The sequence below is a fragment of the Microchirus variegatus genome (genome assembly GCF_963457635.1).
Source record: "Microchirus variegatus genome assembly, chromosome: 8".
NCBI classification, from domain to species: Eukaryota; Metazoa; Chordata; class Actinopteri; order Pleuronectiformes; family Soleidae; genus Microchirus; species Microchirus variegatus.
Window position 1 is genome coordinate 11,520,633 of NC_139809.1, and position 144,179 is coordinate 11,664,811.

General features: G+C 41.2%; 1 protein-coding gene across 1 annotated transcript; it reads right to left on the reverse strand.

Moving 5' to 3' along the window:
• Positions 1 to 9,038: 9,038 nt before the first annotated feature.
• On the reverse strand, positions 9,039 to 120,085 carry LOC310930721 (NT-3 growth factor receptor-like; the record flags this gene model as incomplete). The annotated part of the gene is made up of 17 exons (XM_083893763.1): positions 9,039 to 9,224; positions 14,046 to 14,204; positions 15,575 to 15,818; positions 18,360 to 18,532; positions 23,906 to 24,036; positions 31,926 to 32,114; positions 41,999 to 42,101; positions 43,531 to 43,595; positions 44,716 to 44,899; positions 49,670 to 49,782; positions 54,705 to 54,849; positions 56,849 to 56,991; positions 57,550 to 57,704; positions 71,863 to 71,934; positions 81,962 to 82,033; positions 85,844 to 85,918; positions 119,808 to 120,085. The coding sequence occupies 17 exons, from the start codon at positions 120,083 to 120,085 to the stop codon at positions 9,039 to 9,041; spliced, it is 2,487 nt and encodes an 828-aa protein (XP_083749889.1).
• Between the last annotated feature and the right edge of the window lie 24,094 nt (positions 120,086 to 144,179).

Here is a 144,179-nt window from a genome sequence, read left to right on the forward strand (position 1 = left end):
AGCCACACAGCCCCCCCATCTATTTTGTGTTAAGCTTTAGGACTTTGTTTACGCCTTTAAAAAACTGTTCAAGTGTAAAACATCAACCATCCACTGTCTACTCTAAAGCCCAATTTATACTCCTGCGTAAAGTGCTCTGCGTAGGCTACGCAGAGTCCTCTGCGTCGACGCAGAACCTGTCGAAGAGCCTCTGCGTCGTCTCCGGCTGCACGGAATATTTTTTAAGTGTCCGTCACTCCGTCAAGGGACAACGGAGACGGCAAGAGCTGCGATTGGTCCTCAGGACAGGCCGAGCGAAGCTGCTCTGTGCCGGCTCACAGTGAGCAGCGAGCGACCACAGAGGGCGGAGCTGAACACCGCCGACTTCGTCGCTGCCGAACTATAAATACGTCATATCTTAACACACACAGCACATGTTTAGACTCTCAATGGCCAATTTCTCGCCTCAAATTATCTTAAAACTGCGCTCCGGGACACAGAAAAGTGACAAATGGCCGCTGTTTCAACAACAACAGTCTTTCTCCCTCGGACGCCATTGCTCACTGTAGCCAAAAGCACAACAACCTTGCGCAGCGACCCCTACTGATCGGGCGGGAAATTGCAGCACCTATCCGTCACCACGACGCAGAAGTATAAAGGCTCGAGTGGTCTACGTGGTGACGCAGACGGATAACGCATTACGCAGTCGGAGAAGTATAATGTGGCCTTGAGAAGACATGAGAAGCAATATTTTCTCCGAGTGGAAATACAACTATTGACACCGACATAGATTTTGAATATTTTTTATCTGCAAGATTTTTGAAGAAATCAATCATGTCCAGTTGCTGCTGATTCAAGTACAAGTGAATGAGACAAGGTAGTATTACTCTATATCAGCTGTCTTCATTTCACTTCTTCTCCTGCTTTGAAAGACTGTCTCTCAAAAATGACACACTCATACAATTCAGATGTTTATTACTGAATGAGTGGCTGCCTCTTTCCTCTTTTGGATTCTCTACAAAGGGAGCACACAGAGCATATTCAGATGTATGTAATACCCTTACTGAACAGAATCTTGTTTTCCACCAAGTGGTACAGAGCACTTTGGCTCCTCACAGTGCCTACTAGAATGGAACAACCCCGACACCGCAGGGTGTGTGGGGTGGATGCGTTAATTATGTAGCCATTGATGAAATATGCATCACACCAGCACCGCACAGTGTAACTCCCCAATAACGTCCGCAAAGAAGAAGAACGTGAACCCAGTAAATAAAGAGCAACAATGGAGAACAAGCAGCATTCTGCGTTGTTTCTTCTTGGCATGTGGCTGTTTATCACAAGAAGACACACACACACTAAAGTGATTATTATCTGTCGACAGAGAACCAGACAACTGTGTTTGTAATCCACATTTTTGGATACCAAGCACAGTTCTCCCAGGGTCACAGTTTTTGGCACCCTTAAATGGAAGGGTGCCAAAAACTGGGACTGTACGTACGTAGCGGTGATCCCGATGTCCAAACAATTGCATGACGTACCAAACCGAGCCAAACTTTACTGCCTCGTGAAAACTATTCCACGAAATGTATCAAACAAACAGAACTATCAACCCAATCTATATCTATCTTCCTCAGTTTTATGGAAGTTTGAACTGTGATGATGTCAGTCACACTTTAGTTCCTATTTTAGCCGAGGGTTTACAAAATGGATTTCATTAGTTTTACGCGTATACTTTACAAAGTGACTCCCAGGTAATAAAATCGGAGGTAATTTTGTAAAATGGAAATCAATATATTTTTTGCTGAAGGGTGGATTTAATATTGTTTTGTGTGCGATGGATAGAAACTAATGACCTTATCAATGGCTAATTAAAAAAACAACAACCCACGATTAAGCTCTAGACGCTCACATTAAATAGTGCAAAACTATTTCATGAATACATTTTTAAATATTCACAGAAATTGTATGCGAGTGCAATAATTAATTGATAGATCCAATTAAAAGTTATAAAGTGGGTGAGCTGTGTTCATTCATTCTGAATAAACACTGAATAAATGTGCTATCATTTTCTGGATAAAGATGGGATAAATCAAAGAGAACACAGCAATTTAAAGATGAAATGTCCTTTTAATGAGTTAGAATCAGACACAGAGCCACCTTAAAAGTTCACCACATCGTAGCAGTTTTCTTTTGAAAAATACAGTATTGAAATTGCCAAATTATTTCAGAACGTGATAGTATGGAGACAAATATACAACACATTACCCAGAGAGAGAAAGCAGAAGAGAACAACACTGACTTGTTATTGAGTAATGGTGAATTTCTTTTTGTATGAAACATATTCAGCTTAAATACTTGTATGTATGGAAAACATGATGCAGTAAAGCACTTTAGGGAAGGCAGGGGTGTTGAACAGTTGACAGATCGAAAAACAACAGGAAAATGAAGAAATCAGAAGAGCTCCAGGTTGACACGAGCCACCAGAAGAAGACAAACCGTACACTGTATTCGGAAAATACTGAAGTAATCGACTGAGATTTTCTCAACGAATGCTCAAGAATGGGATCGCACAGGACATACAGTATTTTAGCAGCGTTTGAGGTGCTTTGCGCTCAGATTTCATCATCCAAGAAGCAGCATTCTTGTATTGTTAAGCTCTGGAAAAAAAAAACAAGCAGGGTTATTAGTGGTCATTTGGAGCCCCGGTCACAGACGTCAGTGGTACAATCGTTCTTCCTCAACCGTTGGCCAAACAAAGTTTTTCAAAGCCACGTTTTGTTTTGTTTATTGAGCAGGTAATGAGACACAGATCACAAAAGAGTCTGAGTACTGAGTTTGGTTCACTTACAGAAGACCATATGTGAAAACACCCTATAACACATCCTGCAACACTATGATATTCTAATTCGCTTCAAAGGAAAAACACTCTCCACACTAAGGCACTAAGGACAGACTGCTTCCTGAACTGGCTCTAAATGTTGTCACTGCATTTTAAATGATGACCCGGGGGAATCAAGCAACACTCATTTTTTTCCTTTTTTCTTTTTTTAAAGATTTTCAGCCTGGGACATCACAGTTGAGCTGTTAAGTGGGGTTGAGAAAACAAAGCAGACAATAGCCTGGGGCTCTGAGCAGACAGAGGACCCTCCAAAAAACAGCTGACAATGTGAACTCACATGAAAAAAAGTAAGGATGCCTTTAAAAAAAAATGCCGTGCTTAACCTTTAAATATACACCAGTGTCCCTTACATTCAAACCCTTGTCAGAGGAGTTAACACAATTTAAGATTAAGCATAATCCACACTACGCTTTATGTGTCTCTCTGTACAACATCGTTTAGCCTTGTTCAGTGTAGCGTTGACGTTCCCATACTAAACACAGGAAGTGATTCGTTTCATGTCAGGACAGACGGAAGAGACAGCAACATTGTGCCACAAAAGCAAGACAAAGAAGCCCCCACAAAAAAAGTTCCAGAGGTGAATTCTACTGCTGTTTAAACACGCTTATTCAACAGTATGACGTGATGAAACAGCTTCCTCAGTCAGCGCTGATAGTATTGCTTGACAGATGAAAGACAGAGCATACAAATAATGAAAGACCAAACAACATACACACTGGAGACTGCAGCATGATCAGAAACTCCCTATCACAGACCAACATCACTAACCTTCTTCCGATTTAGGGCCCTCTGAGTCTCAATAGCCAAGGGCCACCAAAGTCTCTGCACTGCAGCTGTTAAAAAGTAACTTTGTGGAAGCTAAGCCAAGTGTGGGGGTCAAAAAGGTGTGCAAAAAGAGCAACAATGAATGGTTGTCAATATCAATGTAATAATGTCTATTTTAGTTTCACCTCAAGTTACTTGGGACTTCTACAAAAATCCCTGATGAATGATTATTTAGAACAACCAGTTTTGACCAGGAAGACTGAGTGATGAGTGTAGTTAGAGCAGAAAAGAAGAAAAAGACCCAAATAGCATAAATCCAATCAGAAGAATCACAGCAGAAAAATAACGTTAATACGTGTTTTCAGTAGTGTTCTGTGATTTCTACGAGACAGCAATAGTCACGACTGATAAAAAGCAACGCTATTTGACCTCAACCATGAGCGACGTCTTCTCCATTTAACATCCGTGTGGACAGTAACGTTTGGGGCCCAAGAGAAAGTCAACTAAAAACAAGATCTGAAAGTGAACTTTCGGCAATAGTGCATCATGTTCAGCTTGAACAAAAGTGTCAGGAAAATCGTAAACCAGACTAACATGCAGTATCCATACATCAGCAGGGCTATGTGGGCTGTGTATCATAAACATAGTGCAAACACTTTACATCTAAGCTATGTCCAATGGAAAGAGCAACACGTGTAGAGGTCAATCAGAAAAAAAAAAAACATTCACAGGGAGAGGAATATATGATGTATATGTCTTAAAAGCACTTTTCCATTGCACAACATACTTTTTCTATAAGTGAAAGACAGGAAGTGAATTGTTGAGCCTGTTGAGTAATATGACTTACACAAGTTTCCTTTGTTTGCTAAAACTCTTGTCTTCATAAATAGTCACACCACTGGAATATAGTCATTTCATGAGATTACACTTAAAACAGACACATCATTTACACTATATGACATTAGTGTAGAAAGACAGTGTAGGAAGGGCCAGTTTCTCCTCCTTAAGGTAACGTAGGCCTCATTGTACACCGTGATTGTAATTTATACATTGACATATAATGTATAAAAACTCAAGTGTTGGCGGATTTAGGGAAAGCATGACAATCGGCTGTGACCTACGTCTGTTAGCTCTTGATTGACATCTGACCGCTAATGCACACAATTGGGGTTCAACAACACAAACATCGGCTACGTGACAATCGAACATGTCGTTATCTTTCAGACAAAAACCTCGCTAAGTACACCCTTAGAAATAAGGGTTCCAAAAGGCTCCTTCCACAAGGGCTGAGGTTCTACCTGGAACCATTTGCTTCTTTCCCAAAGAAAGGGATTTTCAAGGGTTTTTGGTAACACTAATTTTGATCCAGAGAACTCTTTAAAACCCCTTTCCTGAAAAAAGGATTTTAAAAGGGTTCTTGGTGGAACCTTTATTAAAAGGTTAAACCTGGAGCCAACAAGGGTTCTCCTGTGAGGACAAGCCGGAGATCCTTATATGGTTCTACTTAGCAGTGCTGTGTGTTACACTCTCATTTGCTCATAATCGAGGAGTAAGACGTGGTTTCACATTGAGGTCTAGTTCTCCACTGAAGTCCTGAGTTCTTCATCGAAACACATATCGGTTTGAAAGCATGTGGGTCGTGATCTGCCTTTTGAAAGCTATGATTATTCAATCCTTTATTAACATAATATCACCATTAGTGGTGATGCTTCGAATGCAAAGTTGTCATGTTAATACCGGCAAAAGCAACACCCAGGTTTATGATGTGTGTGTGTGTGTGTGTGTGTCACAAAACTGCAAACATCAAGGCATTTGTGTCAGACCAACCAGAAAGAAAAGACAAATACATTGGAAACCAGGTGGCAAAGTTGTGATAAACATTAAATGTACAATTTAACAAGATGAAGAAAAAAACAACACATATCTCGGAATAAATAATAATTTAAAAAAACAACAGCACATGTGCATTTATAGAATAGTTTGACATTTTTGGTAAAGGTGCATCCTCTGTTGTGCAAGCTAGGCTAGCCCTTGCTTCCACTGTTTCCACTGGACACGCAAAATATTGAAATAATTCAAAAATCTGACTCTGGGTGACCCAAGTGTGAATTACAAAATGTTGAACTGTTCCTTTAAGTGTCAAGAGCAGTTTAATAAAACACATCTTTCCTCGCTTTCACCCTCCGACTCACAAATTGCCATCGACTCTTTAACTAAAAGTACAACGGGTTGAAATTATTCTTGTTAAATCGACACTCGATGACCAGACAAAGTAAATATTAACAGTATCTTACAATGGAAAGAAAGATTATTGAAATATCTATCGGCTTTCACATAAGCATATGACCACACACCAAGACGGTCAAAATAATCAAACTCAAGAAAAAAAGGAAATAAGTTAACATATCTTAACATGTAGAGATTTACAGTATATACATTCTTTAAGTAACACGTTTTTTGTTCGAGGACTGTCCTCTCAGTTCAGACTGTCTGCTCTCATGCTGCTGCTGTCGCTCGATCATGTCCCGCTAACTGATGTCAGACTGGATCCAGGTAAAGCAGACTACACAAAAATAGACTTTTTTTTTTTTTTTTTCAAATGTAATCCTTAAAGATGATCAGTTTTTGTCTGATCCAGTGGCAAATATTCCAATGGCTTTGGAGCATGGCCGAGGTCCACACTTTGAGAAAAAAAAAAAGTAAAATATATAGCATATGTTGTTCAGAAAAAAAAAGGAAAGAAAGTGTAACTTCACTTTGGGTAGTTTAATGTTCTTATCAAGCTGTAAAGGATACAAAACAAAATCTTACATTATTTTGTGCATTTTTGCTTTTTCTATGGGGGGTTATTTTTTTTTTTCTCTGTATAATTTTAATGATTTTATTCTTTTTTTTTTTGGAGCATTTTCTTTGCAATATATAGACTGTTGAAAGTTTGTAAGAAAAATGAGGATACTTTACAGCTAGTGTACATTTGCTAAGCAGGTAAACAAAATGTAAAAGTGCTCTTATTTTGAAAGACTTATATATATCTGTATATATATTCCCAGTGTTTAGAAAGAAGTAGGAGGCACTTAGGTCCATCTTTGTGGTGACAGACAGTCTTTAATGTCTCCAGGCTCAGGGAGAGAAGGTCTGGTCAGGTTCTTGTAGAAGTGAACGGTGTAGTGGGACAACATGAGACTCGGACTCCAAGGTGGATTCATGAAGGCTTTTTGGGTGAAGACACTGAAGCATGTTGACCATGGACTAGCACACGGTGGCTACTATGACTTATTTGACTTCTTTCTTGTTCCCCTGATGCCACAAGTATGGAAACATGGGGGAAAAAAAACATTAAATAACTGAAAATAGTGCTCTTAATTTCATTTAAATTGAAATTGATCTGATTGCTGTAACTGTGGTCAAAGCCACGATGACAGTCGACAAAAAACATGGTAATATTTTTGTCATAGGGAGGTAAAAAATATGCTATTAACACGTATCATCATAATAATATCAGTGTCCTAATAACGAGATAATATGACAGCAATATGATGTTATTTCCAAATAAATATTCAGGTTTTACATATGTACATATGTATATATGTATATATATATATATACATATGTACATATATAGTATCAAAATTGGCATTTCCCATGCAATAAAGTTGAAATTCACTTCCCTCATGTTTCACACGCACACAACAGTTGTGTAATTACCATGAATCAGGGCTGCATCTATCTGTCTTTAGTTAGTTTCACATCACATCTCATCCAGTAAAACGTTTTTTTTTTTTATTACCTGGATATTACTTTGGAAATAGCATTGTACCTCAATTATATAAAGCAATCCAGGAACGTGCAAGAACACGAGTCCGTTAAAGGGAATGAGAGGCGCGTTATTGCAAGCGACCATAACCAAAAAAAAAAAACACCCACACCCACCAACGTTTCATTAAGTCGTGCCGTTGGTCTTCTGACTTTGAACGTTCTGACGTTGTCGACAGCGAACACAAGAGAAACTGGACACATGCGCTTTGTGCCATGCATGCGATATAGACGGTGAAGAAACAAGCAAACTAAACTAAAATGCACTAACATCGCAACATTTTGAATGTGAAAGGGACGAAGTTGAAGGGTTATTGAGAGAAATAAAGGCTACACTGTGTGACTCATTGGTCCTACGCATCGCTCTCTGCTTATTTTTGTGTTTATTGGTGGGTAAAACAGCACAGAGGCATAATTCCACCATAAAGTGGATAGACGTTACTACAGTTTCATTCGTGGGCTTTAAAAGTCTCATTCCATCCCATTTAAGAGCATCTGCTGAGTCATGTGCAACAGCTAATGGTGAAATTTACTATGCACATTTTTTGGGTTCAATATTGACCCGATTTGAACATTTTTACACCTGGCCAACCCTAATGAGGTGTAGAGACTTGAATCTTGTCAAGCAGTTGTAATGAGACAAGCCCATGACATGGAAAATGACCAGAGTAATGAGAGAAGCCTGGTTAAGATATCGCACAATACACAAGCATCTGGTTTTTAAATGCAAAAAAAAAGAAAAGGAAAATGGTTGACAAACTGAAAAACGTTGATAACACATGAATGAAGGTATATGAAGAGAGCTTGGTAGTTAATGAATTGTGAAATAATCCTTTTTTTTAAAGTTTGTCAACCATTTTTTCCCCAGTATAGGTTCTCTTTCTAACCCTCTTCACTCCCCACAGTTGAAGTCTGGGGTTGTTATGGTACGACTGCCGTGTGCCCCATCGCTGACTCACAATGGAAACAGAAACAACAACGTGTTAAAGTGAGATCAGTATAACCCGAGACACGTCATCAAATCTAGGTGTACTGATCTTGACAGGGTGACATGAGGATGCATAGACGAGGAAATGATGGTACCTCAGCTATTGCAAAGAAAACCAAACCATACCTGACCCCCTACAATCGGGTTCACCCAGTTTCATTCCACTTTGATGCAATCAACGCGTCACTGTCGAGGCCTTTTAATCAGTTCATCTGAAAAACGAGCACGAGACTTGAAAACACAAGCCCAGACCCAATCACGTGGGTGAGGTCCAAGACATTTCTTTTTCATTTCTTTTTTTTTATTGTGATGCAATGCAGTGCAATCCGGGTTCATTCCAAGCCAGCTAAAGGCGCATCCCTCCGCTCTAATAACGTCCGTCCAATCCTCGTACGACAAGCAAGTTGATACAAGGTAGAGTTCATTCCGCATTTCTGATTCGTGTGTTTCATCACAGACTTGTGTTGTGACTCTGCACCAGACTATGGCTCCAGGGCAATCCTTTTCCTTCTGATCCAGCATACTCATTTCTAGTTCAGTAATGATCTTGTCCAAACTAAAATTACCCGATTTGTTTATTTATTTTTGTCCAGTTTATCCCAGTATATCCAGATAGACTGGTGTGGCTTTCATCAAAGTAAACAGCACCTTCTGAATGTCCTTAACGTTGAGGCGCTGTTGTGGCTCTCTCTGCCAGCAGCCCAGCATAATGTCGTAGACTTCCTTGGGACACAGCATGGGGCGCTCCAGTACTCTGCCCTGGGTAATGCACTCGATCACCTGGTGAGACAGAGAGACACATGGTTATTAGGACTAAGCATGATTTTATTTGCATTTAAAGATGAAGAAAAAATGGGCAGAAAATGGTGTGTAATCTGGGGAGAGGATATGGTACTGACACAGTAATATGAAGATATATGAATACCAGTTTGGTGATGAGAAAGGCTTTACATTTGTGAAAGGTTTTCTTTAGTTAATACATTTATTCATACACGTATTATTTTTGTATTCATGTGTCTGCAAGAGTTTTTACGTTTCACACATAGCTGACCGTCATCAGCGTACATAGATACACTCTAAGGGTGCTTTGACACCACTAGTTCGATTATTTGATCCGCACCAGGTAATGCAATTGTTACTATGTAACATATGACTCCAGTGTGGTCCGCTTTCACACCAGCAAACGAACCAAAATTGGCACGATTGACGTTTCATCAATGTGTATATATCTTCCGGTAGAAAAGCGCCACTTTTACAGTTTTTTACTCACTATGGAGCAACACTTTCGCACATTGCTACTTGCTCTGATCTTCGTTTATTACATTCTCTGTATTGGCCATATTTGGCAAAATATCCAATTTGAGAATGAGTCGCGGCTGCGTCTGTAGAACAATCTGCTGATGCGCTGGAGTCGGCGAAGACGTATATCGCGTCATTTCAGGCAGAGGAGACGCGATATTTTCATGAATGTGACGGATTGCTCCAAAGACCTACAAGGTAGGCTATGTCCATGGCATTTACTGCAGAATATGGTTTGGACCCGAGTTCGCGTTCTCACCAGAGGGACCGCACCAGAGTCTGACATTTGGTGCGGAGTCAAGCGGACCGAGACCACCTCTTTTTGGCGGTCTCTGTCCGCTTGATTTGGTGCGGACCCGAGTGCGATTGATGCTTTCACACCAACGAAAAACGAAATGAACTAGAGTTTTTGGTTCAAATGGATCGTTTGGTGCGCGCCAACTGCTGTTTGTGTGAAAGCACCCTAAGAAATAAAAGTGCTAAGTAGAACCATATATGGTTCTTCGGCTTGTCCTTATAAAGTTTCCACCTTGTTACCAAGAACACTTTTAAAAACCTTTATTCAGGAAAGGGGTTTTAAAAGGTTTTCTGGATCAAGATGGTTCTTACTGGAACCATTAGTGTTACCAAGAGCCCTCAGAAGCAAATGGTTCCAGGTAGAACATCAGCCCTTGTAGAAGAACCCTTTTGGAATCCTTATTTCTAAGAGTGTAGACTATACCAGTGTTCCCCAATCCTGGTCCTCGCCAACCCCTGACCTGATGGTTCCTTGCTCTACACACCGATGGTCAGAAGTGATAAAACCCACAAGCAGAAACAAAACTTTGAGGCCTTCCATGCAGCAGAGAGCGAGGGTGGCCAACTTTTCCCTCAACAACTAAAAGACAACTAAAGCTAAACTTTGCACAACCACTCTTTGCAGGCTTGTAAAATAAAAGCTAAATTAAATCTAAATGATTATACCATCCCTAAAAGTCTTGTTCAGTTACACTGTGGGTCTTACTGTGTTATTGACTTCAACACATTCGCCATGAATGAGGTCAAATGTCTGAGACGAAGCAGCACCTGCAGGCGGTAAACCATAGCGACACAGGAGAGGGAGGACAGACTGAAATATTATTGTTTTTCCTGTCATTTGACGAGCAGGTGGTTTAATAAAGCTCTTTACTGGCCTTTTACTTTTCATTGCACTGACAGTAACAGGGATAGTTGTCGTTTACGCAAGTTATTGCTACCTCAGCTGGTTTACTGTCTTACAGATGCCGTTCCTCTGCTCGCCCCATGTGTGTCTGTGTGTGTGCGTGTTTGTGTAGATCATTGGGCTGAGCTGCTGACATTCTTCAGCTTGTGGGTTTGTCATCTGGTGACATGATAAGGCTTTGTTACCATCAGCGTGGGAAGTTCAGTCTGTAAAGTCGATTTATTGGATGTCGAACGCCCGGGAGTTGAATTAGGGTACCTCATGGAACATGCTCCCTCATTAGCATCTCTAAATAAACTAGTCGTAGACAAATTTGAGATATCTTTCTAATTAATGCAGGGACAGACATTTTGACATACAGAAATAAATGAAAAATATGCAAATAATTAAATGAATGCATCAATCCATCATTACATGCTAAATGCTAAGAATTAAGCAATGCATAGAGAGCCTTTTTCATCTCCATTTGTTTTTGTTTAGGTATATAAATATTAATCTATAATATTAATTATCTTCTTTAAACTGCACATGATATAATCCTAAATTAATTCTTATATATAATTTAGGATTATATCATGTGCAGAGTCATGTGCAAAAATTTATTTTTGAGGACAATTCCATTTTTCTATATAGAAAAATGGATTTGTCCTCAAAAATTAATTTAAAGCATACTCAGATACGGTCACACCAAGGTAAGATAACAAGCCACAAAATAGTAATATTCAAAGTCAAAGTGAATCAGTTTCTATTCTCTCTTTTTGTTTCGTTTTTAAATATAAATTAGCCGTCTTTCACCATCCACACCGGATGAGAGCCTGGACCTAATGGCACTACTTCGCCATAAGGTGACCTAATAATAATAATCATGTTTTACCTTTGTCGTATGTTTGTTAATTGTTAAGATAATAGAGTACAACTCACACTGTGAGGCTTGTTGACATAATTAGGAAACCCTGATCTTTTCAAAGCCCTTACCAGATGCTGTTTATGCCTCAAACATTAATATCACGATATGGTTTGCGAGTGTTAAAACTTGAATCTCCAAACAAGCTGCAGGGTTCTCAGTACCAGGAATCCCCATCATCCCATCACACTCGTAAAAAAACACACACACGCATGACTCGCAGCACTAGAGGGGCAGGTGCTTACACATTTCTGGCAACATTAATTTGCAGACGAAACCGTCCTCGCAGCGATACTCAAACTAGTGTTTTTGTTTGAACAGTGATTTCCATTTTTCCACTAACAAAGATATTTTACGTTAGTGCACAATATTTGTACTGTCTAAAACAATCTTGCATGTTACCTGTGTTTTTTTTCCTGAGACTTAATAAGACAAGTCTGTTGCTCTTTGTTGTCATAAAGACTCTATTACATTTTCCTTATGCTCAGCATATTTTCAAGAGCTTCATTCCCAATTTGTTTCCCTCTGTGCAGTCGTTTGAAAATGCTTCACTGGCACTTTCCAACACGAGAATGTCTTCCCTCTGGCTGTTTGACCGGGAATTGAGTTTGAAGGAAAATACTGTTTCAGCGAACATGGCATGCAAAGTGGCCATTTTACATAATAAAACAAAATGCTGCATTCTGCTCAAAATTAAACACTATCATACAGATGATAACAGCCACAGATGCACTGTGATTATTTGAACACTGATTCTGTATTTGAGTGTTAATCTTCCGTGTCTGGATTTGGGAATTAATGTTTCAAAGCGATCGACAGAAAAAGACAAACCTTCTGCCACTAGCTCTGATGTTGATAGGCAGGTGGAGGAAGCAACTGTTTAATATTTTGGCCAACCGTGAGTTACCATATTTAGCAAAGTGAGTGTGGGCCTGACTAAGAGCTTGTCCACCTGCATCCCTGCATCAATTGGAAAGTACTAGCTGTTCATCGCACAGGATATGCCATCCTTCATCGTCTATTTGACTCAAATTGGAACACAATTTACAAAATGGACAAGGCATGGAACTAGCAATTGAGATCATCCATCCATCATCTACCGCTTTATCCTCCACCAGAGGGTTGCGGGGGGTGCTGTGCCTATCTCAGCTGACATTGGGCGATGGGGGGGGGTACACCCTGGACAGTTTGCCAGACAACCCTTCACTCACACTCTCACACCTAAGGTCAATTTAGAGTGACCAATTCACCTAATCCCCATATTGCATGTTTTTGGACTGTGGGAGGAAGCCAGAGAACCCGGAGAAACCCCATGCACACACGGGGAGAACATGCAAACTCCTTGCAGAAAGACCCTTGTTCCGAAGTTGATCCAAACGGGGCTCAAACCCAGGAACCCGGGTCTTCTTGCTGCAAAGGCAAGAGCGATAACCACTACACCAACCGTGGGCCCCAATTGAGATCATACACTCTCAAATTATAAATCCATTGAGAAGTATAGAGTCATTCTTGGACTTAAATACAAACCAGTGGATTGTCCAGTGAGGGTCATTCAATAGAATATAAGTTCACGTCACTAACACTGTGCCATGTTTTATCACAAAAAGCACCTTAAGGTTAAGAAGTTCTCAACAGTGTCAACATCCACTACAGGAACACACCATAATTATCATATCATTGGTGTGTCATTGGTATCGTATTGGTCTAACATTGGCTCTAATTATGTGAGAAGTATGACGATTAGTAATAAGTGATATAATAGTAATATATAAGTAATGGCAACATTGTTTTGGGGAGCTATCACCAAGATGCTAGGGCCTTCAATTCATTAATTCATTCAGCTGCTCAGTGATGCAGCACAACTAAGCAGTTACATGATAGCATCTATTCTGCTACTTATGCACTCACGCATTTTTATTTCATGTTTTCTGTATTTGGGTTTTATCCATCCACCCATTTTCTACTGCTCGTATAAGGGCCATAGCAGGGCCACATATAGAGACAAAGAACCGTTCAACTCCTACGATCAATTTAGAGTTCTTGCTGCAAAGGCAAGAGTGTTACCCACTAAATCCAACTGTGTGGCCCTATTTGGGAAATTCTCTCTCAAGACAAATTCCGCTCACACATAGAAAAGTTCATAAACCGCAGCCTCCCAATGCCCTTTGAGTTCTCCAACAAACATTTGCCTTTGTACCTCATTATTGGCAAGCTGGAACCATGGCTGTTTGCCGTAGGTGAAGATCTCCCACAGGATGACTCCAAAGCTCCACACGTCACTCTCTGTGGTAAACTTCCTGTACATGATGCTCTCTGGGGGCATCCAGCGGATAGGCAGCATAGTGTGACCTCCCACCTGAACACAAACACAGAGGAGAAATGTGATGGCACCTCAAGTCAAGTCACTTTATTTGTAACTTGTTTTGCAGTTTCCAGACAGTGGCATCACTTTGGTAAACACCTCACAGACGGCACAGACAGGACAGATATGACAAAGGGAGAACAAGTCAGATAGAAGCCTAATAATGATGAGCTGTGTTACTTCTTTTGCAATAAACACTGCTTATTGCATTCTTATTATCAATCATTTATGGTCGTCTAATTTTAAGTTATGTCACTCCCTTACTAGCTGATTGATTTTTAAAAAAGCAATTTGCGCACACAGATCAATACATTTCAGATCCATGGTCTTTTGGTCTGTGTGAACATTTATCTGATGTCTAAGAACCCTGGAGGTGCGGGATCATTTATTGTCATGTGCATATAGAACTTGACTGCGCTCCGTCTGAACTGCAGACAGGTCCAAGAGTTGTGGTTGACTGCAGGCAAACCAGTCTGCACAGGCAGGAGACGTGAAAGATAAATGATGCTCTGAAAGGCTGCTGTCTGTGCACTGGAAGTGTTTGTCCCACCTGCCAACTGGTAAACGAGAAAAGAAAAAAAAATGGCTGCAAAAACATGAAAAGAAAAGTTTTTAATCAGCAAAAAAGGTGAAATGGAAATGTTTAATTAGTTTTACAGTTTTGAGGGAATAATTTGCACTAAATTAAAAAATGTTTTTCCCACAACTACATTCTCACAAGGCTCAGCAGACCATGAGGTCTTGCATGTGACTGCAAAATATGTAAACGCGACTGCCTTCACACCACCCATTGCTCGGGCTCTCATAATAAAGCAAAGACAACGTGAAGCCTGCTGGAATGCTGACGCAATCATTAAAAGAGTTCACAGATGCGTCTTCGTAGGCTGAGACTGACATTAACTGCCAAATACAAATTATTTTTCCACTGTGCAATTTACAGTAAAGAGAGAGTCTGAGCTGCTGTTGTTGCCACCATCCTTGGAGACAAGGTTTTTCCACGGAGGCAAGAAAAAGGCCAGATTTTCCCCCTTTTCTCCCATGTGAGAAACATCTTTAAAAACAGCTACAGTCTAAATCATTTGGGGAAGGTATACACAGATCTATAAAACTCAAAGTTCAACTTCTGAACCTCAAATGACTCAGGCCACCCTAAACCAGGTGCAGAAGCATAAAAGTTAATAATGAATATGTATATGCATAGATCATAGGAATTCAATTAAAAGGTCCAGATAGAGAAGACTAAGTCTGAGCATTGTTATAATTGAGTTCAATGCATATTTAAATGTTTGTATCAGCATCTGTGCATAGTCAAGAACATTATTTCATTTGACACACAATGAAACAAGTAGTCGTGTGTTTTTTACCCTGTAATAATCGGTGCTGTAAATGTCTCTGGACATGCCAAAGTCTCCTATCTTCACCAGAAGGCCATTCCCGACCAGGCAGTTCCTCGTCGCCAAATCGCGATGCACAAAGTGCTGAGATGCTAAGTAAATCATCCCAGTCGTGATCTGACTGGCTATGTGAAGCATTTGGGACAGACCCAGCTCCCCATTGGTCTGTAGAGGTTGTCCGTCTACCAAGATCAGGGCGTCTGGCCCATGGGCTCTACGGAAAAGGAAAGATAGAATCGGTTAGACACATCAAAGAAAAGTAGACTTAGGAGTAACGCAGCATCCACCAACAACAGTGCACACAACATCGCCATCTCTTTAGCAATAATATCAACTCTTGCTACGAGGTTAATTAGCTCTCTGTCGTAGTGTAGTTACAAACATTTGAGCTCGACCGAGCACCACAACAACTTTTGGAGGCCATCGCATACAATTTTTGGCACGTGCATCCTCGCACTGGGCGCACTACAAAGAATACAGAGCAGATTTCAAAGAACGCAAAGGGATGGATAGCGAGAGAGAGATAGAGAAAGGAGGATGAACAGAGTAAGTTGATGACCTGTCTACTTAAAGGAGGAAAACCCTTTACAGACACCATGTGTGTGCTTCAGAGAGGGCCGTGGATGTGTGTGTTTTCGGCTTCACTGACTTTTAAGTCTGTAATGCAGGAGGTTCTGTAAAACAGCTCAACGTGGGTCTGTGTGTGTGTGTGTGTGTGTGTGTGTGTGTGTGTGTGTGTGTGTGTGTGTGTGTGTGTGTGTGCGCGCGCGCATGCATGTGTGCGTGCGTGTGTTTTATTGAAGGGCAATGGGTGCCAGCTAAATTAGCAGTGTGTCCTGGATGAATTGATGCCAGCACTTTAATGGAAACACAATTACTGAGCTGAAATTAGAATCTGAGGCACACAGAGACACACCCCCACATAAACATGCACGCACACACACATTCTCATGTTTCTATCCGTTTTAAGACTTGCATTCACGTGCAGAGGCCTTATCGCTAACACGAACCATGACCAGTTCATGCCTTAACCTTAACCTATAACCACAACCTCAAATGTTTGCCATAATCTCAACCAGTTCCTCAGTTCTAAATAAAGTTTCAGCCATTTTAGGACCAGGTTCATGGTTTCCCAATGGTCTCCGTTGCGACTACCTGTCCTGACAATGTTAGTGTTTATGCCAGAAAAGGCCAAAAATACAAGAACACATCTACACAGATTTCAGTAGCTATGACCAGTTGATGCCTAACCTTAATCAACCACATTGCCACTTCTCTTAATTTTGACCAAACCCTCAGAAAGTGTGCTACTTTCTCAAAGAGCTCTACTGGTTAAGTGTTTACCTGAAAATGTAGAGCTAACAATGTCAAGTAAAAGCACACATGCATGCACTGCCTAAATAGCAATAATGTTGTATTCTGCAAGGCAAAGCATTTCAGGAGCAAATAACATCTAATCACAGCAGACATAATGCTGCTCATTAGCCCACTAACTGCACTTTACAATGCAGGCATTTCGCCAGAGCTCCCCTAGCCAACTCATACCTGCCAACAACAGACCACTGCAAGTGGACAACTTTATGTACAGATGTAGATTCACGCAAAATGCATTGACAAGAGAGTGAGAGGTGGACCACGTGGAGGTCCATTCACACAACTGACAGCTTATACTTTATGCTTTTGTTGGTCTTTGTCCTTGCACTTCCATTTAGAAGGTTGCTGGATCAAAAAAAAACACATGATAGAAAAAATGTGTTCAACGTGACATTTTGCATCTTTCCCAGATTACTGAAACGTATTTGGCCACACCTGTTATGTATTGAATTCAGGTGATTCAATCAGGCTTTGGGCTCGGCCCCTTATCTCCAATAAAGGAAAACATTAACGCTTCAGCATACCAAGACATTTTGAACAATGCTGTGCGGCAAACAGTTTGAGGAAGGTCCTTTTTCGATCATCTCCTAACATGATCGTGCCCCAGTGCACAAAAGAGAAACACTACGTAGACCTGGTTTGATGAGTGTGGTGTAGAAGAACTTGACTGGGCCGCACTGAGCCCTGACCTCAACTCCCATCCAGCGCCTTTGGGATGAACTGGAACAGAGATTGAGAGCCAGGGCCTTCTCGCCCAACATCAATGCCTGACCTCATAAATGCTTCTACAGAATAAATGGGAGCACATTCCCAGCGAAACACTCCGTTATCTTGAGGAAAGTCCTCCAAGATGTACTGCCCTGTTTGTCCATATAGTGCATGTGCTCTGTCACCAGAAACAGCTAACTCTTTACAAGAGAATTTTGCCTGTTTAAAAAAAGGATGAAATGACAGTTTTCCAAAATGCATAATCCAAACAGTTGTACAGAATGAGAACAAATGCAATGTTTTCATCCCCAGAACAGACGCACGCTTTCCAGAAAAGGCTGCAGTTTCCACAACACTATTCAGTGTGTGAGATGAGAGTAGTAGCAAAGCAGAGATCTTGGTTTTCCTCTGTGTCTGAACCACAGATCCAATATCAGCGTGTAAAACCGAACACAGCATCGCAGGGGTGGTACAACGTCTTGCTGGTTTTCTGTTTGTCACACAGCAGCTCAAACAAAGGCCTTTTTTTAAAGGAAAATAAGGTTGAAGTTAAGTGAACATCAGGCATGCAATTACAATATACTTTATAACTTGTGTATTTCATCTTCTCAACAATCCTTGATGTGAAAAATGTACAAGCGATGTCATCTTTTACGGCGTCTGCTGAGCTTACCTGAGAAACTTATTGAGATCTCCATGCTTCATGTACTCAAAGACCATGATGAGGGGATCTCCGTCCACACACACGCCATAAAACTTTACTATGTGCTCATGTTGGAGGTTTGTCAGCAACTCAGCCTCACGCTGGAAATCCTTCCTGGCTGCGAGAGTGGGGTCCTTCAGAGTCTAGCGAGAGGAGGGAGAGGGGGAAGAGGCAGACAAAACACACACACAGGGGTTACACTTTGGTAGCCATGGTGATGTCCTTCATGTATCTGTGTTGCAATTGTACCCCAGTAGTAGCCATGGAAACACCTCTTTCTCCTGCACCTGCCCTATTTTCCTATTATGCATGAAGTTTACCAATACACTGCATACGATACAGTGGATGTTTCAGATGTTATGTTTTCATGATTGTTGAAGCACATGATAAAAGACACATTTCTGGGTGTATTCACTTATATTGTCTTAAATGGACTGTCAAGAACCAAATTCAAGTAAGAACAATTGAGGCTTAGGGTGATTTCCAATTCCTTGCTTAACCCTCAATCTCCAAAATGTGCGCTCCCTCTAGTGCAAGTGCTGTCCCGAGTCTCCGAAAAATTAAGTTGAGGGGCAAGTTTAAGGGCTGTATCGCTCTCAATATTGACATTTTCCGAGACCACCCTTGGGAGCAAGGGCTACCCAGAATGCATTGCGTGTTTTGCCATAACAAAGATGGCGCCGAAAGCAGCAAAACGAGTACGCTACAAATTAAGTATTTTCTTTGTCAATAGAAATATAAAAATGATGAAAACCATTGTATTATCTTAGTTTAGGCCCATATCATAGATTACTGACGTCATTGCTGCGTAACATTTATTTTTATTTAGGATCTTTTGTCAATAGCCGGCCGGTGCGGACAAGCGATCGTTTGCTATCATTTACTTTTCAATAAGCCGTGGTGTGTGGTAACTGTCAGCTGAATATGTCTGTGGTTGTGGTATTTGTATGAGTATCATCTTATAACTAACTGACAACCTAATAACTTGACTGACAAATGGATCGTAATAAATAATCCTGACGTAAATGTGTTCTTCTTCTTTTTTTGTAGTTGACAGACTGGACGCAGCTTTCGCGTTATTCTGCCCCCTACAGTCTGAAGACGTATCTGCATTTAAGGGGTGTCCCATTTCTAAGTGACAAAATAACCCTCAACACTTGGTTTTGAGGGCCAGTTAAGATTAAGGGTTGAGCTTGAGGGTTAAGATAGGAATTGGAATGGGCCCTTGTAGAATGATCCCCACCCTTTTATTTGGATGTTATTCAAAAGTGCAGAATAAGTTGTTCCTTCATTAATACGTTGTTAATGTTATCTGTTGTGCACAGGAGTGACACAGCAGACACCCTGGTATTCAGAGCTACATTGGCACAACAGCTTGTCTTTGACTGATAGGTTGAGGGCTACTTACGCACTATCTATATTCACACTGCGGACCTATTTATACTCATCATCCAGTGTGTCTTGTGTGGATGGGGCACCTGTTCAGTCGCGAATAATCATCTTCATGTGAAGATGCATTCGAGCTGGATTTAAATCCCATCTGGTGCTGATTTAAGGCCCTTTTTGGAAAGACATAAATGCATTCCCTTTTCTGGGACACAATTTGTGGTTTTCAAAAAGGACACTATGGCGCACAGAGCTGAAGGATCGCTTTAAAAGAAAACCCGCTCTGCGCCATAACCACCGCCGCACACATGCATTATGTATGTATATGAAAGTGTTTGCACTGTAATTGCAGTATGTAGTATATAATTGTCCAATTTTAAGTATGAAATTGCAGATACAGGATGCTGATTTGCAGCAGCAGAGAGAAAATTCAGCTTTAAATAATACAGATGTATGCACACATACAGTGAAAACAAAAAGTTGTGTTTTCATTTTTCCCCCTCTATTCATTATTCTTCATTTGTGTTCCCTTCATCATTATCACTCCCGTGCTTTCTTTCAACATTAAACAAAAGGGTCTTTGGATGAACGGAGAAGAGCTCTGCAAAAACAGCAAGATCATTCATGATGGAAAATTTGATCAATCTGTCACACAAAAGCACAACACATCTTCTTCAGTGAATGACAACAATGGGTTGAAACACTGATACTTGTTAATTGCTGCGATGGCAGTGCTGCTGCCATGGTTACCTTCTCGTTTATCTCTCACCTCTCTTCTCTTCCCCTCCCAGATCACCTCTGGTTATGTTGATGCTGCTCACACCATGAGCTTTTGTCTCATTTTTATTGTCACCTGTATTAGGAGCAGTATGGTAATGTTGTACTTAAGTACACAATTCGTGCATCTGTACTTTTCTTCGTTATTTATTTTTCGAGCAACTTCTACTCTTTTACTCCACTACATTTCCCCTAACTATATTTGTTACTCGTTTCTAGCAAATAAAATGAGAAGAAGAGTTGCTCAAGGACACATATAGACTAGCAAAGCCAGGAATTGAAGCCATAACCTTCCAGCTGAAAGACTACTTGCCATACCTTAAGTAACTTAAAGGTGCATTATGTAATAAATCTAAAGCAACTGGCCGTAAAATCCTCCTAATATGTCACAGAGACTCAGGAATAATGTTCATATAACAAACTGAACTCACCAACAACAACAGTACAGTCAAAATATTTGCATTAAAAAAAATATTCTGCAGACTGCAAATCATGTTTATGTTTTGAAATCATATTTTGGCATGTGGCGCCACCTACCGCCGTCTACCAATCATTGCAGCTAGTAGAGTCTCAGCTGCCGAGCAATCACGGGTTGCCAGTTACGTCAGAAAACGAAACCTAAAAGACCTCGGTATTTTGAATTTGAATGTAGTAACCGTTTTTGGCCACATTCTTACATATGGCATAAGTATATTATTAGGAAATTACAGTTAGTGTATTGTATTATTGTGTAAAGCCTTTTTACTTAACTAGTATTATAAAAAAAGGCGATTTCAAAGCCTTTTTCTGGTAAGATACGTATAATTTTACTAGCGATTTACGGTACTTTATGCAAGACTGATTAGGACCATTTTCCTGTCATTATTAGTTCAGATTGGAGCATCAGATTGTCCTCACAGTAAAGGGGCTACGAGTCAACTAGTCATTGATTATTGAAAAGATAAATCAACTCATCCGATAACCCTAGAAATGTGTTGAAGAATAACCGAGTTTTCCAGCATCCATGCCCTGTTTGCTCATCAGAAGAAGACAACAGTTGTGTTTTTACGTTCTCTCGTGTTATTTCTTTTGCAGTAGATAACACACATAAACAAAAGCGTCCTCCTGAGCGGACAATCATGACAACAAATCATTGGAAAAGAGGCCCGTGGAACTATTTCTGGTTCTACACCGTAGATAACAAAGTACCAGACGAATCTGCAGACTCAGCTGTTACCTTAGCTGCTAGCTCTATTGGAGCCTGTTGTCACTCTCAGCAGAGATCTGTAAAAGCAAGCATCACTAACTCCATATACAAAAAAACAAAAAAACACAGCGCTCTTCAGCTTCCACAGTGTGAAAAAGATGTGCCAAGACGTAACCGACAATTAAATTTGTTCGCCAGCTTCTGTTGACAGTGTCAACTTATCGCTGCACTTCTAATACAGGATGTAAACTTTGGCAGAACCTTGTCGGAATATTAATTTCACCCAAATAAGCAACCGATATCTTGTCTTACAACTTGAAACCTCAAAACAATGCCCTAATTTTTTACCAAAAATCTCATATCGCTTTCTCTCTCTCACTCACACACACACACAAGGCCTAGTTCCGTGCCCTTCATTATGTGACTCAGTAGAAGTTTACCGTCTAAACGTGAAAACATCCTTCATGACAACTGCTTGTGACAGATTCAGTGTGTGTGTCTGCGTGAGTGAGAGCGATAAACAGGGCGACAGATCCTGCGGGATTAAAAAAAGGCTGCAGCTGTAATCCCAGTATATCCTCACCAACACCTGCCTGCTGCGGGTCAATGTCAGCCATGTTTCCACTAATAACTGCTGCTGTACTAACAAGGGACCATGTCTTCAGCAAGAATCATGTCACTAATCATGTGTTGATCTGATCCTGTATGAGCCATGTGTAAACTTTTCTGTGCGTTCAGACATCATTATAATTGACTGAGGGGGAATATTAAGTGTTTTCCTTAAAGGTAACATTCAGCTAGTGAACCTTGGGTCCTGCCATCCATGCGGTACCGTGACATGTACCTCATTCTTAACGCTGTCGCAGGGCTAATGGACGTGACCTCTTTCAGCAGGATAGTGCTCACCACCACACTGTACCCATGGATGTACAATATGAACTGGATAGAGCTCCGCCCCGTCTGCCTTGAAGACAATTTTTACATGGTGGCCACTGTGGGTACTGCAACAGAAAACCCCCATGGAGCCCAAAAGCATTTTTCCCATTGACCGCAATAGTAAAAGAGACGCCTGTAAAAGTGTCCACAGGACACCTCGAGACATGGACACGGGCTTTTATAGATCTTTATATGGTAGTGACACTACTCTATGGGCCCCATAACCCGGAAATAAACTCGGAAGTCAAAAACTTTTTTGGCATATGCGCTGGGTGAGCAGCTTCATAGGAATGAACGGAAAGCAAGGGGCGGTGCTCTATCCAGTTCCTATAATACATCCATGATTGTACCTGGAACATAATATGTTCTAGGTTATTATTAGAGTTGTTCCGATTCCGATACCAGTATTGGAAATGCCGGCATTGGTATCGGTGAGTCCTGGAGTCCAGGCACCGATCCGATACCACGCAACTTGGTTAGCTCAGTTAGTTCTGACACAGTTCTTCTTTGTCGCTCTTAAAACAGTTGCACTGTGCTGCCACTGGCAGCTGCTGTTTTGGAGGCACGAAGAAGAATTGATCAGCTGACGTTAGCTAAGGAGCTAACGTTATCGCATCATGTCGGCGGTTTGGGAGAATTTTACACTGGATGTAAGTAAGACTGCGACATATTACGGGATTAGATTTTTGTTTTGTGCGCCATGATTTTTTGTTTGGGGATTCTGACCATGGGCGGGCCTTAAGAAGCTGCCTGCTGATTGGCTACTGAGTTTTGGAATGGCAGCTCAATGGAGCCTGGATGTAGTGACGGGCTTGGACTCTGGAACTCGTTTTCCACGTCAGACTGTTAGTTATTATACAGTTGACAAAGCTAATATCTCAAAGATGATCTGACAAACGTTATATACTTACAATTATTTTGTCGGATGTAGACCAAAAGTGTATTTTCAAACAAATAACAAAAAAAACCTAATATTTTTGAATGATTGATTTGCAATATGTGTATTTTGCAGTTCAATTTTGTTTGTTCAATTCATAAAGTGCTTTGTGAAAATTCTTGTTTGATAAAACTGACACAAGTCTAATTCCATAGGAACACAGCACCCTGATCACAATCCACATGTGGACATCTGTCCTGACCTGCTGTGTTGACATGAACATGGACAGACACACTTGTCTTACACACGACAGATGACCTGAGGTAATCTGTTTCCTCCCACAGTTTCTCTTACCTTTATCGCGACCAGCATCTTGTCCTTGGTGGGACTCAGGTTGTAACATTCTGCCAGGAAGACCTTTCCGAAGGCTCCTTCCCCCAGCTCCCTTTTCAAAATAATGTCCCGCCGTTTAATATGTTGAACATCTGCAAGAGATAGAAAGAGACTGGTTTAACGTCCATTACAATACCCTTTTTTTTTTTTTTTTTGAAATGCCACCATACTACCACATAAAAGCTTTCCAATTATCACTTTACAGTGTTCACACTCTCTCACACTGCTGTGTTTGATTCCCACTTCATTTAAAAGTACAATGTGTAGAATTCAGCGGGGGCTTATCGACAATCCAATAGTTGGATTATGTTTTCATTTCATTTCATTTTATGATCACCCGAATAGTAGGTGTTTTGTTTTCATTGTCTGCTGTCATGGAGCTGCTAGATTGAGTTCTAGTTAAATACGATCCATTGTGTCACTGTGTCACAAAGAACCATCAGAGAGGAGATTGCTGAAGATAAAAAAAAAACACCATAAAACACAAGAGGACACTGTAAGAAAGTGTTTCAGGCTCGTGTGAGCTGAGTTTCCTATGAAGGAGGAGATACAGTCTTAGCTCAGCTGTGTAACCAGTGTCCAGGACCAAACCTGTATGTTGGTCAAAATATTTGGCTGTAATTCGGAAATGAATGACTTTGGTAAAATTAAGGCTCATAAGGTTTAGGTTTTAAAAAGATCCTAAACTAAAAAGGATATTTGAAAAGATCAAAAACCTTTAATCTCTCGATCATCATCAAGTTTCTTATCATTAATCAAGTAATCCTTTGGTTCATAAAATGTAGAAAAATGTTGATCAGTGTTTGTCAAACCTGGAAATTATGAAGGCCTTGTTTGAAAATACTCACATTTAAGAAGCTGAAAAATCACACAAACTTTGTTTGATTAGGAAAAAACACTCAACCTGATCAATGGATTATCAAAACAGTCGTCGATTAATTTAGACATTGATTAAAAACTGGCCAACACAGATGTGAGGGTCTAAGGATAAAAGGGTCTAAGGATAGAGGGTATGACTGACTGTACAGACTGTAAAGCCCTTTGAGGCAAATTGAGTTTGTGATGTTGGACTATAAAACATTGACTTGACTTCTAAGGTTAGTGTGCATAGGTAGATAGGTAGATTTTTCAAAAGATGTTTACGACTTCCAAAGACAATCAGGCCAAAATCTATTATGCACCAAAAAAGAGGATTTTTCCCCCATGATCGGGATGAAAATGCAGACTGACCACTCTCGTCAGTAGCACAGTAGTTCAGCAAACTGCTGGTTGGATTTGCTTGTTGAAAAGCCACTGTATTTGATCGTGTTATGCTCTTTCTCGCCGATGCCCTTCACTGTTTTATTGGGATGGCCTTCACTAAAGAGTGACCACTGAATGAAGTGAGTGGATAATTTTTTATTTAATTTTTTAATCTCTTCTCCAAGAACCACACTCCATGAAGCAAACTTGGCCCCGCACTGGCAACAGGCAAGCTCCACACATCCGTTCCTGAAAACTCCCATCATTCATCACCAGTAGGCGACATGCTGCAGCGTGTCATGTGTAGCTGCGGCTGAGAATGAAAAGGTTGTGCACAGTAGCAGAGCAGAGGAAAAGCTCTGACTGACTGTCAGCTCCACCCATGCACACAGTCGCTTGTGCAATGTTTCACACGCCGTCTCTGAAAGATGCTGCTGCAGCATACGCTTCATATCTGACAGGTGTTGTCTGTCTTCGAGGGACGCAGTAAGGCTTGTAATGTTTTTTTTTTTTATTATTACTATTATTTTTATTTTATTCGTGGAATTTAATCTTAGGCTTCAGACTAATCTGATGACCGATTTCTTTGTTCTGCTCGTGCAGAGCTGCCATTGCTGCTGAGACAAAGTTGCAGTGACTGACTGTGACAGCACCGTTTGGATAATGATGTTAGGGACTGGCCTTCTGTTATTGATGAAGGTTCCTTTTGAATGGTGAATATAATTGTATTCAAATTTGGTGTCAAACTGTTGTGCTGATAGCCAGAAAATACAGGGGGGAAACGTCTGAAATATCTAAATATAGTGTAGTTGTATACACACTCTTCATCAAATAAAAGCTCTAAACCACAGCGTCAAACGTATTTTGTTGCTAGGACACAAGGTTTGCCAAAAATTAGACACGATTAACGTTTTTTTAAAGTAATCCGTCTTGGAGTTTACATAATTTTTCCCATTTAATGAATGTTTAATAAACACATTAAATATTCTAATTGCTCATGTGTGACTTAGTTGAAAAAAAGATCACATTGTATGGCACATTTTCATGTTGAATATGGCACATACATGTTGTGTTGCCAATCAAGTCAAAGGACTGAGGAGAATTTTGGAACCTCATAACAATAAATACATATAAATGCAAAGATAAGAATAATTAGTAAAGCAGCAAGGGGACCTAAACCAAGGTGAAGTAAACATCAGAAATGCTTTACCACAAGCTACAACTAGGAACTACGCTAACTATAGAAATGCAGATCGTCTTACTAGATGGAATTCCTTGGGAATCCACATTATTGGAACCCTTCTGCATCGTCAGCAGGGATCTCAGGGTCTCAGGTGTTTCGCCCCTTAACCTGAACACCTCGCCTGAGTGGGGCAGCGAAGACTGACTAGCCTTCACCTGCAGAAGGGTTCCAACTGTGGGCTCTCTTTAGCCACAGCCATCTTGAGCTGGATTCGGCTGCTGCGGCTATGTCCCTGGTGGCTATCTTCAGCTGTTTGGGTTGCAGCCCCACCCTCTGCAGGAAGTAGCCCACTGATTTTGCGGGGAACCCGCGGCAGCCGACTTCAAAGGGATAGCTGATTGCATGCCACCCCTTTAGCACGGCTTCGTCGATTAAGTCCTGGTATTTAGCTTTCTTCAGTTGGTGGGATATGGCCAGCCTTTCTTCCCATGGTACCGTGAGCTCAGCAACTATGATTGTTTTCTTGCTCCTAGATAGCAAGACCATATCTGGTCGAAGGGAGGTCACTGTCACGTCCTGTGGGAAGACGAGTTTCCTCTTCAGGTCCACACTCAACTCCCAGTCTGAGGCTCCTTCCAGGGTGAAGGGTCGGATTGTGGCCATGGAGCTGGTCTTGACTCCTTGGGTCTTGACTCCCAACAATAACATGTGCCTTAAAATGACCAAATGTCTTAAAAGCCTTTTTGACAGATGCAAACTCTAGTAGTCCAGAGATACCCAGTCTAATTCAAAGCACTGTTAATATTTCATTAAGAGGTAAGGACTGATCTCTGGATGACATTTCTGCTTCACCCTCATAGGATAATATCACTCAAACTGTATTAATTAGTCTGAGTCTCAAGATAAACAACAAACCGTATTCACTGAAGGTCCCAACAGGACAACAGCAGCGTGTTTTATGAGTCTGGGGCCTTAAGTGAAAATTCATTTTGTGCATTTGTCTCAGTCAGTACCGGGACTCTCACACCACTTATGTTGGCAGTGAATGAGTAATGTTTTTCAAATTACATAATGCAATTACAATTAGTAAAAAAAACAACTTGGGCTCATTATTTGTCACTTGTGTCTCCTTTAAAGACAACTCACGCACAATACAGGATGTAGATGTATTCATCACCTGATTTTACAGTGAATAAATCAATCAGCCAGCATTAGCTAACAGTCCAAGTGAGGAGTAACTACTGTTTTACAGCGGTTACTAGATCATTTCATCCTTGTTGCATTTAGATAATGTTGCACTGGATGCAACAGCATGTACATCCATCCATCCATTTTGGGGATTGCTGTGCCAATCTCAGGTGGGGTACACCCTGGACAGATCACCAGTCCATCACAGGGCCACACATAGACAAACAACTGTTCGCTCTCACACCTACGGTCAATTTAGAGTGTCCAATTTACCTAATCTCCATATTGCATGTTTTACGATTGCATGCACACACGGGGAGAACATGCAAAGTCCATGCAGAGAGGCCCTTGTTCCAGCTCGAACCCCTGGGTCTTCTTGCTGCAAAGGCAAGAGTGCTAACCACTACACCAAACGTGTGGCCCAGCGTGTACATTTAATCTACAAATATATTTGTCCTTCAATATCACCCCTGTGACAGCTGTCAGAACTCTGCATGAACAGTTAGCTGATAAACAACCCATTAAATGTTATTTCACAATATGTCCTATTGCTGGCTCTAAGAGTCTGTTTCTGTGATCGGTTCCTTAAACTACATATAAATAGACATAGAGTGTCGAGAAAAGTGGGATAAAGCTGCGAGGTCTGAGAAATGTTACTTGCTGTAGCCACACAGAACGCTTCGAACATTCATTACACCACATAATGTGCAGCACTGAACAGGATCAATAGCACCAGGACTTTTTTTTATTCAAGCAAACTACACAGTCCGGCGTTCGTAGATTCTAAATCTTTGAGCACACATGTACTTAGACCTATGGATTTTGTGCTGTGACCTGTAACATTTATCAGTCAAAGTCTATTCATCTTCAGCCTGTACTACGTGCACTGTGTTCATGGTTAGCTGTCTTCAACACACACACACACATCAAACATACACAAAATGTAGCTGAATGACTCGACCGTTCTGCCACTAGGTTGCAATTAGTGTGACTGTAATGAGCTCTGGGACGCACATCATCCAGCAGCATACATATAGTTGCTATAAAGGCTCTGGGGAATAAAAGGGCAACAGCACACACTACTAGGAAAGGACATTTCAATCATTTTAACAACACTTGACTTAAAGTGGTCCATTTGCTGCATTACAAGCATATAATTACAATGGAATCATTTGAATTACGTTGCAATAAATTATATACCATTATACAAAAACGTGAATTTGCTGTCTGTGAAATTGTTTAGTTAAAGTCTGTATTGAGTAGCTCTATATTCTGACAGCTATTGGTCTTCTAGATTATTTGCTTGGTGACATGGGTCGCTCAGTCCCAGAGATCTGACTGAAAAACTTATTTTAGATAGGGAGCAAGTGCTTACACAAAATCCACCATGTTCTACTGCCATGTTTGTACAGTAGCCCAGAATGGACAAATCAAACACTGGCTTGAGGGAAAGTCTTTATGCTACCTAAATGACAAGACTGTTTCTCACTTTGGTTGGAAGCATGAGGTAAAGGTATTCAGTTGTTTGTTTTATGCAACTCTACCCCTAGATGCAACTAGGACACTACACAACCTACACAACCTTCTTTGAAACAGGGGAAGCTCATTTCAGGCCCAGTTATTTATACATAAATTCTTACACAAATTCCGCAAACGAACAACCACACTCTTAATAAGGGTTCCAAAAGGGTCCTTCTACAAGGGCTGGGAGAGGGTTCTTCGTGCAGATCATAACTTGCGATATCCACATTAGATCACTCGCATAATACACACTCACAATTTTTGGTGATGTAGTTCAGGATCTTGCCAAACTAACCTGCCATGCGGTAACACCTGGCAGTTTCCTCACAGCATGAAGGTCCCCAGCTCTAATTGTTTACTTGTTCTCCCGTGTGTTTGTTTTCCTTTGGGTACTACACTCTGAGAAATAAGGGTTCCAAAACGGTCCTTCTACAAGGGCTGGGGTTCTACCTGGAACCATTTGCTTCTGGAAAAACCCTTTCCTGAAGAAAGTGTTCTTGGTAACACTAATGGTTACAGTAAGAACCATTTTGATCCAGAGAACCCTTTAAAATGGTTATTGGTGGTTCAGGTGCCAAAAAGGTTTCTCCTACGAGGACAAGCCGAATAACCTTATTTGGTTCTATTAAGCACTTTTATTTCTAAGAGTGTAGAGCAGAATGAAAATGGTCTATATTGCCGCTCAAATAACACACAACAACCAGCTATTTGTCTACAGACGTCCCTCGCAAAATCCACACAGGACTGAGGCAGCAAAGGCTCTGCTGTCATGTATTTTTCGGCAACGCCTTTCAGATGGTTCCTCCAATCATCATGCAGAAGTCCAGAGCCCGCGCTTGCCCACTGCTCCATTGACTCCCAGAGAAGCCGAGCTTCCCTGGAAGTGACATTTTTGCCACATTTGTACAATCGCCGTCGACATCACTGCAGTGAAAAAACTACTCAGTGTCGTCCCATAGAGAACAGTTGAAGCTGAGCTTCATGGGAATGAAGCTCATGGGCTGCTATGGGAATACACAATTCACATGAGACGACCCGTCGTCCTTGGCAAACAGCTGTTTCTGAACAAACTAGTGACACGTTTTAATCGCACTCTGGCGCGCGGTTAGTACTGAAATGTGAATGCAACACAGAACACAATACGTGACTCTGACATTTTAGAGGAAGCTGAGCTTCCCTCGCTGTCTTAGAGCAATCACCGCTGTAACTCACCAACCCACACAATATGTGACGAGGTGTTCTGTCTTTCTCTCTGCACGGAGTAAGTGGTCGGATCAGAGCCGTAAAATCTGGCAATCAGCATCAAATTCACAAAAATATCAAATAGACTATAAAGCTTAACAATGCCTGACTGACAGTTAATGCAAATGGACACGTAAAAGCTCTGTTCATGACCTATGGACAACATAATCTTTACTTTCATTTTGACCAGAACATCATTCTGTCGCAATTAATACGCTTTGCCTGAGATCTGAAGAGGAACAACGGAAAACCATGATGACAGAATTACAGGCTGTTTTTTTTTTTGGATTCCATGTGTGAAAAGTGTGCAGGTCATGCATTCACAAGTGAGTTGTGTGTGTGTTCATGTGGTGAAAGTGATGATTGGTTTATGATCTCAGACACGATGGGAATACAGTGGTTGAGACACACAAACACACACAAATACCAGTGGTAATATATAATCACACAAGGTGACTCTTGTGATGGATCAGCTTCACCATTGACCACGGCATCAGCAGTGTGTGTGTGTGTCTCTCTCTCTCTGTATTGTCTCCTCAGGGATTTGCTGAGATTTATGTGGCTGTACACGAGGCAAGAAACGATTTGCTCTGCCGATGTGGTAGAACACTCTCTGTGTTCAATGGAGACACAGAGGGGATGGCGGAGCAACAGGATTAACAGAGGCAGAGCGGCAGAGAGATATGGATGTAGATACAATTGGCTCTTACGACTCAGAAGAAGCAGAAGTGCTGTGTAATATGCGGCCAAAGAAGACAAATGTGTTGAATGGAAAATATTATATTTGTGTTATATTTACAAGATAGATAACCATATAGCAGTTGTGTGTGCACAGTTTTTCTTTGACCATATATCCACCAGTGTCTATCTATCAGGGTATCAGAGGTCAGATGAGTCTCTTCAGTGGAAAAATGCCCAAGAGGTGTTCTGATCAGATGCTTGTATCACATCAACTGACTCGTTGTCATGCAAATGGTCAACATCCAGTATCTACTCCCAGTTCCCTCTGGATCTGTGTATCTCTTAGTCATTTGCTTTTCATTTTAAGATGCAAAATTAACTTATAATATGATGCTTTTTTGCAGTCGATACTGAGTAAGCAACAACAGTTTCATTGCAATTCCCTATTATTGTGTTATAAAAAAAAGTAAACTAACTTAAACCAGAACTAAATGGACACGTATCCTTTGTGCATATCTTATATATATTTATACACTAATCAATGCAGGCAATGCAAATAAGGAAGCACAGAGTTCTTGGTAAATTGTAACTCTGAGCACCAACTGAGAGTCTTTTTGACAATTTTCACAAATTATGCAATTCTCTGTAAATTCCCCTCGAAAAAAAAGGCACGGGGTATATCTGAGTATATCTGCAGTAGAAATGCTACTTTGGTCCAATAATTCTAGAATGTCATAATACATTTTAGATAACTTCTCATCAATGATACACCCAGGAAAGTATATTTTCAGTAATTACTTTCAGGCAACTTTGCAACAGAGTTGGGGGAAAGGGTGGATTTGCCTGGGGCCCTGAGTTGATAAGGTATTATACATCTGTGATTTGGTATCATGTGTTCCTGAGGAGGTGGGTCCATGTACTCACAGGTGGCCGGCTTGTTGCAGTTGTGTCCGTGTCTGAAATACTGCGGGTTCTCGATGACGGGGATCCTGCTCATTCCAATCACCACAGCGTCATGTCCGGCATCCAGCGTACAGGGGCTGATAATCCCGTGGTTTACATGATGAAGGGGGCTGGCCGAGTCTTCCTCACCACTTATCACTGCTACTGGTCCTGGAGAGACAGAGAGAAGTTGTGTAGAGTGAATGAGACAGACTGAACATCTGCATCTATGAGATGGGATTCAGGTTTTGTAAAATTGGGATGAATATGACAGTATGTACAGTACAGAAGAGAGCACACACGCATAACCTTCCCTTATGAGTGAAATCTGAAATTGCCAGTGACTAAATATGGAAGTGAGAAGCATCGCTGTGGCGTAAAGCACAGCAGGAAGTATACTCTTCAATCCATTGGGACGGGCTACTGGACTATCAATCACAGATCCTGCATGAAATCACACCCAAATAGATCAAATGAGTAAAGTAGAAGTGTATTTACCCCCAAGACCAGATAGAGACTGGTCTAGGGACCTTTGTGGAAATGCACCCAAATGTTTTGCTCGCGAGATTAAAAGCTGTATTGCGTACCTTCTCTCACTGTAGCAGTGTTGCTCGTATGCTGCACTCAGGGCATGATGTGTTCTGTGTCATGACAGGACATGAAGCAAAAGTAGAAAGTTGGATTATGGCTGAAAATTCTAAGAAGCGCCCATGAAAATGTTCCTCCTCGTCCTCACCCCCGCAGATTCCTATAGCCTCGCTCCTCTGTGAATGTGTTTGAGCTTTGGATTGTAACTGCGGGGAAACTATCAAAAAAATATGATTAGTGTCTTTGATTCGCTGCTGTGCTTTGTGCACTCATCAAATAGGTCTCTCAATCACTGCTGCCGTCTCCTTCTATTGTTCTCCTCATCGAGGTGGAAAAAACGTGGCGGTGGCAATGTTTTAGTAATAATTCAGACTTCCTGGGGCGACAGAAGTTCGGCAAGTAGAAATAAATGTAACTATTGTTTTTGTATTCCATTTTCTTTTGATTTATCCATGGTTGTCCGTCATTGTCGGCTCAACCCAATCAGTGCCTCCTTATCATCAAATACACAACATTTCCATTAAGACATTCCCATATCAGGATTGTAGCAGCTTTCTGTACAGTTCCAGTATTCCCGTTATCCATATAAATGGCGGGGCTGCTGGTGCCAATCACAGTTGACGTATGGCAAAAGGTTGGGTACACTCTGGACAGGTCAACAAACCTACATCGCAGGGCCAAGGGGCAATTTAGAGTGTTCGATTAACCTCTGCATGTTTCTGGGACATGTGGGAAGAAAATGGGAGTACTCGGACACACAGGGAGAACATCTCACAGAAACTCTACACAGAAAGGCCTGGACCGGTATGCAAACCAGCAACCTTCAACAGGTTTCTGGCCCAACATAACTACAAAACTGGACTAATATTACACATTTAGCCAATGTAGAACACTTTCAATAGATATTGTCCTTGCTGTTCTTGGGTGAACGTCTTGGGAAATGAGTATTCTGGGTGTACCAGCGTGTCTGTAAGTCTGTACAGTACATTCTCATTTCAAGCCCTGCTCTTGGTGAGCATTTGATGGACACCTTGGCTGCGGCAGGGACCAGACTTATGTCATTTGTCAGTTAGAGGAACGACCAATGCTAATTTTTAATCCACGTGTCAGTGTCAGACATGTTGGTGTAACAGTGCAAGACGAAAGGACGCAGAGTAACTGACAGAGGAGTGACAAAATATCACAGCGGGGAGGAGAATGTGACAGGAGAAACGGGAACGTGGGATGAATGGTGTCAGAAAATTGTGAGGCAGACGTTTTTTCAAGGAGGACAAAGGTCAGGGGTTAAATGATGTGAGTCAACTAGTAGGCAGACAGACAGACTGGCAGCCTGGGAATAAATCATGTCGGTCACTGACAGCCCAGCAGACGTATGGCTGCTGTCTTTTTAGTCACAACATCATGAGAGATGGATGTGAGCCCTGTAAATAAGTACTTTCTGACGTACTCAGTGAAGCCTTTCACTGGATAAACCGTGCCACATTCACTCAATTAAATGATCTTTCTCTCCCATTGTGATGCTCAGTTTGAACTTGAAGCTATCGGAGTTGCTTCCATGTGATTGGCTGATTAGACATTTGCATTAACAACACAGGCAACTGTACTGCTACATGTCACTGCTAATTTACAGACACCGGGAGACCCTAATGGCTTATTGGAACGACCAGACGCCCTACTTGAATAAAACATTTCTTAGGTCATAGTGATTTATACTGTGGTTTACATCACAAGCTTCCCCTTAATTTTCCTCTGTGCCCAACTGTTGCCGCAGTCTTTCAATCACACTTATTATTCACATTAATCACATAGGCTCCCAGTATCAATACCTGCTCCTCGCTGGCTCACTGAGCAGTCGTCAGACTTCATTACCTACTTAAATCATCTGATCAGCTGTTGGGGTGGATCTGTAATTCGTGAGCAGTGGAGCAAACACAAATATTTCCCTATAATTGTTTCCGGTCCGAGCTAAATGTCCTTGCATTACCATGCCTCAAAAGGAAGGGAATGCACTGAATGCATTTACTGTAGTTTACATAAATAATATAGCAACTGGAACAAATGAAGCATGCCCATAAAGAGAGCAAAGGCACGCCTAAACTTTCTCATGAAGCACAGTAATAGAGGGAATAAACTGTGAATTACAGGTGTCACTTTTATGTGTTTGACTTTAGCGGTGTATTTATCCACGTTTCTTTTCCAAAATGAAAGAGGCAACATGCAACTATTACGTATCCAGGTGTTATCGTATATTCGGTCACTGTTGTAAAGATGACGCTGGTAAACGTGCAGGTGATTTTCCTCCTCGCAGCTGCTGTGACACACGGTGTGATGATGAGTGTGTTTTTCATGCATCAGTTTCCCCTTAAGGCACAAATGGGCATTGTGACAGAGTAGGTAAGACAAGCAATAGCTTTGACCACAACAATAACAATATTATGCAAGAATGAAAAGGTGGCCAGAATGACACTGTTTTGCTGCCAAGAGCTTCACTGTTGACTTATGAACCGTGACTCATGCTCATGCTTTATAGGGCACAAAATGGGCAACATATGGCTGACTTCAGTGCTGGAGTCAGTCAGTGCTGACTATTTGTCAGTACCTGTGAGATAACTTGTGCCATTTTAGGTTGTAAGCAACCAAACTAGAAAAGCGTGTCCTCACTATTAGGGTGAATTCCAATTCCTCAATCTTAACCCTCAATCTCAAAAATGCGCGCTCCCTCTAGTGCAAGTGCTGTCCCCGATTCTCAGAAAAATTAAGTTGAGGGCCAAGTTTAAGGGCTGTATCGCCCTCAATATTGAGATTTTCCGACACCACCCTTGGGAGCAAAGGCTACCCAGAATGAATTGCGTGTTTTTCGCATATCATATAAGATGGCGCCGAAAGCACCCAAACGAGTATGCTACAAATTAAATATTTTCTTTGTTAATAGAGATATAAAAATTATGAAAACCATTCTATTACCTTAGTTTAGGCCCATATTATGGATTACTTACGTCATTGTTGCGTAACATTTATTTTTATTTTACGATCTATTTTTGTCAATAGCCGGCCGGTGCGCACAAGCGATCGTTTGCTATCGTTTACTTTTCAATAAGCCGTGGTGTGTGGTAACTGTCAGCTGAATATGTCCGTGGTTGTGGTATTTGTATGAGTATCATCTTATAACTAACTGACAACCTAATAACTTGACTGACAAACGGATCGTAATAAATAATCGTGACGTAAATGTGTTCTTCTTCTTCTTTTTTGGAGTTCATAGACTGGACGCAGCTTTCACGTTATTCTGCCCCCTAAAGTCTGAAGACGTATCTGCATTTAAGGGGTGTCCCATTTCTAAGTGACAAAATAACCCTCAACACTTGGTTTTGAGGGCCAGTTAAGATTAAGGGTTGAGATTGAGGGTTAAAATAGGCATTGGAATTGGCCCTTAAGGTCTTTACAACTTCACTTGGTTCCTGCTGCAATAGCAGAGTAAGAATACAGACTCACACTTACACGGGGGATGGCTAATTGTATAAATTGATACACATCATTATTTCTCCTGAGTGGGGGCTCTGTGCTGTGTTGCTAAATGATGGCTTATAATTACTTCACCTTTAACACTTCTCATTGTCCCTGGAGCTGAGAGGCCTGAACTCCCAGCAGACCTACAGCCTTTCTTACCCAACATGCCTCAGTGCTCACTCTCTCTCGCTAATCCCCCCTCAGTGACTCTACCTCGCTCGCTCGCTCCTTTCCCCCCCCTAGTCCCTGTTTGCACTCAAAGCTATTTCCTCTCTCTCTGATGCCCATTTTCTGTGTGTTGCTTTATCAGTGTGATGTTAAATGATAGAGACAAGCGGAGCATTCTCATCTGAGAGCGCTGAGCGTCAATCTGCCCCACACGCTCCTCTCTGCCTTTCTTGCCCTCTGGTTTGGAGATTGGTTTGTTGCCTGTTCAGGGCCTCGGGGGTTGTGGTTGTGTGTGTGTGGGGGGGTGTTGGAGGATGTCACAGATGCTGACAGAAAAGCAGTGGCATGTAGACAAGAGAAATCAACACCGAGGAAAAAGACACAATGCCTGGGTGGTGCACTGGCCAACACAGTGGCTGCCTCCCTCAATTACTGACTGACTGTTGCTGGAAGCAGCACTTCAGTTATAAAAGAAGGTGAAATGCTGGTTAGGACAAACCTATACACAAATGAAATGCACCATCAAAGCATACATTTTCGCTGACATTATGTGCGGTTCTGACATAATCCCTTAATATAAATACAATTCCCAAATTGTCACATTCCCATTTCCTGGGGTACGGATGCTGGTAGGTTTGGGCACCATGGTTATGACGAGGAAAAGATAATTTAATATTTCAACATCTACTCTGCTTGCCGCATTGTAGAAAACAAACTGGTGTTTGGTCTACAACTGTGGACTACTGCTTTCTAGGAGACCTTAGTTTGCTTTTACGTCACGTTAAACTGTCAGCTTGTTTAAATTGGGGTTTAAAACTTTATTGTCTCCTGCAGCTTTCTGATATTGCCAATTTTAACCACTTTGAATTTCATAGATGCCTGTTTAATGATTTTAATGATTTTAAAATTCCAATACATACATTCCAAAGTTTTATACATTTTTTGCTTGATTTTAAATTGTTTTAATTTCTATAATTTATTTTGTAATTGATATAGTTTTAATTTTCCAATGTATTTCCTGCCTCCGTAAAGCACTATTGCCTTGTGTAAGAATGGCGCTATACAAATAAACTCGCCTTAACTTAACAAAAATGTTGATGTGAGACATATAAAAGCAAAGTTTTGGTTATGTTTCTCATGGTTTACAGAAACATAGATTATCAGTGTTGGTGAGCAGGTAGAGCAGTGGCTGAAGCAGCTAAAAGGATAACAAAGGCACCTCCTTTTCTTTTTAAACTTGCCTGCTTCCCTGAGATTACGGACGCTCTTAATTCTGGGACTTTATTTAGTCACAGCTCCTGGCAGTTTATGAGAAGTGACTGCATTTTCTTCAGACACCAGCATAATATTTATGGCTCACTATTACAGTCCAAATCTGTGGCTAATACTTATTATTGTAACACAATACAATTCCATGACAGGCTGTTAATGGCATCCATGCAAACAAGCCAGTCCCACAGCCTGTATTATACGGAGCAAAATGTGTTATTTGTTCTGAAGCGACCTCCTCATTCCTTGAGGTTTCCAGTGTTTACCATCTTTCATTTACACCAACTTATTATCCAGAAGCCTATATCAAAAGGACAGAATCCCTGTGGGATTTCTACAAGGCTCTGCTTTGTGCCATGAAGCCGGCAAGAACACAACATGATTCCTCATGTTCCTCCTCACTCTGAACTCTGAGCTGATGTTCTCATGAGCCAGTCAGGAGAAAAGATGATAACTCTTTATTCTAAATGTAATGAGCCAATTCCTTTTCCCATCGGCTCTCGCTATTGAGAGCATTAACCAATGATCTCTCTCTCTCTTTCTGTGTTTGTAGAGTATCTACATGAGAGAAAGAATGAATCTAAGAATGTAATTATGATGGTCCCGAGCATGGAGACTAACTTTTTCCTGCTCTCTTCACGACTGTTGTTCTGGGACAGAGAAGTTGGACATGGCTGCCAGAAGGGAAACTTGAAACAGATCCTCTTGTCATTTAAAGGTCTAGTATGTAACAATGTGTGACATCTAATGGTGAGACTGAAGATTGGAAAGAGAAAAAAAAACAAAAAACGCCAAAGCTTGTGTGAATAAAACCAGGCCCCGAGGAGGTCATTTGGTGTTTAATAAAACACCAGAGCAGATGGCTGTATGAACTGGGACGCAGAGAGAGAGAGACAAGAGAGCCACCTTCTTTAACCTTCTTTCACATTTCTGTTTTACATAGATGAGTCTCCTCCTACACATGCTGTTTGGTAAATGAGTTCAGAAACAGAACCTGCTTTTTCTGTCACCCTGTAACCTTAAGCACGTATTAAGACCTTATTCTACCTCTTATTACGACATGAATGAAGATATTTCCTTAATAAGGTGTTAATATGTGCTTAATGTTGACTAATAAAGGGCTAGTATGCTACTTATATGCATGTTTTGCATGAATGTGAGCTCACACGTACACACAGTTTGCCGAAACCTACAATAGCATCATATCATCCATAGACTGGGTTGTTAAAGTCTATATGAAGAACTTCAAGTGAACTGTGAAGTCAAGAACCACATTTCCAACTCACAGTATCTGTGTTCTTCTCTTTACCTTCCGCTCACTGCTTCAATTCTCCCTGCACTTTCTTTCCTTCTCTAATGCCTCTATCTCAGTTTGTGCTCTAACAGCATGACACCATGATTCAGCTCACCGCTAAAAGGAAAACATCGCAATGAATTACAAGTTCCTCTGAGAAGAACCTCCAGACTCACCACAAAGTCAGTTCCTCCATATACTTGTCTTTTTGTCTTTCTGTTCTGTCTTTCAGTCATTTTTCATTTCTCCACTTTCCCTTTTTCATGTCTCAGGTTGGTTCTCGGCAGCCCTGACTTAAAGGCGCCATATGTAAGAATGTGGCCAAAAAAGGTTACTACTCTCAAATTCAAAATACCGAGGTCTTTTAGGTTTCGTTTCCATTGTAGCTCAGACATAACTGGCAACCCGTGGTTGCTCGGCAGCTGAGACTCTACTGACTGCAATGATTGGTAGACGGCGGTAGATGGCGCCATATGCAAAAACATGATTTCAAAACATAAACATGATTTGCCGTCTGCAAAAAAAACAACTTTCTGAGAATATTTTGTCTGTACTGTTGTTGTTGGTGAGTTCAGTTTGTTATATGAACATTATTCCTGAGTCTCTGTGACATATTAGGAGGATTTTATGGCCAGTTGCTGTAGATTTATTACATAATGCACCTTTAACAGGGACTTCTCAAAGTCAAGGAAGGATCCTCGGATGGATGAATTTCAAAGATGTTGCATCATTAGCCCCCGCTCCAGAACTTCTCCTCAGTGGGATGTCCCACAGATAATTATATAAGGACGCATGTTGTGTATCCTCAGCTCAGCGTAGGTACCCACAATCCTTTGCCCTTGCATGTTTTGCTGCGCCGAAGCTTCTCAATGAGAAAGTGATGCATTATTTCTGGCATGTTACACTTTTCCACTCCCAGAATGCCAGAAGGAAAAATTTCCTCAGCTCCTTGGGACCCAACTTGGACGGATCCATTCCACTGAGAAAGAATCCGTCAAAGTACGTCATACAACCGCACAGAAAACTGAGCTGCCCCTTTAAGTTGCTGCTCAGTCACACTTCTTTTGGCTGTCTATCTTCAGAGCAGAGCCTGATGTGTTACACACTTCAATTTCAGCTCCAGATGACAGATACTATCACGCCAATAAGGCTTCAGAGGGATGGAAGGAGAGACAGACACCGGGAGACAGACAGATAGACATCTCGTAGTCCTTGTGATCTGGACATTAAAAGACAGTCGGATCTAAAAAACTAATTACAGTGTGATTGAGATGACAATATTCCTTCTGAGAAGAAAACAGAGATGTAATTTCCTCCTGAAGCAGAACAGAGTGTATAAAAGGAGTAATGGAGACTTAATGGAATCACCAGTTTCTTGCACGGCTCCATCTTCTTTAAAAAGCCTCCATTTTGAGTGGCTAAGACTCTGTATCGACACATTTCATCTTTGTTTGCCTCAAGTCAAATGTCAGTGATACTTCAGTGTGTGTGTGTGTGTGTGTGTGTGTGTGTGTGTGTGTGTGTGTGTGTGTGTGTGTGTGTGTGTATTCACCCTACAGGTAGTAATATGGGTTGGTTGTATATGGCAGCTCTAAATGAACAGATGGGTGTAATCAACAGATGGGTGATTGTGCGTGTGTGTGCCCTTAAGCGACAGTGTTTGTGTGTGTGTCTCTATAAGGCTCTGAGGACACATTTTGATTCCAATCCATTGTGAGGACATTTTTTGATATTGTCAGGACATCTGTGGATACTTTTACAACCTTATGACATGGTTTCATATCACTCTGAGTGAGTTTTTGGGTGAATTCCAATTCCTTGCTTTACCCTCAATCTCAAAAATGCGCGCTCCCGCTAGTGCAAGTGCTGTCCCGATTCTCAGAAAACTTAAGTTGAGGGGCAAGTTTAAGGAACGAGTACGCTACAAATTAAGTATTTTCTTTGTTAATATAGATATAAAAATGATGAAAACCATTGTATTATCTTAGTTTAGGCCCATATTATGGATTACTGACGCCATTGTTGCGTAACATTTATTTTTATTTTACGATCTTTTGTCAATAGCCGGCCGGTGCGGACACGCGATCGTTTGCTATGGTTTACTTTTCAATAAGCCGTGGTGTGTGGTAACTGTCAGCTGAATATGTCCGTGGCTGTGGTATTTGTATGAGTATCATCTTATAACTAACTGACAACCTAATAACTTGACAGACAAACGGATCGTAATAAATAATTCTTCTTCTTCTTTTTTGGAGTTGACAGACTGGACGCAGCTTTCGCGTTATTCTGCCCCCCACAGCCTGAAGACGTATCTGCATTTAAGGGGTGTCCCATTTCTAAGTGACAAAATAACCCTCAACACTTGATTTTGAGGGCCAGTTAAGATTAAGGGTTAAGATAGGAATTGGAATTGGCCCTTTGTCTCCATATTGACTAGCATTGAGAAACCAAATGCTTACTACAACGTACTATAGTTCTGAAAGGAGGCAGAAACTAAAAGTTGAGCCCATCTCAGTGAGTTATATAGTATGTTTTAAGTATGTTTGAACGCTGCATCAAACTCGTCTGCTCTTTCTAGTGAAAACCTGATATATCAGCACTGGGTCCTTTTCCCATCTCGTCCCTCTTGTATGTGCTCATATCAGCCACCACAGAGGAGTCGAGTCAGTAAACATGAGCTGTGTGGGCAGTTTACCTTCACCATCACTGGGATTTACAGTGTGCAAATACTCAGCCATAGCTACCAGCTGAGGAGGACAGTCTGCAAACAACACCATGAGCCTTCACGATGAATTGTAGAACGATCACACAGTTCTACTCTGTTTCCTGTTTTGTTTCTGACTGTGGTCTTAATTTGTTGTAAAGCGACTATTAATTCAACCTGTGTAGGTCTTCAGATTATTGAGAATCCCTAAATATAGACCCTAAGAGAGTGTGTTCAATTCGATTTCTTCATTTTTCTGTCACGTTAACCTATCCTCCTGGTGTTACCACCTTCTTTCCTTGCATCCTATCACTTCACACATTGTTGGATGAACATTACAATGACAGCAAAGCAAACAGGTTTAGTCAAATTTCCACCCACAAGTACTGCTCCTCATATTTACAGTTGCGTATCAGTCACACCATTAGGTTGTGTTCACAGCACACACTTTGAGCCTGATGGAAATGTAACAAATGTTTTGGGCAGATTGGAGGAAGGAGATAAACAGATATGCTGGCTTCTTACCTTTCATGCCAAACTTGGAGCGCTGCCCATACTTGTTGATGAGGAGGAAGATAACCATGAGCATCACACAGGCAAACCCTGCCAGTCCTACTGCTATGGAGACCTAGAATCACACAAATCATTTACACAGACGGTTCCACAGCTTAGATACCAGGAAGTATGTTACAGACGCCTGACCACGGCCAGATCACGCCAAGTACAGGTCCGATCTGTCCTATGATGTGTCGTGAATGCGTCCTTAGATGCAGTCACAGAAACAGCATTTGGTTTGAGGAAGCATTTGTCCACATTCCTGCGAGCAAACTGTCCTCAAGACAGAACAGAGACCAGCTTACATTAGCATTACAGTGATCTGCGCTGTGTGAATTTGAATAAAGGGCAGGGTCACCAAATCATGTGTGCTTACAGGATGTATTTTAACGGTTTGAACAGCTGTATTTAGTGTGATCTGGCCGTGAACGGATCACCAAGGTTAACAGCAGGTCTAAATGCGGCCATAGAAAGGATTGTGATGTTTGCATACTAAGAGTCTTCACATGATTTGTTGAGAGAAATGTAGAAATTGGTAAATCACTATTCAACTGCTGCTACTCTTTGGAGATTTTAAACACGGAGAATATAAAGATTATGAATTGGCTGGGGGACAATGTCTGAATATGTCACACTTTCAGCAACTGAGACGTTAGCATTGTTGCACGTTGGGAAACTGAGGGCTTGTCTATACAGGAAGTCCCAAAATGTTGGCCTTGGAAGCCAATTTGTCTTGAAACGACGTGAGATTAATTGGAGAATAATTATGGCCTTGTTGTCATTGCAGTTTGGTAGAAGAGGCTGGTATGAGAGGTACGGCAGATTCATGTGTGTAGAGTATTTCCAGGGGCCAGAATAAATATTCATTCAAGGCAACACATACTGAAAATAGTGTGTTTTCTATGCACTATGTACACATGATATAGAGAGAGAAACACTACATTGACATGGTGCTGAACGGAACATTTTACTATTAATTCCTTCCTTCCTTTCATTTCCTGTTCATATTCCATGTCCGGAAAATAAATATTTGAACCTAGCATTCCATATGACATTTGTATGTGTGTCATCATCGTAGCTTCAAAGATGCATTAATACAACCATTCACGTCCATCCAAACACAGATAGTAATAAATAAAGGCAGTTCAAGTTTACCCAGTCAATTACAGGGAAAAAGACGAACACAATTACATTTCTAACCAGCTCTCAGCTCTCAGGTCCACTGGCCACATGGGGATTTCAGCAGATAGCAAATGACTGAATCTTTTTCGATGAAGAATGAGCTAATATAGAAGCGATAAAACAAGTTTACAACTCAAAAGGTCCCTCAAACAATCACCCTGGTGATTTTATCTGATTCTACATAAAAGGAGAATTTAAGCGCTATTATGCGAAACTCTTTGTCCGTCCAGAAGAGTGAGTCGATAAATGAAGAGACAAAAATATAAAAATGTATACACAATCTCAACTAAACTATGAATGTGAATATCTTTGTCACTCACCCTGTTAGTATCTTCGTCAGGTTTGGAGGGCTCTGGGGTAGGTAGGATTACTTCAGGGAAAGGGTCTAAGAATAATATTAAAACAAAAAATAATGAAGAAGAAAGCGCTTTATGAGCACAGAAACACTGCAACAATTAAACAATATAACATTGTTTATGTATACTGTGTTGAAAAGTATATTGTTAATTTAAATCAGAAGTTCAGTTGGCTGTGGAGACGAAACATCAACTTACCATAACCATAATCTGGATCTGTGACTAAAGAGAAAATAGAGTCAGAAAATATACAGCGAGACATATTGTGCAGACAAGTTCAAGTTGAGCTCATTAAAGGCGATCAAAAAAGCCTAAAAAAAGCTAAAACTATTATTAAAGATAAGAGTACAAACACAGCATGAGTATAAGGTGTCGCAAGAGCTAAATACAGAAATCACACCGTTAACAAGCTCATCACCTATGGTCTGAATATAGTTCGTCTTTATGCTCTACATCTCATTTACACCCCAGCTAAATATAAGCTTGATTTCACCACATCAGCCTCAGTCACAGTCAGAGTGCTGCTGGTGAGAGGGAGGAAACATCACATGAGGAACCTGTTATAACATTGATCACCTGAGGACCAAAGCAGGTGTTTCTGGGGTTTTTTCCCAACGCAGAAATCCATGCATTAGCAGTATCACAATTTGTGCATAAGAAAAGATTGCATTGCTTCTCTTATTTCTAGGAATAAGAAAAGATGCAATCCGACAAAATCTTGTTCTTGGATCCAATTGCATTGTTTTACTCCACGTTACCTGAAAATGTCGCTATGTTCTGTTAAAAGTAATATCTTTCAAATATAAACATTTAACCATTGTGTTTTGTGAGCTTCTGTGCAAGTGAATAAACTAAGTGGCTAAATAACACACATTGTGATTGATTGTTGTTATGCAGTGGACATTTTTTTACAGAAGTCACGGTAATCTCAAATATACAGTAATAACTAAACGCACAATTAAAGCTACTACATTGAATGTGTGTTGTATTGGTTGTGAATGACGCAGATTTGCAGTGAAGTGCACCCTTTGTTTTGAGTTGTGCTTCTTGTTGGAATTGAAAGAGAGGGAGTGAAAACCGCCCACATTCACACAGTTGGAAAAATGTGGATGTTCATACAAAACGCTGCCCGCGAGGGTCTATGCTTACTGTTGAAAGGCTCGCCCAGAAAATGTCCGTACACAGTGCTGGTGGCTACACCCAGGTCATTGCTGGCCTCCAATGTGTAGTTGCCATTGTTGTGGTGTGTTGGGTTTTGAAAGGTCAGGCAGCCCTCTACGTAGTCCTGGTAAATATCCATATCAAGACTTATGTATTTGGAGTAGGAGATTTCCTGAGAGGGGAGTGACACAAGTGCAACAGTTGGACAGTGACATCACAAAGTCTAAAATCACTTAGTAATAGAAGCCAGAATTGAACAGAAAACCCTCTAAATCGCTGTTTACAGATACATGCAGTTTTTTATTGATTGGACTTGACTATGCTGGGGTATGTACCATTTGTACATTGTTAATGTATCTATTAGCCTAGCATACTGAGGTGTTGGGTGGCTTTTGCCACAGGGGTAAGTGAAGTGAAGTGTAGTGTAGTGAACTATAGTGTTGTGGCTTAGTTGTAGTTGGCTGTTTCCAGCATAAACCAACTCTGCCACAACCACTCTGTCACAACCTTGCCACTGAAAACCTCTCCTTACCCAAGACTCCTACATGGCCTCCTCGTGGCCAACCTGGTAACTTGGGATTGACGACCCAAGGCAAACTATGTAGGGGATCTCGGAGCAACGAGCGGCCCCAGAGGTGTGGTAAGCACGACCCACCGGCGTGTGGACATGCTCTGCTACCCGCCAACGCTCGTCCCAGCTATGGGTTAATAGTCGAGGTGGATCACCCCCTCGGGCGCACAGGAGTGCAACTCTGGTCTGTGGCAAGAGGGCGTGACATGAGTGACACAGAAGCGGCCAGTGATCAGAAGCAGGGAGTCCATGGGACCTGTGTGACTTGTCATCTCTGGTCGAAGACAGGGATGACGAAGGCGAAGGGCGGAGGTAGGGCACCTGTACTATGGTAACCCTACAACGGCCACTGGACTACAAGAAGGAAAACTCTTATGACAAACCATACTGCAGGAGTTGCGCCCGCAGATATTATATAGCAATAGAAAAACCACGATGACAGCCAAAAGAAGCAACACTAGGGTTGGAGTCCCTATCACAACTCCCACTACAGACCACGATCCAGGAGGATCCCATGACGGCTTGGCCCCAAACCCGCAAGGAAGGAACAAGCCTGATGGAGGTACCTGTAAAGGGAGAAGACTTGTCAACTGCAGGACAGTTACAATGATATCAACACTTAATGTCAGGACCATAAGGGAAGCAAGAAGTAGAGAGGAGTTGGCAGCCAACCTGAGCTTGTACGGGGTTGATGTTTTGGGGATCCAAGAACACCGAATAGTGCACGAGGAGGAAGTGAGGTACGAGGACATAAATGGCAGCATGCTCATTACAACAACTGCAAGTAGAAACCAAGCTGGAGCCGCTGTAGGTGGGGTTGGTATTCTGCTCAGCTCCAAGGCAAGAGGTTCACTAGCGAAAGTTACACCAAACACGGCAAGGATACTTACAGCAAGCTTCCAAGGGAACCCAGCAACAACAGTAATAGTCACATACTGTCCAACCAACACAGCAGAGGAGGACATAGTAACATCACACTACGAGGATCTGGCAAGGACCATTGATTCCATCCCAGCTCACCACTTACTACTTGTTGTGGGGGACTTCAATGCAAGAATTGGGTCGGAGGACGCAAAATTTCCATTCCACGAGGAAACAAATAGAAACGGTAGACAGCTGCTGGACCTGGTAAGCGAGAAGGATCTAGTCATATCCAGCACCTACTTTCGCAAGAAGGTAGGAAAGCTCTGGACCTTCATCAGCCCGGGAGGTACCAAGTACCAGCTGGACCATGTGCTGATTAGAAGGAAGTGGCGCAACAGCATGCTGAATGTAGAGGCATACAACTCCTTTGCAAGTGTCGGCTCGGACCACAGGATTGTATCTGCCAGAGTGAGACTCAGCTTGCGGAAAAAGAAAGCAGAGCCAAGAAAGAAGCAGTACGACTGGGAACTATTCAGGAGCAGAAGGGACATTCAGGAGCAGTATACGGTAGAGGTACTAAACAGGTTCCAGCCATCACAAGAACAAGAACCAGATGAATCTGCAACAGACCGGTATGGAAGGTTCATCAAAGCCACTGAGGAGGCAGCAGAGAGTGTGGTCCCTATTAAGAAGAGGAGAAGAAAGACAAGGCACTCTGAGGACTCCAGGGTGACTGAGGCAAGAGACGAGCTGAACAGGGCGTATGGGATATATAGAAAAGACACAACAGAAGAGAACAGGCAAGTCCACAGTCTGGCAAAGAAGAAACTGAAAGAAACCTACATAGCAGTGGAAGAAGAGGATCTCAACAGCAAGATCAGAGAGGTTGAGAAGGCACATGTGAACTGTAAGCATGGACAGAGCTGGAAACTCATAAATGACATTACTGACAGAAAGACAACAAGGAAGGTTCAACTAGAAGGAAACACGCAGGAAGAAAGAATTGAGAACTGGTACAACCACTTCAAAACTCTTCTTGGAGACCCCCCTAGCATCACAGAGGAGGACGAGGAAATTACCACTGTGTTTGAGGACCTCGGTATAAGGGACGGACCTTTCGACCAGGAGGAGTATGAAAAGGCAAGGAAGTCCCTGGTTGAAGGAAAGGCTTGTGGGGAAGATGGGATACCACCAGAGGTATTGAAGAGATGCAAGGGGTTAGACACAATCATCCTTGACTTCTGCAACAGGGCTTTGATCGAGGGTGAGAAACCTGAGCAGTGGTCCCTGTTTAACATCATTCCTATACCCAAATCTGGAGATCTTAGACTGGGGAGCAACTACAGAGGTATCAGTCTCAGTTCACTTGTCGCAAAGACCTTCAATAGGATGCTGCTTAACAGAATAAGGCCAGCTCTAGATGAGCACCTGAGATACAACCAGAATGGATTCAGGGAGGGAAGACCGTTGGACACATACTCGCTCTGCGTAGATTGATTGAGGGTATTAGGAGTCACAGCTTACCTGCAATCATCACCTTCATCGATTTTAAGAAGGCGTTTGATACGATCCATCGAGGCAAGATGTTGAAGATCCTGCTGGCTACGGTATCCTGGAGCGGATTGTTAGTGCCATAGGCAGGCTCTACGAGAACACCAGGGCGAAGGTGACAACACCAGATGGCGATACCAAACCCTTCAGGATACAGGCAGGGGTGTTACAAGGCGACACCTTGGCACCATACCTATTCGTCATCATCCTGGATTATGCCCTCAGAGTTGCCATACAGGGAAAGGAAGAAGAGCTGGGCTTCCAGTTGATGCGCAGGAGGAGTAGAAGAGTCGGACCAAGAGTGGTCGTTGACCTGGACTTTGCTGATGATATAGCACTTCTCTCCGAGGAAATCCAGCAGGGCCAGGAGCTACTCCAGGATGTTGAGACCTCAACTGCAAAGGTGGGCCTGACGATGAACGCCGGTAAAACAAAGTATATGGCATTCAACCAGAAGATTCCTGTCTGCTTGAAGACCAAAGATGGAACAGATCTAGGAGAAGTACGGGACTTCAAGTACTTGGGATCACACATGGAGAGCACTGCCAAGGATATCACTGCCCGGAAGGCGGCAGCGTGGAGGGCCTGCCACAAGCTTGACAACATCTGGAAATCAGACCTCACAGCTAGGCTTAAAGTGCGCCTCTTCACCTCAACCGTGGAGTCAGTGTTGCTATATGGATGTGAGACATGGACCGTCACTACCAAGTTGGAGAAACAACTAGACGGATGTTACACAAGAATGCTACGGCGGGTCCAAAACATCAAATGGGATAGGCATTGTACGAACAAAGAGCTTTATGCCGGACTCCTGAGGATATCCCAAAAAGTGAGAAACAGGCGACTCAGGTTTGCTGGGCACTGCTTCAGGAACAGCAAGGAAGTGGTGTCCAGTCTGGTGCTCTGGGTACCCCTGCACGGGAAGAGAAAGCCAGGAAGGCAGCCTCTCACCTACATGGATGTACTACAGAAGGACACAGGCATACCCTCTGAGTCTCTGGAGAGGGCAATGGAAGACAGGCGTTTCTGGGCTGGCAGAGTGGTTCGAGTGGCGGAGGATGACTGGCACTCGACCAAATAGAAATAGAAATAGAATATAGCATACTGAGAAGTGTAAGCAGGAGACTTTGGTATCCAATCGCACACAAGTGATTGGTTGCTTTACCTTTTCTGTAATCTGTGAAATGTCTGTTCGGTGTAACTGAAGTGTTTTATTAAGACGGACCTAGACCGGAAGTTCCAATTTACGCTGTTTTTTGGTGTGTATCTGCGTCATTACCTTGTTTAAGAAGCCCTGAAGGTTCTAAACAAACAGTTCAGCCACTGCTGAGAACGCTGTCTTTTATTGTAATCTCGGGCTCAGCGAGATCTCTGAAAAAAACCCGGTCTGGTTACGTAAACACCGGTTCTCTAGTCCGGGCACATCCGGTAGCGTACATTAAACCGCAGAAGAAGAATAACGTCCGTTGTGGAGGTGTTTCACGAGCGACAGTGTCTTCAGACTCTGGGTCTGACTCCGGGTCAAAGTCATAAAAGGGACTGCGGCGGGGAGTCGTGAAGAAGCTATTTTTAAACATTGTTAAAACAATGTTTTGATAATGAGTAGCAGTGTATCCACCGTTCCAGAGGGGGGAGCTGCGCTTCTGAGAGCGGGTGTGCTGAATATACTGGCCAATCACAAGACACACACTGTCTTCTGGGTGAGAGAGTTGAGTCTCAAATCTCGTGGCTGGGAAACACCGTCAGAAAAGAGGGTTTCTATCGGCTCGTTTACAGCAACTGGGAGGTTTTTGACCGTAAAAACAAGTTAATGTATGTAAGTAGACCTCCATAACTAACATGTGCAACAGGACCACTCTATGTGACCTTTAAATGTTGTCAAAGCATTTTATTGAAGAGATCGTTTGTGCATCTTCGATAGTATATAATCCAAAAATGCATATCCATCAAACTCACCTTGTCTTTATGGAACCATCGTAAGGTTGGGTGGGGAGAACCTCGGATAGTGAATTCTATGCATGTGTCATGTCGGCGTTCTGGCTCCACCAGCTTCAAAATGGAGGGAGGAACTTAAGAGACAAAAGAGAAGAGAAAACATGATCACTGCTCTGCTTGTAATACACGCTCATGCACACAGTACAAGATCTGAACGTAGCACAATGTCTTGCACTCCAGCGAAAGATGTATTATTTGTCATCCGTCTTGATTTGTCGTTACCACAAGTGGGAGCGCCGCGAGAGAAAATGCAGAGACAGACACTCAGGAGGAAGACCTTAGTTACTATTTTAATATGCTGGTCTCATCACAATCTGTGGCAATTGATTTGGAGTGTGTGAGCATGTGCGATCCTGTTCTTGTGTTTCTCTTTGTTTACTGACAAAAATGCAAATGCAATGCTGTTTGCTACAACAATGTCATTGTCTTACCGCAGCCGACTGTATGAAATTTAATCCAGCGCCCGAGAAAGTGGAGTGCTGTCATTCGTCTCTCTAACACACACAAACACACACACACTCACACTGGTTTCCCATGACTTCAGAGGACAGTGCATTGACTTGAATTGAATTTCCTGGAGACTTATTCTAACCTTAACAATAACTACTACTGGCCTAATCCTAAACCTGACCCTAACCCAACCTTCTAAGAACACTGTATTCATTTGAACAGCCTATTCAAACCATTATCCATCACCTTGACCATAACCAGTAATTACCTATCCCTACCTTAACCTAACCCAACTAAAAGTAGACCTAAACTTAACCAGTTCCTCAGAAAATGAGATTCTGCCTAAACAGGACCAGGTTTTGGTCTCCATGAGGACTACTGGTCCTTACAAGTCAGTGTTTATGCCAGAGGTATCAGAGCTTACTATGCTCTAAACCTTTACACGTTTTGATCATGAAACCAAGTCACTATGATGATGTTGATGTTATTTATCATTTGTTTTGGACGGAACGCAGCACAAGCTTTTCCATTAAGTAATCACATGTTCTTTGGGAAATGTTATTATAATCATTATCCACTTCCTTCAGCATGACTTGCTGTACTCTGCTGAATCAATGAGCAGGGCAATATTGGCAACAAGCCCAATACATGGATAAATGGCTTGTGACTAAAGCAGCGAGTTATCTGCTTGAAAATGACAAAAGTCTCTGTGTGTGAGTAGGGTGCTGTACGCCATTCATGCAGGGGCAGCCAAGTCAAAGACAACAGCAAAGGCACCAAATCCCGTGTGATAGTGTTAAACACATTGATATGAAAATAAGTTGGAAAAATGTGGTTCACTGTTGACAGAAAGGAGGTCAAGACACAATAGATACTGACAAACTTCTAATCAGAACTAACTGCAACATGTGCACGAAACTCTAAAAACAATCCCAGTGCTGAGAACCTCCCTGTTGGTACTGCAAAATTGAGGACGTTTTACAAATGTTTTCGGCGTGACAGTATTTTGACTGTACTTACTCGTGTAATAATGCCAGATCAAATATGGAAAAAGTTGTTTTTGGACAGAATCGGGATGGTCAAAATACAATGGTGTCTGCGGGCCGGAAAATCAGGGACTTTCCACCCTAAGTTTTCCCAACCACGAGTGAGCAGGGTTAGGGTTAGCCCTAACCCTTAGCGCCTAACCCTGCTCACTCTTGGGGGGAAACTTAGGGTGAAAAGTCCCTGATTTTCCGGCCCGCAGGCAGGGTTACCCTAAGGCGCTCCGATGTCAATCACTGCATAGCAACTGCCATACCCTTAGGTCGATTTTCACCTTAAATTTTCAAAAGCTCCTGTTCTGATCATGCTGTGACCAACAGCAATCCACCAAACCAAGTTTGATGAATCTGTCAATGTAAACTCACCGGCAAAACCAGCTGAACTAGAGACTTTATTGAAAAAAGAAGTGTTATTGATCCACTGTGACCTCCCTCAGTGAGATCAGTTGTGTTATTTCTCAACTTTGGTGTTTGAAATCCTTCATTCAAATGTACCTAAGTGACACAGACCTATCGATCTGGGCAGCGGTAATCAGCAACTTCCTTGTCTTGCATGGTACTTGTTGTGATTCTGTCAAAAGACTCTGGTGCAGTGGGAGTGAGAGGCCAAACAATCACTTGAATGGCTGATATCGCCCCATTAAGAAAAGGGAAAATGGGAAAAGAAGACAGCGTAAAAAGCAACAAGGGAGTTTAAAAGGCAGTGAGAGGTTGTGGACTGGGAGGTTATAATGGATGAAGTTCCAACCCCATAAAAACTGATGGACTATTTCATTAAACGGTAGCAATACAACCATTTCTAAATGACTGGAATCATTTTAATCAATTTTTTTTGCAAGTAACTGTGTAATAAGCAGAAGAATACCAGATTTAAGACTATAATTTGGGGTCCTTCATTAAACTGTTTAAAAAAATGTCCTCCTAATAATGACCAGTGCACTGTGCATTATCCTTCACTCATGTCATCATCACAGGACCCACAAACCACAGATATTCTCGATCCACCTCTCATGAATCAACAAACAATGTGATTTTGTCTTGATGCACAGAAAGATTCATGGGTGTAATCCGATGCATGCATGGATATGTTGCTCATATATCTTCTCCATTCCTACCATTAAAACCATCGAAGCTTCAAATGGTTGTCACTACTTCATGAGAGCGAAGCTCAATATCTGACTGCGGTGTGCTTACAAATGCATAATGAAGTTCCAGCAGAGAGTCTCTACAGTGTTTTAAATTCAAGCCTCGAGTTGTGGATGGATGTGTGCATGATTAGCCGGTATAGAGCTCACACTGGGAACAGTGTGCAGTGCACCCATCAGATTACTACACACAGGTTCGTAGTTGACTATGGCAGTATTACATACAGCTGAGCACATTCATTAATTGTATTAAATTGTGAAAGAACACTCGATACCCAATGAGATTTATTTCAACTTTAACCCCTCCTGCCTATATGGCACCACATGTTGATGCTGCTGGAAATAATCCTAACGTTTAATCCAGTTATTTACCTTGTTTTTATTTTTCACAGAAACGACACACCCTATTTCTTAGATTTACATCTGCTCTAAACTAATAGATTTGGAGTAGTATATTTGCATTTTTATGTATATATGTATATGCTGGGGTATGTTATTAGAGTCAAACTGATATTCTTTTGGGGTAATACATTTGGATAGCTCATGGTCACCAGGAAAATATCAAAATTGCAGCATGAAATTAGCTTATTTGAGCTTATTAACAAGTAATATATGAATACAGGATTCACAACTGTAAAATTCACATTACAGTTACAATAAAAGATAATCAGTAGTTAAATATGAACACAATTTGTTCCAATTTAAGGATTATTAATTTTTAGTTTAAAAAAAAAAAAGTGAATTGAGGGTTTCATTCTGTTTTAATGAGACTTAACAGTCAGTTCAACAGCTGAAACATGGTTTTTCTTTGTAATGCACCTGAGGTGTGATGCTGTTGTGGCCTTTTTAATCACCATGTGACAGGATAATTTATGAGGCCTTTGCATATGACAATACATTCGTACAAACAACTCCTTTTGTAGGTCACAAGAATATAAACACACACACACACGTGCATGATACCGGACAGATGTGTATGGGCTATAATGATGATGGATGGTTCAGTTTACTGCACTATTAACAGTGTTTGTCCAGAATGACCATTATACTGAAAATATGAGAGCAATACAACAGAAGAACATTGTGTGTGTGTGTGTGTGTGTGTGTGTGTGTGTGTGTGTGTGTGTGTGTGTGTGTGTGTGTGTGTGTGTGTGTGTGTGTGTGTGTGTGTGTGTGTGTGTGTGTGTGTGTGTGTGTGTGTGCGTGTGCGTGTGTGTGTGTGCGCGCGTGTGTGTGTGTGTGTGTGTACTCGGCTGTGAGGGCAAGTTCTGATTAAAACCTTCTTTTTTCTCCAAAAAAAACCCCACTAACATTTGGCCGAGGACTTTTTAGAATTGGGGTACCGCTGGGTCCATGTCAGGGTTAAGTTATGGGTAAGGGTTAGGCATTTAGTTGTGATGTTAAGGTTTAAGGTAAGGTAGAGAATGCAACAATTTCCCCTTGGGGATGAATAAAGTATTTCTATTCTATTCTATTCTATAGTGTCAACACGTGTTGGCTTTTAGTCGTTTTCAGTGTCTTTGGAGGCAGTAAGTCACCAAATAAACACACCAAAAGCCCTTCCTACCTACACATTTACACTACTAGTCAAAAGTTTGGACACACCTACTAATTCTCACTGAAAGCATCATTCCTAAAATTAGCCACCCTTTTCTTTGATAACTACTTTGCAAACTCTTGGCTTCATGAGGTAGGATTGAAGGAGTTCCCAGAGATTCTGAGCAGTTGTTGGCCCTTTTGCCTTCACTCTGCAGTGTCCAAACTTTTGACTGGTAGTGTACATACTACCCCCCTCAGACATGCATTTCCAAAGCCACCACTACCCCTTTCCTGCCCACACTGCCTTCACACCTTCTGACTCAAGGCCCTAGTATACTTCCGCGCTTGTGCCGCATATCGCGTACCCTGGTATACTCGTGCGTCAGGGTCCTGTAGTATCTGACTTGACCATCGGGTGGCGGCACAAGTCTGGACCCAGGGAATAGGACGCATTCCTACCAAAGAAGAAGAGAACGATGCTACAGCTCTCTCCGACAAGTCTGGTTTGAGCGGCTCATCAGCTAAAAGGTCCATCGGGCAGAGGAGTCGAGGTGTCAGCTGGTTTAAGGCTCGGATGACTATCCTCGGCGACTACTTCTGTTGTTGCAATGGTTTTCGCGCTTGGTGAGCGGGGCTTAATATTCCAATAGTACTATTCTTGTGAGCACCGTCAACACGCAATAGTTTTTTTGCCCTTTTGAGTCCTTTGTCTGAATCTGGATCTAGTTTTCTTGATGAGGTTCTTTTGGAGGGTAACAACAAGAAGTCCCCTTCCACTCTGCGAACCGTGGTGTTGAGTCTGTGTGAGTGTGTACTTACAGTGAACAGTTAGGTGGACAGAAGCATTGGTCATGCCCACTATGTTGGTGGCGGTGCATGTTAGCAGGAAGTAGTTGTCGTCTCTGCTCACATTGTCCAAAGTGATGATGATGGAATGAATGGTGTTGTTGCCGTAGACTTTGGCCTGGAGTGAGAGCAGAGTAGAAGTATGGAAATAATGATTATTTCATCACAATTCTGTAATAATGTCATAGAATAATGGGTATATGGGCATACAATGTCTGAACCTATCAGAGAGGAGTGATGTGTCAAAGCAAAGCAGGCTAGTGGAGGGAAGTCTATTTTCTGTAATAAGTGGTCATTATGTTAATTTATCAAAAGTAATACAGTTAATGTCCACTGCATTGTGCTGCATTTGTGTAGTGTTGGCCAAATGAGGAGAGTGTGAAACCCTGACGTTACCCCTAAACTACAGCCTTGTCCTCATCATTTAAATGTATTAAGTACGCTAGTTTCGCAACAATACACATTTTAAAGGCCAAAAAATGTGAAAAGTCCATTTAATTTGGCTGAATGTACTGTAATGGTAATGCTTCCTGGATGTTATGCTAATGTAACTGCGGGTGATGGCACTTTTGCAGCCATTTAAACCTATTTTAACAAGTGGGAGATGTTGCTGTAAAACATTTCCAGTATTGCCAGCTGTGACAACTAAAGGGTGAACGTTAATGATTTTTTTTCCCCCCAATTGCTTGCTTGTAATTACAATAAACTATGCTTTGCTATCAAATAATAAGGACTGTATATCACACACAAGTGCAGGTTTCCGAATGTATAAGCTACTTATAAGCAACAAATGCAGTGTTTTAATTACCCAGAGTATCTTCCACACTTTTTTTTTCATTACAACTGAGTGCACCATGGTTAAATAGAAGCTATTTAATGCATTTTGAAACTTATATAATAAACTTCTCTCAAACTATGGAATAAATGTTTTCTCTATTGAATATTCTTAGCAGTTTGGAAGATGCCTGGCAGCAGAGACGTCCCACTTTCTAAAATTATTGAGCGTACTTTTCTCTATGACCCTTTGGTGAGGGCCAGCTTCAGGGGGGCCAGAGCTAATCGATGTCAGACAATATATAAACACACTTCTGGTCCACTGCTCTTCTCACACTAACTAGCTCACATTTGGAGGATCATATTTTGCGATATGTACTACCCATAATGTGTGAGCTCACATTTCAAGTATCAAAATGATATTACTAATAGAGTAACAGCTTGTAGCACATTTGCCTGAAATGAGGGAGATAATAATCAACATTTCCTGGTTATGAATGTGGTTGCAATAAGATTATGGGGTTTCCTCCTAGAATCAATATTCTGTTATGTATATATATTAAAAAAATACACCTGAAAAGGTTAAATCACATAGACGCCTGGTCAAACTAAGGTCTACTACTTCTTGTTTGTTATGCTGTAGCTCAAAATGTTGCATACCACCACTTAACATGGCCCCAAATGATTAGACAATCTAAATAATCGAAACAAAGTGATTATTACAAAACAGGGGCTTTTATTCTGAAAATAACAATTGTAATATTGTAATGATGTTTCACATCCAGAGTAAAGATATATGCAATATACAATGTTATTTTAATCATCATAAAGTTCATTAAAAATGTCATGTTTACATTGTTGCTGCCCAGGTCGCCAGTCCATGTCAGGGCCAGTTTGCAGCTTCTTGGTGCTCAATTTTTGCCAGTGCAAATCACGACTGAAATTTTAGCAGCAGTGCTCAATAATCTCATGCGAACGGGGGAAAACACTGTGCTCTGTCACTGCCAGTTCCAAATCACACAATCAATTTACTCCACTTTCAATTTCAGATACTTGCCCTCCACGTGTAGACTTTAACACTTCCACTGTGAGGGAAACACAGCTGCTGTACAGTGGTTTGCTTCACATCATGTCAATGATTAATGGTAACATACATACAGATTATTTATCAGGAAACTAATGAAATAAATAGCATCAGCTCTAAAATGCAATACCCAAAAAATCAAACTAGTTTCTTTGGTGCGTGTGCTTCAAATGTGAGGACTAATTTTGGATCAAACCCACAAAAACAAAGACTTGTAACTGTTGGGATCAGGCATTTTGTCTGTGTATTTACTTCCTACCTCTTGTGAACTGATGGAGTGCAAGCCATTGACAGGCCAGTCCACCTCAGGTAAAGGGGATCCAGAGCCATTGCAGACCGCTGTCACGCGATCCCCCTCGATAACTGTGAGGTTGCCGTGACTGACGCTGATATCAGGGAAGTCTAGGAGAGAGAAGGGACGTGAGAGGACATGTAAACACACCATGAGATATAACATTCTTTAACTTCTAAAGACCAGCGTTCTCACAGAAATAGATCCACACAAGTACAGTGCGTTGGGTTGAGGATTCATTCATTGGTTAAGAATCGTTTAATAACACTTACAAGTCAGTGTGTATCATCGTGCCTGTATATTCCCTGTTAGAATTGCCACTATGGCTTTAAAAGAAATGATAATATTTTTGTGATCTATATTTTCTATATATTGTGTGTTAATGTCAAAGCCTGATATCCTCTGTGCCACAGAGCTCCATTGTTTCCAATGAAGCCACACTGTCATTCTGTGGGATACTTTCCTTCATTAGCATTGTCACACATTGTGGTTTATTTTTTTACTGAATCCCACGTAAACAATCTTATACTGTACTCTGCTGCAGAAATAGTCAGCAACAATTGTGCCTTTTCCCCCTTGTTTCTGTATTTTTGATTGAGCTCTCAATAAAAGGACAAAGTGTATTTCGGATCGTGTGTTTCGTGCCAATTTTCACACTCGAAACTTACCACAGCTGCTAATGTTCATTTCCTGCAGGAGTATCTTCTTGAAGCCATCAGTACAGTATAAATCTTGGCTGCCTAGACCCGCCTCTCCTCTCTGTTGCCATAGCTGCAGCCAGCGAATCTCACAGCCACAGGAGAACACCACCTCCTCGAAATGACTGGAGGGAGAGAGAGAGAGAGAGAGAGAGAGAAAAAGAAAAGAAAGACCACTGACAATATTAGCAACATCTCATCAGTGACATATTCTATTTCTACCTGCTCTCAGAAGAACAAGGCGAGTTTGTCATGTCAAACACATCACTGCAAACATAACCAAGACCTTTAAAGGAGCCGTTGTTAGGTCAAATAATGGACGACATGTTGGGCAGATCCAGAGGGATTATAATAGCAGGGGCAGAGTTCACTTAAGTGTTATGGATCATGGTTGTTCCAGCACAACTGAGCGGGAGGAGAGAATGTACAGTAAGACACACACACACACACACACACAGTCTATTGCAGCATTTCATGTTCACACACAACATCCTGCAAACCATGTAAGCTCACAGATTGGTGCTTATGTAACATTGCAACCCAAGGGTGCATTTTTTTCTGAGAATTTTGTGTTTTTTTTTTAATTCATCCTGCTGCAATGAGTCAGTCAGCTAACCATTCTAAAATCCCTCACTCACCAATCTCCACTCACCCCATATAACAGCTGCCTTTTCCATATATCATGCATGTGAATTAGGGTTATTCGATAAATTGATTATTAGTTTATAACAGCAGTATAACCAGTTTTCTGATGTTTAAATGTGAATATTTTCAACAAACAAATCATTAAAACTGAGTAATTTGGATTTGTGGACATTGGTTTGTGGTTTGGTAAACATGTTATGGACCAAACTCATATTAGGTTAAGGGTTAGGGTTAGGGTTATGAATTGAGAAAAGAATGGTCAGATCAATCGATTATGAAAATAATCACATGAAAAAAACCATGTGAGACAGCAAGATTAGAGATTTAATGAGGTAATCTATAAGCCACACATGTGACTTGTCAATAATCATTGAAAGCTGAATGTAAATGGCCTGCTGGTAAATAGAACTGTCATCGCTTCACACCATGACAAAGTGACCCTGACAATCAGTGCTGTTCTCTTACATTCCACTCAAAAGCAGGCTAAAGCTCTAGTTTGGGGGTAAAATTGTCTCTTTACTGAAAACATGGTCTGACAGTCCAAAAGCACACAATCAGCTGACAAACAGGCAGGGTCAGAGAACAGAAAACAAACTCACTCGCTGAAAAAAAATAGCTACTCGGAGTAGTGGCTGGAAGGCTATCAGTGGAACTGACAAGAAGTAAAAACTGAACATGGGCACAAATTGAAGGTGGAGCGTGCGGTAAGACAGGGACACGGAAAGCATAAATAGAAGTGAGGACACAGAGTCAGTGCCAAAACAACGCATAAATTGCTCATGAACAGGAACGCATAAAACTTGACTATGACAGAATTACATCTGGCAGAAATATAAAGTAAATGAAACAATGACTTCGGGCCAATTCCAATTCCTATCTTAACCCTCAATCTTAACCCTCAAGCTCAACCCTTAATCTTAACTGGCCCTCAAAACCAAGTGTTGAGGGTTATTTTGTCACTTAGAAATGGAACAGCCCTTAAATGCAGATACGTCTTCAGACTGTAGGGGGCAGAATAACGCGAAAGCTGCGTCCAGTCTGTCAGCTCCAAAAAAGAAGAAGAAGAACACTTTTACGTCACGATTATTTATTACGATCCGTTTGTCAGTCAAGTTATTAGGTTGTCAGTTAGTTATAAGATGATACTCATACAAATACCACAACCACGGACATATTCAGCTGACAGTTACCACACACCACGGCTTATTGAAAAGTAAACGATAGCAAACGATCGCTTGTCCGCACCGGCCGGCTATTGACAAAAGATCGTAAAATAAAAATAAATGTTACGCAACAATGACGTCAGTCATCCATAATATGGGCCTAAACTAAGATAATACAATGGTTTTCATCATTTTTATATCTCTATTAACAAAGAAAATACTTCATTTGTAGCGTACTCGCTTCGCTGCTTCCGACACCATCTTTCTTATGTGAAAACGCGCAGTGCATTCTGGGTAGCCCTTGCTCCCAAGGTTGGTCTCGGAAAATCTCAATATTGAGGGCGATACAGCCCTTAAACTTGCCCCTCAACTTAATTTTTCTGAGAATCGGGACAGCACTTGCACTAGAGGGAGCACACATTTTTGAGATTGAGGGTTAAGCAAGGAATTGGAATTCACCCTTAGACTCAAAACGAACGACTTTTAGACTCAAAATTAAACCTTAAAAACCAAATAACCACAAACTAAGTGTCCCACATGAGCATACATGTCCTGTCATCTCACACAGCTCATTCTCCATTGCGCTCCACTCGATCCGACATCGCAATCACATTCACTGCAGCGATTTTAAACACAAACCACATGAATAAAAAACTTGATGATACATAAATGGTGTTAAAAATGATTGTTAATAAATATGATTCACTCTGCAGTGCCTTAATGTTATTTTTCTTGTTGTTATCTGAGTGTAATTTGCTTTCAGTTGTTTAATATCCTATAATGGAACAGTTATGGCTCCCAAGCACCAACACAAATAAAAAGTTTCTGACTCAGTGGATCCATAATCTGGCTTCAATTAAACACCTCACCATCTGTCTTCCAATTTGTTGTTGTTGTTGCTTTTTAATAGATCCAAATATTTGTGTGGGAAGTGGTATGCACCTTTTTTTTACAGGCACCATTTTGTCTATAAGCAGTGGTTATAAATGAAACCCCAGGTCCTACACACAGAAATAAAAGTGCTAAGTAGAACCATATAAGGTTCTTCGGCTTGTCCTCATAGGAGAACCCTTTAGGAGGGTTCCACCAAGAACCCTTTTCAAACCCTTTATTCAGGAAAGGTTTTTATTCTCTGGTTTAAAATGGTTCTTACTGGAACCATTGGTGTTACCAAAACCCTTGAAAAAAACTTTCTTTGGGAAAGGGTTTTTCAGAAGCAAATGGCAAAAGGGTCCATCTACAAGGACTGAGGTTCTACCTGGAAAATCTCACTCCTTGTCTTCTACAAGACCCTTTTGGAACCCTTATTTCAAAGAGTGTACCAGCTCAAAAGAGAAATTCTCATAAGATCCTGGTTAAAGCTCCAGTGTAGTATAACTCCCATTACCACAACTATTACCATAACCTACCAATTGTCTGTCACACATTCACACACACATGCAGAGACACTTTGGTAGGTCATGAGTTGTCTGTTATCTGTATTCATTGTTGCGTTACTCGTACACAGAGAACTTGCCGTGGTGCAGTGAAAAGGCAGAGACTGTGCCGTGTTTGCAGCGTGCAGGCAGTTGATAAGGGAGCGCTTGATTTGCATTGCATTTTGTTTGGCAGAGCACACATTTTCAATATAATAATATCACATTCGCGAGAAGCCAAAAATCACGATCGTGATTAAAACGTGATTGTGAAGTCCCGCGCTGAACGTCCAGATTTATTTTTAACAGTCGAGTCCTCGTCTGAATTTGCCGGCGTCTCTTGGTGTTTTCAGAGCTTCGAAGCTTTTCTGAGAAACACAGAGAGTCGTGAGGAGCCAATGTAAGTTTTAGGCAAGTGTGGAAAAAAAAGAAATGCTGTAACAAGTGCTTTTGCAAATCCATCCATTTTCAACTGGTTTATCCTCCACGTGAGGGTTGCAGGCGGGTACTGTGGCAATCTCAATTGACATAGGACGAAGCGCAGAGTACACGCTGGACAGATTACCAGTCCATCGCAGGGCCAACATCGGGAAAAACAACCATTCACTCTCTCACTCGCCAATTTAGGGTGTCGAAATTTACCTAACCCCAAAATCTGTATGTCTTTGGACAGTGTGGGGAAGCCGGCGCTTTCGCATATATACATTCTAATTGTGTATTTTTATTTAAAATCAATTCACAAATGCAAAGAGAGCTAACAGAAGAAAAATCAAAGCGATAATTGGTGTGTCTGCCCTTTACATTCAAACCGGAATTAATTCTTATAGGTAACACTCGCACAAAGTCAGTAGGATTATAATCATGTGTGTGATTAACCAATTATACCACACACACGTGCTAATGATCATCATTTTCATATGTAGGGTGAAACGCAGTCATTAACTGAAACACAGACAGCTGTGTGGGAGGCTTGAAACTGGGTGAGAATCAACCAAGGTGACTTTGGGGAAGACAGTTTCATGTCACGGATCATAACACCATACACCAAGGTCTCTCCCAAGCAAAGATTTGCAAAGATATTTATGCTGTTCAAGGTTTTATGAAGAAACACACAGGGAGACCGTAGACCCAAGGAAACTTGGTGCGACAGATGAAAGAACCATCATGTTTTACGTCTCTTCAGAATAGGAATATGTCCAGCTCCTGTTTAAGAAGCCTCTCCAGAGGTGGTCTTCATGGAAGAGCAACTCAGCGATGCATGAAAACTAATAGCTAATAGCAGAAGGCAGTTTATCTGCCAATAATGACCGTCTGCAGGCAACAGTGAAGCACGGTGGAGGCTCCTTGCAAGTTTGGTGGTGCATTTCTGCAGGGTGTTTGGTCAGGTATAATGGTGTCCTCAATGCAGACAATTATCCATCACACAATACCATCAGGGAGGCGTCTGATTGGCCCCAAATGTATTCTGCAGCAGGACAATGACCCTCAAACATTACAGCCAATGTCATTTAAGAACTATCTTCAGAGTAAAAGAAGGATTCTCGATGTCAACGTCATCGAGTGACTCTGGGATTACGTGAAGGGACGGGAGGATTTAAGCCAGCCTACATCAACAGAAGATCTGTGGTTGGTTCTCCATAATCTGCTGAATATTTAAAAGATACTCGATGCACATTGTGCATCTAAAAGATAAATGGAGGTGCGAATAAACAAAAATATGTTTTTTTTTACTGCAGTAAAACAAGTATTTACACTTGAAATGATTGTGCTGCTGAGAGGGGGAGAGTATGACAAATAACTTTGTGGATGGTTGACTGGGGACAGCTGTAGGTGAAGGACATTTCCATGTGCACACGCACACACACACACACACACACACACACACACACACACACACACACACACACACACACACAGTGTGTAAGAGATGGAGTAATTCCTTACCACCCTGCAGACTGCTGTGATGAATGCTTGCTATCTAGTAGTGTTTTCTATGGAGAAGGAGTAATGAACATTTGTTGATGTGAACCCCAAGCAGGTTGCATGAACACACACACACACACTCACACACACACAAGCTGCCTACCCTAAGATCAATAGGTGCATCATGGCGCATCATGGCGCCGTCCGAGCGGCAGCTTGTTACAGCAGCTCCGTACTCATTCTTTACTTTAGGTGAATTATGTGTATTTTTAGCGCTTTTTTATTGTGTATTTGTGTTCAGCAGTCGATCCCGTACACGTCCAACCCTGGACGTAACTCTGGTGAGACTTCTGTTGTTGTTTTCACTTTGTTTTGGACTTTTAAACTCCGCATCGGCGAACACGCTCAGTCGCAACGCTGTTGTTTACACACGGGATCAGCTGTTAGCGCTTAGCAACGCTAGGCTAACACCCGCGGAGAGACCGGTCATTCCCGCTGAACTACGGAGGAGACGGAGAGGATGTAGAGCCGGAGTCAAACGCCGTGAAAAGAGACGACGGTACAAACCAAGCCTCCCATCTGTCATCATGGGAAACGTGCGGTCTCTTCAGAACAAATTCGAGGAGCTTGCGGCGCTAACGAAGCTACAGCGGGAGTACCGTGAGTGCAGCCTCATTCATTTCACGGAGACTTGGCTGACCGATCTCATCCCGGACTCACTGGCGCAACTTGAGGGGTTTCAACTCGTGCGAGCGGACAGGAATACAAGGGAGAGTGGTAAGAAGAAGGGCGGGGGACTGGCGATGTTTGTGAACAATAAGTGGTGCCACCCGGGACACATTCACGTGAAGGAGCAGCGGTGTACTAGGGACATTGAGCTGCTAGCAGTTAGCATTCGACCATACTATCTTCCGAGGGAGTTCTCACACGTCATTGCTCTGACGGTGTACATCCCTCCCTCTGCGAATGCTGCTGCTGCCTGCGAGCTTCTCCACAGTGTTGTGTCCCAACTACAGACAGCACATCCCCAAGCCTTTTTCATAATCACTGGGGATTTTAATCATGTTTCCCTATCTGCCACTCTCCCTAACTTTCATCAATACGTGGACTGTCCCACCAGAGAAAATAAAACCCTGGACCTGCTGTATGCAAACACAGCGGGTGCCTACACCTCCTACCCCCTCCCCCCGCTGGGTCGCTCAGATCACAACCTTGTCCACCTACACCCTGTCTACACCCCCATGGTGAAACAACACCCCCCCACCAAAAGGAGTGTGAAGCTGTGGTCTGAGGAGACAAGTGAAGCACTCAGGGACTGTTTTCACACCACAGACTGGAATGTGCTCTGTGAGCCACACGGACAGGACATAAACAGTGTCACTGACTGCATCACGGAGTACATAAACTTCTGTGTGGAGACCACCGTGCCTACCAAAATGGTGCGGTGCTTTTCAAACAACAAGCCCTGGGTAACTTCTGAGATGAGAGCTCTGCTGCTGGAGAAGAGGAGAGCTTTTAGATCTGGAGACCGTGAGGAGCTGAGGAGAGTGCAGAGGGACCTGAAGAGGAAGATCAGGGAGTGCAAGGCAACTTATAGGAGGAAGATGGAGAACCACCTGGAACATAACAACGCCAGGGAGGTCTGGAGGGGACTCAAAACCATGTCAGGACAGGGCAAAGTAAGGACGAGGGACCCTGCTCCTGGTGACAGAGACTGGGCCAACAACCTTAATGTCTTTTTCAACAGGTTTGACACCAGTCTCATCCCTCCCCCCTCCAGCCTGTCTACTTCCAGCTCCCCTTTTCTTCCTGTCCCCCTCCCCTCTCTACCACCATTAACACCTCTCAGGCTCACACCCCCCACCCCTCCCACACCTCAACCACCACCTCAAGGACCCTCACCACCACCTCCCCCACCTCTGCTGCCCTCCTCTCCTCCCTTCACGACCACAGTGGATCAGGTGAGAGCACAGCTGAGAAAGACAAAAGCCAGGAAAGCTACGGGTCCTGATGGCATCAGCCCCAGACTCCTCAGGGACTGTGCAGACCAGCTCTGCCAGGTGGTTTGTTACATCTTCAACCTGAGTTTGAGCTTGGAGAGAGTACCCACCCTGTGGAAGACTTCTTGTGTGGTCCCTGTCCCCAAGACATCATGCCCCAAGGAACCCAACCACTTCAGACCCGTGGCCCTTACATCACATCTCATGAAGACACTGGAGAGGATAATCCTCAAACACCTCCGCCCCCTGGTGAGCCCAAACATGGACCCTCTGCAGTTCGCGTACCAGCCTGGCATCGGGGTGGATGATGCCATCATCTACCTGCTGCAGAGGTCCCTGTCTCATCTGGAGGGCACTGGAAACAGCGTGAGGATTACCTTTTTTGACTTCTCCAGTGCCTTTAACACCATACAACCATCGCTGCTTAGGGTGAAGCTGGAGAGAGCAGGTGTCAGCGACCGGCTGGCTGCATGGACCACCAACTACCTCACAGACAGACCCCAGTTTGTGAGGCTGCAGGACTGTGTGTCAGACACGTTAGTCTGCAGCACGGGAGCCCCCCAAGGCACTGTGCTCTCACCCTTCCTCTTCACCCTATATACATCGGACTTCAGGTATTCCACAGACAGCTGCCATCTCCAAAAGTTCTCTGATGACACTGCCATTGTGGGGTGTGTGTCAGGAGATGGCGACCAGGAATACAGGAGGACTATCATGGACTTTGTCAGCTGGTGTGAGAAGAATCACCTTCTTGTCAACGCCAGCAAGACGAGAGAAATGGTGGTAACCTTCAGTAAAAAGAAGCAAATCACTGCACCGGTGAACATCCAGGGACTGGACATCGAGAGGGTGACAACATACAAGTACCTGGGTGTTCACCTAAATAATAAACTGGACTGGACTGACAACACTGACTCGCTCTACAAGAAGGGTCAGAGTCGCCTTTATCTTTTGCGGAGACTGCACTCTTTTGGGGTGAGCAGGACACTGCTGAGGACTTTCTACGACACTGTGGTTGCGTCAGTGGTCCTGTTTGCTGTGGTGTGCTGGGGAGGGGGCTGTTCTGTGCGGGACAAAAACAGACTAGATCGGATAATTAAAAAAGCCGGCTCGGTCTGTGGCTGTCCCCTGGACTCCATCGAGGTCATCCAAGAGAGGAGGGTACTGGCCAAACTATCGGCCATCATGGACAACACCTCTCACCCACTGCACGAGACTGTTGGGGCCTTGAGAAGCTCCTTCAGTCAGAGACTGATGCACCCTAAGTGCAGGACGGAGCGGCTCCGCAGGTCGTTCATCCCTACTGCTGTCCGTCTGTACAACAGTGTGCAAACCAAATAACTATGTTTGTGTCACTGCTGTATTAGTCTGTTATTGTTTACAGTTTTGTTCCTCGTTTTTAGCTGGTCTGTTATGTTATTGTTTACAGTTTTTTGTTTTTCGTTTTTAACTGGTCTGTTAAGCTATTGTTTACAGTTTTGTTGTTTTTGTTTTGAACTGGTCTGTTAAGTTATTGTTACAGTTTTTGTTTTTTTGTTGTTTAACTGGTCTGTTATGTTTATTGTTTACAGTTCAGTTTCTTGTTTTAACTGGTCTGTTAAGTTACTGTTTACAGTTTTTGTTTTTTTTTACTGGTCTGTTAAGTTATTGTTTACAGTTTTTGTTCCTTGTCTTTAGCTGGTCTGTTTAGTTATTGTTCACAGTTGTTGTCCTGTTTGTCTTGTTTGCCTAGATTTGTCTTATTTTTACCTGAACCAAATACGCACCTTATTTACATTCACTCTTATCTTATTTCTTTCTTTGTACAGTTTTTATAACATTGTGTAATTGTTAATCTGTATACGGAGCTGCTGAAACCCTGTTCTCTCCCCACTGTGGGATAAATAAAGCTATCTTATCTTATCTTATCATTATTACAGCCACAGGTCTGACAAATGAGACAAACTGGATTTCTGTGGAAAAAAAAAAAAAAAAGGCTTGACGACTGAAACGCAGCCTAAATCACCCGGAATAAAAAGGCGACAGAGACGGAGCAAAAATAACGAGACGTGTTATTCATTAACCACACGTTTGTAAATTGTTGTTCAGACTTTAACCAATTACGCACTCCAGTCAACCAACAATGTCCATTTCATTTTGTTCATTTCTCTGGACCTCAATTAGTTTTTCCAACCAGCAGACGACTACCGCTGTTTCCGTTAGTCATTTGTCACATGAATGTCACATAGCTAATGTACTCAATTTAAAAATTTAAACAGAGAACAAGCCATTATAATTATTATTAAGTCATTCCACTACCAGCTCAGGAAAAATACACGGAATTTGAAAACCCTACAAATAATTGAAGAAAGATGTTTTACAGGTGCTAAGGTTGAAGTGGAACTGCTTGATTGTGATGGGGGTAAAAAAAAACAAAAAAAACAAAAGCACCTGAACAAGCTGCATGCAGGAACTCACACGCGCTCTTCACACTTCACAGTACGCTGTGTGACTGCTGAAGCGTTTCTGCTGATGAAAAACTGAATCTCAGCCAAGACCAAAACAGCAATAAACTCTTCAGTGTTTGTGCCTGATTATTTTCACACGATTGGCTTGTATTCAGCGGCTCTCATTAGCGCGTCTGAGGCGCAGCATGTTATGGCACTACTTGATTTTACAATTCCATGCCGGCCAAAGAATGGTAGGATTATGACATGACGGAACGGGAGAGCGTTTCAATTAGAGAGGCATCAGTGTCAAGTGAAGCAGGGAGATGGGCTCTGATGAAGCTGTTGTTGGGTCTTCTATTTAACAACAGAACTGCTGTGTTCTTTTTTATACAGATTATGAAGAGCTTGTCTGTTGATATCTGTGAGGTGAAATTTGTGTAGATAGCAGAGGAGTATGGGTGAATTCCAATTCCCTGCTTAACCCTCAATCTCAAAAATGCGCACTCCCTCCTAGTGCAAGTGCTGTCCAGATTCTCAGAAAAATTAAGTTGAGGGGCAAGTTTAAGGGCTGTATCGCCCTCAATATTGAGATTTTCTGAGACCACCCTTGGGAGCAAGGGCTACCCAGAATGCATTGCGTGTTTTCACATAACAAAGATGGCGACGAAGGCAGCGAAATGAGTACGCTACAAATTAAGTAATTTCTTTGTTAATAGAGATATAAAAATTATGAAAACCATTGTATTATCTAAGGGCCAATTCCAATTCCTATCTCAACCCTCAATCTTAACTGGCCCTCAAAACCAAGTGTTGAGGGTTATTTTGTCACTTAGAAATGGGACACCCCTTAAATGCAGATACGTCTTCAGACTGTGGGGGGCAGATTAACGCGAAAGCGTTCCGTTACTATAGTACCTCCTTAACGTGGGCGGAGTCATCATAGCACTGCTGCATGAAATTGTGAAAATGTGCCTTATGTTTTATAAGGGACAAACACACAAACTAGTGACTTGTAAAGCTGTTATTTTCAGTGTACTGAATCATTAGAATCAGTTCATTAAAAAGATTTTGGCTGATTTTATTAGGCATTGTTTGACTTGATTCCGGTGTCGGACATTGTGCTCATGATTGTTGCAGTGCCGACACTTTCCGACCAATCCTTGGAGGACAGTCAGTGTGTCAGGTACTAAAAAAAAGGACCAGGTACCAGGTACTACCACTAATGGAAAAGCAAAACAATAAGAGCTGAGTGGTGCTGGAACTGCGTATTTTGGAAAGCACCAAAAGTCAGATAAGCCTTTAATACTCATACTGGTACACTGCTATTGTTTCTGCAAACTCTGATGTACGTTTGAGAACGCACATCTCAGTCAGATGTGTTCACAACATCAGGCGAATCTCATGGCATCCAGGCGATGAGTGGTGCATGCTGTAGGAAGAACAATCATCTACTTGCTTGATGTGATTATGCGGAGCTTCTTTCTCTTGTGTCCTCACAAGAGCTCACTCAAACATAAGGCACAAATCAGGAGAGCATTCCGGAAAATGTCTCAAGAAACTTTTTGCGGACATTTGTTTGTCTCACATACGCTTTACAATCTCCTTAGGATGTCTGGAGTTTAGTGCATGTGCGGAAACAGTTTTATCTGCAAGTGTGTAAATCAACATGATTGTCCTTTAACTACTTGGCAGAAATGAGGGTGATGTTGACTATTTTTGGTAATTAATGTGGTTAGAAAATCATGGTTATCGTCATACCATCACTTTAACTGTAAATGTATATTCTTCCACTAATTTGCACCTTAAAAAAACATACATATGACTGTTCTGTTTGGCATTTGAGTTATTTCCCCACCTGTTATGTGTACTACATATGTTTAACTTTGTTATACTTATACAGCTGTATTTTTTCTTTTCTTTGCTATTCTATATTTTAACCGAAAGCACCATTAAGGCAGTTATAAATGTTATAGTTCTCTGTGCAATGACAACAAAGGTCCCCAAAATATCCTCCCTATAAAACAAAACAGTTAAAACAGATAACACTGTAAAACTCATAAAAGCACAACTTGTTGCAGGGTAAACTGCAATCATGTTTCTGCTTTTATAATGAGCACATACATTTCTTTTGTTTGCTTTACACAGACGATGTGTTTCAAAACATGTCTGCTTGTTTCCTACTGTGATTGATTATTACATTGGATTTTTTTAATAAAAGGATGTAATGCAGCATAGTTTAACTAAATCAGGACACATTTTGTTCATAATAATTCATTATATGGAGGTAAGAAACAGTTGCAAGGTAGTTAAACATGACAACTCAGATCCCCAGCAACATATTGTACAAGTAATGCTCTCAACACTTCATCCCACAGTACACTTGCCTTTATGTGGCACTCTTAAACCTGATTTAATTAAAGCCCTTCATTAGCAGAATCCTTAAAGCCTTAAAATCATGTTGTTAGCCCTCAGGTTGATCTGAGTTTATCTGACAACGTGCAGCAAATGCAATCTTTGCTCCTCTGACACCAACTTAATTAAGTCCCTCATCTATCTGGTCAGGGAAGTGTGATGCAAATGAGCTGTTCCACTTTGTAGTGGAGATAACCTCTGTCTTATTAATGAAGCACAGACGTGTGTGTCAGGAGACACACAGACACACAGACAGACAGACAGACAGACAGACAGACAGACAGACAGACAGACAGACAGAGAGTGTGACGAAAGAGGGAAGACAAATCCTGATTTAATAGCATCTTAATGCTCCGCCTTCAGGACTGATTCTACAGATCTATTGATCCAACATTTTTTTTGATCATCATGAACTTTCCAAAAATAAAAAGGGCAGTGGCAGCTCCCACAGCCTGAGGACAGTATCTGTTGTGTCATTGGTTGTTACTTTTTAATTGTATTTTCTTTCGGCACTCAATCTGATCCATATGTTCTTCTTCTTCTGGGGTTCTCACTTTATATATATATAGACCTATCTAACCAGACACTGGAGTAAAAATATATTTTATTTTGGTAAAACCTTTTAAATATTTGAAAAGATGCAAGCCCATCTCTGTGTCCTTCACAATGTCACAATTAAACATTCTATATATCCACAGCATTTGTAGAGTCTCTAACTCTGTAATACACTTTCCCTTTAACCTAAGTCAACAGAACAGTGACCATTAGCTTCTGATGTACCCTTGAGATGAGTTTTTTTTGTTATTCCTCATCATCAAACCTCACGTAGCAACTTTCTTTGTTCAATTACGTTTGAACACCTGTGCTGTCGTCTCCTCGCTGTGATTCCCACTGCGTCATCGGTGAGCCACAATCCTCCGTCTATGCTAAAAATGTAAATCAAAGTGTGTCGAAGCAATGAGAGAATTACTCTGCTGTTGCTACACTGCCCGTTGCCACAGCAACCACTTATCCACTCTCCATCTAATAATACTGTAATGGGAAACACAAATCAGTGGCACTGTTTGCTGGGCAAAGACCTATTTTCTGTTTTCTGCAGTAATCCATTTGTTGCCGTTTTACACGAAACGTGAGAACTGTGACGCGAAAAGTCAGCTGTAATTAATTGAAGTGGTGATACTGGAACTGTGGATGCCCTCAAGAAAATGCACTTATGACAAAGATGACGATTGTAAAGACTAATGTCCCCCACACCAGAGACCACAGTGTAATCTAATCACCCATAGAAGACACACAAAAACTATGATAACATTTTAAATGTAGAGACATTTGTGAGTCTGTTTGTGAAGCAATTAAAATATGTACTTAATTACTAGTTCATTAAATAAATAGATCATTTATTTTTTACCTATTACCAAATTACAAATGACTGTGTAATTCAGCTGATGATCAAACTGTGTAACTGTATAATTAAATATAATTAGTTGAACACAATTTAAAAAAAAATTTTTTTTTACTTTATTTAAAGGTGCATTATGTAATAAATCTAAATCAACTGGCCATAAAATCCTCCTAATATGTCACAGAGACTCAGGAATAATGTTCATATAACAAACTGAACTCACCAACAACAACAGTACAGACAAAATATTTGCATTAAAAAAAATATTTTGCAGACTGCAAATCATGTTTATGTTTTGAAATCATGTTTTGGCATGTGGCGCCACCTACCACCGTCTACCAATCATTGCAGTCAGTAAAGTCTCTGCTGCCGAACAACCACAGGTTGCCAGTTACATCAGAAAACGAAACCTAAAAGACCTCGATATTTTGAATTTTAATGTAGTAACCGTTTTTGGCCACATTCTTACATATGGCACCTTTATAAGAAAAGGGCTGCAGTGACGTCTCTATGTGGACAGAAATTATTTCCCATGCACTAAACACTAGGGGTCAGAATCTATAAATAAAGAGGAATAACAGATATGGGACAAACCTTTGTGGAAGCGAAGCAACAGGTATCAACACAGACAACCAGGAAATAGAAATACAGCCACTAGGGGGCGACTTCTTGCATTTTGTATTGTCAGTATTTTGTGTGAATTATGTTCCCGTTTGGAAGATAAATGACGATAAATCATGGCACATTTGAGTGGACACCAGTGTGATTGATAGCTGGTATTGTCCAGGTGGCACCTGGTTGTGAGTTTAAATCCCTATAGGTGTCACTACTGGTTGCCACGTGGGTGGATCTAAACTTATTGATTAAAGTCTCTAAAGGAGACGTCCGACTTACAGTTCAGTGAGCTGCAGATTGTCAAAGATCTGCCAGGACAGCGTGGTCAGCATGGGGTTCTTGGACAGGTTTCTGAGGAAGAGAAAGAGACAGAAAGGGTTACAGACATGTCATAATGTCATTAGAGTTTTCCCATGAATACAAAAGGAAATTCCAAAAAATAAAGCTCAGGGCAGAATCACAGAATGTGTGTACAATAATTAAGTAATGTCCCAAAGGGTGCAATTAAAAGTCAGTCAATATTGTACGAAACTTAGCGAACTAAGTGCAAGGCACAGGAAGTAGAAAATAAAGAATCCAACGTACATCGCACAACAAAATAGCCTGAAGAGAATTTCACACGGAAGAAATAACACGCACACACACACACGCACACACAAAACACTGTGTGTGAACTTTAAGAAGTCATGACTCATTTCCTCGTGTAATCCCTCCTGGGTCGCAATAACTCACAACACAAACACAGGTATTTGTCTCCATGGCAACGCAAAGTCAAACATGGAGAGATGTGCAGGCTGGTATGGTGGAGGTGCATCACACACACAATCCAAAGATGGAGAGCGTGTGTGTTTGTGTCTTTATAGTTGTATTTGTTACCTCTGTCGGACCTTTTCTGGTATAAACACTGACTTTATCAGGACCAGTGGTCGTCATGGAGACCAAAACCTGGTCCTAATGAGCCAGAACCTAATTTCTGAGGAACCGATTAAGTTTAGGGCTATGGCGTGAATTGTGGTTAGGCCCGAGTTTAGGGTTAGATATTAAGTGGTGATGGTTCAGGTAAGGGACAACACTTTGTTTATGCTGTCTCAATGTCAATAAAGTGTCCTCAGAAGAATAGCTGTACAAACCTGTGTGTGTGTCTGTGTCATCGCTGTTATGATGCTAATAAAAACTTAATAACAACAAATTAATGTGCAACTATTTTGATGATCAATTTCAGCCTCACAAACACTGCTATTACAGTAAAGTTGAATATATTTGGTCGGATAAAATGTTTTTTTAATACGAGGACCAAAAATAAATTAGTGAATTGAGCAATTAAATAACTTTCAGTCACAACAACTTGTCAACCTTCTACTTCAACAGTCTCAGGAGAGAGATAGTTCCACGTGGAGAATGTCATCCGTTTACAGGTGAGAGAAATAACCAACAGACAGGAAATTTAGAAAATTCTCCTTTTATCTGGGTTGTTTTTTTTTTGTTGTTGTTCCTGTGCAGAGACACGGTGAGAGCAGTTGACACTGATTGCTGTCCTCTTCAGCTGAGAGGCTAGAGAGTGAAGCTACACCAGGAGAAAACAGGGAAGGACAGAAAAACAAAAGTAATGAGCAAACGAGGAAAAAAAAAAAAAACACAGGAGGATGAGAGAATACAAAAGAGGTGAAGCTGACGGTGAGAATAAGAAGCAGACTCACAAGAGAGGGAGCACACACACACACTTGCGAACACACATCATAGAGAATGATGCAGCTCTCCAGAATGATTCCTTTGATTGACTGATTCAGACACAGTAACAGCCCTGAAACACTGCAGTGTCCTAATTCCATATTATACTAAAATAGTGAGTCACAAATGTGTGCGGTCCTTAAGGATGTCCATCTATTCACCGTTACACCTGTAGATTTCACTACATTTGAGGAGTTGAGGAGCAGTGATGACTTCTGACTACTCTGTATATATAGGGTTCATAAAAAGCCCCACACATTGAACTAAACCCACCTTGAACCTGGCTCGGTTACAGTTATATTGCTACGTCACTATTGCTGCTAATATTGCAACCTTCAAATCAGCACAATTCTGATAAGGTCCAGGTCCCAGTCGATAAATTCTGCAGTCACAATTTAAGGTGCCATATCTAAGAATGTGGCCAAAAACAGTTACTACATTCAAATTCAAAATACCTGCCGTAACTGGCAACCCGTGGTTGCTCGGCGGCGGCTGAGACTCTACTGACTGCAATGATTGGTAGACGGCAGTAGGTGGCACCACATGCCAAAACATGATTTCGAAACATAAACATGATTTGCAGTCTGTAAAAGATTTTTTTTTTAATATAAATATTTTGGCTGTACTGGTGAGTTCAGTTTGTTATATGAACATTATTCCTGAGTCTCTGTGACATATTAGGAGGATTTTACGGCCAGTTGATTTAGATTGATTACATAATGCACCTTTAATTTCCTAACAAAAATGTGGCAAAATTTAGAAATATTACAAGACAGTAAAATTGCCTCTTTATATGCTGTAGGAGTTCCATCATGCACCATAGTTCTTTCCATCAGATTTATGTGTGGAACTACTTATTACAACTTGGAGCTGGGTCAGATTATGACACGCCCACTGATGACGTCATGGTGTGAGAGGAAGAACTAAAAAAATTTTTTAACCAGCCGGTTAAAAATTACGCCGAGAGGGCTGAGTGTGTGTGTGTGTTTGCACTGTGCGTAAGCGTCCTATCGATATATAATTAACCTGTTTTATATTCCCAATATATATTGTTATTGAATTATTGACCAGTCGTCAATTCCTTATAATTGGTTATAGGACTGAAATGTAAACAAGTGGGTGCAAACGCAACAACAAAGACAAAAGCACAAATTTTACAAGAAAAAAAAAAAAAACGATAAACAGTATTGGAGGCAGCAACGGTGCGAATCTAACGTCACAAATCTGATACAATGATATAATGATTCACTCTGTCCTCCTCTGCTATAAATGCACATACTCACGACACTAGAAGACAGTCTGGGTCAGGGTTTCTCACTCCTGGTCCTGGGGATCCACTGTCCTGCATGATTTAGGGGCTTTTTTCCCTGCTCCAACACACCTGATTCAAATAAATGGGTCGTTATCAGGCTTCATCAGAGCTCACTGACGAGCTGACCATCTGAATCAGGTGTGTTGGAGCACGGTTAAACATCTAACACATGCAGGACAGTGGCTCTCCAGGACCAGGAGTGAGAAAGCCCTGCTCCTCTGTGTGAAAACAGACACAGATACTGTCGACCGTGTACATGAGACCACTGTCTCTACACACACTGACACCCCCCACTCCCACAGGTCTCTGCCTCCACCAAACCTCTCTACATGCAGGAGGTGTCCTTTAAAAAGATCAGCCCGACTTCAATAAGGCTGAAAAGAACAACTCCAAATTTAAAACTCCACACACACACACACACACACACCATCTGCGATAGATAGTATGTGTGTGTGTGTGTGTGTGTGTGTGTGTGTGTGTGTGTGTGTGTGTGTGTGTGTGTGTGTGTGTTCTTGTAACTCTTCAGGACCCTTTCTCTGCTATAAACACTGATTTTGTCAGGGCCAGTTGTCATCATGGTGACCAAAACCTGGTTCTATATGAGGCAGAATCTCATTTTCTGATGAACTGGTTCGGGACTTTGGTGTGATTACACACCAACAAACAGGGGACCTCATGCAAACAATTGACAATTTTCAAGTCCCCTGTTAGTCATGCTTTAAACCGTGCTAATATCATGTCTAAGATGCTCTGGTGATTTAAAAAAAAAAAAATATTAAGCAAAGTGGGGACTTGCATGTGTGTGAGTGTTGAAGCCCATACTCAGCAGTGCCCCTGCTGGCTGCAGCAGGGATTTCAACATCTCATTCACACATGTTGTTTCTTAACGCTCCTCTTTTCTTAATAGAGAGCAACGTCCATAAAACAGGCTTCATTTTTGTTTATCTAGACCAAGGGTGTCAAACATCCTGCACAATTTGATCACAAGTGAGCCGGGCCACTCAAATAATAGCGTAATAACATATTCACAACAAGCACTCAAAATGTTTCCCTTGATTTAACATGACCTGAAGGTTCTTTTTTTTTTTACAAAACATATTATGAACCACAAAAAACATTATGCCTAAGTTAACCATTTACAGCTTTATATCTGTAACTGAAAAAAATACAACTGATCTTGACCCTCTTCTGGTATTGGACTGTTTGTGTCACATTGTGAACTTTGCTTGCGGGTTCAAATAAAGTGACTTCACATGACTTGACCATGTCCAGTATGAAGTATGATATACCTTTCGTGACAAATCACACTATATCTACAGTGTGATTTATCACTAAATGTTTAGTGATAATAAAAAAAAAGATGAATGATGAGAAAAATGGAAAACTACCAAGTCTGGGCAGTGGGTGAGAGACATAATCCATAATGTTGCATTACTGCCCTCTCAGGATTCTCCTTCCCTCTGGATTCTCATTGTCTTTTTTTTTATTATTATTCTTTCTTTCCTTCTCAGTAGGAGATGGACGACTTATAGCAGAACCAAATTAAGAAGAAGAAGAAGAAGGAGGAGAACAACAAGAACAAGCAGAGTAGCACAAGGAGACAAAAGGAGAAGGGAAGGGAGCTCACCAGAGAGGAGAGCAGAAGGAAGACGGCGAGAGGAAGAGGAGGCAGGAGGTGAGGGTATGAGTCAGAGGAGAGTGAGAAAGGAGAAGGTATTTGTGGAGCAAGGAGAGGGGAGTTGTATAGATACAGTTTGTTCTTGTTGTAAATCCCAGCAAATCCTTCATGTCCCTCCTGAGACTGATAGAAGAACCTTTTCATTGTTTCTTTCATCTTCCCTTTTCATCTATTTTTTTATTTATTTTATTACCTACAAACACACACATACCCTATATTTACTGTTTCTGTACAATGCTCAGTATCTATACATTTTAAAATTACCATTTTGGACACTGAATAATTTCGATTGTTGATAAATTATGAGGGCCACACAGTTGGTGTAGTGGTTAACGCTGTTGCCTTTGTAGCAAAAACATCTGAGCCTTTCTGCATGGAGTTTCTCCTGGTTCTCCGGCTTCCTTGGACAGTCCAAAAACATGCATAATGGGGGATTAGGTCAATTGGACACTCTTAATTTACTTTAGTGTACCCTACTTATCGCCCTATGCCAGCTGAGATTGATACAGCACCCCACGTGACCCTCATGTGGAGCATAAAGCAGTAGAGGATGGATGGACGGATAAATTATGATGCATACGAAGTGCCAACCATTAGGTTTTAACTAGGTTTTACTTAGTCAATGGATACATGTCGTACTTCCTACTAGTCAAAGCAGTAGGTCAACTTGTGGCTGTAGCAGTGATTCTTACAATGATCATCCATCATCAGGGAATAAAGAGTGAACCAGCGTCTGTGTTCATGTCTGCCTGTTCTTGCTGTAGCTCCACAGTCTCCTGTGATCCCAGCGCCATCTGTGTCCCTCCTTTTCCATTCAGCTGGTGATGTAACAATGTTTATTAGTCATTGCTGTTGCGATTATGGACCTTATCGTATTCCTCTCAGGACTCAAATACAACATTTATGTTCCCATTTTATTTGATGTTGTTGCTGGCCTTGGTTTACTCTGGAAACCCTGTGGTTTAGAGTGGAAGGACAGAAACTACTTCAGTAAAGATGGAAAGATGTCACTGCACCTGCAGTCACCTACATTCATTCCCTGCCTATGTTTCATCAGCCATGACTCGGCAACAATCCATTTCCATCCTGACCTGATTCCAATGCCTGGACTTCTGCCAATACAAATACTGCTAATAGTATTATTGATAGGATTAGTTTATTACAATTCAAATGTCATCTTGGTCAAAATTCGCCAAAATGCAGATGGTTGCCGTGAATCCACAAAAGCTATCGTTGACGTTTTGTCTTTGATGTGTCGAGTTCACATTGACATGTTTTTTTATGTTGGTATGACAAATGCACTCAGGGGACTTTGCTCACTTTAGTAGGGTGCACATTGCCAAAATTGACTATTTTTTTCAAGTTTCGGGTGTCACAGCTGCCTGTCGATCCAACTGAATTTTGCCCCTGTTTTCACCTTAGGGGGCGCTATAGAGCCTTTGAGCAACGCATGGGTTTGGGCCATGCCAATATCGCATTTTCGCCATACCTCCATGTAAAGTTTCAAGAGTTTTTATGCATGTTAACCCCCTTAATAATGAAATAATAATAATAATCTGAAGGATTTGAGAATCTGAAGGATCAATAGGTTCCTTGCACAAATAACTGCCAGGAGCCATTTAGGTCCCTAACTATACTTTTTGTTTGAAAAAAAAGTATCAGTATATACTGTAGGCTGTGATATCAGTGAGTGTATCGGACATAAAAAATGGTATCGAGCCATCCCCTGTAAAGTGTCAATTTAGCAACAATAAACCCAATATTGGCATCACCATTCCTGTGAAGCAAGCATGAAGCTGCACAGCAGAACGAGACTGAACTACAGAAACATTGCTGGAAATAACACACTGTCTCATGTTGTCACATTGGTTTAAAGTGGCAGACTCTGATGTTGTGAACCACATTGTTTTGTGAGTAGAGTTGCAAGGTTTTATCTCATCCCCTTGAGGATCGTTATCCCATTTTCCACTAGCCAGAAAAAAGAAAAAAAAAACATAAACATCTGGCTTTTGTCAGCAATGGGAGCAGATACATTTGTCATTGACTCATGGGATGAATGACTATAAAATGGACATGTTTTTATCTGCAGCATTCTCTGATCTGCAATAATATAAACATGACACCAGGGTGAACGCGGCAATTTTTCCATCTAATACTTTTACTTCATCTTTCTGCATTTCTCTTTTTCAAAGGCACTGGTGTTATTTGACTGCTTGTTATAAGATGGCCTAAAATGTGAGGATAAAGCAAAATTACTATTTTTACTTAAGCCCAAAAAACATCAACTTGGTTGGTTGCACTATAGAGAAATTCAGGAAATCCCCAGAGCAGGATATGATTTATATTCATTTTCTTTTCATACAACATTTCAGGGCATCCTTATAAAAGCTTTTGAGATATTTGATTGTAGACCAAAGTGAATTGTTCTGCAGAGCAACATTTTTTGTGCTTGGCACGCCTCATGACTCCAGCATGAATACAATAAAAAAAAGGCTAGTGTGTTGATAAATTTTGAAATTGCCTACACACATAGAATTCATGACCTTGACATTTTCACTTACAATGTCACGAATATGAAATGTGAGGGTGTTTAAATGCTCATACATAAACCAAGTGGGAACTTTTCTTGTTTCCAATAAACTGGCACTCTGACACGATGTTTAACCCTGCATTGTATATATATGACTAAAAGACGGACGGATGGTATCACCTGTTTTATCTCTGTGTCTTTTCACAGTGACAGGTCCTTTTTATTACTCATTTACTCTTATAACAGCATGAATATGATGGTCCATCTGACAAACAAACACACACACACACACACACTAACATAGGCTATTTTCAGAAGAACTGCCTGTGCTGTGAAATGACAAGTATTGCCACAGTAATTAAAACTGTCAGTCATTCTGTCTGTGTCTGCATAGATGTGATGCATCATAATCTATGGTTGTTTCACTTGTCAATCAAATAAACACTTGTCGTGCGTCACAACTAACTGCATGGGGCAGCTGATGGCTAAGAAGGAAAGGAATTGAACTCAGACACAAGACTTGGGCTTGTGTGTGCGTTCAATACTGGTGTAATAGTCATGTAATTCATCCAGTTATTAGAATGTTTTAAAAGTTTTGTTCTGCAGAGAGTTGCACACATTCATGTATACATGGTTCCATTCATATCAAAATGAGGATCAATGACAGTCTAGAAGCCTACATACCAAAATCCCATAGTTCTAGTTAGGAGCAAGCAGAGTACGTATGGTCCACACAAAGACATCAGCAGAGGGTACAAACATCGGTGGGTGACTAACCATGACACAAAAAACCTAAAATTGGCCTGAACAACACTGAAACATGACTCTTTTGTAGTTTTCTAATGCATTGTGACGTGAAGACACTAGGCCTTTACGAATCCAGACAACCCAAGTCAGTCAAAAATATAGTTTGCTGCAGCTTTGACATATAATCAAATAATAATACAGGAAACTCTGCTGGTCTAAACAAAACAAAACAAAATTGTTGACCCCTCAGTTAAATGCACTATCACATGTCAGGTCTTCCAAATTATCCAAAAGTATCAAATGTTTGGGAAACTGTTTCATACGTGTCATATCAGTGTGGCTGGCTAAAATGTTTCCTAGACATACAAAACAGGGCAGGCATATATATATACTGTATGTATAGAGCAACATTTCCATTCACATGAAAGGAAACAAACACCATCTGCCCACTTCCTGCTGCTGAGGAAGTCTCAGCAGCACTAAGATGGCCGACCCCATGTAGAGCGGCCTGGAGCCCTGATTGGCCACTGTTTCTTCCTTGGAGACAGTTGCTACATCAGAGGATGCAAGATGCCAAGATGGAGGAGAAGGACAGATTTTTGTCTAAATACTAAATCAGCGTAATTATTTGATTCACATTCTGTCTTGAGATAATAATGTTTCACTATAATTATCTTCTGAGACAGACATCCAGCGCCTATTATAGTGTTACAGGGTGTTAAATATTAGAAATGTCAACTATCCATGGCTGCACTAATGAAAGGTGATAAATATCTTCTGTTTTGACTTCTTTGTCATGATTCACTGCCTTAAGGCTGGGGCAGCCCAAGCACACGGGTCAGCTGTCATACCACCAATAACCACAGGAGAACCTTGATGATAGCTGTATTAGTCACTGGTCAAATTGTCTTGAAGAAACACTGATCAGTAATGTCTTCTTGTGTGTCTTTCGTTTTACGAACTAGCTAGAGCAGTGTTCTCGCTCACTGAACATTTTTTTGACAATAACACACCAATAAATAAATCCAGGTGGCCTGACTATCATGATGGTCATTAGAAGGTTAAAGACACTACAGTACACATTAAAGAATAACCATATTTATGTACCTCATGCTTGTCCGTCTCTCATGTCACTCTCACTCTGCCAGCACAACCGCCAGGAAGAATTTACTTACACAGTACATGCATTACTCTTCTCCTGCAGCTTCTTTGCAGCCCCAATAAATAACCCGATGACCACCCACAACCACATGGAAATATCATATCTATATGGGGACAACTTGGTACTGGGTCATTTTATACACATTATTTGTGTATGTGTGTGTGTGTGTGTGCGTGCAAAAAATCCTATATTTGTTTAGTCCATGTTCTTGTCCTTGGTTCCTTTTTTAATCTGCTGCCAACTACACTATTATGACCTGCCAAATGCCCAATAATAATCATGCAAATGTACTCTTCTGCCCTCGATAAGGCCTTCGACGCACTGTTCTCAGACGCAGCTTCTGTAAAAAGGAGCCATTCAATTAGATTGTTTTAATTGTCTGACAGAGTCGTAAAACACAGCAAAGTCTTTGGACGTTTGCAATCCTGTGCATATGGGAGCCATATTTGATTCAAGTTACACAGAACACAGACAGAGACGTCAACCCAAGTGAGGACGTGGTGAAGAGATCTGTACCGCCACATAATATTTCACTTCAATAAGACTGCATCCACTGGATATGTGAGGATAAAAACCTACATCCTTCAGCTTCTTGATATTATCTGCAACTCAGCTGGCTCAGACTTTTATATATGGTCATGGCGTGTGTTTGTTTGTTTGGGTTTGTTTACTGTTAGGAACAAGGGGCAGAGTAATACCAACCATAATAACCACCCATTGGCGTTGACGTGCAACTTCTCAGCTTTCAGAAACCGTTGGGTAACTACGGTGATGCAAAGTGCGCCTGCATAAACGGGTTAATATTCATATTCATGTGTCCAGATCGCCTCCAAAAATGTCCCCAAGGACCACATTTCACATGCATCATAGGTGCTTTTCCAGTGCACCTAAACATGTGTTACACATGTGTTAACCCTGTCTCACAAAAACCATGTGAACCACCTGATTTAGTTTTTGTAAGGAATAGATTTTCTCCAAGGATACATTTTGTCGTTGACACATCGCGTGTATGATGTAGTTCATATGTACATGAGGCACCTTTCTCTTTAAGCCATATTAAACAACACTAACATTTACCTGATCGTTTTGTAATTTTTGAGGATTTAGACGTATCGTTGTGAGGACTTTTTGACTGTCTAAAGGGCTTTTTGAGGGATTTGAATTGGGTCTAGGCCGATAGAGTTTGTGTGTGTGTAAGAGAGAGAGAGAGAGCATACTCACATGTAGCGCAGATGGGTGTTCTTGGAGAAGACATGAGCATGGATTGTATGAAGGCTACTCTTTGTAATTGTGCTGCAACAAAGGAGAAGAGACAAGGGAACATGGATGAGTAACATTTTTCAGGTGCATCTCTAGGAATTCTAGTCAGGTCCTGTAGAGGTGGGGAAATCACAGAATGTTAAGAACCACCCAAAAAAAATGCTGAGTCAAAGAAGAAAGACTTAAACAATACTAAATATATGTTTATTTCTAAATCACATCCGCAATCAAAGTTGTTGGTTCTGTATAAATCATCCGCGTGGCGACTCCTACAAACAGCATCGTGTTAACAGCACATGGATGAGAGCACCCATCTACATAACTCTGCATATGATCCATACATAAGAGTTCACAGTACATAATGCTGCAGGTGTTACGTGAGGTGCCAGGAGGAGAGGTGTCTCCAGTGTGACTGCGTGCAGCTGCTGCCTCTGACAGCCGAGTCATGTGCTCGCAGACGAGAAAACGAAAAAAAAATACAGGCAGAAAAAAAACTTCAATGACGAGAGACAACGGGAGGTTGACCGATTTTCTAGATCCTGCCAATTGATCCATTCTGTTGTGCTCCTAATCCAACTGAGACTAAGGGAAGACGTCATTTGGCCCAAACCCTCTCAGTGGAGAAAAGTGGAGACGAGCCATCGCTAGATAACAAATCACAGATGTAAAATGTATCACTATTGAATTCAAATTGCTCGACTTTTTATTAGACAGTGACTGTGCTTACGTCCATATTACCAGCTACATCAGGGTTTCTCGCTCATGGCCCTGCACTCTTAGAAATAAAAGTGCTAAGTAGAACCATATAAGGTTCTTTGGCTTGTCATCATAGGAGAACCCTAGGTTCTACCTGGAACCCTTAGTGTTACCAAGGACCCTTTTAAAACCCTTTATTCAGGAAAGGGGTTTTAAAGAATTATCTGGATCAACATGGTTCTTACTGGAACCATTTGTGTTACCAAGAACCCTTGACAAACAAATGCCCTTGTAGAAGAACACATTTCAGCTCCTCAGTAAGTTCTGCTGAAGCCTGATATCAACACCTTTATTTGAACCAGAAATGTGTTGTGGAGTAGGGAAACACCTAAAACATGCAGGACAGTGGCTCCCCAGGACCAGGAGTGAGAAACCCTGAGCTACATTATCCAAATCTGATTCATGGTGGCTCACATTTATAACTACAAGTGTCTTACATCCTAAAGACATTCTCTTAAAGGTGCCATATGTAAGAATGTGGCCAAAAACGGTTACTACATTCAAATTCAAAATACAGAGGTCTTTTAGGTTTCTGGCAACCCGTGGTTGCTCGGCAGCTGAGACTCTACTGACTGCAATGAGTAGTAGACGGCGGTAGGTGGCGCCACATGCTAAAAAATGTTTTCAAAACTTAAACATGATTTGCAGTGCAAATATTTTGACTGTACTGTTGTTGTTGGCGAGTTCAGTTTGTTGAGTCTCTGTGACATATTAGGAGGATTTTATGGCCAGTTGCTTTACATTTATTACATAATGCACCTTTAAATGAAAGAAAGAGAGATTAAACTATATTAGATTAGATGATGTACCTTTATCGATCCCCTATAAGGGGAGATTTAGAAACGGAAGCTATCAAAGCTCATTTGTGACTGAGATTCAGTCAAAGATACGTGGGTCGTAAACAAATATCCTTTAGAAACATCACTGGTCAAACGTGTCCTCTCTTAATTTAACAGTGCGTTACTTTATTTGCAGTAAGAAGAAGAAAAGCAAATAACCCAGATAAAAATGTTAACTACTTTAAGAATGAAGGCTTAAATGAGACTGACAGTCAGCCAACTGTTGGCAGTATCTCCCACAATAGCTCCTTTGGAAATTAAGGTGAAAATGAAGTTGCAGCAGAACTGCAGCTTAGTTTTAATCAGTTAGTTATAAGTGGGAGAGGAGCCAGTGTCTGTGCCCATCTGGAGAACTGGAATCTTTCCACAGAGAGGAGGATGTGCTCCTGCTCCCATTTCAGATTCAATAGAACTTAAATCCTCTGCTTCTCATTGCCTGTTTTTAGCTGTCACTGGACCACAGCCAGAGAGGAAGAGTAATATTTTAACCTTTAAGTTAACAGTGCTACTTGTAGGTTTGACCACACTGCAATAGACTAGAGTTATGGAATAATAAGTATCTTCTCGTAAAAAGAAGAGGTTACATTTTTCACACTGCAAGCAGGGCTACACCAAAAATATTTGAACACATTTTCCTTGAAGCTGTTGGAAAATGGTCCGAAAAATGGACTTGTTTGGAACCTGGTATTAACACACACATCCAAAGAAATGGTTCACACCAGAGGCGATTCTAGAGTCTGTAGGGGCCCCAGGCAAAAATTCCCGGGGGCCCTTCCAACCAGTGTTCATCACCATTATGTTACAAATAATCTAACACAAATGAAAAATGTCTACAATGACTTCAAAAAAAAAAAAATTCAAAATGAAATAACATGGAAAAACCTTGTAATTAAAAAGTATGTTAAAATATACATATATAGAACAATAAAATACTGTAAATAACTGAAAAAAACATATATAAACTGATTAAAAAAAGATATGCATTACACTGTAAATAATCCTCTTAATTTTCCAACTTGCAGAACGATAACTTCACACAGGTTAACGTGAGGTGGGGCCCCTTTAGGGAGGTTTCCTACTGAGATGTCATTGCAAATCGCCCATTGTTTTTTAAGGGGGACGGGGATGCAGCTGGTCACTGCACATTTCAGTAAAAACAGCCCTCAGGCTCTGTGTGTCGGGGGCCCCCCTATCAGCTCGGGGGCCCCAAGCAGTTGCCTGCCTTGCCTGTTCACAAGCTGCGCCTCTGGTTCACACCTGTGAAGATCTCATTTCACTGACAATGAACGCAAATACAGCATGTCACTTCTGTTCGTAAGAGCACAAATAATGTTTTTAGTCTCAGTGTACAGATCTATCTGTGTGTGTGTGTGAGAGAGCGAGAGCGACAGGTAGAGAGAAAGAGACACGTCAAGAAGGTTGAGTAAATCAAAACGCGCCCACAGCTGTACGTTTTTCAAGCTTCGGGAAATATAAATCATATGTTACACTGTAAAAAGAAAAAGAAAATGCAGTGCTATTTTTAATACCAGGTCTGAATAAGAACTCATCCACTCTTGAATAAAGTTCTCAAGAACAAACAAACCAGGCATACGCTCATTCATAATTCTCTCAGAAGCACTTTGTAGTTAAAAAGTGCAGCCTAACTTGCTAGCATATACAATAGAAGTATTTTAAAGCGCCATTTGTAAGTCAAACGTATAGCGCAGAGACAATAGAGAAACACAGGGAGAGAATATATGACTAACTGGGCTGCAATTTAAGAAGCTATTTAACTGCTTTAGGCAACAGAGACAATTGTTAATTGTTTTTTTTTCCTCTTATCAGCATTGTGTTTTTATACTGCTCTGAAACTTTGGGGGGAAATGTTCTGCAGGCATTAGTCCGATGCACGGGAACAGAGGAATCTGCCCAAAATCGACACAAAAAAAGATGATTTCAGACATGAACGCCATATTGTCTGCACTGCGCATGTTGACGTACGCGGAGCGCGGCAGAAACTGATCTGGGTGCGATGCGTTCACAAAAGCAGGAGACACCAGGCGAGGAGGTGAAGCCTGGCGTGCTGAGCTGACACAGCAGGAGTCAGGAGGACAGTCGCACATTCCCCCCGACTGTTGCTGCTGCTGCACTCTCACCTGAGCTCACTCAGACATTATCCAGAGATTAGTGTGAAAATTCCCGGAAAATGTCCATGATTTCAGTGCATGTGTGAAAGCAGTGAAAGAAAGACATGTTGTGCACTTACAGCCTCTCTAGTCCAGTGTAGAGCTCCAGGTCCATGTTCTTCAAGACTTGCAGACCCGTCCAGTTCTCGATGTGTCTGCAGGGAAAGAAGGAGAGAAAAAAACCAGTAAATATGAGCTATGTATGTATATTAAATTGTAGACAAACCAACATTTTAATCACTCTTAAGCAAACAATGGAAATAGTACATCCTGCACAGAAAATGTGTGCTTGTGTCGTACCGCTGATCGCACTGCCAATGTGCCAGCTTTTTATTACTGTGCTGATGGAGAGGCCATTTTCTCTTTTTTTTAATAGGTAAGCAATAGACTTTTATAATTGTGTAAATTGGGCACTAAATTCGACTATTTTATTCCCGTCGGTGACAGGTATCCGTAGAGTTAGAGTTGAGCTGGAGTTAACGTTTGCATTTGGTTTCTTTCTTACCCAAAGTGATAAAAAGAAAACAATTACGCACGCATGCAACCTTTGCTCTTTTACCAATCTCGTAACCTGGAGATAGCACTTGGAGGCCAGATTTAACTGTGAAGTGGCCCACTTGTAGCCCACATACTTAAGCCCACATGATAGAAGTGGACACACAGAAGGCTGAGAATGTATGCTCACACAGGCTCCACACCGAGTCCACGTCACACAGTCTTGCTATTTACAGTGGAAAGCACATACAAGGCTTATAAAGATCTATGTGTGACATGAGAACATTAATTACATTTCAGTGACTCAATAAGCTTCTTGTAAGCTGTACCCTGGATTTTGACTACACTCTTAGAAAGAAAAGTGGAAACCAAGTAGAACCATAGGTTCTTTGGCTTGTCCTCATAGGAGAACCCTTTTTGGCTCCACCTGGAACCCTTTTGGAGGGTTCCACAAAGAACCCTTTTAAAACCCTGTATTCAGGAAAGGAGTTTTAAAGGGTTCTCTGGATTAAAATGGTTCTTACTGGAACCATTAGTGTTACCAAGAACCCTTGAAAAACCCTTTCTTCAGCAAAGGGTTTTTCAGAAGCAAATGGTTCCAGATAGACCCTCTGAAGAACACTTTTGGACTTTTTTGGTCTTCACACAGCCAGTGCACATCTCTTCTGCCCATGTACGTCTTCACTGGACACTCCATTTTTTACCTTAATGTGTACCTAACCTAATGAATTGTGGTGTTGTTCTGTGTAGCAGTGTAGCTCACAACAATAGTATCTGTGCTCATACAGAGCAGGGTGTGGTTTCCCTGACAGCTTATACCAGGAGGGGGTTGTGCTGTGTAAATGTGATGATTCTGTCTCTTGGCTCTCAGCAGTTTGAGGAGTGCCTATATTGAAATGGCCACATCTTCTTCAAAAATTCAGAATCTGTAAATAACTCCAAATGTCCCTAAGTAGACTTGTGACCAGTTTTTCCATGGCTGGACACAAATGGTTCCAGGTAGAACCTCAGCCCTTGGAGAAGGACCCTTTTGGAACCCTTATTTCTAAGAGTGTAGGGCTGGGAACTGAAATTTCATTTCATTCAGCAAACACGCAGTCTCTAAAAACAACAACACAGACACATCAACACACACGTGTTAAGCCGATCACAAGCAACGTCAGATCTCAGTCAAACAGCGCGGCTTCTTTGGCTTACAGACGCTGATGAGATCAACTCCTCGGGTATCAAATTTGATCGCATTTTTGACATTAGGTAATACAGGGGTTCAAGTTCTCGTGATACCACAAATAGTACTGCAGATCAATACTATGCCCTTTGACCAATGTGTACTAAACTATTGCACATTTGAGACTAGAGATTCAGGGGCTGCCTCTTTTGAAGGGCACTGGTGTCTGTGCGGCCGATGAAAGGCCTCCATGTCTGTCAGCTGTGAAGTCCGTGAAGGCTAAGCTGAAATGAGATGGCTTGATCTACAGTGATTTTTCCCCTTATCACTGTCGCCTTATAACAGAGCTGCATCTGGATGTGGGTCACATCACAGATGACAGCTCACATAGTGTGTAAATATTTGAACAAAAGGTTGTGTTTTGGGGCCATTTGTTTGCTTTTAACACTTGTAGCACTGGGCTGAATTGACGCCTGGTACTTTTATTTAAAAGTGTGTTATTTGGACCTTCATCTCCTTTCAAAACAAAACTCTGTTGCACATTGAGACTTGGTATCGATTGGGAAGGGTAACGAAAAGAAGCATTCGGAGGAGCCAGCAGAATAGGATCGGTGATTTGCTGCGCTGTGACACAATCAGGCTCCAAATGCAGCCTCTGAGTTCACTGGTGCCATTGGTCTGCGGGCCATGGTGGTTTGTATTGTGACCTTATAGGAGCCCAGCAGTGAAGACTCAGTTTGGATGAAGCAACCAAATGGCAACAAAATCAAAAAGACAGAAATAACTATTTCACATGGTGTGTCTTTAGGGCCTTTTCTGTCATAAACACTGACCTTGTCAGGACCTATACCCCACCTTGGAGACCTGGTCCCAATGAGGGAGAACCCAATATCTAAGGAACTGGTTAAGTTTCCCATTGTGGTTGGGTCAAGTTTATGGAAAAAGTTGAGAGTGGTAACACTTTGCTTAAGCTGTCCAAAAGAATGGAAATCAATACATTGTCTTAAGAAGAATAGCTGTGCAATTGATGTGCATATGTGACATCAAAAAAGTTAAAAACCATCAGGAGTGAGGACATTTTGGGAAAAGTGAGGACATTTAAGCTGGTCCTCACATTCTGTCACCCCTTCAAAGGGCTTTTAGAGGGTCAAGACCTGGTTTTAGGGTAAGAATGGGGTTGAGGTTAGGTTTCAGGTAAGGCATTTAGTTGTGATGGTTACGGTAAAGGTAAGGGGCTCAGAGGCATTGTTTCCCAATCCTGTATGTTTTAGAGTTATCTCTCCTCCAACACCACCAGCTCATCTTCATCAAGCCCCAAAAAAGCCTGCAAAACCCACTCATTTGAATCAGGTGTGGTGAAACATCTAAAACATGCAGGAAAGGGATCCCATGTGCCATTTACCACCAATCATCGAACATATGGTATCACAATCCTGAAACCTCTACACTGCGGCTTCTGCCCAAAGGACAACAGAGACAACAGAGCAAAATATCTGAGATCACAAACTGACTAAAGGGACATTTAGGTCGCAGCTGTCAACCCATGAAGTTGGAACCCTTCAATCGTATCTTCAAGAAAAATAATTGAAGGTGCTCGGTCTCATTGAAGCATCAAAAACGCGTGTGATGTGAACAGTGTCACGCATAATGACAATCACCACGGAGAGCTATCTGGAAATGTTAATACCCTGTTTTCTTTTATTTTCAGCTCATTGTTTTCCTTTGGGGTTCTTTAGGGCTTTTGTTAATGGGTCCAGAATTAGCACCAGTAATACTTTTCATCAGAGTTGGATAAAGTACAAAGATGGTCTACGAAGAGAGAATTCTAATCTTCAGCCAACTTTAATGACTCACACAATTCTTATAACCAGACCTTGTGTTCCTTAACTTAGGATAAGACACAAACCAGGCACCTTTCAAGGTTCCCTCATGAGATACCAAGGCGCCAGGCATCTGGACCGTATACACTATGTTCAAGGCTTAGTAACTACATGGATCAGACCTGGCACGCTGCTCGCCAGAATCATTGAAGATGCCTCACTCTTCAGATGCATCGTCTGAACTTAACTCATCACTGACTCCAGAGGATAGAAGTACATCATGTTCAGGGTAACTTTTAATGGCTTTATCTTTAGTCCAGTTGATGAAATACAATGAGTATAATGAGCGTACAATCCAGATTTGATCAGTTAGTCTATTGTCCTGAGCCGCCAAACTGGTTTATCACATGCAGACCTAGAGACTGCAGCGACAGAGCTATTGTCATTCCAGACCCAGTGGGAGCTGTTCATTGATTGGCTGAGCTCATTTTTACCCGACGGCAGCATCTGCCCCTTGAGAGACAACTGAGACTAATTGAATGACAGATCAATTATCTAATTCAAAGCCTAAATTGCCACTAACACACCAGTTACTGGTCCAACTGGAAGCACGCGCACACACACACACACACACACACACACACACACACACACACACACACACACACACACACACACAGATGTAGAGCTTTGGTAGATCTAATCATAGAGAGGACACACAGTCCGTGCACACTCTCGCAGCTTTTTATCTCTGAAAATAAAATAAGTCACACAACATCTAGTGTCAGAAAAGGAACATGGTTGAAAATAAATTAAATCTTTCTTGCTTGCAGCAACACAGTGTGCTGTTTTCACATAGATTAGAGTCTGGAATGAACACACAGCCTTGAAACTCACAGTAAAAAATAAATAAAATTAAAAAAAAGCCATCTCAACTGAAGCAATTCGAATTCAAAAACTCATTTCCTTTTAAATGACAAACTCCCCATGCTTTGAAAATTATTAATAACTCGACCGTGAAGATTAGGTCCCTTGTCAGAATGAATTGAAAATGCATTTTGATCATTTCTGTTTTGGAAACTAACACCTGTGAATCAGACGGAAAAAACCTGTCGGGAACAGATCTGACATGTCTGACGCTCATCACTTCGGTCAGTCTGTGTCATTTCAGATAAATCCAAATCCCAAAAAAATGTCTTCCACCAAAGTCACAGTATAACAACTTAGTGACAGAGGCAGCAGTGGATGAACAAATCCTGTGTGCAAATGTCAAGTCAAATGACTTTGGTGCAGGGAGTGAGTATTTCTCAAAGCTAACGCTGACAACGAAAGTCTAACGAACTCAGTTTTTCCTCGTGTCCCTGGTTTTGTATCTTTATGTCGTTGACTGCGTCGTTTATTCTTGATTTTGCACCGTGTCTCTTGTTAGCGACGTCCTGTTGACGTGTCCCCCCCACCCCCCACCATGATGTGTTTCACCTCTGTTCAATTATCTCGTCCTCCCTTGTGTATTATAATCCCCGGGGCTCTCGGGCCTGTTTGTCAGATTAATAATGATCATTTGTGTTCAGTACAATAAGTGTTCAGTCTATCTGGTTTATTCCCATGTGGTTCTGTGCTGTTTTGCTTCTGTAAGTGTTTGGCTTCGTGTCGTTAGGTTGGAACAGGCTCTCTATGGCAGGGGCCCAATGTTAGGAAAATTAATTTAAAACTTGGAAGAAACTAAAAAATGAAATAAAATAAAAAAATCTGTCGGTACCAACCTATAATTTTAAATGAACCTATTTCTTTGAAAACCTTCCAGGACAGAAAATACCTAGACTATAAAACTTTAAGCATAAAAGAAGAAAAATACCAAAACAAAGCAGCCTAACAATCCGCTATTCTGAATGTCTCATTGAGGATGTTTAGCGACATGAAGAGAACATGAGAGGGTGAAAGAAATGAGCACAATATCAGTCTAAAGTTATGCCGCACAGTCGAAAACGCCAATGCATACGGGCACGTTCCTGCTTTTAATCCTTATAGATTACTCCCTGTGCTTTAATCCTAACCGCATTCGTATTGGAATGGAATGTAAATTTTGTTTGCGCAGAGAAAAAAAAACCACTCACATAAAAAGTTGTACATTTCCATTATCAGGACAGCGGAGGATACTTTTATTTGTTTTGTTACACTGTGGAAACTCACATCATGTCCTGTGTCAGGTTCTCAGTGTTTCCTGCTTCTTTGATTAGCTGCACCTGACCTAAGGAACCACACCTGTCTCTCATTATCTCCTCTCCTCCCTCACAGTATAAAGCCTCTGTGTCACTTTCCTTCTCTGTTGGTGTGTGTGAAGCTTGTATGTGCGACGGTTGCAGTGAAACTTCTCAGGCTCATCGTCTCACGCGAAACTCAATTTTATTGCCCACAACATGTATTTGCAAGCTTGGTTGGATGTTTTTTTTTTTATTCAGACCAGGTTACAATTTAGTGACATATAATGTTAAAACTGGTTGGAACAAGCTTTCACAAACAAACTTCATGCATGGCGTTTGCATGTTCTCCACGTGGGTTTTCCCTGGGTTCTCCGGCCTCCTCCCACAGTTGGACACTCTAAGGCTGGTTTTACACGACAACGCTCGGGTGAAACCGACAAAATATTTTTTATCAGATGTGCCTTTTGCTTGGACGGCGACGGTGTTTTTGGGGCTTAAAGAAGAAAAAAAAAATGAACCCACCCTCTAAAAACGTTCCGCCGTCGCGTTCCAGGAGCTACTAAGCTTGTGAAATGTTTATTGGACATTACTGGATACAGACCAATAAGTGTAAACTGTACAACTGCAATCTGGTCATTAAAACTATTACAAATGGGATTTCTTTCGGCCCTCAGTCCAACGTTGGGTTCCTAAATTGGCCCTCGGGTATCAAAACTTTGAGAACCCCTGGTCTAAAGGGTTGAAAACGTAAAAGTGTGCTCTGAGATGCTCACGCTGGCTATCCTCTCGTACACGTTGACGTCAGATCCATGTGCAGTACAGACAAACGACAACAAACATGTCACATTATATCCATCAGTCGGACATTCGAGTTGCCTTAGCTACCTATCCGGGAGTCATTTCAGCAATTAAGCAGAGTTAATGTTTTGGTTTCATGCATACTACATCAAATTTCACACGCTTTTGCGTCACCGCGCACATACAGATTTCCGCCCCAAAGACACTCGTCTAAACGGGAAATAAAAAGTGGGAACGCAACGGCCACTTTTGCGCTTTGTGTTCAGATCGTTGTCGTGTAAAGCTAGCTTAAATTGACTTTGAGTGTGAGACTGGATGGTTGTTTGTCTCTATAACACATTATTATGTGGCCCTGCGATGGCCCTATGTCAGCTGAGATTGGCACAGCAGCCCCTCCCCGTGACCCTCCTGTGGAGGATAAAGCGGTAGAAAATGGATGAATGGATTATTAACATGTGCATGTTACAAACTGAAGAGGGGGAAAAAAAAGGAATCATCATATTTTAAAGTCTTAAATGGGCAAAGTTAACGGCTCACTGTAAAACATCAAGATTTTATGAAGCCACAAATTTGAATAATGAATGAATTTCTTGAATACATTTGAATACTAGTGTCCCCCTATTATACGCACGGTGTGTAGTTTTAGATGCACCAGCCTTACTACGGCTTCACTCCCCCCCCCCCCCCCCGCCCCCTCCTCGATTTCCTTTTTCCTTCCTGATCTTGGCAGCGTGTGAAGAGTCAGACCTCGCTCACCCACACAAACCATCAATGTTTGCCTGCCAGGACAGAGGAGGAACTGCAACATAACAGCAGCCTCCTACACACACTGCCTCCAAAGTGTAATAGTGAAGGAGAGAGCGAGAGAAATAATAATACTGCCGGAGAGGAAAAAGAACAAAGGGCCAAGAGGAAAGCGGTACAGGTGGTTTTAAATAGCAAACCAGCGTTGTAACACTGTCTAAACGGATAACCGTGTCATCACGGATACTTTCACACAGGTTTTTCGCCACTGCAAACAGTCAAAATAGATGTTCCTCGACACCTTTTAATAATGTCTGTCAGGCGATTAAAAACCAAATAACTGATTTTAGCCTTGTTTCCACCAAACGCTGTACTGTACAGTTCAGTTCACCACGGTGCACTGTGAAACAGCACACCCTGTGTGTGTGTGTGTGTGTGTGTGTGTGTGTGTGTGTGTGTGTGTGTGTGTGTGTGTGTGTGTGTGTGTGTGTGTGTGTGTGTGTGTGTGTGTGTGTGTGTGTGTGTGTGTGTGTGTTGGGGCGGATATGTAAATTACATAGCGATTTATGCAGCTGTGACAGTCACGCAAGCAGCGTGAGTCATATCAGCGCGACACAGCGTCGCGCGCCAATAAATTCCACAAAGGACGAGAACGTGACACAGTAAATTAAGAGCAACGGCGGAGCGCGAGGCAGCGTTCTATGTTTCTTCTCCTTGGCAAGAGGCTGGTGACACGCTGTGTTTGAGCGAAAGCCTGCACGGCCTGTTTTTTTTCTCCATATTGTCGCAATTTAGTTGACAATTTGTTTCTAGCTCCACCCTGTAGGTGCCGCGCCACGATGCTTGGTTCGGGTGGACGGGTGCAAAAGAGAGCAGAACCCCAAGAACCCTATACTTTTGACAGGCATTAAAATAATAGCATGAAAACCTTTAAACAACCAGAACTGCAAGTTGTTCCCTTTGTTTTGGATTTAATTAAAGGTGCCATATGTAAGAATGTGGCCAAAAACAGTTACTACATTCAAATTCAAAATACAGAGGTCTTTTAGGTTTCGTTTTCTGACGTAACTGGTAACCCGTGGTTGCTCGGGCAGCTGAGACTCTACTGACTGCAATGATTGGTAGATGGCGGTAGGTGGCGCCACATACCAAAAAATGCAAAATATTTTTTTATTGCAAATATTTTGGCTGTAATATTGTTGTTGGTGAGTTCAGTTTGTTATATGAAGATTATTCCTGAGTCTCTGTGACATATAAGGAGGATTTTATGGCCTGTTACTTTAGATTTATTACATAATGCACCTTTAAGTATCTTATGATGAACAACCTCAAATTTCTTGAGGAAAAATAAGCAATTTCAACAATAGTATGTCTATGTTAACCCTAACCCTCACCCATTTACACAGGTGCATTGCAACTTGGGGAACACAGTGGATCTACAAAGGCACAAAACATTTAGTCACAGGTATCTGGAACTGAAATATATAAGATTGATTTTTTTTTTTTTTTTTTTTTAATGAATACATTTGACACCCCTGGTTTATATCCTCCGTTTCCTTCGATCTTATGAGACAGACAAAGGGAATCCAGTAAACTGTGACCTCAACTCCTGCACTTTAAATGTCATCCTAACATCGTACACTGTTACGTTGCTGTTTTTGTCAAAGTTGTTGTTTGTAACCTGTCTCCCGTGACGTGTGCTGCTGAACTCTCGGCCAGGTCATGCTTGGGAAAAGAGATTTCGCTCTCAATGTTGGTTTTTAGCTGGTTAAATAAAAAATAACAAATAAAAATCTCCATGGAAATGCTCTGCATACGAAACAGAGATGTTTCCCCGATGTTGACACCACCCTTAACGAAGCTTCAGCTCCTAAAATATGTTTCTACAAACACGATCACAGAATCCACTGTGTCTAAAATCTCCGTATCAGTAAAATGACACAGAATGTGTCACATGAGAAAGAAATGCTGCAGTAATTACCGCGACGCCGCATCACCTTTGTCATTGTAAGTCACTGCGTGGTTTGATTTTAGTTCTGACTATTCTGCATGTTCTGCTCTCTAGATTTATGTGAACATTATTCTGCGTGTGTGTCCTTCACAAATCCTTTACCAACTCTCTCTCTCCGTAGACCTCTAAAGTCTCTCCCTCTCCCTCTCCGCTAATATATTCATGCGTTCAGAAAGCCAACCTGTCATTAAGAGAAAGAAAGGCCTCCTGGGGCCAACTAGCTGCTTCCACCATCTTCAGCTATCACACACTATTTACAATCAGCCAGACACGAACAGAAAGGGAATGAGGGAGTGGAAGTAACATGAGGGGAAAAGGAGGGTTTAAGAAAGAGGGGGGGGGGGGGGGGAGTGGTGAATAAACAGAAAGGGACAGAGCGACAGCGCAGAAAGAATGGCTTGTATTTAAACCCGTGTTTTGCCCATGTGTGTGTGTGTGTGTGTGTAAGGTGTGAGGGGATGAATTGATTGCCGTGTTAAATTTCAACCTTCCACTAAATATTCATGAAGCTCCATTTACTAAAGTGATGGACAAACGCGTGGAGGAGAAACACACAATTGGTTCACTTTAACTTTGTGGAGGACATGCTGATGCTGGAAGAGTGGATTTTGGTGTTATACACTCTTAGAAATAAACCGTATAAGGTTCTTCGGCTTGTCCTCATAGGAGAACCCGTTTTGGAGGGTTCCACCAAGAATCCTTTTAAAAAAAATCCTTTGTGTGTGTGTTTTACACCAGTGAGTTGAGAGGAATAAATGAGTGCCCACCAGACATCATAAGAGGCTGCTTTTACTGCATGGCCCTGACACAGAAGTGTTGGTTTGATGCTAGATTGGATTTAATGTTACTTACACAGCTGCTAGCCCAGGGTGAAATGTCCAATCTCAAAACTGTTGTAACAGCGATATATCCGTTCCTTAACGGATGGGGCTGATATTTTTTCAGACTCACTCAAACATGGCAGTATTGTTTTTTTTTTTGCAGACAACTGCGTTATAGAATCCATAATGTCTCATGACACTGCAGATTTTAGTCAGTGTTTGTCTCCCAAAAAAAAAAACAATTTCCTCGCACGACTTAACTTGACTCATTGCATTTCACAGGGAGCTTATTTTAAAACCACACTTGCTAGTATTTACATGTTTACAGAATCAGAAATCAGTGTGACAGCAAGAGAAAATGAGACAGAGGGGGGGGGGGGCTTGGCAGAAAGAGTGCGGAAAAAATGTGTATATTCATAGAAAACTAATAAAAAAAATAGTGCAGTTTCTTCCAGTTTCTTGCCTGACGCCAAAACAGAGGTAACAATATATCGATTGGCCACCAGGAGGCAACACTGTCGGTTGCAACAAGAACTCTAAGGGAAACTGAAAATGTCTTCCATAACCTGGTGTAGTACAGCCATGGTCACTGCCATATTTTTTTCATTCCATTATCTCAAGATCAAGGAGTAATTCACTTGTTATCTTGCAATAACAAAACTTGCTTTTTCATTCAACAAGATCATTTAGCTGCTTCCCTATGAGTCTGGCTGGTTAGGTTTAAAAAAAACGAGAGAGAAAGATGGAGAACAGGGAAGAAAATCGTCTTCTGCCGCTTCATCCTGCAAGATGAGGGTCACGGGGTAAACCCTGGACAGGTCACCAGTCCATCACAGGGACACAAAAAACCATCCACTTTCACACTTACGCTCAATTTAGAGAGTCCAATTTGCCTCATCTCCAAATTTGCATGTTTTTGGACTGTAGAGGGAACCTGGAGAACCCGGAGAAAACCCAACGCACACGGGGAGAACATGCAGAAAGGCCTTCGTTCCGACTGGGTCGTCTTGCTGCAAAGAGTGCTATCTACTACACCAACCGTGGGGCCTCAAAAGAAGATCCTAATACTGGTGATAAAAAACAAAGCTGTAAAAGACAAGCTTAAGAAACCTTAAAGAATGTGCTAAACTCATGTTTAAAGATAAGAATGAGCACCAGAAGTTGACGGTTATGAGACGGGAGCGACACGGTCTCACTTACGACACAACGCTCCTCTGTGTCTGTGATCTCACAGACTGTGTCCGTGCTACCCAGACTGCAACACCTGAGATGTGATAAGCATTAATCAACCAACTGAGTTGATCAGGAGCCTCTACCTCCTCTCCCCCTATTCCACAGACTGTGTGTGTGCGTAAAAAGCGGTCCAGATAGCAGCTCACACCCCCGGTGATGCTGAAAAGCACGTGGTGCAACATCCTGCAGTTGAAGGGTCGCCATCTTCACATGGCAGAAACGGCACAGTGTCTTCATGTTAGCGATTTAGAGGATGACAATTCTGGCTGAAGCTTTACAAGTTATGGCTCTTCCGTGATGCTGATTAATGTCATTATCACAAGAAAACAAATGTATCTGTTTATCTCAACCATTATCCCATCCATTCATCAATTCATCCATCTTCTACCATATATACCAGCTGCTTTATAAAGCGTCTAATTAGTGTTTTTGGACAGTGGGACCAGTATCCCCTGATACCGGATTTATTATTTTGTGATCTCAATGAAAACAACGTCTCCTAAACAAAATATTGTAGTGACTATGGCCGCTCTCAGCTTCTGTAGCAGGTGACGTCGCCTCTGAACTTTAGCAAAGGTCAGCATTGTCCCGGCCAAATCACCAAGGTTGACGCCTCAAAAGATTCTTACAGTTGACCAATTGCCACTTGCGTGTGTCGTGAGTCGTGAACTCTGTCTGCACTGGAAAAAAAACAAAAAAACAGAAGAAGCTGGACTTGCCAGTTGCCTTCCAAAGCATCAGTCCACATCCATTAACTAAAGGTCTCTGAATAAAGGCAACAAGTATGAAAGTATGGTATTTACGTAATGAAATTGCCTATGAAATTTTGACATTTAATTACTTTGCCCTCCCTTGTGTCTGTCTCCTCTCCACTTCCTCCTTTCCCTCTACCTTACACTGACATTAGACACTTGCTACCTTAAAGCACTGTGACAGCTGCGAGTCTCTTTTCATCCGGCTATGCTTTCATTTTTCAAAGCCCTCGCAGACTGTGGAGTCAAACCAGTGAGTGGGGAATACTGACTGCACACGTTCTGGACGTTCAAAGTGCAGAAAATATTCAAATTAGACACACGTGCACGGACAAACACAAACACACCGACGGACAAAGACACACACACACACGTTTTAGAATGCACTTTTGCAGTTACTCTGGTTTTCAAAAACATGTATTTTGGAAAAAGGGAAACTATGTAAAGGGACAGGAGGCTGATTGCTTGAAGCAATCGCCTTAATTAATAATAAAAAAGCTTTAAATTATACAAAGAGGGGGATGTGGGAGCATGACAGTGGGTTTGAGGCAAACCTCGCCTCTTTTATATTCTCTCAAAGAACTCTTCCTCTCATATTCCAGTCACACAGGATTTGTTCCTTTAGCAGCGAGTAAAAAATGTGGAGGTTAGATGATTCTGCAGGGCATTCCGACACAGCACAAAGCTTGGAGAAAATGTGTGTGAGACAGAGAAAGAATGAGGACAGCCGCATCTCTGCAGTGCAGCTGTGCGGGTTCATCTCTCCTCTCACCGCATCTGCACACATTCTGTCTGTCGGCGTCTCCAAATGAGGCTAAATTGGCTTCTGTTCGTAACGAGACGGTGACACGACGCTGTCACTCTTGAACCAGAGTGACCTTTTGTTAGTCGAGCAAAATCAGTGACACAAAGTGCTAACAATACGGTTATAAGAGAATAAGGGGAATGATGTGTAGCAATGGGATATAAGAATTTCAAAATAATCAAAGTAATCGTGGTCCACGATATTATGGTGATGCAGCAGCAGCAAAACACCAGTAAGAACATTTTCCCCAGAGCTGGTGCTGTGTTTTAGGGCTAAACGATAACTTAAGAGAATAACATAGTGAAAGAAAGACTTGTAGAGGACCAGTTTAAATGTGTATGTGTCGTTTCTTTCTCTTACTATTACACTGTGAAATCTGAATAACATCATAATGACAAAAAGTGCCCATTACAGCTTTAAAGAAAGACAATTTTTTCTCTGATTTTGAGGCATTTGGTTGTGTCAGCGAGACTGGCATCGTACAAAAGGACAGAGGTTTCAAAGAGGTTTCTTGATGATTATGCAGCTATCTACGTCCAAGACACAGCTTTGTGTTTGTTCTCGATCTTCAAAAACAACAACAAACACCGTCGTAACAGAGTTACTTCAAGGAGACTAAGAGGAAAGGTTAAATTTCCCTTTCATGGAAAACAGAGAGCGTTCTGGCATTAAATTACGCGAACAAAAGAGGAGAAAATGTCACATGAAAGCCTGTTTCCATTAACACGATAACAATCCAAATTTATTTTGCAACTACTAGAGCTGGACAAATGCAAGGGCTCTCGCCAGGGTAACCATGGCAACCACTATGCACCCACGTAGGTATTCCATCAGCCGTCCTCTATGTATTCAGCAGCAGGAGACTCACTCTGGGGAGCTGTCCAGTGCTGAACCCACTGCTGTTCGCCAGCAGCCCTCTGAGTGGAAATTAGGGATCTCCTGTAAACCCTTGTAAAAAAAAAACAAAAAAAAACACAGCAGCAGATTAAACCCCTGCAGAGCAAAGGGAAGAGGAATCTGTGTGTTTCACCAGGATCACACACAAAATAATTCAAAAGAACTCTGTGTTTCACAACTTTGAAGAAGCCCAGCTCTTTTTCTGACGGACGCCACAAGGAGATAACAACATGGGTTTGAGAGGCCAGATGAACAGCAGCCCATGAATGTGCAGAAGAGCAATTCCTGAAGGGGGGGGGGGGACGCCAAAAATAAAACCTGTATACACTGTCGCTGTCGTTTTGTATTGAAACTGTTCTGACTGTTTTCAATTGTTCTTCTCTTTTGAAGATGTTATCACGTTGCCTTTGATGGCGCCGCTGCTGTTTCTGTACGACCTAAGGCTTTCGGCCGCCAAAGCCTGTGCAGTAGTGATCAAACACACGCAGTTTGTGTGCCATTGTCATGGAGTGAAAACGGTTTCTGAGCTGTAAGGTTGAGGACATGCCAGCTGACTCCAGGCCTAAAAAAAATTTGCACAGAGCACAACACAAAGATTTGACATTAGCACATGAAGCCAGTGACTTTCTGTCTCGTACATTGAGATTCAATTAGTGCTGAAACAATTACTCGATTAATCAGACGGTTCTTTTCATATAATTAACTTCTTAAAGTGTACATATTTTCTGGCTTCTTTGCTCCATATGACAAAGAAATCATTAACACTGAATCATTTTGGTTTGTGGACAAAACAAGACATTTCCAGATTTGAGAAACACCGATCAACATTTTACAAAACTGTCTGAATGTCTTATGTCTGTCTAAAACGATTACTCGATGATGAAAACTAATCGTAAGTTGCAGCCCTAGATCCAAGAACTCACTCCAGATCAGCAGGAGATGGCAGCAGTCGGTACACACTTAGAAATAAAAGTACTAAGTAGAACCATATAAGGTTCTTCGGCTTGTCCTCATAGGAGAAAGGTTCTACCTAGAACCCTTTTGGAGATTTCCACCAAGAACCCTTTTAAAACCCTTTATTCAGGAAAGGGGTTTTAAAGGGTTCTCTGGATAAAAATGGTTCTTACTGGAACCATTAGGGTTACCAAGAACCCTTTAAAAACCCTTTCTTTGCGTGAACATCAGATGTGAACATCAGAAGACCACTGACAAAACATTGCTAAACAGCTGTAATCATAAGAATATCACTCAAGAAGAAGAAGAAGAAGAAAGGGATATTAAAAAAAAGCTAATATTTGGTGTGATTACTCCTTCAAAGACGGCCTCTGCTGCCAATTCCACATTATGAATCAGACAAGGAAAACAAAACGCTACCAACGATGACGTTGGACCTGCAGGACAAGCGGCGTCATCAGGGTAACACACAGGACAGCTTGATGTGCAACATTCAGCCTTGTGAGACATCAGGACACAAAAGCATTTGCTTCTGTGCAGAGACTTCACTGCACTTTGTTTTATAGTGGCCCTGCAAAGCTTGTGTTTAAACGGGGCTGTTGCCATGGTCACAAGACGAACACATCAACACACCACTTCTCCATCATATTCGAAATCCATTAACTACAAGTTTTTCGAGAAGTTCCACCGTAACGCAGCACAAGACGAGCCCACTGGTAGAAATCGCCAGACTGAAAGCGACCATCTGGTTTTACTTCCAAAGGCTAGAAAGCCTCTCTCTCTCTCTCTCTCTCTCTCTCTCTCTCTCTCTCTCTCTCTCTCTCTCTCTCTCTCTCTCTCTCCTCTCGCAGCCATAAGCCATTTGATGCATACTTAATCGTACATGCCTGTTTCCCTGTCGGCACGGCTCACACATGCACACAATCCCATTTCTTTTGGTCTGACACGGTGGTGCACAGTTGTGAGTTGAGCACCACCAAAGTTATGGGAGTCATTTTTTTTAGGGGGGGGGGGGGGGTTTAATAGAATGTGATGTTTTGTCTTGTGATTACAAAACTGCTGTTGTGGACTCTGCTTGAAGCTTCATCTATAGTGAAAAGTGCCTTCCCCTCGTTCTACAGCAGGCTGCGTCTGTGTCAGCAGCACAGCTCCGGGCTGTGATCACACGATAATCACTGTGGCTCTAAAAACATAATTACCACAGCCTTCTTTGTAATAGCAACATATTTCAATTGCATTCAGGCGCCTGCGATACATTTAAATCTGTAATTTAAAGTTACAATGCAATTTAAGGGCTCACTTACCTCACTCTCTGTCACTTTTATTTCTCTCTCTCTTTCACCTTAACACCTATTTTACTCCGGCCTCATTTCACCTCACGTCTCTATCCATCCCCTCTCATCCTTTCTGCTCCTCTCTGTGGTTTGTGGCTGTATTTCCTTTTTTGAAATTTTCTTTTCTATAGTATAATTATAAACTAGTTACAGTGCTGCTCTTTCAGTGAACTTGTGATTAATCTGACTTTATAACTACTGGCTCCCACAGTCTTAATCAGCAGGAGAGGGACTTTTAAGTGTAACTAATTTATCTTGTAGAAGCTGTAGAAGGGAGCTGAGTGATAGAACTGAAATAAAAAAATTCTGGTGCCTTCAGGGTTTCAGCTCTGAAATATAAAATTAAGGGAAGGAACAAAAAAAAAAGAAAAAGGAGCAAAGAGTTAAAGCTTAGAAAGCCAGACTGCTGTGACAAAAGCATCTCAGCTTCAAACAAAGCCTGTTTCTGAACTGGTTTTTCCAAATTACCCAAGAAAATATTACATGTTATTTTTTTTTGAGCGCCTTTAACTCTGGCCTTCTTACATCTATGTAACAACCATAGGAAGCTCATACAAACACAAATATGCAGTCATTACTTGGAAAATTAGTGAATTGTGGTGTGTTCCCACCAAAGTCAATGCAACGATGTGAGTGGTTTTCTATTTGCTTCAGACAAACTGGGTGAATCCCACAAAGACGCACATTATTTGTATCATTGACTTTGGTCGCTCTAAATCAAGGGTGTCAAACATACGGCCCGCAGACCAAAACCGGCCCACCAGAGGGTCCAATCCGGCCGCCAGGATGACTTTGTTCAATTTATTACAGATATCTGTGACTAAATGTTTAGTGCCTTGTGTAAGTTGTAATGCACATGTGAAAAATGCTAAATAGTATTGTTGAAATTGCAATTATTTTCCTAAAAAAAAACAGTTTATTAGATTGGTTTTGTAAAGATACTTCATTAAAATGTAAAACAAAGGAACAAACTTGTAGTTTATTGGTTATTACGCTATGATTTTATGACCGTAGGTGTGAGTGTGTGTGTGAGAGCGGATGGTTGTTTTTCTCTATGTGACACTGTGATGGACTGGCGACCATGGACAGGTCAGCTGGGATTGGCACCAGTGACCCCCTGCTACCCTCTCGATAAAGCAGTAGAAGATGGATGGATGGTCTTTGGTCACTGAAGTTGAAATATTTCACATATATTTGTGACAGGACAGTGCAAAAACCAATCTGACTCTTCCAGTGGACTGATATTGTATCAGACATTGTCAAATAAGTGACACCAGAGAAAAAGAAGGGAAGGAAATGTCACTACTAGTTCTGAAGCTATATGTGTGTGACACTTCCTTCAAGCTTTTCTATGAATATAGTTAGCTCTAGCATTAGCTCCAAATGGTTTACTCACTTTACTCAAAGCAACAAACCCAATCAAAACAGAAATGCCCAGGCGAACGCAGTTGTGCGACTAAGGTGGCTTGAAAATGTGCTTCACTTTCAATGTTAATGCACCAGAAGAAGTTCTGTGGTAGTCAGCCGTCAGGATGTTGCACTAGTATAAGTATCCATTACTGCATCATTTCATTGAAAACGTCTTGATTCCAGCGATATCACTGCAGCGTTTAACACACAAAGCAGCGACAAAGAGCTAATTTGGCGTGGCTAGTAACACTGTATCAAAGGACAAGAGGATTAATGTGAAACGACTCCCATTTAATGAAAAGCACACCAGGCATTATTGCATACGCGGCAGTTCTAATCAGCAGCCTGTAGCTCTGTTAGCTCATTAGTTTCCGAAGCTTTGAACACCTCACTGTACACTAGCGGCGCCGCACTCACCACCAGACAGACCAATAAGCAGTTCAAACAAGATAAAACACCAGTTGTCAGTGAACTCATCAACGCACCGTGATAAATGACCCATTCACGTTTCGGCAAAGGTTGAGTGAATCTTCACGGTTCGAATGAGAGCGTAGGTTAATGATGAACAGCAAATATTCCCACATGACAGGAGTTAAGTGGTGAGCTGTCCGTCGGTATTTCTACCCACGTGGTACGATATTTAGCTTCCACATTCTTTTTTATTTATTTATTTTTTTTTTTTTTCAAATCTGCATGAAGCGCACTTGGGCTCACATTTCTCAGCCAAGTTTATATTATTTATTTTACTGTCGACACACATGCATATCAGTGTGGTGATAATGTTGGTACCACTTGAAATGAGGCTGATGATAACCATATTTTTAGGGTATGAATATGGGCAGGATTTGACAGAGGGGGTCATGTTTAGAGACAAAAAACGAGCAGAGCAGGAAGCTGCTGAGCATCTGATAACTGAACCAGTGGCTGTTGCTGGTCTGTGAAGCAGGGGAAGCTCATTTCGGGCCCAGTTATTTATACATAAATTGTACAAATGAACAATTCGAACAAGGAAACATCAAATGATGTAAAACTGAAATGCTATAATACAGATATGCAGATTTGAGGATTAGGTCAATTGGACACTCTAAATTGATTGTGAGCGTGAGAGTGGATGGTTGTTTGTCTCTATGTGTGACTGCCGATCTGTCCAGGGTGTCACTCAGCCTTTCGCCCTATGTCAGCTGCGACATAGTGCCACCTGCGACCAAAAGAAGAGTTAGATAATGAATGGATGGATGTACAAATGAAAATGGTCTAAATCGCTGAGCAAATAACACACAACGACCAGCTATTTGTCAACAGACAAAATCCACACAGGACTGAAGGCCACATTATACTTTACGATTACGACTGCGTAACAACGGAGACACCTCGAGCCTTCATACTTCTGCGTCGTGGTGAGGGATACGCGCTGCAATTTCCCACCCGATCAGTAGGGGTCGCTGCGCAAGGTTGCTGTGCTTCTGGCTACAGTGAGTAATGGCGTCCGAGAGAGAAAGACTACTGTTGTTGTTGAAACAGTGGCCGTTTCTCGCTTTTCTGTGTCGTGGAATGCAGTTTTAAGATAATTTGAGACGAGAAATTGGAAATTTAGAGTCTAAACATGTGCTGTGTGTGTTAAGATATGACGTATTATAGTTGTCCCTTGACGGAGTGACGCTTAAAAAATATTTCATGCAGTCGGAGATGACGCAGAGGCTCCCTGACAGCCTCTTCGTTGACGCAGAGGACTCTGCGAAACCTACGCAGAGCACTTTACGCAGGAGAATAAATTGGGCTTAAGGCAGAAAAGGCTCCACTGTCTCCACCTTTCAGACAGTTCCTCCAACCATCATGCAGAAGCCGGCCCACTGCCCCATTGACTCCCAGAGAAGCTGAGCTTCCCTGGAAGTGTCATTTTTTTGCCACATTTGTCCAATCACTGCCAAGTTCACTGCAGTGAAAACAGGAATGTTACAGGAAAACGAAAATCAAGTAAGACAACCCGTCGTCCTTGATAAACAGCTGTTTCTGAACGAACTATTGACATGTTCTAAATGTCAATACAACACAGTACATAACATTTTAGAGGAGGCTGAGCTCCCCTTGCTGTCTTAGAGCAATCACCACTGCACTGCTCTGAACAATAATACTGAAACCTAAAAAGTACTCCTGTCAAAAACATCTCCACTCAAGGTAAAGAAAAAAATAACGGTCTGCAGTGGAGATGTGTTAAAAAATATATATATAAACAGCTGAAAGGGAAGAGGAAATTGATAAGAGACATGCTGGTGTGGACACCTTTCTCCCAGACAGGGAAGCAAAACAAGGAGTTTCAACCATGATTAAATAAGGCTCTCTCTCATACCCTTGGTCAGCGGATATCTAACATTTATGTAATGTTTTTATGGTCTATTATTACCAACATGTCATCTCATCTTATCCTTTTTTCTGTAAATATAATATAATATTATATAATAATATTATTATATTTCCAATGTTTTGGATGTAAAACAGCAACATTTTCATTGCAGGCCAGGCTGTTCTTAAGAAAATTGTGAAGAGATTGACAGAAATAAAACAGGTATATTTGCTCTAATTATTCTTCCTGTCCATAGTACTTTTAAAAATAAGCCTGGCTTCATCCCTCGCTCTCTCCTGCCTCTGCCACTGAGACAGCAGGGCCCAGCACTCAACTACAGTTTATATCATCAGTCACTCTCACTGGTTGACAAATGATCAGAGGAGTCTATAAAAGACACCAGACATGATGTTCAGATAATGATGGAGGACATGCTGTTTAATTCTTAATGTGGCCCCGTGTGGAATTTCTCTCTGCAGACACCCACGGCAGCTGAAGCTCGGCGGCACTTCATCTTATCCCAAGACATTACTCCACTCAGATATGAACACGTCTCTGTATCCGCGACCATTTCCGAACCTGCACATTATACTGGAGCTGCGCGCCAGATTTATCTCACAAGTGCTCATTGTTGCAGTTTCTGTCTCACACAAAGCAGTAGTTTGTGCTGTGAGGTCAGCAAATTATGACTGTGTCACAATGAAACTTTTAAAATGAGTCGATGTTGCAGATGATGATGATCAGTCTGTTAGACATGGATTTGTGCTGCTGAGAAAAAGTTGTTTTAAGCTTCTTCATGGGCAGAAAACAATTAAATACATTTGTTAACCCTTAGAACACTGAGCGTTTAGGCTGCTTTTTTTCCATTGCTGTGTTATATTTTGTTACTATATAACCCTAACTATAAACACACCTGAGCAAAATTCTTTAGCTTACTATCACATGCCCAAAAACAGAGGTCAAACAGTTTGCATGGCTTGAAATTGTAAAAACATTTATTCTGACAAGTATATAATAACAGTGTCTAAAAACTATAAAAAAACATAAATAACTAAAAAGGACGCGCCTACGGCGTCAAAAAACTAAAGGTTAAACAATCTGAACTTTCACACATCTGAGGTAGTTTAGCTATTATATTGCTATTGAGTTGTTACGTCTTACAGTGTACTGTGACTGATGCAGTAACTAATAGGACACTATAGGTGTGTGTAACTATGGTGAATTTTATTGCAGTTGTTAGATGTAGTTATTATTATTCTCTTTTGATTTTTGCAAACAGAAACAATTTTGTATACTTCTTAGAAATAAGGGTTCCAAAAGTGTTGGGTTGAGGTTCTACCTGGAACCATTTGCTTCTGAAAAACCCTTTCCGGAAGAAATGGTTTTTCAAGGGTTCTTGGTAACACTAATGGTTCCAGTAAGAACCATTTTGATCCAGAGAACCCTTTAAAAACCCTTTCCTGAATAAAGGGTTTTGAAAGGGTTCTTGGTGGAACCCTCCAATAAAAAGGTTCTACCTGGAGCCAAAAAGGGTTCTCCTATGAGGACAAGCCGAAGAACCTTAAATGGTTCTACTTAGCACTTTTATTTCTAAGAGTTTAGAAGTCCTTCATGTGAAAATGGGCTGTGTCAAACATTACTATCAGACTTGACTGAGGGAGCATACTGTGTGCATACAGAAGCAGCGCAGCGGAGGGTGTGGACAAAACGTGTTTATTGGGTCCAAAATTCGCTTTCTAGCCAAAACATGCCTTTCATATTTTAGAGCAGAGGTTAACAACATTAATGAACAATGACAAACCAAACAAGGATATATTTTCTAGGGCTAGCGGAAAACAAACTGAATCTTTGAATCTGGGTCAATGCAGAAAGCTTCAGTCTAAGGGACACCAGGATTGTGGTGCCTTGTCACAAATTCAAATGGTTAAGTTTGAGACGGTTTTAATTTTAGGTTTAGATTTGGGTTAGGTTAAAATGCAGTGTGCTGTGGAGCGCTACAAGGGCAGGAGGGAACTTCACTGGCTGTGTACAGAGAGAGGAAGAGAGGAGGGTGGGTGACCAGCTTATCAACACAAAAGGGGTTCTGGCTGAACAAATTGCCTTCTCTGTTCACAGTGATTAGACTGCAACCAATACACACACCCACACCAACACAAACATGTGACACTGTTGGCAATCACACACTATTACAGCAAGATTTTCCAGCCTCATTTCTTTGGTACAAGTCAACCTTGTTGTGGACGCCGTGTGAATGGGAAAATGCTTGTTGATGTGTTACGAATTAGCGATTCCTCGTACTGATGACAGACAGAGATGGAGATGAGATAACGGGGAAGAGGAGATAACAGCCGTATCTCCCTCCTGTCATCATGGGCGGCTGACGATCACTGGTCAGTTTGTCGACCTGCTGGAGTGAGGATTCTGAGGCACGTTTGTGAGTGTAGTGTTCACAGAGACATGGATACACAATTGAATCCATCACTTCCATCGGGACAAATGGAACCATCCACTGGGAGGAAACCGGAGAACCGAGAGAAAACCCACATGGGTTCTTCTGACTGGGTCGCGAACCCAGGTCTTCTTCAAAGCAAGAAACACCCAAATAAAAGAACATATGAGAATCACTCATGAGGGATTTGTCAGTACTTGGTGACAAGAGACCACAGTGGGCTGTGACTAACCTGTCCCCCAACTGAAACGGAACTATGGGTCGTTTTGGGTCAATGAATACGACCCATAGGTGCGTTTTTAGCACCCCAGAATTCTTGAAATCAACTACGCACAAGTGAGGACTGAGATTAGAGTGAGGGCTAAAAAAGACAGGGCTAGGCATTAAGTTACAGACAAAAGGGTTAGGGTTAGGTACCAGATTGCTATTATGCTACTGCTAGGGGGCGCCCATTTTATTGGCGTATCTATGGGTCAATGTCTTGGAGGACAGTCTGGCTTTAATCTTCGGGATAGCGGTCTGTGAGCACCCTCAAGTCAGTTCATAAATCCAACTACATCAAGCTAAAATGTCAGTATTTGCTTCAGACTATAGGCCCGGATTAAGAGAATAGATTTTCTGGTATTGGTTTGTCTGATATCCATCCATTAAATGATGATATCAATCTTTAAATAAACACTATGTCTCGTCCCATTCTTGGACTGTCCTTGACAATTACAATTACAACACTAATCCCACAGTGGGGGGGTGGGCAGGGGTGAGGGACAGCAAACAAACACCCTCTAAAAGACGTGTAGGCATGTTTACACTGTGTCTAAGCTGATTGTTACCCAGGGTGGGGCTGCAACACAAAGGTTCTACCAAAATACACGCTTACATTGTTGGCTCTTCTGGCTAATGGTGTCACTTTAGCTATGACAGTGGACCGAGAGCTTTGTTTAAAACGACGAGATCACACGAGAGAGCCTGGCAATTTGGGATTCTACGATCCAGTTACAGAGTGGTCAAACAGAACAGGTTTGTCTTAGGATGAACCCTGTGAGAAGCCAACATATTCTTAATTTTAAATAGTAGTAGCTGTTACCCTTACCTGTATGGGAGGGACGGGTAAAAGGTATAGTTTGGGGGGTTTTAACCCTTAGAACATGGATTTGAGCAGTTTATCCCATTCCTATGTTAAATTGTACATTCAGGTCCAATTTTTCAAATTTGTCCAATTGTACAGCCTAAAAAGTGGGAGGAACATATATAAAGTGTTGTAATTCCTACACTGTTCACTTGATTTTGATGCAAACACCAAATTAAATACATTTAAAGCTGAAAGTGTGCAATTATAGCACATCTTGTTTGTTTCATTTCAAATCCATTGTAGTGGTGTAAAGAGAAAAAAACAAAACAATTGTGTCGATGTCCCAATATTTATGGACCTGACTGTATATACAGAGGCTATAAGCATATATGTGCAATATAGTGTCTCTTGTTTTTTTCGGCATAATTTGTAGGCAATCTAATGAAATGATATATATATTTTTTAATTTTCACCAACTAAATAAACAGACCTAACCAAAAATGTACTAAAATTTGGAAATACGTCACAGTTCTGTCTTTACGTATTGTGACTTCTGCACAATTATCAAGATTTTGATGTGACATTTAAACACAGCCCCCAGGATGTCTCCATATAAGGAGTTGTGTGTTTATCCAAGGCAATTTATCATGGGTGCGCCTGCGGCACAGATCCGTGCCATGTGAGCACTAAGGGTTAATCAATAAATCAATTGTAACCTTTAAGCATAAGGCATACACAAAGTGGTCCGACAGAAGACCACTTCTGCACCTCTGAGAATTGGGCTTGTGACAGGAGCCTATTGGCCACTATGACTGCTCTGCTTACAGTTCCCTTCAGTGTAAAGCATCTGAGATTCTGCAAAGAAACCTCAAAAGGAAGTCTGAACTCTTCCTCCATCCTAACACTTGGTCTTTTATCAATCTAACACTTCTGCCAAATGAAGCTTTAACCTATGATTTCTGTTCAGCTGTATCGAATATGTATGGAAAATCACTATTTATGAGTATTGATTTCCCAAAAGATATTGGAAAAAACAACAAACACATAATCTTCAGACACACATATATAAAAACAATTGTGACTGTTGCCACGCTGTTTGTTCTTTTTCAAGGACGCTTCACGACAAAATGTGTCCATCCAATCAAAAGGGTAATTACAGTAAAAGCTCACCTTGCCTTGTTGCGTGTCGCTGTTAGCCTTTCAAACAATAGCACGTCTGACATCCCATTGACCTACATGTGATTCATAATTCTGGAAATTATTGACGTGCTCAGACAGCATTACTGCATTACCCTAAAAATATCGATCTCTTTTTTTTTCATTTCCATAAATGACAGGATTTTAGCATCGACATCAGCGCAGCATTGATCCTCGGTCATTGATGTTCTGTCATAATGTGTCTCATAAACAGCTCTGTTAAGGCGAGCATGGACAACAGGACCTTTACAGCACTAATTGAATGTGAAATGAGGTCGAGTTACTAACATCAGAAGGAACTTTAAAAAAAAAAATGCCTCTGATAACGACAAAACGTGCAGACACTGAATGATTTTTAAAAAATTTATATTTTCCTCCGCATGAAGGTCGCTGTGCCAATCTCAGCTGACATAGGGCGACAGGAGGGGTTCATCCTGGACAGATCGGCAGTTCATCACAGGACCACATATAGAGACAAACAACCAGTCACTCTCACACCTATGGTGAATTTAGTTTACCCAATGCCCATATTGCATGTTTTTGGACTGTGGGAGGAAGCCGGAGAACCCGGGAAGAACATGCAAGCTCCAACCGTGCGGCCCTTTTTAAAAACTGAGAAACTAAAAGGATTATCAGGAAGGAACAGTGAACTGACTCAAATGACTTCATGGGGAGGCAGATGAAAGCGAAAACCAGTGTGTTTATGTATAATGCATACCTGAAGATGGGGAAATGGTGGCAAAGAAACATTTTTTCACACTTAACCCTTAGAAAACAGAAATGTTTTTTCCCCATATGCAGAGGCCATAAGCATGACCAGAAGCATCTGTCTTCGTTAAGAAGTGCTGCAAAACATTTGTATTGTAGTTTTAGTTCCTCTGCAGTTTTTCCTTGTCCATCATCATTCAGTGATGAAAACAGCTCCTCTAAATAAACACACCTGAGCAAAAATCAATTAAAGTTTTATAATCCTATTGAATTTCGAAATGAAATTTGTTGAACAAAAGTAAAAGAAAAACGGTCTATTTTGTGACTTGCGCAATTATCTCTACTCCTAGTCTCCAAAACAAGTAAACATGCAATTTAAAATGAATCAGAACTTTGACTCATAAGAAGACAAAAAACAACAAAACTATTTTTTTAAAGCCTGAAGATGTGATAAACACACACCCCCAGGATGTCCAAATAAGGAGATGCCCAAAGATCTGTGCTGTGTGACCACTAGGGGCTATAAGGTTACTTATGCTATGAAACAAACTTTATTTTCATTAATATCTGGTTAAAACCAGTTTGAGAGATGCTGCTAAAGGTGTGGTCATATCCCTCCACTGCACTGAACACTGTAAATGTAGTGTATAGGTGCCCGACACCTTTAAAAATGGTACATTCAGCCAATGGTGGCCCTTCTCAGGGACTCAGTGTTCCTTTCTCTCGCTCCACTTGCTGCATTTGACTAATTAGCATTAATGCACTGACCTGGACACACACAGCAGCAGCAACAACACCTGGCATCATTTGGTATCTGATATGGGGGGGGATTTAGAAACAGAGCCTTTGTCCATCTATCCATCTCTTATTCCGCCTGTGAAGGGTCACAAGTGGACGAGAGCGTATCCCAGCATGCATGGAGTGAGTGTTTTATTTTTGACATAATACATTTTAATACTGACAAGGCTGTTGTGTAATTAAAGGGATAGTTCCGGGGGGTTGTTGTTTTTTTAAAACGCGGTTGTAAGCGCTGTCGGCACTGTGTGTGTGTAAAGGCCAACCTTACGTCTTCCATATTAATGTTTTGTCTTGCTGTGTGCGATTATCAGCCTTTTTCTCACTGGAAACTGAGGTTTTCCGTCCACTCGTTACCCCACGCGCCAAATCCCATAGAGAGAGAATCAGTCAGTTTTTACATCACGGCACAAACAAGCTGTTGATTCACTGCTGCCTCCATCAGTAAGGTCAAATGTGTTATTATGTACGTGTTTACTTTGGTGCGGGAGAGTGAGCAGGTTACAAACTTCCGCTTCCAGTGAGGGAAGAGTTGAGAAAACACACTCAAGCTATTTTACTTTACGCATAGATTTTATAAGGTGCGATGTTTTTCATTGTGTCCCTTTGCTCACCTTAGTCATTTCAAGGCCTGTGAAGACCAATGTTTTGTGTGTTCTATATTCCCCCATTCAAATGATAATCAAACAACAATGACATCCATGATTCAGATGATTCTATAGTGTCTTTTGATTTTTCAGTCCGCTCACCACTAAGTGCTGTCCAGTCCAGAGGAAGGAAGCAGTCAGCTGAACATCAGTGTCACATTATTGCTTTAACAGCAACTCAACACAGACGGTCCAATCCATCACACACACACACACACACACACACGGATCTGTAGCTGACATGATGTAGGCTGTCACATTGATGTGGCGCATAATGGCTACTAATAAGAATTGTGGCTTATGCTGAATAAGCGCAAGCCTCAGGGCAAAAAGTGATGGCCATTTTTATTTTTTTACTTTTAAACAGAGGCAAGGTGACTCGCAAAATCAGAACATTCACCTTGTTAAATCCCATGTGTTTAATGACATTTCAGAGCATTCTGATCGTAATCATTTAAACATGAGGTATAAACACACAGAACCTGAATTATGCAACAGTTCATGAAGTTTTCAGGCTAACTATTAAGTTAACTATGAAGAGGAGAGTGACAATGATTAACGTTTAGTGCATGGATCTGTGCCACAGGTGAACCCTTGGTAAATTGCTGTGTAAATTATACACAACTCATCCTGGTGGAGTGTGTGTGTGTTTATTAGTCACACCTTCAAACTCTAAAAATCGTTTTTTTGTGTCTTCTTATTTGTTGTTGAGTAAAAGGTTTTCTTTAATTTCAGTTCAAGCCAAGCAAACGTTGAACTGTGACTTATTTCCAAATTTCACAAATTCAATCAAAAAGTTTGACTAATTTCTTGCTCAGGTGTGTTTTTAGAAGTGAAAAAGGAAAAAAAAATCAGGATCTGCTGACGAAAAAGTATATAAGATACTCTATATTGCACATTATACCCTTATAGTCTCTGTATAGGTTTTAACATAGTAATGGAACAGAAAACAGCCTAAATTCTCTGTGTTCTAAGGGTTAAACACACAACTATCCACTTCGACCAACAGCTTGAATCAAGAGACGCACACATTTTCACAACATACCAGGTCGTACAGTTTCCACGTGCCGAGGCATCGCCCCCTCTACCCACTCTTAACTCCCTCTCTTGCTTGTCTGTGCACAACGTAAACTGACTTTTGCAACATCTCAAGGCACTTGAGTGAATGTATGTTTCCTTTCACCGCAACACGACCGGTTGCAGTGAAAGGAAAAATGAGAGCGAGACCAGAAGCAGAATACAACTGAATACTATCTCTAAATGTGAAAAATCTCCCCTCAACTCCTGCGTGGTGACAAGGAAACCTTTAAAATAAAGAGAAAAATTGCATATTGCATATAATTTGCATAATAACTATACTATCATACTACTATCATCACCACATTGGGACACACAGCAGGTGTGTGAGATTGCATTGAGCCCAGTGACCTGAATTCTCATCAAACAAACACACACACAGAGCATCAAAACAAAGATAATAGGTGTAAACTCAAAAACTGCTAGTTTCTAACGTTGTATAGCGACATTGCGGGTGCCTGTAACAGGGAGCTGTCGAGTGCTGATTACAAACTAGTACAACACTTTCTCTCCGTCGGTCCATTTCCACTTAATTCCCCCGCTCTTTTTTTTCCTCTCAGGTGAACCACCTCGCTCAGCGTTTCCTCTCTCCCACCGTTTTCCAACTTTCTGCCCGAGAAAACATTGGCGAAAAACAAAAAAAAAACAAAGCTTCCCCGTTTCACACAAAGTGCCTCTCATTTTCTGTGCTTTCCACTCAGAGCAGTAAATTATCTGTGACTGTAGCATGACAAACAAGGGGCCAGCATGGAAGCAGCTCTGTGTGTGTGTGTGCATGAGTGTGTGTGTGTGTGTGTTGTCTCCTGGGTGGAAACACAAGTCTGGAGCCACTGCTGCAGCACCTTCGTTTTTCTCCCCCCTGAAAAGTTCTCGCAGCGAGATGGATCGATAACCGAGTGAGGTTTTGTTCTCACAAAATAATCAATGTCCATCACACATAAGTCTCCCAAACTTCTCTACTTTCTGTCTCACTCCTGTTGTAAAGATTTATTGATATTGTGACTGATCTTCGCCATGCAACAATCTTCTGAGGATGATAGTGGTTAACACTCGGTCCTCGCACCACTGTGTGAGTGCTCACGCTCTAAAAAATCACTGTATAGCGTCAGTTTCGGTGTTACTTACAGGCTGTATAATTAATTTTTAATACCAACAGAGGGCGCACACTGACCAAAGTACTATTAGGAGTAAAAAAGTCAAAGTGCAGGGAAAGAAATGTGAGCGAAGATGAAGGCTGCGATCAGGGTGGAGCTCAGTGCAGCTACAGCCAAAGTGCTCGTCCTCGGGGACGGCAAGACTTCAAATGCATCAAACAGTGCGCAAACAAAACTACGGTGGTGACAACAGCTCACTTGTGTATGTAAATGGGGCAGCGCTTGGCCAAGTGGAAAAGGGAACTTGGCTTGAACTCGGCTCACAAAGCCAAGTTCCCTCCCTTTGCTTCGCTGCTCCTAATTCCAGGAAGGTTCCTATAGTAGGGGACGGTTTGAATGCAGGGAGGAATGAATAAAATAAAGGGTTCCAAAAGGGTCCTACAAGGGCTGAGGTTCTACCTGGAACCATTTGCTTCTGAAAAACCCTTTCCCAACAAAAGGGTTTTTCAAGGGTTCTTGGTAACACTAATGGTTCCAGTAAGTATCCAGAGAACCCTTTAAAACCACTTTCCTGGGTTTTAAAAGGGTTCTTGGTAGAACCCTCCAAAAGGGATCCAGATCTACCTGGAGCCAAATATGGTTCTCCTATGAGGACATGCCGAAGAACCTTATATGGTTCTACTTAGCACTTTTTTTTCTAAGACTGTAACCCTCAAAATGTCCATCTAAATATTTATTTTTTTTTTTTGCTTAATTTAACCAGAAAAGTGCCAGAAAATGGCCTGTAACTAAGTTTTTCCAGAATAAAAATATCTGGCAGTTATTTACAATTTACTGCATGTTAAAATGGTGTTTTAACAATTTAAATCAATCAAGAAAAATAAAAAGGTTTCTTTGGAAAACATGAGCAGTTTTTTAACAGGCCAAAAAATGGCGAATGGACGCTGATTCTCCGGCTTCCTGAAACAGCACGAGTGGCATTACCGTAATAACCACATCTTGGTTTTGACGTGCAACGTGTCAGCTTTCAGAAACAGATATAGTTTTTTCCGATTGCACAAACCTACGGCGATGCAAAGTGTGGTTTTGCAAACGTGTCGCCTGAGATACGCTCTGTGTTAAAGGCTTAATGTATATATTGTACTTAGCTGCACAGTTAGCGCAGTAACGACAGTCCAGCATCAATCATGTTATTTTTCTTACTGGTTCGTCATTATCACATAACTAATGCGCTACTAACGACCGACAAAAAGAAGTGTGTATTATTATTGTTTCTATGATTTATTTATAGTGAACCTGTTCAACTGTCGGCAAAGTTTGCTCCCCCTCCACTTTCTTTTGCTTTTGTTGTTTATTTTCAATCGCTGCTGTGTGCCGTGTGATCCTAATGCACTGTGATGTGTTGACTGGTGCCAGCTGAAAGGCTTCAGACGGTATCAAAGGCAGGGACACTGTAGAGACAGATGAAATTAATCACTGCTCAGGACTGAGTGAGAAAATCCTCACACAAGGAAAAGAAAAAAAAAAAAAAAAAAACACTCTATTTTTACCAAGCAGAAAACTTCGGTGTGCAATACAGTGAACTTTGTACAGCACGGTGTGAGGCTATAATTAACCAGATGAGTGCAAACGGCCACGATTATTTGAATTCATAACAAAGAGTGTGCCGTTTCTTTCCCCCGTCCACACACAAATAACTTTTCAGTTCAAACTTGTTGAGGAATCTATGATCTTTACTGCCTTTTCCTGTTTCTTGTCAAACGTACATTAACATTGTTACGGTAATTTCATTTCACATAAGTGATCAAATTAGACAGAATATTTGAGGGCTGAAGACGAGATAAATATTCCGGAACTTCTGATTGTCGTGACATATCAGTGAGTATTATTTCCCCATTTATCCGGATCTGTTCCGGATCCGTTCCGAAATTTAGTGGGTGCTTCCTTGGGTCATGGCCCACCTCTCAATAAAATGTGATGGATATCAGCTGAGTAGTTTTTAAGTATTTCTCCACACCCAGTTTCTTGTCTCTCCGTCTTTGTTACAAAGTGGTGAATTTGAAAATCCATAAAACGGCTTTTTTTTCTACACCAAAGAACAGCGACGTGAAGTCGGGCGGAGTTTAGAGTATACGCCACGTTTTTACTATGACGCCACTATTGACCGTTCTCTGGGTCTGAAACCAAATATTCATAAATATTTTAAAGAACTGAAACATGAAATCATCATAATCTCTGAAACCTTTGATCTGATTCAGGGCCGAAAAAACAACTTTTTGTCACCGATATCACGGTGTAATAAAGAAAGAAAAATGACATAGTTTGTGTTTACATTGATCCTCCCATAAGCCTTTGCTTTCACTACAGTATTATTATCTTGGCCGCCGGGGACGGGACGGGACGGGTGGGGTTTAAAAGACGATTGATTTTTGGCACAAAAGGAACTCTGTTAATCTGTATCCAAATCACTGAAGACAATAGCGTTCAAACCCTATATATAATGTGTTTTCATTATTGTGGAGGAAAAGTACGGCCACTGCTGCACCTTTTGTAATATTGACCGAACCATAATCCACTGTTTTGACACGTGATCAGTAAAGAGAAGACATTGCACCCGTATGAGGATACATTAAATTTAGCAGGGTTCATTTTCAAACCTGCCTCAGAATTCAGACGACTGAAAACGTGGAGGGGGAAAAAACACAGTGATGCACACAAATGTGTGATATGGGGATGGAATATAATGATTTTAAAGCACAAGGCCATTGAAGGCACTCACGCTGAGTTGTTGGACTCATTTATTTTCCTGATCATCTTTTTTATAATACTTGTAATACATGTTTTTTACACTAAAAAAAAAACCAACAAAATCTTAAGTAATTTCAATTTATTTTGGAGCCAGTTTAAATATAATTATGTAGACTAGTCTGTGGAAAAAGCAGGTTAAAAATCACTTCTTTTTTTTAACTTTTCCACTGTTTTCATTCGCCTTCCTCATTGTTGATCACAGCGCCCCCCGCCGATGTACTTGCACCCTGCATGCACACACATGCGTAAACAATGTGACCGCGCCCAAGAAGCGAGACTCGGAGAGAGGAACCTGGACGTCATCGCAGAGAGGCTTCGTATTTATATATGTGACCAATTTAACAGATTATTTTGGCTGCTCTTTTCCTTTACTATGTTTAAAAGTACAGTATATATACATAGGCTATAAGAATGTGCAATATAGAGTGTCTTATAACCCTTTTTTTTCCAGCCCAACATATAGGCAATCTGATGAAAATGCACTCAAAATGTTTAAAATCAGATTGAAATTGTGAAATTTGGAAATACGTCACAGTTCAAAGTTCATTTTGGCTCATTTTTATGAACAAAAATAAAAGAAAAACAGTCTAATTTTGTGACTTTTGCACAATTATCACTACTTTATATCACTACTAAAAAATGTTTGACTCAACAACACATAAGAAGACAGACAAAACACATTTTAAAGCCTGAATATGTGACCTATAAACACACACTCACATCAGGATGTCCATATAAGGAGTTGTGTATTATTCCCATGGCAAATTACCATGGGTGCACCTGCGGGACAGATCTGGTTGAAAATGAAAACCATTGAAGCCGCCCGTCGCCCGTTTACTATTCTAAAAGTCTTTTCCGCTTTCAGCTCATATCGCCGACTTAATCAGCTCACTGATAAAGTTGCAGAATTTTCCACTGACAAAAGTAGTTACAGGTGTTTTTTTTTTATCTTATTCCTCCAACAACAACAAAAACAAATGTTCTAGCAAAAGAAAAAACACCATCCTGTGACTGTGTGTGTGTGTGGTCCCGAGGCCGAAGAACAAGCAAAGGATAACACAAGAGAAAGAAGGTAAAGGAAAGGGGATCTCTAAAAATGTGGTGTTTGTATTTAGTGCCTACTCAGGGAAAATCAGTGGGTCTAATAAAATCTCCAAAGGCAAAAGGCCAAAAAAATATACACTTTAAAAAGATTTGTGCTCATGAGCAACCGAGTCACGACTGGACGCATTCGATTGAAAAGCTTTGTGGAGATGTATGAAACCCGGGCTGCGTTTGTTCCCTCTCTTCAAAGTTTAAAAATAAATAAATAAACTATTATAAAGTATTTAGGAAGATACTGCAGCAGGCGACAAGGAGGAAAAAACGAGTTACCTTTTTGATTAAGAGACAAAATCAGGGGATTTTGTCTTATTCGCGGTGCACAGGCTTTTTTTTCTGGTGTCCGCTGATTTGAAATGCAGACCAATTCACATTCTGCACAACGGGAGAATTCCAAGTAGTTTTGCCGAAGGTCAACGAGACCAAGGAATTACTGCCTATCGTGAAAGGCGGAGGTAAACTTCCCTCGGGTTTGTTAAAGGTGTTCTAACCCCCCGATGTACAGTATTTTCTACGGAACTGGCCATAAATTTGACGTACACGTCTTCATTCAGAGGAGGGGAGAAAAAGAACAGCTTTGAAGGCAATAGATTTTACTGTTAGTGGTGGTGTTGATGTCATTGTTTACTCTCCTGCTAGTGGCCACTACATTGCAGGAGAACTCAAATAACACATCCCACCATGGCAAAGTAAAAAGGCCTTTAAAATCATCCTAAAGAAGATCCCACAGAGACCGAAGGGTTAGAGATATGACTAATATGTTGATTATTATGATTAATTGTTGAAACTGTTTCATCTCGCATGACAATAATCATCATATCATATCAAAGTGACACATTCAAAGTTTTAAATCAAGCCTTAGCCAAGTCTTTTTCAGTATAACTGCTTCAATGATCCATTTTCACCAGGATACCTGATAGAAATCATGTCAGGAGCTGGTTTTTGGGCCTTATTACATCTATATGACAATATCCAAAAAAACACATTAAAGGTCTAACTTGATGATCATGTTGTTATATGTGTATATTTTACTGTGTGAAGATGTTTTTTGTGTGTTATGAGATCTCCCATCCTAGCAAGTCATGGACCGACAACCTGTTGAAAACCACTAGACCTATATGGATCATAAAAGGCTGCATTTGATACTGATGATTTAGTTCTGGAGAGGCCAAAATCAGTGTGAAACTACAGGCCAGGACATTGTTCTGTGATGGCGTCAGTGTGCAGATCGAGGTGCTCAGACCGCAGCGCTCGCGCACACACACACACAGCCTTAAAATGAAGACCTCTCGAGCAGGCAGAGAGACACACTTACATGGAGGTGATGTTCTGGAAAAGATCCTCGATCCCGCCGGTGCTGTTCCCTGCGCCCTCGGCGCCCTGGAAGGAGAGCAGCTGCAAGAACTCGCTGCTGTCGGACTTATTGCAGTAGATCTCCGTGGGCGAGCAGGTGCAGGTGGGTGGGCAGTCCAGCAAGGAGCTCAGGTACTTGTGAGAGAAGACGGTGAGCAGAAAGAACACCTTCCAGCCGCACCAGATCCTGGGAGCGCGACGCACGCCGAATGCGCCAAATAACGCACCAGATCCATCCATGCTGTCACGATTCAAGTCCCCCAGATTTTTTTTTTCTCTCTCACTCTCTCTCTCCAACTTTGCAGCAAAGCAGTAATGATTTATTATTTTATTTTTATTTTTTTCTAATTCTTCTTCTTATGACTCAGAGAATCCTCCGCTCCGCGCGGTGGTGGGCGTGACGTGACCGCGTCCTCTTCACCTTATTTCTCTCAGCAGTCGAGTGTGGATGTTGAAATTAAAAAAAAAAAAAAAAAGGGAAAAAGAAAGAATGCATCTCCCTTCACGTCGGTGCGTATCCATCCATACGCGTGAGAGCGCGCGCGCATGTATGAGTGTGGGTATGTCACGGATTCTTATGATGCCAGGCACGTTTTTCTGATGAACTGAGAAAGAAGAGAAGAAAAAAACCCAACACAACAACAACCCCGCAGGAAAGAAATGGAACGAGGAGAGAAACGAATCCAGTGGATAAACCAGGTGTCTGACATGAAGAGGTTTGAACGCGTGAAGTCTGATTCCGCTTCTCTTGTTCTCCTTTCTCTCTGCGTCGTGTTCGTCATCTCTCTCTCTCTCTCTCTCTCTCTCTCTCTCCTTCCCTCCCTCTCCCCCTCTCTCTCCCTCTCTCTCTCACGCTGTTGCTGCTACAGGCTGTGAGGATGGCGGAGGGACATAGACAGATGCTGGGAGGCAAAGTGAGGCAGAAAGACTCACGTCCCACCTACTGGACAGAGTGGAGAATGAGTCAAACGCGCACACAAGCATATTTTGTGATGGGTAACACACACACTCACTCACACACACACACTCACTCACACACACACACACACACAGTGACATTTTATCTTCTTTTTCCCCTTTTCTTATGTGGTACCTGTGTGATGATCAATCATGAATCTGTCCTGGAGCCACACTCCCCCCCCCCCCCCCCCCCTCCATCTGGAGCTCCACATATAACTTGATTGCATGTAATTCAATTCATATTTTGGACAGAAAAGTACCCAAAAAAGAAAAACACACAATGTAATGATAAAAAATAAATAAATTACATTATGCTTAAAGGTGCATTATGTAATAAATCTGAAGCAACTGGCCATAAAATCCTCCTAATATGTCACAGAGACTCAGGAATAATGTTCATATAACAAACTGAACTCACCAACAACAACAGCACAGACATATATATATATATATATATAAATATTTGCATTAAAAAGCATGTGGCGCCACCTACCGCCGTCTACCAATCATTGCAGTCAGTAGAGTCTCAGCTGCCGAGCAACCACGGGTTGCCAGTTACGTCAGGAAACGAAACCTAAAAGACCTTGGTATTTTGAATTTGAATGTAGTAACTAGTTACCAAGTTTTTGGCCACATTCTTACATATGGCACCTTTAACGAAATACCCATGTTTCACCACCCCAGGTACCAACCCTGCGGTATTGGCTATCTTCCCTGTCAGGTGTGGGCTTGTGTGGGCCTTTTCCACATCGCCATTTGGAAAGCAATTAATTAAAACATTGAAATCCAAATAAAATAAATTACATTTTGTCTGGTTATAAATGATAAGAAAGCCTGCAAAGTGTATTATGTATGTAGATCATATGTAAAACTGAAATCAGAAAAATCATGTTTTCCAATGACTGCAACATGTTTAGACTCCACATACAAGACAGACAAACAGGTCTGTTTTTTACATATGTAAACAGATATTCAGCCTCCCACGTGTCCAGAAAGTTCCAGTTTTCTGCCTTTCTTTTCATCATTTTTGGGAGCACGGTGCCAGTAGTAGCATAGGGACACTATGACTGCCGTCAACAGTGCCATAGTCTGCGCGGACACTGTGTACCAGCGGGCCAACCCTAGTAATCATTTGGTATTGCTTTGCAGGCCAAACATAATTACACTGCGGCCAAATTTGGCCCCCGGGCCAGAGTTTGACACCCTTTCTTTGACCACAGGCTGACGACACATTTGTGCAAGCGCACTTTGCTTACACGATGGAAAAATTCCAACAGTTTGTGAAATCTGCTGCACGTCAAAGGCGACACACGGTTATTACGGTAACTTCACTCACGTCGTTGCAGGAAGCCGGCGAATCAGCGTCTTTGTCACAAGAGAGGAAAGATTTTTAGACACTGAGACAAAGACTCAAACAAATGTTATTACTTCGCCCCACAGAGTGGGAGTATTGTTTTTAGTGGCTCTGTGTATCTGTCTGTTTGTGCTTCCACACTTGCACTTTGCAATATGACCAACAGAGGCCACCAGAGACATGAATGGGGTGAATGTCTGCCATCTCTGATTGTGTTATACTGTTCAAATATCAAATGTATCACGGAAAATATGGTGTTCGTGTACAATTACAGTGTTTGTGTGCACATTTTTTTTGTTTTCCTTCATTTTAAATTGTCACTACACTATTTTAACGTGCAACGGCCAGATGGGAAAAATGGGCAAAAGCACTTCGTTACAGGATATTTTCTGGTCCTTTTATGGTTATTAAAACAAATTTCCAGACAGATATTTTTGAGGCTTAGTTGTTAAAGGGTTAAATGTTCACTTATGCCACACACACAAAAATCCTCCCTACCCCAGCTTTAACGGGTGAATGTCACCTCTGTCAAAGCCTGAGCAGATCTGCATCGGCTGCATATGCAACGTCTGGTTTTGGGTCCGTGCCACGAAAAAAAAGAACTCCAACATTCTACTTAAGGCTCACCTCGACCCAAATGTTGCTGCTGTTTCTCGAGGCAACACTTGTAGAAAAAAAGCGCTCGCTGCTGTTCTAATAACGAGGTGATTATGCTCACTGTAACCTCCACAGGTGCCCGCGTACACGGTAAAATGTCACTGCTGTTGGATAACGAATGAAGAAATAAGACCTGGAGTCTTTTGTGGAATATTTTATTTTGTATTTGTCCTGACTCTAAAGCACTGCACGTCGACACTACACTGCTGCTGCTGCTTCTCCTGCTGCTGCTGCTGCTATTTTTATTCCACTCTGCTTTTTGGCTAAAAGCGTCTGGTCCCACCCATTCAGATGACATCAATCAGATATTAATGTCATGACTTCTTAATGTACCTATGACCATAATGCATTATGGATGAACCATTGATTCCTAATGGCCAGTTAATGTACTGCATGTAACCAGGCTGTGGTTCCATGATGGATGGACAGAAAACACCCCGCCCCCCACTTCTCACTCTTCATCTCTCACACACACACACAGGCAAGTTGTTGTTGTCACAGTTCACTTTAGGGGACATTACGCAGACTTGGCTTCATTTCATGCACCATTATATTTCTATTCATAACCTTAACCTAACTAACTGCAACACAAATCTTACTTCAAAGCACGACCAGGGCCTCAGAAATGAGGTTGTACCTTATCAGGACTGGGCTTTGGTCCCCATGAGAGCCGAACTGGTCCCGAAAAGGGTCAGGAAAAAACAGGGCTATAGGATTAACTGCAGTGTCCTACAATAGTGGCGTAGACCTGTGTGTATGTGTGTATGTGTGGTGCGAATTCATCAACTGTATAATAAGAAGTGGACGGAACATACCAATTTGAAAAGTGAGGACTTGGAAGCATTAGTAAGCCGGTTGTAAAAAAAAAAAAAAAAAAAAAGAACTACATTTTAGTGGAAGTCTTTGGGAAAATTCTGCTTCTCACTTGATTTATAACGTGAGCAAACATTTTTAATTGTCTCAACCACTGGTTGGTTCTTCAATAGAACCTGGTGTCAGTTTTGTAAATTATTTTACCATTTATTGGGAAACCGATAGTAAAGTACATATGAATGGACGTCCAGTGTGGTTGACACACTATGGTCCAACAGGGGCTCGCCTGTGAATATTCACCAAAGTGGTGACGCAACGATCCGGTAAATTGGACGCTCTAAATCAGGGGTTGTCAAAGTCATCGTACGTCAGGGGCAGTCTGATCTCAAGTTGGCCGGACGAGTAAAATAATAGCATAATAACCTACGAACTGCAAGAACTCAAATGTTTTCCTCTTGTTTTACGTTTTAAAGATTCTTTTCGCAAAAAACATTGTGAAAAACCTGAAAATGTTATGCTTAAGTTTACCTTTTTGACACGTAACTTAAAGATCACAGTGGATCTACAAAGGTACAACATATTTTTAGTCACAGGTATCTTGAACAAAAAATTCTAGTATTTCATCAAGAAATTATATTCCAGCACCTGCTCGCCCACGGAGATCTACTGCAATAAATTATTATTATATGGACACAGACACTACCGTTCAAAAGTTTGGGGTCACTTAGAAATGTCTTCATTTTTGAAGGAAAAGCACTTTTTCTCAATGAATATAACATTAAATTAACCAGAAATACACTCTATACATTGTTAATGTGGTAAACGACTATTCTAGCTGCAAACGTCTGGTTTTAATGGAATATGTACATAGGTGTATAGAGGCCCATTTCCAGTGTTCTAATGGTACATTGTGTTTGCTAATCGCATTAGAAGGCTATTGGATGATTAGAAAACCCTTGTGCAATGATGTCAGCACAGCTGAAAACAGTTTTGCTGGTTCTTTGACGAAAAGGGCAAAATGATTAGTTTTAATAACAATCATTATTTCTAATCTTGTCAATGTCTTCCCGATATTTCCTTTTCATTTTGCAACTCTTTTGATTAATAAAAGTGTGACTTTTAATGTAAAACACAAAAAAATTGTATAGGTGACCGCAAACTTTTGAACGGTAATGTACATGTCATATTCCCAAAACTAAAGTGGGAGCTAATAAAAATGCAACCAGAAGCTGCTCTGCTTCTGGACAGAGGTCATGGACGTGCAGTGGAGATATTACAGCATACTCTTAGAAATAAGGGTTCCAAAAGGGTTCTTCTACAAGGGCTGAGGTTCTACCTGGAACCATTTGCTTCTGAAAAACCCTTTCAACGGTTCTTGGTAACACTAATGGTTCCAGTAAGACCCATTTTGAACCGGAGAACCCTTTAAAACCCCTTTCCTGAACAAAGGGTTTAAAAAGGGTTTCCATTTAGAAACTTTATGAAAAGGTTCTATCTGGAGCCAAAAAGTGTTCTCTATGAGGACAAGCCGAAGAACCTTATATGGTTCTACTTAGCACTTTTATTTCTAAGAGTGTGGACATTCACGTTCATTCTTCTATACAATGTCTGTTTTGACATCTGCTGGTTAGGTCACCACAAAAAGAAGACAGAGGGACAGCTACAGACAGGAAGCTGCTGTTAAGGACACAAACAACATGAGCGGAACGGAAGACAGACGACATTTTGTGCGTGCTTTCCCCCTAATTCGTGGAGGTTTTCCTGCACGGACGCCGCTCACTGCGTCTCCAGCGCGGCTGACAGCTCGTCAAAGACGATCAACAAGTTCTGGGGTGGGAACACGACACTGTGTGAATGCGGAGGGCGGAGTTGACGACGCGCTGCTGTCATCGGGGGAAGAAAAGAACACAACATTGCATTATTTAACCGTGACAACAAAATGACAACTGAAGGTACACGAAAAACAAGCGCTGGCAGGATTGTTTTATTCATTGCGGAAGCATTGTTCTACTTAAAAGTTTTCCTCCATTACTTACTATTACTAATCTATAACAGATTACATTTTACTGCCCCTGTGTCGGTGCTATTCCCATTGGCACCAGACTTTATTTATAAATGATTTAAAGGGAAGTTAGTGAAGTCATTAATTGTTCATAAATCATAGATGAATACTTTATAACAATGTTTGGGCAGCTTGGATGTTTGAATATCCTCCAGCATGACAATTGGCCTTCATTTCCCAAAGCAGCACAGACGTAGACGCAGAATTCATCCTTCTATGAGTGTGAAAAAAAATTATTGAGTGTTGATGGATGAGGCGGCTGAAAAGAGTTTTTATTTATGTATTTACAGGCACATCTATATATATATATATATATATATTTATATATATATATATATATATATATTTGCAGTTCAAATGGTGTCTGTGATGATATCTGAGGCAATAAAAAGAAAAAATAATTGACATTGCTGATGTGACGGCTTGCCAATTATTAATAGACACATCACTCCTGTCTGAATGCAGATCAGTTCACTTTTTCTTTTGACTTAGCTAATGATGACAGGCTGAAGCAATGGTTGTTAAATGTCGGCAGCAGCGGACTCAAGTCACGGAGGACATTCAGTTCGTCACAGACGCGAGGAATGGACGGAAATTGAGTACAAATTGAGTTCATTCAAAACTAACATGGTTCTTTGCCAGCCTGCACGGATGGACAGCAACTTCAGAAGGAAGAAGCAGTCGGTCTTTGTGCCTTTTTAACAACAGAACAAAGTCAGTTCACCTTCTGAACGTCCATCAGGCAAAGTCGTTACTAAATGGATAAAATGAGTTGTAATATTTCTATTTTGCAAGCATACCAGCTTTCATTCATACTGGCGTCTTTATCTGTACTGTACTTTTATCTATTTTCTTCAATAAGGGAACATCGTTTGCAAAAGTGTAATCATGTGCTATTGAAAAAGATCTGAAGTCAAATCACTTCCTCAGAAAAAAATTCTTACTGACAGCATTTTACATTTACAATGCGCTTTACATTTTCAAAAAAGTGCCACTGGTTGATAAAGCCAAGATAAGATAGAATGAGATAAGAAACGGTCCTCCATTCATTTGCATGCCATTTCCTTCCTGTTTAGCTTCAACCACCAAACCAGACGACAATGATGAACAACAATCTTATACGGTCTATATCCAAAAAACACCAATCATGAAAAATGACAGGAGACTTTGGAGCATTCCCATCCTTAAGGAAATTACAGCCAGGAAGTAATGAAGTCCATGCTTGAGAGGAGATAATAAAAAAAAACAGGAAGTCTGGGAATTGAACCGTGATTGACGCGAGCAACAGAATCGTTTTCCTGACTGAACCGACGTTAGAGCTTTATTTGACTCGTCTTCCCACCGACAGCCTTCAAATGAATGCTTCCGGCTGCTTTTTGTAGTTAATCATTGTGTTCATCGCTGCATTCAAACTCGTAAATTATCCCTTTAAAACCTAAGCCTCAAAATGTCCTTCTGGATTTATTTTATTTTTGCTTCTTTTCACCATAAAAGGGCCAGGAAAAATGTCCTGTGAGTCAAATGCTTTTGTCCAGAATAACCTTCAATATCTGGCAGTTATTTACAATGTACTGCATGTTAAAACGGTGTATTAAAGGTGCATTATGTAATAAATCTAAATCAACTGGCCATAAAATCCTTCTAATATGGAGGAATATCAGGAATAATATTCATATAACAAACTGAACTCACAAACAATAACAGTACAGCCGTTCGCTCGCCGTTAGAGGGTTATAGCATCATGACATAATGAAATTAGAGCTTTAAGAAAACTTAACAGTTTGAGAGTGTGAGTGACTCAAATGTGCTTGTCTCGTAAAAAAAAGTTCCAGCAGTTCCAGGGGTCCTCAAATGCAACATCTTGACTGGCTATTCAAACAGAGGCTCACTAACAATACAGAGAATGAGCCTGATGTCATTATACATGACTGATATTTGCTATACATATTTTAAGTCACGGCACCAAGTCCAATAAATCTGAAAAGGATGATTGTAAAGGAGCCTGTTTTAGAGTACAATACACAAGCTCACTATCCATCTATTGTACACACACACACACACACATAATATAGGCAGGAAAAACCACAGAACATTACAAGCAGACAACGTTTTTAATAGAAATCCATTTCCTTTTCAAAGGAGCAGTAAAACATTGAATTTCCTGCCTGTCCTGGTCCTTCCATGTGTCCTCGGGGCCTTTTGTGGCTCTGCTGCGATGGACTGTGGCCTGCTAATAAGCCAAACACATCAGGGTGTGGCAGAAACCACACGCATCTAAAACCACCAGCAGCAGCAGCAGCAGCAGCAGCAGCAGCCCAGGAGCATTACCGACTTTAATGTGGAACTGTTTTAATGCACTGTGTGGGGGGCACGGTGGTGAACGCGCTCATTTAAAATGCAAAGACCATTTGAATTGTTTTCTTTTTTACGGGCGAGGATTTGTTTCTAATCGTCACCACATCGACTAAATTGATGGCGTGTTTGTCTAATGTGGGGTTTGGGTGTGGGAGTAGTTTACTTTGAAACTTCAGTTTCCAAAAAGGAAAAAAAAAAAAAAAGCTGTTTAATGGTGAACACATAAGGCAGTGAAAAACTTTCTTTTGTTAATTGGTTAAATTGGAGTGAAAATAGGGGGGAGAAAAAAAACGTCCAGTAAAAAACATTTATAAGGGCATTTGCCACTGACGCTTCCGAAAATTGTGGGTCTTCAAGATGGCGACTCTGCATTTAACAATAGTGTGAGGAAGATCCTGTTGTGATCGAAATGTCACCGGCATTGACAGAGATTTCATGGACCAGACCACCACACAGAGAGCTTCCCCTCTCAGATACAATTCCAATTTCCTCTTCTTTCTTTTCTCTCATTCTCCCTCCACCTCCTCCTCCTCCTCCTGTACCCACAATTATTATGTCTATCAGCTGTCCTCTTTTCTTCTCCTTCTTTGTACCGCACTAAATCTTCCTTCCCATCCATCGGGGTCAATCACCGTATTGTCGGTCGGGTTCGTTCGTCGGCTCCTCAAACCCAAAAGTCCTTGGGCAAAGACGCTGAACCCTAAATTGCTCCTGATGGCTGCCGTCACTGTGTGAATATATGGATGAAAGAGAGAGCACTATACATAAAAGCACTATATAAATGAATGAGTGAACGGTACCTGCGGTGAAAAGTGTGTTGAGTGCTCATTAAGACGGTGCATTTACCATCCATCCACAACCTACACTATACACTCTCTGTGATGACAGTCTGACATGGGGCACGTTGCGTTGTCCTTTTTTTGTTTCATCTGCTTGTTTTGTTTGTGAGCTAATGAATAACTTAAGTTATTGCACACGATGTAAATGTAGCGTTGTTTTTGTCTTTTTACTCACATTGGGGGAAGGGGAAGGCCTGCTCTTGACCTTTTGCTGTTGTATTTCTTCTATCTTGTTTTATACTGTTGACAACAACAACAAACGAGATAATAAAAATGACAACAAAGGCCTCTAAGAGGGGGTAACGGTTAAGACCTCAAACTTAAAATCTGAATGAAAAATCTGCAGAAAAACACACATGTACTGCCACTGAAGCCGAAGAGGCTAATTGTTATTAGCATCCAGATGCTATGATGCTATGTTCATACCCACATTAAGCTGACCCTATGTGATACTTAATATTAAATACATATTTTGTCTTTTGTGTATAAGTCACACATAGTTGTTCCAATTTGAACCAAACTAGTACAGCTGCTCTCATGATTCCAAACAAATTTCTAATTTTGGGCTCCGCCCACCCAGAAGTCAGCCATTTTGGAAAATGAGTCTTTGAATGAAGATAAAGCGAGATGACGGAGAGTGAGGGAGACTCACGTGACAGCGAGTCCTACGAACGGTCCTAGTTAATATTATTTTTATGATACACAGTAGAACAGTATTTTCCTCCAGAGGACACTTGTGTACCACTAGCAGTACACGTACCACAAGTTGAGAACCCTGGCCTGCAGTTTAACAACAACACAGTTAAATCTTTGCCCTCTTTTTTCCTCCATCATAACCAAACAGCCACTTTACGACCCGACAATAAAACACAACGAGTTGTAACTGCCTGCTTCTTTTTTTTTTTGCAGGATGTTTTATGTCAAATCTTTGTTTTTGTTTGAGTTCAACTCAACACATCGTGGAGCTTTCTTTGTACGTCAGTCTCCAAACCTTTCGACTCTCGTGATTTCGCAGAGCTCCCTTTATAAGGGGATTAAGATCCTGTAGTTACAGTGAGATGAACTAGAGACGCCGTGATCTGGTTAGTTCTCTTCATACTTTTAGCCCAAACAAATATATTTATATCTATCATTATTGGATTATTTCCCTCTCTCTATATCAGAGACCCCCAAAAAGCCAGAGGGACAGATGAGTCAATTTAGTGTGTAATGGACTTACGCTATTGTGGTTTGTTCTGTCAAAGAGAACACACACACACACACACACACAGAGAGAGATATAAGAACACCATTAATGACTGGGTTGTGCCCCTGGCACTATAAGCCATTGGCCTTTAGCCATTAACTGAGATTTTATGGACCAGACCACCAAACAGAGAGCTCTCTCTCTCTCTCTCTCCCTCACACACACACACACACACACATTTTCTGATTTCCTCTTCTTTGTTTTCTCTCATTCTTCCTCCACCGGCCTCACCTCTTACTCCTTCACCCATAATTATCATCATCCACATCAATAAAATCTCTTAATGCCTCTCGCTTCCTCCTCCTCACAAATACTTTCCCTTCTCGCAATGTTTTTTAATTTGCACTCTGTTGGTTTTCATTGTTCTCCCTCTCATCAGTATATCCCCACCACCACCACCACCACCACCACCACCACCACCGCCGTCTCCCTTCATCCACGTCCTCTTTTTCTTTTCTTTTTTTTTTTCACTCCTCCCTCGAGCAATTTCTGGCCATGACCCGATAGCAGACTTCGTCTTGAAAAGACAAACTATATTGCTGTGCTGTGCAGAACTGTGGTTAAAAAAAAAAAGAAAGAAAAAAAAGAAGCCCAAAAACCACACAGAGTATAGTGCAGCAGGGCTTTGTGTTAACAAATTAAATCCATGTTATCATGCGAAGCCAGTTGGTTCTCGTTGTTTGTGTTGTTTTATTACAGACGCTCGTACTCAATGAAGTGGGCACTGAATGGGATTATTAGCAGAAAAAGTAGAGTTCATGTCCTGGACACTGTTTTAATCAATCCAGACTTCCTAGAATAGTGCAGACACACTTTCACACTCAAAAATTTGTTTGGCGCCGTAAATGTTATCACATTAGAGCAGACGCACTGCCCACGTGAGACGCGTGTCTCAGGGGTTGCTCTTCCTGAGAATGGAAATCTCACCTATCATTCCATGGGCGTTTCGCGGCAAAAATAGACAGCGAAAGATAACTTTGCCACAGTTTTCGTCCAGATCTGTCACATAGGTCACAAACACGGCTCATTTTGTGCATCTTTGAAAGTCAAATCCAATTATTACTTACTGAATACTGAATTTAGGCTGCTTTTATCCATTACTATGTTAAGCCGTATAGTGTCTTATATCCTTTCTTTCAGCACAACCTGTAGGCAATCTGATGAAATTATATATTTCTTTTCATTTTCACCAACCACATAAACACACATGAGCGAAAAAAAAAGGACTCAAAATCTTTTAAAATCTGATAGAATTTGTGAAATTTTGACAAAAAATAAAAGAATCACAAAAGTCTATCTTGTGATTTCTGCGCAGTTATCTCTACTATCGCTTTTGTAAAAGAATTAATCATGACTTTGACTCAACAACAAATAAGAACACACAAAAAAACACATTTTTAAAGCCTGAAGATGTGACATAATAAACACACCCCCAGGATGTCCATATAAGGCACGTGTCAAATTCAAGGCCCGGGGGCCAGATGTGGCCCGCAGCGTCATTTTATGTGGTCTGCAAGTGATTAATTGGTCTTTAAAATCTGTGTTAAAATAGGTCTGTGCTGCTTTAAGGCGTGTGTTGACCATAAACTACATTTTCCCACAATGCTTGTTTATGTTTTCCAGCTCTTTGTATTGTTGCACAGGTTATCATTTTTAGGTGTTCTTTCTCCCTCAAAATGGAAAAAAAAAGTCCTGTGAGGGGTTAAAATCAGAGCTTGTATGTCTGCCATTGCAAATAAATAAATAAATACCGATGTAGATGAGAGGTCAGCAAACAATCAATAATACTAATACTACTCAATGTTGCACCGTGTGGTGTCACAAGCAAAAATGTCAGGATTCTCTCTGCCTACACATCAACATCCACAAACATCCGTAAAGAATATAAAGGCCTATACCGATCACAGTGTAAAAGGGTTTCAGTCAGTTTGATTTATAAAGTAGCTACTGGACCAACTGCATTAAACTCATAATTAAGAATATTTTTCCCAGTAAACATTATTCTCTTCCCATTAAGATCAATTTCTTCCCCCGGGAGCTTTTCCTGAAGCCTAGGTCAGCATAACCCTATTTCATTAGGTTGCAAATGCACACGCACGTGTGCATAAGTGCCTGAGCAGCGGAGCAAATGCATTCACATAATTCAATTACGTCGGAGCAAAGTAGTGGTTTTGTTCCTCCACTTTTTGTGTTAACAAAACTAATATCCCATGCAGAGAATGATAGTGTTATTTTCATATAACATGAAGGCTGTTTTTTGAATCAGTAATAAAGCTGCTTCTGTGAATGGGAGCGATGAAAAGTATGATTTTCGGTGCACGCGTGGCACAATCCACGCCAACTATGTCAGTATCTCATATAACCAAACCTTAGCTTTAAGAATAACAACTTTAAATAAAGAAGGAACAAACATACTTTGATTTTTCACCTTTTCTTGAGGATTCTCAGGTGTCGAAAAGCTGTTGAAAGCTCTGGAGTATCTTTAGTTACAGGTGAAAATTGTCATTGATTGGTCGTCACAAACTTGAGCTTGTACAGAAACTGTTGCGCTGCCTTTGATCCCCGATCCAAAGATCGCAGTGTGAGTGGTCTCAAGGGTCTCGTCTTAGTAATGACATAAAGTCTTCAGCACATTTGACGAGGATAAAGAGAGGTGAAGGACAACTACACACCATAGAAGCAATAAGTACTTCAGACTGCTGCTGCAGTGGAGTCTCGCGTCATACATCATTTATACATCAACCTGTTACAGTCACTTACAGTTTTGAGGGATTGTGTCATATACTTTGGAGTAATAAAAACAATAATAATCATTCCCAACTGCAAAATCACGACTTGATTGGAGACGTAAAAAAAATGGTGAGTCGGAACATATGGATGCTGAACACCAGACAGTTGAGCAGTAACCTGGAGCAGCTGTAGAAGTTTGGCCGCAGACACGACTTGTAATGTAGACAAGATGAGCAGTGACGCATGATTCTTCTTTATTTTCGGATTACTTAGTTATTTGATCCATAAAACACATGTGCTTCTTTTTATTTGCATTGGCCACAACATTATATATACATGACAAATAAAGTTATTGGTTTTTACTACAAACCAAAGATACACACGTTTTTTTTGGTTTTCTTAGCATTCCTTGTGTGTCTGTGGTAAGAAAACAAAAAGAAAAAACAATACACAAAGAGTATATTCAGTATAAGAATATACAATAAAAACACAAATAAAGTGAAATAATCATTATTTAACAACATTTTCAGTCATGTTCCACGCAATCAGCGATGGGACCACACCTGCTCCCAATCTAATCATCAAGCCTCTACTCTCTATTTCCTGGTTCCTCCTCATGTTTCACCAGATTCTTACAGACCTCTCTGTGGTAAACGTCACGGCTGCGTAGAAAATATCTTACTTCTCTGGTGAATTTTTGAAATTCAGGAAATTATCAATTTTGATCTGATGCACTTTGACAATGAGCTGACTTTCTTCTTCAAAACAAAAAGTATCTTGGAATGACTTTAAATTTTCCACAATAATAGTCAACATCACCTTGAACAAGAATCCTTTGAAAATATTTGCAAACCTCATAAGGAATAAATTTCATGAATTTTTGAAATTCAGGAAATTATCCATTTTGACCTGATGCACTTTGACAGTGAGCTGACTTTCTTCTTAAAAACAAAAAGTATCTTGGAATGACTTAAAATTTTCCACAATGATAATCAGCATCACCCTGAACAAGGATCCATTAAAAATATTCGCAAACCTCTTAAAGCCAATTTTTGGTGAATTTTTGAAATTCAGGAAATTATCAATTTTGATCTGATGCACTTTGACAATGAGCTGACTTTCTTCTTGAAAACAAAAAGTATCTTGGAATGACTTGAAATTTTCCAGAATAATAGTCGGCATCACCCTGAACAAGGATCCATTGAAAATATTTGCAAAACTCTTAAGGAATAATTTTCACAAATTTTTGAAATTCAGGAAATTATCCATTTTGACCTAATGCACTTTGACAGTGAGCTGACTTTCTTCTTAAAAACAAAAAGTATCTTGAAATGACTTGAAATTTTATATAATAATAGTCGGCATCACACTGAACAAGGATCCATTGAAAATATTCAGACTGTCCTAAATACTAACCAGCTGAAAGGGAGCATATCGCCACCTAGTGTTATGGAGTCAGACACACTTCGTCAAAAACAATCGATTGCCCGTCAGTGAAGGACATCTAAAGGACAGACGTCCAATGAAATGGTGCAGTTGAGCTACAATCTTAGCTCAGCTTAACTGTGTGCGGAATGGTAGTGAGTGTGGCAAGCTAGGACTCCCAGGGGAATCTCTGCTCGAACTCAGCAAACTGAAAGTCAGCACAGTTTCAGCAAAGGAAAACAAATCTTAATTTGCAATTACACTACGCATCCCCAGTCACACATCTCTTGTCTAAGTGCATCAGTCCATGGAAACACATGTGTAATATTAGGCTACAGATCCATATGTCTATTACCACGGTACTGCTGACACACCAATCCCATTAAAGTGGTTTGCTGTCCCCTCCAATGGCAATACCATAAATATGTCTCAAAGGTGAAGCTAATGCTGTCTGAACATGGAGTCAGTCATTTTCAGAGGTAAACATTTATAATCACTGTTATGATGCCACTGCAAGGAAGCAGAAAAGCCCTTTCCAGGCATTGTGGGAGATGCACTATCTGGCATATTGAAGAGGATCTTGCGCTTAGAAATGATTTAATTGATTACTCTCTGACTGTCATACACCAGAACACTTTTTATCCCGCTGTGATAGTGCTTAATGGGTGCTCAAATCTCATGGTAATGGCATGATTGTTAACCCTTTACCAGGCTGGGTGGATTTCACACCTCGCCAATAAGCAGAGATCCAGCTGAAAGAACATCGTGAAATTTGACAAGCAGAGGCTTGCGATGCTCGGAACTTCAGTGCAGTTCTGTAAGGCAAAAATCAGTCTTCTCTTGCATTTACGGTAATATCTCAAAAACTTCTTGTTAGTTTTTTTTGGTTCGTTTTACCTTTACCTTGTTAACCAGTTTCAGCACACTGCCATACATTAAAGGTACCACAGTACGCATCCAAGGAGCCATGAAAACGTACCACATTAACACCATACAACAGTTACTAGTACACCCCAAGGACCAGATACAAAATCATCGAGGAAATCCCTTCCCGTTCTTGCAGTAATGTTTACATCGGTGAAGAGGGCAGATGCTTCCATACAAGAGCCGAAAAAGAAAAAAGCATACCAGGAAAACTTAAAATCAGCCATTTCAGACCAGTGCAAACGACAGAATCACATAATGAATTGGGAAGAGGCCAGAGGTCATTCGTGCAGAAGAAAACCGATCACGGAGGCAGTGGAGATAAGGAAACGTGCGGAACAGGACGATGAACAGGGATGAGGGAGCTTCAATCATCTACCCTCGGGTTGAATTTTTCAATTTCCAAGTATTTCAGTGAGTGTTTAGACATGCACCCATGCATGTGCCTGAAACTGTCCAAAGGGGCTGTACATTTGTGAAAATGCAAATGTCCAAGCGAAAAAGTCGCTCGAGGCTTTTCACACAACTTCTCCTGTTGGTTCCCTAATCTGATCTGTAGATAATGTCCGAACGAGCCCATGGGAGAATACAGCAGCATAAAACCTCCTGATATTCCGGTGGGTGAGCGTTCTGCCTCCTGCATGACTGACCCAGACCTCACTGCCATGACCGAGCAGTTTTGACCAGATTAACTCCCTCTCGTTAATAGCGATGTCATATTTTACGTGTCGCTGCTTATTATTATAATCATAGATATTATTATTATTATTATAGCCTCTTTGATACATCCATGGCTCGTTCACATAACCGAGAGGCATCATGGGAATGACGCTACTGTGCACGCTCTATGGGCCGCTCAACCCGGAAATAAACCCAGAAGCGCCACCAAGAACTTCAGCCCCTTACCTGGAACTTCAGGAGATTCTCCTTCTGTTGTAAACGTGTCATCCAGAGCTTCTCCCACTGCATTCGTCATGTGTGAACATCAAAACACTGGAGAATATCTGAACCCAATTCTCTGGACACTTTCTTGGTATGGACCAGGTTAAGGCTTAGTTGCACACGTCACCACCATAGAACGTTGCAAAAGCTAATTAGCGATGCAAAAAAATTAATTGTTTCAATAGTTAATCCTATAATCGTCGTTTTTTTTGAGTTTGGGAAACAACCTTTTTCTCAAATATGACATTGTCAGCCAATTTCCCCTTAAAACCGACCACTTTTTCTAATAGATTTAGTGCTTATCTCTACACTAATGGACAACTGTCCTCTAATTTCGACCCATTAATGTATTCAGTTTCTTTGCCGATTTTCAAATATACTAGCGAGCAGTTTTCTGCCCTAATTTAAAATGGATCTTTCTTTTTGGTTCATTTGACCAAAGTGCAGAGGGAGGCATAAATCAGCCCCGGACAACCTGATTATCTGAGGTCATTTTATCTTTCGAGGCATCAATACAGGATATCTTTTTTTTTTTTTTAAGTTAGAACGTGAGTGTGTTGTGTTGTTACACTGACGCCGGCAGTCCTCCCTGAGCCTCAAGAGACACACACACACACACACACATTCATACCCCCCAGTGTCCCACGGTGCAAACACACATATTCCCAAACCTACTTGATAACTTACAGTACCTTTCCCCCATTCAGACACGTTAATGGAAGCAGACCGCAGATTCAGTGCTGCCTTAAATCCATCTGTTAAGTTCGAACCGTTCACTAATGCTTTCCCCAATTTACTAATGCTCTCTGACCACAATAGACCACGAGTCAGCAACCCTCAACAGCCCTATCTTCACCAGCAGCCCTACCCACACACACACACACACACACACACACACACACACACATGGCCCATTAAGTGGCATTAGAGGCTCTTTCTGTCAGGTTATTCTGACTTCATGGCACCGCAGTAGCATTCCACAGCCACCCTGTAAGACTCTAAGTCTCACCACAAGCTTCGCATCACAAACCACCGCTAATGCACTGGTCACAATATAACGGAACAGTGCAGACCATTACCAGGAGCCTTCTATTCCCCCACAAATTTGTCACTTTGACTTTGGCTGCCGGTCACTGTGACTTTGCCTCGCCGTTGTGTTTCAAATTGTGTAGAAATGAGGCTGAAACACCTACTTGCAGATTGTTGAAAAACAGTGGCAGGTTTTTACAATTGAAGTACAAAAGGCAATGTTGTTTCTCCAAAATGCATTCAGAACATAAACAGAAATGTATATTGGTTTATTGTTCTTGTCGTTCTACCTTTGTTTATCTTATTTTATACTTTGCACTACATTTTTGTTCTAATTTATTCTCTTTTTTAAATGTTCTATTTCTATTTGATTGTGTTGTATGTCTATTATCTGCCCTTTAACTGCTGCAACATGTCATGTTTTGTCGATCAAATTGAATTTATTTTAAATATTTTTGCCAATATCAATGTGCAAATGTATTATAAAAATAAGAAAACATAAATATTTTTTAAAATCTAAAAAAGTATACATAAATAACAAACTTAATTTACCTTTTTAGATTTATATATTCTTCTCTGAGAAGTCAGAAATTAATCAAGCATAACATTCAACCACTAAAAGTATTTTTTCTGCTCAGACGTGCAAGTAAATAACTATATTTTGACATCTTAATCAAGAAATAATAATGTGCTTTAGAATTTCTTTCAGTTTTTTGTCAAACAGTGAATTTGAAAATTCATATAACAATAATACTGTAATACTAGTTTAGCATTAAAAATATCATTTAGGTTAAGGAGCTTCTACATATTGGTGTATTAACCATTATAGAAACATTTTTAAAAAAGGATTTTTATGATAATTATAAACCTAATACATGTGTTATACAGTGGATTGATATGCTGTAAGCAGAGCCGTTTCTTGCTTTATGCGGACTATGCAGCTGCATAGGGCCCCACAGCCACCGGGGGGCCCCCAAAGTGCAAGTTCAGACTCATTTTTTATTATATTTTTGAGAATTAAAAGTACCCGTCTTTATTTGCTTGTATTGGATGCATTCATTATGCATATATTTACAAAGCTTGTAAGTGTTTGTGGGGTAATCAGAAAAAGTTAGGAATCTCTATCTCGAGTTTGAAAAAATAGGGGCCCCCAAATAGTATCTCACATAGGGCCCCCAAATAGCTAGAAACGGCCCTGGCTGTAAGGTGCACTGTGAGGACATCCGGGTGTGTGGAGAGGATTTTGATCCTATGATTTTCCTGGCCCTAACCAGGTGCCATTTTGTGCCGACACCTAATCAAGAAAAGCTTCCCACCACCCTCGTGTGCAACAAAAGCAAAATAAGCAACTCAACCGATCTCACGTCGATAACACGCCTTTAGACACAAATGCGTGAAGAGATAAATGAATAAAACGCTTTTTTGTTTTACTCAACATAATTGACAATGCACTTTGCTTGCGTGGAAATGTAATTTTGGAGACAGATGGCGGCGGGTCCGCAGTGCATTGACTAACTGTAACTAAGGTGTAAATGGTATTCTGGCAAATGCAGCAAAGCATCTTTGGGTCATTAGAGCCCGAGTGAATGAACAAAGACGAGGGGGAGAAAACATAGAGAGAGAGAGCAGGAGAGAGAGAGAGAGAGAGCGTACGGGGCAAAGGGAGCGACAGTGAAAGAGTGGAATATTAAGGGCAGAATGAATGAGGAAACAGAGGGAAAAATAATAAGAAGAAAGAGATTGGAGATAAATTACAGCACTGAAGGCCACCCTCGCACCCACATAGATCACATTTGGTGTGTGCATGTGTGTGTGTGTGTGGGGGGGGGTGTGTGTGTGCATGTGTGTGTGTGTGTGGGGGGGGTGTGTGTGTGCATGTGTGTGCGCATAATGGATAGGCCACAGGGCTTTGTCCCTTATTAAAGTCATTACAAGGACATCTCCAAGCCAGCTCAACACAGAAATTTATAAGGTGTGTGTGCGCGTGTGTGTGTGTGTGTGTGTGTAATTCTAGATAACAATAAACCAGGGCAAACGGTGCAGGAGAGCCGTTGACAGGAAGGACAACATGTCTCTTATATATATATATATATATACATATATATATATATATATATATAAACACCACACAGTAGGTCCTGATATTCAAAGTATGTAAAATGCTATTTCTATGAATGTGGTGCAAAAAGATGTTAATTCGGATGATGACGTTTCGGTAAAAAAAAAATACATTTCCATCACCATGCACTCACCGTCCCTTTGAACTCCCATGTGACAATTTTTAGCTGGAATACATACGGTAAATACTGGTGATACGTCGAAAACAAACGTAACCGTATATGAGAATGCGGTTCAGTTGTATGGAAATGGAAATTTGCGAGATAGCATTACACAAGAGCGCTGGTTGCTGATATAAAAAGGGTGGGGTGAAAACACAGCAGTGGTAAAGCATTACAGCAACAAATAAAATGCAAAACATAAGTGAGTTATCGTCAAATCAGAACACATTGCTCCCTTTTCAGTAAGAGGGGATCATATGTTTCTTTTTTTTCCTTTTTTTTCAAAGGTTCTGGTGTCACCATCTGGACACACAGGCAGCTGGCACCATCTGCTGCTACTGACAGAACCAACCTGCTCTGTTAAACATGCAATTAATATTTGGGCAATTTTTTTTTTTTTTTCGTCGACAAATAAGGACAAGGATATTTACACAGAATGTGTCAGTGAGCACGGAACAACTTCACTGCTCCTCGGCTATGGAGGCAAATCAGGGCCAAAGGTTTCATTCCTATACAAAAACTATGGAAGAGGGCAAAAGTTTAAAAAATAATAAGAATAAAACTGCATGAATGCTGGGATTAAAGTCAACATTCTGAGATTAAACTCTGAATTGTTGGAATTAAGTCATTCTAGTCATTCTCATTCATTTTCTGAATTTTGAAAATTCAGAAAATTTGTAATCTCAAATTTTGAATTTTGAGATTACACTCAGATTAAACTCAGAATTCTGAGAAAAAAATTATTTTGAGATTAAACTCAGAATTCGTGCTCTTTTACTTTTTACTTTTATTTTATTTATTTTTTACATGTGGTCCTAATTCTATTTTTTTTCTCAGTTTTTCTCTGTTTTTCTCCTGAACTCGAAAAATGCAACAAGGAATTAAAATCTTCAAAAAGTTTAACCATACTTTGCAATAAATTCTGGAATTATTTTTTCGACAAATTATACATTGTCCTATTTAATTTCTTGATATTTGAGGTCTTGTTATTAGAGTTACAGAGCAAATATTTTCAGATTCAATTTCATTTATTTTTTTACGGTTTACAATCAAACTTTTTTCCGTTTAAAAACAAATGTTCTGCAGTCTCAAATATCAAATTAATTAATTAATCAAAAATCAACAAAATTAACAAAATCATCCAGTATCAGTCTACTGGTTCTATGCACTATCAAAGTAAAGGACAAAAAGGCATTAACTATAGATATGCAAGCATTTACTCAGACACCTTAAAGTCATAGTTCAGGGTTTTTAACCCTTAGCGCTCACATGGCACGGATCGGTGCCTCAGGTGCACCCTTGGTAAATTGCAGTGGAAATTATACACAACTCCTTATATAGACATAATGGGGTGTGTTTATAGATAATCTTCATGCTGTAAAATTTGTGTGGTGAAAATGAAAAAAATATATAATTTCATGCTGAAAAAAGGATAAAAGACACTCTATATTGCACATATTATGCTCATCGCCTCTGGATATACGTTTTAACATAGTAATGGGGAAAAGCAGCCTAAATTCTCTGTGTTTGTCTAAGGGTTAAAGTGTAGTGAAACTGACACATGGTCCTCTCTGACTGAGCTGTGTCCACACCCTGCTACAAAAAACCTTGTACAAGACATCCATGCCAACAAAGAGATAAAGCAGCGGGGGTGTTGCACACGGCACAGTAAGCGCTTACAGTGTGTTATTACTTATTATATAAACACACTTCAAGAAACCCGAACTCTCCTTTTCAAATCAAAGTGTTTGTAATGGACGAGCCGTCGTCTGGCAGCAGCATCAGCAGCAGCATCAGCCTCCGAGGGACTGCAGGTCAGATACAGCGAGGTGCAGGTCAGGCCGTGACCCGCTGCATCTGCCGGGTCCTCGGCCGCCGCTGGTGGCACAGAGACGCTGACATTCTGTTTGGATCACTAATAGAGTATCAGCTAACTAATAGGAGCGACGCTGAGCGGCTTTCACATGGGAACCTTTAGCTCTTGACCTTCATCATCTGTCGGAGAGAGCTATAGGTTTCAGCTGCTCAGTGATCCTGTTTCAGCAGGGACGTCGCACGCTGTCCTCGAAAAGACTGGACCACACAGTGAAGCTGCTGTACAGCAGACACAGACACATTATTATTATTACTAAGGATTAATGTATATAATCCCAGGGGTCTAAAGTGGGAGGATGTAGTAGCAGATTAAGTTTAGATTTTAAGGCCATAACATTTTTAAAAAATATATAATTTTCATCTTGGATTAATTAAAGAAGAGACTGCTCATATAAACTCAATGGTTGGATACAGTAAACAGAGAAACCTCCATGTAAATGGAGCCGGTGAAGAGGCACAGCCAATCGTTGCAGCGTCTCTGAGAGGATCAGTGAGGGTCAGCGACCTTCTCCTCCACAGCAGGTTAATGCTCGTCCACCCGTCGATATCATGTGAAGAAGTCACTGAGTCTCCAGCGTGAAGGAGGCAGACGGCACACGCCGAGGCTCCTGACCAATGTCTCTGATCCGCCTGTCACTGCACAGGACTTCAGTTACAAATCATCTGTGTGTACTGTGGGGACCTCAGTCTGTTTACACAGTCACATTATGGGGACTTCAAGTCCCCATTACATACATTTTTGTTATCGGGAAAATTTCAACCCCTTCTGAAAGTAATGCGGTTATTACGGTAATTTCACTCATGTTATCGTAGGAAGCCGGCGAATCAGCAAATTTGTCGCACGGAGAGGAGAGAGTTGGAAAAAGGTTTTTTGACAAAGACTCAAACAAGTGTTCTTTTAAATATGTTTTTATACTGTTTGAAGTGTCTTTTTCTTCATTTTAAATTGTTAATATACTATTTAAACTTTTAAACATGAAGGCAAGCAGGAAAGCAATAGTTTTAAATAAAGAAGTTAATTAAAGTGAGATTTGCATTGGAGCCAATGCTTCTTTCTTTGAGTGTTATTTTGTTTGATCGTTTTTGGATGTATTTAACATAGTATGGAGGAAATTAATAAAAAAAAAAATTCCTGTATTTATTTATTTATTCATGCATTTATTTATTCCTGTATTTATTTATTTATTCCTGTATTTATTTATTTATTATTACGTCAGGTTTTGTCCACCATAACAAAGGCATTGGGCAAAATGAATGGCATTTGCATTTGAAGGACTGATATTAAGAATGAGGATGCTTGTAAACTCGGATCTATACCAACCTCATGATCTTTGGTTCCATTCATATCAAATTGAGACTGTGCAGCAGTTTTGGCGAGACATGCATCACACTTTACATTCCAGTAGGTGGCGGTGATAGAGCAATAACGTTTTTTTGGTCAACTACCATTGAATCAAACTTGAAAGATGCACAGTACGAATGGCATTAAACAGAGAAAATAGCAGCCACACACTTCATCAGTGTCACAAGCGTCTGTATTCGTCGAACACTAAATCAGTGATGCGCCATCTGCTGGACTGGAAGGGTTTGAACAGTTAGGCAAGAGACTCTAAGTCAAGAGTGCTAACCACTGCACCGACCGTGTGGCCAGTGATGTATGTATACATACAAATAAAATGGAAATTGAAACCTTCGCATGACGTAATGTCAACACTTTTGAATAAAAACGATCTCTGTTGTTGAACACACCGCGGACCCGACATGTTTCCACTTTTCAGTCATGTCAGCGCTGACTCTCCGCCTTTTGATTGATTGCAAGTTATTTGTGTCTCCATACTTCATAACCCAATTCTGCCCTGAGTTTCACATCAGTTGTAGCTCGCACCTACACACCCACAGACATGATTGCATACACACACACATTATACACACACACACACACACACACACACTGTTTTATTTGTGCACATACATTCAAAATATGCACACTTCAGCCCCTGCAGCCCCATGTATCACTCACTGTACACCGCAGACCCTGGAGCCTTGCTACAACTGAACCAATATCCAAACCACCGTGCGTGTGCGCGTGCGCGTGCACGTGCATGCGTGTGCAGGGCTTCAGGGGGTCATTCAAATTTAATTTGAAGTGGGATTTCTCTCTGTCTCTGTCTGCTCAGCAAAACAGAAGAAGAAGAGGAGCGAGAAAAGAGCACAACTCGATTATGCCTCCATGGTCATTATGTGGGGAATCTATGGAAGAACATAAGAACGCATTACCTGCTCTGAATGTCATGCTGTGTTCTTTTGTACACACGTAACCAAAAGTCTCTCAGTGGGAGCTGCATATTTACTCAAATAATGTTGAATTAGTACTTAACCCTTTAACATATGAGCCTCAAAATGTTCACAGTAAAACCAGTAAAAGCCCATTATTCCAATATATGGCATTTATTTACAATTTACTGCATGTTAAAGTATTGTTTTTATCTATTTATAACATATTACATTTTGTCTGAGTTTCTGTTTTTGTCCAAAAACAGGCCAAAAACCATCCTCTCTAGTGACAAAGATGCACGACTGAAATAACCATAACAACCACACTTTGACCTTGACTCGCAACGTGTCTATTTGAGAACATTTACATTCACCTTCTGTCTGTGTCATTTAAAGGAAATTGAAAACAATTAGTTTCCGCATGAATTGTATCTGTAAAATAAAATATAGTGAAATAGGGTGAAGTGATTTGATTATGTTTTTCAGCCATTTTAATTAAAAAAGAAAAAAAAAACTGTTACCATATGAATATCCTCAGTCACGATTACTGAAATTTTTCAGCTCATCCCA